This window comes from Agelaius tricolor, unplaced genomic scaffold (genome assembly GCF_023055355.1).
Source record: "Agelaius tricolor isolate 1412-34295 unplaced genomic scaffold, bAgeTri1.0.p SCAF_51, whole genome shotgun sequence".
Lineage (NCBI taxonomy): Eukaryota > Metazoa > Chordata > Aves > Passeriformes > Icteridae > Agelaius > Agelaius tricolor.
The window spans coordinates 626-139643 of NW_027269311.1; the positions used below are offsets into that span (position 1 = coordinate 626).

Sequence of the window (139018 nt, forward strand, 5' to 3'; positions counted from 1 at the left end):
CTTGGCCTCAGCCGGGCAGCACAGCGGAAGCTGCTCCAGAGCAGCCCTGCAGTTCCTGAGGGGGAAAATCAGGAATTTTTGGGGAAAAAATGGGAATTTTGGGAAATTTGGGGGTTTTAGGAGAAAAAAAAAGGGAATTTTGGGCAAATTTGGGTGGTTTGGGGGAAAAAAAGGGGATTTTGGGAGTTTTGGGGTTTTTTTTAGGGGGTTTTTAGGGGGTTTGGCCTCAGCTGGGCAGCACAGCAGAGGCTGCTCCAGAGCGGCCCTGCAGTTCCTGAGGGGAAAATGGGGGGAAAAAATGGGAATTTTGGGAAAATTTGGGGGTTTTAGGGGAAAAAAACGGGAATTTTGGGAAAATTTGGGGTTTTGGGGGGGAAAAATGGGAATTTGGGGGGTTTTTTTAAGGGGTTTTTGGGGGGCCTTAGCCTCAGCCGGGCAGCACAGCAGAGGCTGCTCCAGAGCAGGCCCCGCACTTCCTGAGGGGAATATTCGGGGAAAAATGGGAATTTTGGGGGAAAAAATGGGAATTTTGGGAAAATTTGGGAGTTTTAGGGGAAAAAACGGGAATTTTGGGAAAATTTGGGGGTTTTGGGGGGGGGAAAAATGGGAATTTGGGGGTTTTTTTAAGGGGTTTTTGGGGGCCTTAGCCTCAGCCGGGCAGCACAGCAGAGTTTGCTCCAGAGCAGCCCCGCAGTTAATGGGAATTTTGGGAAAATTTGGGGGTTTTAGGGGGAAAAAATGGGAATTTTGGGAAAATTTGGGGGGTTTTGGGGGAAAAAAATGGAATTTTGGGGGTTTTGGGGGGTTTTTTCAGGGGTTTTTAGGGGGCTTGGCCTCAGCCGGGCAGCACAGCGGAAGCTGCTCCAGAGCAGCCCTGCAGTCCCTGAGGGGGAAAATCAGGAATTTTTGGGGAAAAAATGGGAATTTTGGGCAAATTTGGGGGTTTTGGGGGAAAAAAAAAGGGAATTTTGGGCAAATTTGGGTGGTTTGGGGGAAAAAAAGGGGATTTTGGGAGTTTTGGGGTTTTTTTTAGGGGGTTTTTAGGGGGTTTGGCCTCAGCCGGGCAGCACAGCAGAGGCTGCTCCAGAGCGGCCCTGCAGTTCCTGAGGGGAAAATGAGGGAAAAAATGGGAATTTTGGGAAAATTTGGGGGTTTTAGGGGAAAAGAATGGGAATTTTGGGAAAATTTGGGGGTTTTGGGGGAAAAAATGGGAATTTTGGGGTTTTTTTTAGGGGTTTTTTTGGGGGGTTTGGCCTCAGCTGGGCAGCACAGCGGAAGCTGCTCCAGAGCAGCCCCGCACTTCCTGAGGGGAATATTCGGGGAAAAATGGGAATTTTGGTGGAAAAAATGGGAATTTTGGGAAAATTTGGGGGTTTTAGGGGAAAAAAACGGGAATTTTGGGAAATTTTGGGGGTTTGGGGGGAAAAAATGGGAATTTTGGGGGTTTTTTTTAGGGGTTTTCGGGGGGCTTAGCCTCAGCCGGGCAGCACAGCAGAGCCCCCTACAAGGCAGCCCACAGATCCTGAGGGGAAAGTTTGGGGAAAATCGGAATTTTTGGGGAAAAAATGGGAATTTAGGAAATATTTGGGAGTTTTGGTGGAAAAAATGGGAATTTTGGGAAAATTTGGGGGTTTTGGGGGAAAAAATGGGAATTTTGGGGGTTTTGGGGTTTTGTTTTTAGGGGGTTTTTAGGGGGTTTGGCCTCAGCCAGGAAGCACAGCAGAGGCTGCTCCACAGCGGCCCTGCAGTTCCTGAGGGGAAAATGAGGGAAAAAATGGGAATTTTGGGAAAATTTGGGGGTTTTAGGGGAAAAGAATGGGAATTTTGCGAAAATTTGGGGGTTTTGGGGGAAAAAATGGGATTTTTGGGGTTTTTTTTTAGGGTTTTTTGGGGGGGTTTGGCCTCAGCTGGGCAGCACAGCGGAAGCTGCTCCAGAGCAGCCCCGCACTTCCTGAGGGGAATATTCGCGGAAAAATGGGAATTTTGGGGGAAAAAATGGAATTTTGGGAAAATTTGGGAGTTTTAGGGGAAAAAAACGGGAATTTTGGGAAAATTTGGGGGTTTGGAGGAAAAAAATGGGAATTTTGAGGGGTTTTTTTAGGGGTTTTTTGGGGGGCTTGGCCTCAGCCGGGCAGCACAGCGGAAGCTGCTCCAGAGCGGCCCCGCAGTTCCTGAGGGGAAAAAGGGGAATTATTGGGGAAAAAATGGGAATTTTGGGAAAATTTGGGGGTTTTAGGGGAAAAAAATGGGTATTTTGGGAAAATTTGGGGGTTTTGGTGGAAAAAAATGGGAATTTTGAGGGGAGGTTTTAAGGAGTTTTTTGGGGGGGTTTGGCCTCAGCCGGGCAGCACAGCAGAGCCCCCTACAAGGCAGCCCACAGATCCTGAGGGGAAAGTTTGGGAAAAATGGGAATTTTTGGGGAAAAAATGGGAATTTTGGGCAAATTTGGGGGTTTTAGGAGAAAAAAATGGGAATTTTTGGAAAATTTGGGGGGTTTGAGGGAAAAAAATGGGAATTTTGGGGCGTTTTTTTAAGGGGTTTGGCCTCAGCCGGGCAGCACAGCAGAGTCTGCTCCAGAGTGGACCCGCACTTCCTGAGGGGAAAATGGGGGAAAAAATGAGAATTTTGGGAAAATTTGGGGGTTTTAGGGGAAAAAATGAGAATTTTGCAAAAATTTTGGGGGTTTTGGGGGAAAAATGGGAATTTTGGGGTTTTTTTTTAGGGGTTTTTGGGGGCTTAGCCTCAGCCGGGCAGCACAGCAGAGCCCCCTACAAGGCAGCCAACAGATCCTGAGGGGAAAGTTTGGGGAAAATCGGAATTTTTGGGGAAAAAATGGGAATTTTGGGTAAATTTGGGGGTTTTAGGGGATAAAAATGGGAATTTTGGGAAAATTTGGGGGGTTTTGGGGAAAAAATTGGAATTTTGGGGGTTTTGGGGTTTTTTTTAGGGGGTTTTTGGGGGGCTTGGCCTCAGCCGGGCAGCACAGCAGAGGCTGCTCCAGAGCGGCCCCGCAGTTCCTGAGGGGAAAAATCAGAATTTTTGGGGAAAAAATGGGAATTTTGGGAAAATTTGGGGGTTTTGGGGGAAAAAATGGGAATTTTGGGAGTTTTGGGGGTTTGGGGGGGTTTTCTTAAGGACTTTTGGGGGGCTTTGGGGGGCTTGGCCTCAGCCGGGCAACACAGCAGAAGCTGCTCCAGAGCAGCCCCGCAGTTCCTGAGGGGAAAAATTGGAATTTTTTGGGGAAAAATGGGAATTTTGGGAAAATTTGGGGAAAAAATGGGAATATTGGGAAAACTTGGGAGGTTTGGGGGAAAAAATGGGAGTTTTGAGGGGTTTTGGGGGGTTTTTTAGGGGGTTTTTGGGGCGGTTTGGGGGGCTTGGCCTCAGCCGGGCAGCAGAGCAGAGGCTGCTCCAGAGCGGCCCTGCAGTTCCTGAGGGGAATATTTGGGAAAAATCGGAAATTTTGGGGAAAATTTGGGGAAAAAATGGGAATTTTGGGAAAATTTGGGGGTTTTGGGGGAAAAAAATGGGAATTTTGGGGTTTTTTTTTTAAGGGGTTTTTGGGGTCTTGGCCTCAGCCGGGCAGCACAGCAGCGCCCCCTCCAGGGCGGCCCGCAGCTCCTGAGGGGAAAATGGGGGAAAAAATGGGAATTTTGGGAAAATTTGGGGGTTTTTGGGGAAAAAAAAGGAAATTTTGGGGGTTTTGGAGGTTTTTTTTAGGGGGTTTTTGGGGGGTTTGGCCTCAGCCGGGCAGCACAGCAGAAGCTGCTCCAGAGCGGCCCTGCAGTTCCTGAGGGGAAAATGAGGGAAAAAATGGGAATTTTGGGAAAATTTGGGGGTTTTAGGGGGAAAAGAATGGGAATTTTGGGAAAATTTGGGGGTTTTGGGGGAAAAAATGGGAATTTTGGGGTTTTTTTTTAGGGTTTTTTTGGGGGGTTTGGCCTCAGCTGGGCAGCACAGCGGAAGCTGCTCCAGAGCAGCCCCGCACTTTCTGAGGGGAATATTCGGGGAAAAATGGGAATTTTGGTGGAAAAAATGGGAATTTTGGGAAAATTTGGGGGTTTTAGGGGAAAAAAACGGGAATTTTGGGAAATTTTGGGGGTTTGGGGGGAAAAAATGGGAATTTTGGGGGTTTTTTTTTAGGGGTTTTCGGGGGGCTTAGCCTCAGCCGGGCAGCACAGCAGAGCCCCCTACAAGGCAGCCCACAGATCCTGAGGGGAAAGTTTGGGGAAAATCGGAATTTTGGGGGAAAAAATGGGAATTTAGGAAATATTTGGGAGTTTTGGTGGAAAAAATGGGAATTTTGGGAAAATTTGGGGGTTTTGGGGGAAAAAATGGGAATTTTGAGGGGGGGGGGGTTTAAGGAGTTTTTGGGGGCTTTTAGGGGGCTCGGCCTCAGCCAGGCACCACATCAGCACCCCCTACAAGGCAGCCCACAACTCCTGAGGGGAAAATTTGGGAAAAACCGGAATTTTTAGAGAAAAAAAGGAAATTTTGGGAAAATTTGGGAGTTTGAGGGGAAAATTTGGGAGTTTTGGGGCAAAAAATGGGAATATTGGGGGCTTTTGGGGGACCCAGCCTCAGCTGGGCAGCACAGCAGCGCCCCCCTCCAGGGCAGCTTGCAGCTCCTGAGGGGAAAATTCAGGAAAAATGGGAATTTGGGGGGAAATTTATGGAATTTTGGGAAATTTGTGAGTTTTTGGGGGAAAAAAATAGGAATTTTGGGGGCTTTGGAGTTTTTTTTTAGGGGGTTTTTGGGGGGGTTTGGCCTCAGCCGGGCAGCACAGCAGAAGCTGCTCCAGAGCAGTCCTGCAGTTCCTGAGGGGAAAATGGGGAAAAAATGAGAATTTTGGGAAAATTTGGGGGTTTTAGGGGAAAAAATTGGAATTTTGGGAAAATTTGGGGGATTTGGGGGAAAAAAATGGAAATTTTGAGGGGGGTTTTTGGGGGGGGGGGTTGGCCTCAGCTGGGCAGCACAGCGGAAGCTGCTCCAGAGCGGCCCTGCAGTTCCTGAGGGGAAAAAGGGGAATTATTGGGGAAAAAATGGGAATTTTGGGAAAATTTGGGGGAAAAAATGGGAATTTTGGGAAAATTTGGGGGTTTTGGGGGAAAAAATTGGAATTTTGGGGGTTTTGGGGGGTTTTTAATGGGGTTTTTGGGGGGGTTTGGCCTCAGCCGGGCAGCACAGCAGAAGCTGCTCCAGAGCAGCCCTGCAGTTCCTGAGGGGAAAAATTGGAATTTTTGGGGAAAAATGAGAATTTTGGGAAAATTTGGGAGAAAATTCAAATATTGTGGGGATTTGGAAAAAATTCCCGGGGTTTTGGAGTTTTTTTAGGGCATTTTTGGAGGAGTTTTAGGGGCTCAGCCACAGCCAGGCAGAACAGCAGGGCCCCCTCCAGGGCAGCCCACAGCTCCTGAGGGGAAAATTCAGGAAAAATGGGAATTTTAGGAAAATTTAGGGGTTTTGGGGGAGAATTCAGGAATTTTGAGGATTGAGGAAAAAAAATCTGGGGCTTTTGGGGAAAAAATTTGGGGTTTTGGGTGGAATTTATGGGAATGTGTGGGGCATTTTAGGGGATTTTTGGGCCATTCAGGTGGATTTGGGGGTTCTGAGGGAGAAATGTGGGGGATTTGTAGAAATTTGGGAGATTTTGGGGTATTTGAGGAGGGATTTAGGGAATTTGGCCAAAATTTGGGGGGCCTGGAAGGGATTTGGGGTCATTTTGGGGGATTTGGGGGATTTTTTGGAGGATTTGGGGAGAATTTGGGGTTTGAAGGGGGCTCACCTGGAGAGACCCCAAATCTGGGGGGTCTTTGGAAAGGTCTGGCATCACCTGGGGGGGAGAAAGAGAAAATTTGAGGAGATTTTCGAGAATTGTGAGGCTTCTGAGAATATTTTGGGGGGATTTGAGCTAAATTTGGGGGATTTCAGGGGTATTTTGGGATGTTTTTTGGCTTCTTTGAAGTCTCAAAATTGGACAGTTTGGATCACCTAAAACCAACAAATTTTGGGGAATTTTAGAGTTTTTTGGGACGCCGATTTTGGGGGTGTTTTGACAGTCTGGGGCTTTTTATCCTCCAAAAATGTTGGAGGATGTTGGAGGAGTTTTGGGGGTCTTGAATCCGCCTCAGCACCTCCAAATTCAAGGAGGGTTTTGGACCCCTTAAATCCCAAATTTGGAGGATTTTGGAGGATTTTTGGGACTTTTTCCAACCCCATTCAAAATATCTGGAATATGAGCCTGGGGGACCCCAATTTCGGGGGAATTTTGGGGGGGTGGTCTCTAGATGAGTTTGAGATGTGGCACCCCTTAAGCCCCCCAAAGTTTGCGAGGGTTTTTTTTTGTTGTTTTTCGGGGGTTTTGGGGCATTTTCGACCTCCCAAATTAGAGGCGGGGTGGCCCCCCCATCGTTACCTCAGGGAGCGGCGGCGGATCCAAAATGGCGGCGCGTCCTGAGGGGGAAAGTGGGCGTGGTTTTCCATTTCTGTGACGTCACTCCCTCACTCTTACCCTTTCTTAACATGGCGCTTCGCGCTATTCTCCCTCCTAGTGCGCATGCGCCAGCACAAGCAGCGCTTCTATTGGTGGATTTAATTTTCACTTCCTCCTTTTGGCCACGCCCCACTGAGGGCTGCCCTCACACCAAATGGCGCTTCCTTCCTTTTTCAATACTGCGCATGCGCAGAATTTAACTGACCAATCAGCAGCCGCGGTTTTGGCGGGCACTCCCCCTTAGCCCTTAAGCCCCGCCCTTCTTCCTGCTCCCCTCGGGCCGCAATGATGGCGGCGGCGGCCCCGCGGCTGCGGCCGCTGCTGCGGGCCCTGAGGGCTCAGGTGAGCCGGGAACGAATTTTGAACATTTTTTCCTATTTTAGGCTTTTTTTTAATGGGACGTTTTGTTCTCAAAGTGACGCTTTTGACGTTATAAATGCACAGAAAATGTTTTTATCCTGCAGAGGTTTCGGGGTCCCGTGTGGTGCTGCGGAGCCCCGGCCGTGAGGGGAGTGGCGAGCGACGCTGGGCAGGTGAGGCGGGAAAATTTGGGGGGATTTGAGGGAAATTTGGGATTTATGAGGGAAATTGGAGATTTTTGAGGGAAATTTGGGATTTATGAGGAAAATTTGGGGGTTTTGGGGGAAAATTGAGGGAAATTTGGGGGTTTTGGGGGAATTTTGAGGGAAATTTGGGGGAATTTTGACGGAAATTTGAGGGGTTTTGAGGGAAATTTGGGAGTTTAGGGGGATTTTGAGGGAAATTTGGGGGTTTGACGAAAATTTGAGGAGATTTGAGGGGTTTTGAGGGAAATTTGGGAGTTTAGGGGGATTTTGAGGGAAATTTGGGGGTCTGACGAAAATTTGAGGGAAATTTGAGGGGTTTTGAAGGAAATTTGAGGGGTTTTGAGGGAAATTTCGGAGTTTTGGGGGAAAATTTGTGGATTTTTTTGGGATTTTGTGGGAAATTTGGGGAATTTTGTGGGAGATTTGGGAGTTGGGGGGATTTTGAGGGGAATTTGGGGAATTTTTGAGGAAAATTTGGGGATTTTGGAATTATGAGGGAAATTTGGAAGTTTTGGGGGAAAATTTGTGGAATTTTGGGGGATTTTGTGGGAAATTTGGGGGTTTGGGGGGAAATGTGGGGAATTTTGGGGGAGATTTGGGGGTTTTGGGGGGGTTTTGAGGGAAATTTGAGGGGTTTTAAGGGAAATTTGGGCGTTTGTGGGGAATTTGAGGGAAATTTGGGGGTTTTGGGGGGATTTTGAGGGAAATTTCGGAATTTTTGAGGGAAATTTGGGGGATTCTGAGGGAAATTTGGGGAATTTTTGTGGGAACTTTGGGATTTTGGGGGAAATTTCAGGGAAAATTTGAGGGATTTGGGGGTGTGGGGGAATTGTGAGAGAAATTTGAGGAATTTGAGTTAAAATTGAGGAAAATTTGGGGTTTGGGGGGAAATTTGGGGTTTGAGGGGGACATTTGAGGGAAATCTGGGAGTGATGAGGGAAATTTGGGATTTTTGAGGGAAATTTGGGGGTTTACGGGGAAAATTTGGGCGATTATTGAGAATTTTTTGGCTCTATTTTGGGGATTTTTGGGTGAATTTAGAGCATTTTTGGGGCGACTTTTTGGTGAATTTTGGCGATTTTTGGGAGGATTTTTTGGGGGAATTTTGGCTGAAATTTGGCGATTTTTGGAGCCATTTTTGGCTGAATTTTGGGCATTTTGGGGGGCATTTTTGGGGCGTTTTTTTGGGTGAATTTTGGGGATTTTGGGGTGAATTTTGGCGATTTTTGGGGCGATTTTTTGGGTGAATTTTGGGCGATTTTTTGGGGATTTTTTTAAGGACTTTCGGGGATTTTTGGGTGGAATTTGGGAGATTTTGGGGGGAATTTTTGGTGAATTTTGGGGTATTTTTTGGTTTAATTTTGGGGGGATTTTTTTGGGATTTTTGGGGGATTTTTGGGGGGGAATTTTGGAGATTTTTGGGGCGATTTTTGGGTGTTTTTTCAATTTTTTGGGTAAATTTTGGGGATTTTTGGGGGGATTTTTTTCATTTTTTTGGGTGAATTTTGGGGATTTTTGGGTGAATTTTGTAGATTTTTGGGGGATTTTTGGGTGCATTTTTTGGGTGAATTTTGTGGATATTTTGGGTGATTTTTGGGGATTTTTTGGGTGAATTTTGGGCATTTTTGGGGGGATTTTTTGGGCATTTTTGGGGCGATTTTTTGGCTGAATTTTGGGCATTTTCGGGTGAATTTTGGGGATTTTTCGGGTGATTTTTGGGTGAATTTTGCAGACTTTTGAGGGGATTTTTTGGGTGAATTTTGGGGATTTTTGGGGGGATTTTGGGGATTTTTGGGTGAATTTTGGGGATTTTTTGGGTGATTTTTGGGGATTTTTGGGTGAATTTTTGAGATTTTTTTGGGTGAATTTTGGGCATTTTTCGGGTGAATTTTGGGGATTTTTGGCTGAAATTTGGCGATTTTGGGGGGGATTTTTGGGTGAATTTTGGGGATTTTTGGGGCAATTTTTTGGGTGAATTTTGTGGTTATTTTGGGTGATTTTTGGGGATTTTTGGGTGAATTTTTGAGATTTTTTTGGGTGAATTTTGGGGATTTTTGAAGGGATTTTTGGGTGAATTTTGGGGATTTTTGGGGGGATTTTTTGTGGATTTTTGGGGGCATTTTTGGCTGATTTTTGGCAATTTTGGGGTGATTTTTGGGTAAATTTTGGAGATTTTTTTGGTGAGTAATTAGAACTTTTTGGCATGAATTTTGTGGAATTTTGGGGCGATTTTTTGGGGGCAATTTTGGAGATTTTTGGGGTGATTTTTTGGGTGAATTTTGGGCATTTTTGGGGCGATTTTTTTGGCATTTTTGGGGCGATTTTTTGGCTGAATTTTGGGCATTTTTGGGTGAATTTTGTGGATTTTTGGGGCGATTTTTGGGGTGAATTTTGGGGATTTTTGGCTGAATTTTGGCCATTTTTGGGGCGATTTTTGGGTGATTATTTAGAGTTTTTTTGGGTGAATTTGGGGATTTTTGGGGGTGAATTTTGGGAATGTTTTGGGTAATTATTTAGAATTTTTGGGTGAATTTTGGGGATTTTTGGGCGATTTTTTGGGTGAATTTTTGGCATTTCCGGGTGAATTTTGGGGATTTTTGGGGCGATTTTTTGGGTGAATTTTTGGGATTTTTGGGTGCATTTTTGGGTGAATTTCGTGGATTTTTGGGGGGGATTTTTTGGCTGAATTTTGTAGATTTTTTGGGTAAATTTTGGAGATTTTTGGGGTGAATTTTTGGGTGAATCTTGGAGATTTTTGGGGGGATTTTTTTGGGATTTTTGGGGGCATTTTTGGGGATTTTTGGGGGTGAATTCTGGGAATTTTTGGGGGATTTTTTGGGTGAATTTTGGGCATTTTTGGGGTGATTTTTTGGGTGAATTTTGGGGTGATTTTTTGGTGATTTTTTGGGTGATTTTTTGTGGATTTTTGGGGCGATTTTTTGGGTGAATTTTGGGGATTTTTGGGGGATTTTTGGCTGAATTTTGGGCATTTTTGGGCGATTTTTTGGGTGAATTTTGGGCATTTTCGGGTGAATTTTGGGCATTTTTGGGGCGATTTTTCGGGTGATTATTTAGAATTTTTTGGGTGAATTTTGGGCATTTTTGGGGCGATTTTAGGGGTGAATTTTGGGCATTTTTTGGTGGATTTGGGGGATTTTTTGGGCATTTTTGGGGGCATTTTTGGCTGAATTTTGGGGGTTATTTTTGGGGCAATTTTTTGGGGGGAATTTTGGAGATTTTTGGGGGCATTTTTTGGGATTTTTGGGGGATTTTTGGGGTGAATTTTGGGGATTTTTGGGTGATTATTTAGAATTTTTTGGGGATTTTTGGGGCCATTTTTGGGCATTATTGGGGAAATTTTTGGGGTGAATTTTGGGCATTTTTGGGTGATTTTTTTCAATTTTTTGGGCGAATTCTGGGGATTTTTGGGGGGATTTTTTGGCTGAATTTTGGGGATTTTTTGGCTGAATTTTGGGGATTTTTTGGGTGAATTTTGGGCATTTTTGGCTGAATTTTTGGGGGATTTTTGAGGTGAATTTTGGGCATTTTGGGGGTTTTTTGGGGTGAGTTTTGTATATTTTTTGGCTGAATTTGGAGCATTTTTGGGGGGATTTTTTTGGGATTTTTGGGTGAATTTTGTGTAATTTTCGCACGCAAACTTTACTTTCCCCATGACCGATTTCTCTCCAATCCCACCCCAAAATTCCCTTTTTTTTTCCCCAAATTTCCCATTTTTTTCCCCTTTCCCCCCTCCCAGCCCCCTGCCCCTCCCCCAGCCCCTGAAATTGCCCAAATTCCCGGGAATTTGCCCCATTTGGGGGAGCCCCGGCTGCAGGAGCTGGGCCTGGGCGGTTGCAGCCCCGTGGGGTTGGTTCAGAACCTTCTGGAATTTCTGCACCTGGAGCTGGGGCTGCCCTGGGCCGGGGCCATCGCTGCAGGTGAGGGAAAAATGGGGGAAAAATGGGAAAAATGGGAAAAAGGAGGATTTTAGAGGGAAAATTTGGGGGAAAATGGGGAAAAAATGGGAAAATTGGGTGAAAAATGGGGAAAATTGGGGGAAAACAGGGTAAAAATAGAGAAAAAATGAGGATTTTAAAGGGAAAAATTGGGTGAAAAAAGGGGGATTTTGGGTGGGAAAATGGGGAAAATGGGGGGAATAATGGGGGGAAATGGGGGAAATAATGGGGGAGATAATGGGGAAAATGGGGGGAAAATAATGGGGAAAATAATGGGGAAATAATGGGGAAAATGGGGAAAAATGGGGGAAATAATGGGGGGAAATGGGGGAAATAAGGGGGGAAATAATGGGGGAAAATTGGGGGAAAAATGGGGAAATAATGGGGGGAAAATGGGGGAATTGGGAAAATAATGGGGGAAATAATGGGGGGAAATGGGGGAAAAATGGGGGAAAATGGGGGAAAATAAAGGGGAAAATTGGGGAAATAATGGGGGAAAATAATGCAGAAAATTGGGGAAATAATGGGGGGAATAAAGGGGGAAATAATGGGGGGGGAATGGGGGAAATAGTGGGGAAAATAATGGGGAAAATGGGGGAAAAATGGGGAAATAATGGGGAAAATGGGGGAAATAATGGGGGGAAAATGGGGGAAATAATGGGGGGAATAATGGGGAAATAATGGGGGAAATAATGGGGAAAAGGGGGAAAGAATGGGGGGAAAATGGGGGGAATTGGGAAAATAATGGGGAAAATAAGGGGGAAAATAATGGGGAAAATTGGAGGGGAAATGAGGAAAATAATGGGGGGGAAAATTGGGGAAAATGGGGAAATAATGGGAGGAAAATGGGGAAAATAATGGGGGAAATAATGGGGAGAAATGGGGGAAATTTGGGGAGAAATGGGGGGAAATGGGGAAAAATGGGAGGAAAATGGGGAAAATAATGGGGGAAATGGGGGAATTTGGGAAAATAATGGGGGAAAATAATGGGGAAATAATGGGGGAAGAATGGGGGAAATAATGGGGGAAATGGGGGAAAAATGGGAAAATTGGGTGAAAAAATGGGGAAAAACGGGTTAAAAATGGAGAAAAAAAATGAGGATTTTAGAGGGAAAAATTGGGTGAAAAATGGGGAGTTTGGGTGGGAAAATGGGGAAAAATGGGGAAAAATTGGGAAAATGGGGGGAAATTGGGGGGGAAACAGGGAAAATAATGGGGAAAAATGGGGGAAATTGGGAAAAAATGGGAGAAATGGGGGAAAATGGGAAAAAAATGAGGATTTTAGAGGGAAAAAATGGGTGAAAAAGGGGAAAAATGGGGAAAATTGAGGGGAAATTGGGGGGAAATGGGGGAAAATAATGGGGAAAAAATGGGAAAAATGGGGGGAAAATTGGGGGAAATGGGGGAAATTGGGAAAAGGGGGAAAATGGGGGAAATAATGGGGAAAATTGGGGGGAAGTTGGGAAAAATTGGGAGAAAAATGGGGGAGAATTGGGGGCAAATGGGGAAAATAATGGGGAGGGAATTGGGGGGAAAATAATGGGGGAAAATGGGGGAGAATTGGGAAAAAAGGGGAAATGGGGGAAATTGGGAACAATGGGGGGAAATTGGGGGGAAAATGGGAAAAATGGAGAAATGGAGGAAAATTGGGGGAAAATGGGGGGAAATGGGGAAAATGGGGGAGACTGGGGGGAAATGGAAAAAATCATGGGGGAAAATTGGGGGAAATTGGAGGAAAATGGGGGAAATTGGGAAAAATGGGGGGAAAATTGGGGGGAAATGGGAGAAAATGGGGATTTTGGCGTTTTGGGGTCACATTTTGTGGGGTTTTGGGTCAAACTTTTGGGGTTTTGGGGTCAGATTTTGGGGCTTTTGTGCCCAATTTTGGGGTTTTAAGGCTGAGATTTTGTGGGGTTTTGGGGTCACATTTTAGGGTCAGATTTTGGGCTTTTGGGGTCAGGTTTTGAGGCTTTTGGGCTCAAATTTTGTGGGGTTTTGGGGTCGAACTTTCGGGGTTTTTGGGTCACGTTTTGGGCTCAGATTTTGGGGTTCTGGGGTCAAATTTTGGTGTTTCAGGCTGTGATTTTTTGGTTTTTCCTCCAACTTTTCTGTTTTCCCATCCAATTTTTGCTGTTTTCTCCTCCCTGAAATCCCCAAACCCCCTGAATTTTGTATTTTCCCTTTACCAAAATCCCCAAACCCCCTGAATTTGGTATTTTCCCCTCACAAACCTCCCCAAACCCCCTGAATTTTGTATTTTCTCCTCCCGAAATGCCCTGAATTTGGTATTTTCCCCTCACAAAAGGCCCCAAATCCCCTGAATTTTGTATTTTCCCCTCACAAATCCCCTGAATTTTGTATTTTCCTCTCACCAAATGCCCTGAATTTTGCATTTTTCCCTCACAAAAATCCCTGAATTTTGTATTTTCCCCTCCCCAAATGCCCAGAATTTGATGTTTTGCCCTCACCAAAGGCCCTGAATTTTGTATTTTCCTCTCCCCAAATCCTCTAAATTTTGTATTTTCCCCTCACAAAAAGCCCTGAATTTTGTATTTTCCCCTCTCCAAGTCCCCTGTATTTTTTATTTTCCCCTCACCAAATGCCCTGAATTTTGCATTTTCCCCTCACAAACCCCCTGAATTTTGTATTTTCCCCTCACAAAATCCCTGAATTTTGTATTTTCCCCTCACAAAAAGCCCTGAATTTTGTATTTTCCCCTCACAAATCTCCCCAAATGCCCTGAATTTTGCATTTTCCCCTCACAAATCCCCTGAATTTTGTATTTTCCCCTCACAAAAATCTCTGAATTTTGTATTTTCCCCTCACAAAAAGTCCTGAATTTTGTATTTTCCCCTCACGAAATGCCCTGAATTTGGTGTTTTCCCTTACACAAAAATCCTGAATTTTATATTTTCCCCTCACAAATCCCCTGAATTTTGTATTTTCCCCTCACAAACCCCTTGAATTTTGCATTTTCCCCTCACAAATCCCCTGAATTTTGCATTTTCCCCTCACAAAATGCCCCAAATCCCCTGAATTTGGTATTTTCCCCTCACAAACCTCCCCAAATGCCCTGAATTTGGTGTTTTCCCCTCACAAAAATCCTGAATTTAGTGTCTTCCCCTCACCAAATGCCCTGAATTTGGTGTTTTCCCCTCACAAAAATCCCTGAATTTTGTATTTTCCCCTCACAAATCTCCCCAAACCCCCAGAATTTTGTATTTTCCCCTCACAAAATGCCCTGAATTTTGTATTTTCCCCTCACAAAATGCCCTGAATTTTGTATTTTCCCCTCACAAAAGTCCTGAATTTGGTATTTTCCCCTCACAAACCTCCCCAAACCCCCTGAATTTGGTATTTTCCCTTTACCAAAATTTCCCAAATCCCCTAAATTTTGCATTTTCCCCTCACAAACGCCCTGAATTTTGTGTTTTCCCCTCTCAAACCTCCCAAGTGCCCTGAATTTTGTATTTTCCCCTCACAAAAATCTCTGAATTTTGTATTTTCCCCTCACAAAAAGTCCTGAATTTTGTATTTTCCCCTCACAAAAATCCCTGAATTTGGTATTTTCCCCTCACAAACCTCCCCAAATGCCCTGAATTTGGTGTTTTCCCTCACAAAAATCCTGAATTTAGTGTCTTCCCCTCACCAAATCCCCTAAATTTTGTATTTTCCCCTCCCCAAATGCCCTGAATTTGGTATTTTCCTCTCACAAAAATCCCTGAATTTGGTATTTTCCCCTCACAAAAGGCCCCAAATGCCCTGAATTTGGTGTTTTCCCCCTCACAAACCCCCTGAATTTTGCATTTTCCCCTCACAAACCCCCTGAATTTTGTATTTTCCCCTCACAAATCCCCTGAATTTTGCATTTTCCCCTCACAAACCCCCTGAATTTTGCATTTTCCCCTCACAAAAATCCCTGAATTTGGTGTCTTCCCCTCACAAAAATCCCCTGAATTTTTTATTTTCCGCTCACCGAAGGCCCTAAATTTTGCATTTTCTCCTCACCAAAGCCCCAGAATTTTGTATTTTCCCCTCACAAACCTCCCCAAACCCCCAGAATTTTGCATTTTCCCCTCACAAACCCCCAGAATTTTGCATTTTCCCCTCACAGACCCCCTGAATTTTGCATTTTCCCCTCACAAACCCCCAGAATTTTGCATTTTCCCCTCACAAACCCCCTGAATTTCGCATTTTCCCCTCCCAAACCCCCTGAATTTTGTATTTTCCCCTCACAAAATGCCCCAAACCCCCTAAATTTTGCATTTTCCCCTCACAAACCCCCTGAATTTTGTATTTTCCCCTCACAAAAATCCCTGAATTTTGTATTTTCCCCTCACAAAAAGTCCTGAATTTTGCATTTTCCCCTCACAAACCCCCTGAATTTCGCATTTTCCCCTCCCAAACCCCCTGAATTTTGTATTTTCCCCTCACAAAAGGCCCCAAACCCCCAGAATTTTGCATTTTCCCCTCCCAAACCCCCTGAATTTTGCATTTTCCCCTCACAAAAGGCCCCAAACCCCCAGAATTTTGTATTTTCTCCTCACCAAATGCCCTGAATTTGGTGTTTTCCCCTCACAATCCCCCTGAATTTTGCATTTTCCCCTCACAAAAAGCCCCAAACCCCCAGAATTTTGCACTTTCCTCTCCCAAACCCCCTGAATTTTGTATTTTCCCCTCACAAAAGGCCCCAAACCCCCTGAATTTTGCATTTTCCCCTCCCAAACCCCCTGAATTTTGCATTTTCCCCTCCCAAACCCCCTGAATTTTGTATTTTCCCCTCACAAACCCCCTGAATTTTGCATTTTCCCCTCACAAAAGGCCCCAAACCCCCTGAATTTTGCATTTTCCCCTCACAAAAATCCCTGAACTTGGTGTTTTCTCCTCACGCTAAATCTCCCCAAACCCCCTGAATTTTGCATTTTCCCCTCACAAACCTCCCCAAACCCCCAGAATTTTGCATTTTCCCCTCCCAAACCCCCAGAATTTTGTATTTTTTACCTTTTCCAGGCACAGTCGGTGTCCGGCTGCTGCTGCTGCCGCTGGTGCTGCGGGGCCAGCGCGAGGCCGCGGAACGGACCCCAACCAGGGTGGGTGGGGAAAATGGGGCAAAAACAGTGAAAAAATAGAGAAAATCGGGTGAAAAATGGTGGGAAAATGGGGGGGGGAAATGGGGGAAAATGGGGGGAAAATTGGGTGAAAAATGGGGGAAAATTGGGGGGAAAATGGGGGGAAAAATGGGGGGGAAAATTGGGGGAAAAATGCTGGGAAAAAATGGAGAAAAATGGGGGAGAAATTTGGTGAAAAATGGGGGAGAAATTCGGTGAAAAAGTGGGGATTTTACGGGGAAAATCGGGTAAAAAATGGGGGGAAATGGGGAAAAAATGGGGGGGATATGGGAAAATTGGGGGAAAAATGGGGGGAAATTGGGGGGAAAAATGGGGAAAATTGGCTGAAAAACGGGGAAAACGGGAGAAATGGGGAAAAATGGGGAAAATTGGGGGGGAAGTGGGGAAGATTGGGGGAAAAATGGGGGAGAAATGGGGAAAATTGGGTGGAAAATGGTAAAAAAATGGGGGAAATTGGGTGGGGAAATTGGGGAAAATTGGGGAAAATTGGGTGAAAAACGGGGGAAAAATGAGGGGAAAAAGGGGAAAATTGGGTGAAAAATGAGGGGAAAATGGGGGAAAAATGGGAAAAATTGGGAGGAAATGGGGAAAAATGGGGAAAATTGGGTGAAAAACACAGGAGAAATGGGGAAAAATGAGGATTTTAGAGGGGAAAATGGGGGGAAATGGGGAAAATTGGGTGAAAAAATGGGGAAAATTGACTGAAAAACGGGAAAAACGGAGAAATGGGGAAACAATGGGGAAAATTGGGGGGGGAAGTGGGGAAAATTGGGGTGAAAAAATGTTGGAAAATTGGGGGAAAAATGGGGGGGAAAATGGGGGAAAAAATGGGGGGGAAATGGGGAAAAATGGGGGGAATTGGGTGAAAAACGCGGGAGAAATGGAGGAAAAATGGGGATTTTTGGGGGGTAAATTGGGTAAAAAATGGTGAAAAAATAATGGGGGAGAAATGGGGAAAATCGGGTGAAAAATGGGGGAAAATTGGGGGGGGAAATGGGGAAAATGGGGGAAAAATGAGGGGAAATGGAGGGAAAAATGGGGGGGAAATTGGGGAAAAATGGGGAAGAATGGGGAAAAATGGGTGAAAAACTGAGGAAAACTGAGGGAAAAATGGGGAAAATGGGGGGGAAATGGGGGAAAACGGGGGGGAAAATGGGGAAAATGGGGGAAAAATGGGGGAAATGGGGAAAATGGGGAGAAATTGGGGGGAAATTGAGGGGAAAAATGGGAAATGGGGGGGAAAACGGGGGGGAAATGGGGGGAAAAATGGGGAATTTAGGAGAAAAAATGGGGAAAATCGGGTGAAAAACAGTGAAAAAATGGGGGAAAAATGGGGAAAATTGGAAATTGGGTGGGAAATGGGGAAAAATGGGGGAAAATGGGTGAAAAACAGTGAAAAAATGGACAAAATTGGGTGAAAAATGGTGAAAAAATGGGGGAAAATGGGGGAAAAATGGGGGAAAAACAGCGAAAAAATGGAGAAAATCGGGTGAAAAATGGTGAAAAAATGGGGGCAGAAATGGGGAAAATGGGGGGAAAAATGGTGGGAAAATGGTGGAAAAATCGGGATTTTAGGGGGACATATTGGGTGAAAAATGGGGAAAATGGGGGAAAATTGGGGGGAAAATGGGGAAGAATGGGGGAAAAATGGGGGAAAAATGGGGAAATTGGGTGAAAAATGGGGGAAAATTGGGTGAAAAATGGGGAATTTAGGAGAAAAAATGGGGAAAATCGGGTGAAAAACGGTGAAAAAATGGGGGAAAATTGGGTGGGAAATGGGGAAAAATGGGGGAAAATGGGTGAAGAACAGTGAAAAAATGGAGAAAATCGGGTGAAAAATGGTGAAAAAATGGGGGGAAATGGGGGGAAAATGGGGAAAAAATGGGGAAGAAATAGGGGAAAAACAGCGAAAAAATGGAGAAAATCAGGTGAAAAATGGTGAAAAAATGGGGAAAATGGGGGGAAAAATGGTGGGAAAATGGTGGAAAAATCGGGATTTTAGGGGGACATATTGGGTGAAAAATGGGGAAAATGGGGGAAAATGGGGAAAAGTGGGGAAAAATGGGGGGAAATGGGGAAAAATGGGGGGAAAATGGGGAGGAAGTGGGGAAAATTGGGTGAAAAATGTGGAAAATTGGGGGAAAAATGGAGGGAAAATGCTGGAAAAAATGGGGAAAATGGGTGAAAACCGGTGACAAAATGGGGATTTTTAGGTGAAAAATGGGGAAAAAGATGGGGAAAATTGGGTGGAAAATAGTGATAAAATGGGGGGAAATGGGGAAAAATGGGGGGGGGAATGGGGGGAAAAATGGGGGAAAATTGGGGGGAAAATGGGGGAAAAATGGGGGAAATCGGGTGAAAAATGGGGAAAAATGGGGGGAAAAATTGGGTGAAAAAATGGGGATTTTAGGAGAAAAATTGGGTGAAAAATGGGGGAAAAATGGTGGAAAAATCGGGATTTTAGGGGGACACATTGGGTGAAAAATGGGGGAAAAAATGGGGGAAAATTGGGGGGGAAATGGGGAAGAATGGGGGGAAAAATGCTGGGAAAAAATGGGGGAAAATTGGGATAAAAATGGGGGAAAATTGGGAGAAAAATGGGGGAGAAATTGGGGAAAAATAGAGAAAAATTAGGTGGAAAAAAATGAGGAAAAAACGGGAAAAATGGGGAAAATGGCGGGAAAACGGGAGAAATGGGGAAAAAATGGGGATTTTTAGGGGGGTAAATTGGGTGGAAAATGGAGAAAAAATGGGGAAAATTTGGTGAAAAACAAGGGGAAAATGGGGGGAAAAATGCTGGGAAAAATGGGGAAAATTGGGGGGAAAAGGGGGAAAAATGGGGATTTTAGGGGGAATATGGGGGAAAAATGAGGAATTTAGAGGAGTAAATTGGGTGGGAAAATGGGGGGAAAAACAGGGGAGAAATGAGAGAAAAATAGCGATTTTTAGGGGGGTAAATTGGGTGAAAAATGGGGGAAAAATGAGGAAAATTGAGTGAAAAACGAGGGGAAAATGGGGGGCAATTGGGGGAAATGGAGGAAAATGGGGGAAAAATGGGGAAAATCGGGTGAAAAATGGGGGAGAAATGGGGGGAAAAAATGGGGAAAATTGGGGGAAAATGGGGGAAAAATGCTGGAAAAAATGGGGAAAATTGGGGGGTTTTAGAGGGAAAAATTGGGTGGGAAATTGGGTGAAAAATGGGGGAAATTGGGTGAGAAACAGTGGAAAACTGGGGATTTTAGGGGAAAAAATGGGGAAAATTTGGTGAAAAATGGGTGAAAAACGGGGGAAAAATGTGGGGGAAATGGGGGGAGAATGGGTAAAATTGGAGGAAAAATGGGGAAAATTGGGGAAAAATGGGGAAAATCGGGTGAAAAATGGTGAGAAATGGGGAAAAATGGGGATTTTAGGGGGAAAATGGGGATTTTAGAGGGAAAAATGGGGAAAATGGGGAAATTGGGGGCATTGGGGGAAAATGGGGGGGAAATGGGGAAAATGGGGGAAAATTGGGATAAAAATGGGGGAAATTGGTGGTAAATGGTGAAAATTGGATAAAAAATGGGGAAATTTGGGTGAAAAATGGGGAGAAATGGGGAAAAAATGAGGATTTTAGTGGGGTAAATTGGGTGAAAACAGTGGAAAAATTGGGATTTTAGAGGGAAACATTGGGTGGAAAATGGGGAAAAAAAGGGAAAAATTATGGGGAAAAATGGGGAAAATTGGGTGAAAAATTGGCTGAAAAATGGGGAAAAATGAGGATTTTAGGGGGAAAAATTGGGTGGGAAATGGTGAAAAAATAGGGATTTTAGGGGGTAAATTGGGTGAAAAATGGGAGGAAAATGGAAGGGAAAAATGAGGATTTGAGGTGAAAAGTTGGTGGACAAAATGGGGATTTTGGGTGGAAAAATGGGGAAAATTTGGGTGAAAAACGGTGAAAAAATGGGGTTAAATGAGCAAAAATGGGGGTGAAATGATGAAAAAATTGGGTTGGAGGGGCGTGGCTTAAGGATTGTGGGCGTGGCTTATTGGTTTGTGGGCGTGGCCTCAAAGTTTTGGGGGTGGGGGGCGAAATTTGGGTGAAAAGAGATGAAAAATGGGGTTAAAATGCAGAAAAATGGGGATTAAAAAGCCCAAAACGGGATCGAAATGGGCGTGGCTTAAGGGTTGTGGGCGTGGCTTATTGACTTGTGGGCGTGGCCTCAAAGTTTGTGGAATGGGAGATGAAATTTCGGTGAAAAAAGGTGAAAAAGTGGAGTTAAAATGCACAAAAATTGGGTTAAAGGGGCGTGGCTTGACGCTTGTGGGCGTGGTTTAGTGGATTGTGGGCGTGGCCTTAAACCTGTGGGGTGGGAGGCAAAATTTGGATGAAAATAGGCAAAAAATGAGGTGAAAATGACCAAAAATGGGGGTTTGTGGGCGTGGCTTAATGGTTGTGGGCGTGGTTTGTGCGATTGTGGGCGTGGCCTAAAATTTGGACAGATTTGGGATGGCGGGGAGGTGAAATTTGGGTGAAAAAAGCCCAAAAATTGGGATAAAAATGGCCAAAAATGGGGTTAAAAAGCAGCAAAATTGGCTCAAAGGGGCGTGGCTTACAGTTGGTGGGCGTGGCTTAAGGATTGTGGGTGTGGCCTAATTTGGACTGGGAGGGGCCACAATTTTGGGATGTAAATTACGGAAGCCACAGGGGGAAATTGCCATATATGGGCATGACAGAATTTTAGTGTTAAAACCTCCAAATTTGGTCCTAAAGGGGCGTGGTCCCGCCTCATTATGTGCTTGTCTTATTCCATATATGGGCATCGAGTGGGTGTGGCTTATCCTTAAAGGGACCTCACCCCATTTTCATTTTTGTGGGGTTTTTTTACCTTTTTTTGGTTTTTTCTCAATTTTGGTGGGCGTGGCTTGGCTGAGGTGGGTGTGGCCTGCCTGAGATGGGCGTGGCCTAAATTGGAGTGGGAGGGGCTAAAATGAAGGAATTCTAAATGAAAAATTACCTTAAATGGGCATGTCCTTATATGGGCATTGCTAAATTTAAAAGTTAACGCCCCCAAATTTTGTCCAAAAGGGGCGTGGCCTCACTTACCTCATTATTTGTATGCCCTATTCCATATATGGGCATTAAGTGGGCGTGGCTTACTCTTAAAGGGACCTCACCCTATTTGAATTTCTGTTGAGTTTTTCAGGGTTTTTGTGGCTGTTCCTTGTCTGAGGGGGCGTGGCCTAAATGAGAGTGGGAGGAGCTTAAAAATTGGGTCCAATAATGGGAACAGGGCATGACCTTATATGGGCATGACCATTGTTTAAGGTGGAACCACCCAAATTTGGTAAAGTGGGCGTGGCCTCATGTGCCCCATCCATTACAGCCACAAACCCCCATTTAAGGACATCAAGTGGGCGTGGCTTGTTCTTAAAGGGACCTCGCCCTATTTTAATTTTTTATTATTTTTCCTTTTTTTTTGTTGTTTTTTCCTGGATTTTGGGGGCGGGGCTTGCCGGCCATGCCCTTTTGGACTGACCACGCCCCTTTTTAACCCCTCAGTGGCCGTGGCCTACTCAGAATTGGTGTCGTACCAGCGACGTCACAACGTGAATCCGCTCCGGGGCTTCCTGGTGCCCCTCGTGCAGGTTTGGAACCCCAAAAATCCCCCAAAAAATCCAAAATTCAGCCCTAAAAAATCCAAAATTCAGCCCTAAAAAATCCCAAATTCAGCCACAAAAATTCCCCAAATTCAGCCACAAAAATTCCCCAAAAAATCCCAAATTCAGCCCTAAAAAATCCCAAATTCAGCCCTAAAAAATCCCCAAAAGTCCCAAATTCAGTCCCAAAAAAATCCCAAATTCAGCCCTAAAAAATCCCCAAAAATCCCAAATTCAGCCCCAAAAAATCCCCAAAAAATCCAAAATTCAGCCCCAAAAAATTCGAATTTTTGCCCCCAAAAATTCCCCAATTCAGCCCCAAAAAATCCGAATTTTTGCCCCAAAAAATCCCAAATTCAGCAATGAAAAATCCCAAATTCAGCCCCAAAAATTCCCCAAAAATTCCCCAATTCAGCCCCAAAAAATCCGAATTTTTGCCCCAAAAAATCCCAAATTCAACAACAAAAAATCCCAAATTCAACAACAAAGAATCCCCAAAAAATCCGAATTTCTGCCCCCAAAAATCCCAAAATCAGCCCCAAAAAATTCGAATTTTTCTCCCAAAAAATCCCAAATACAGCCCAAAAAAAATCCCAAATTGAGCCCCCAAACTTTCTATTAAGTCTCAAAAATTCCACAAAAAAATCCCTAAAAATTCTTAAAAATGATGAAAAAAATGCTCAAAATTGAGCAAAAAATCAGGAAAAAAATTCACAAAATTCTGTGATTTTTGATGCATTTCAGGCTTTGAAATCCTTTAAAAAATCTCAAAAATTGCTTTAAAAATCAGAAAAAAAAATGGAAATAAATCTTGGAAAAATGGGAAAAAAATCATCAAAAATTAAAAAAAAAATCTGAAAAAATTTTTTAAAATTGCACAAAAATTGAGAAAAATTCTTTAAAAAAATCCCAAATTTTCTCTAAATTTTTTCTGCGTTTTGTAAAATATTTCTATGGAATTTTTAAATTTTTTTATGGCTTTAGAGTACAAAATCTCATTAAAAAATTCCTTTAAAAAGGCCCAAATTGAGAAAAAATTCACTTCAAAAACCCAGGAAAATTCCGAAAAAAAAATCCTAAAAATTTCTTCAAATTCCTCAAATTTATTTTAGAAATTTCCCTAATTTTGGGTGAATCTTGGATTTTCAAACCCTTCAAAAACCCAGAAAAAAATGCAGAAAAAGAGGGGAAAAATCACCAAAAAATTGAAAAAAAATTTATAAAAAATCCGAAAAAAATTCTGTAAAAAATCAAAAAAATTGCAAAAAAATTGCAAAAAAATCTGGAATATTTTTCAATGTTTTTAAATTAATTTTTAGAATTAATTTCTGATTTTTGGGGTCCCAGCCCCCCCTTTTTGTGTCCTTTTTCCTGGCCCTGCAGGGCTGGGCTGATTCCACAATTGGGGTCAAAAATCCCTAAAAATTCTCCTCAAAATGCCCCAAAATTTCCCAAATTTTGTTAAATTTCTCCCATAATTTTGCTTAATTTTTGGTCATTTCTTAAAGAATTTGTGCCTTAAAATCTTACCTAAAAAATCCCCAAAAAAATTACTAAAAATTCACTAAAAAATCCCCCGAAAATTGAAAAAAAAATCCTCAAAAATTCATAAAAAATCCAAAAAAAAATCCGAAAAAAATTCTGTAAAAAATCCCCAAAAATTCCTCAATAAATCCTTAATTAATCCTGAATTAATTTTAATTAATTAATGATTTTTGGGGGTCCCAGACCCCCCTTTTTGTGTCCTTTTTCCTGGCCCTGCAGGGGCTGGGCTGGTTCCACAGTTGAGGGCAAAAAACCCTAAAAATTCTCCTCAAAATGCCCCAAAATTTCCCAATTTTGTTAAATTTCTCCCATAATTTTGCCTCATTTTTGGGTATTTCCTGAAGAATTTCTGCCTAAAAAAATCCCTAAAAAATCCCCAAAAAATCACAAAAAAATCCCTAAAAAATTATCAAAAATTCACTAAAAAATCATCAAAAAATGGGAAAAAATCATCAAAAATTCATAAAAAATCCCGAAAAATCCCCAAAAAATTCCGTAAAAAATCCCAAAAAATTCCTCCATAAATCCCTAATTAATCCTTCATTAATTTAATTAATTAATGATTTTTGGGGGTCCCAGACCCCCCTTTTTGTGCCCTTTTTCCTGGCCCTGCAGGGCTGGGCTGGTTCCACAATTGGGGCCAAAAATCCCCAAAAATTCTCCTCAAAATGCCCCAAAATTTGTTAAATTTCTCCCATAATTTTGCCTCATTTTTGGTCATTTTCTGAAGAATTTCTGCCTTAAAATTCCACAAAAAAAATCCCTAAAAATTCATAAAAAATCCCTAAAAAATCCCTCGAAAATTGAGAAAAAATCCTCAAAAATTCATAAAAAATCCCAAAAAAATCCGAAAAAAATTCCGTAAAAAAATCCCAAAAAATTCCCCCAGTTGTTATTCCTTAATTAATTTTAATTAATTAATGATTTTTGCGGGTCCCAGACCCCCCTTTTTGTGTCTTTTTTCCTGGCCCTGCAGGGGCTGGGCTGGTTCCACAGGTGAGGCCAAAAATTCTCCTCAAAATGCCTCAAAATTTCCCAAAATTTGTTAAATTTCTCCCATAATTTTACCTCATTTTTGGGTATTTCCTGAAGAATTTCTGCCTCAAAAAAATCCCGAAAAAATCACAAAAAAATCCCTAAAAAATTATCAAAAATTCACTAAAAAATCATCAAAAAATGGGAAAAAAATCATCAAAAATTCATAAAAAATCCCGAAAAAATCCCCAAAAAATTCCGTAAAAAATCCCCAAAAAATTCCTCCATAAATCCCTACTTAATCCTTAATTAATTTTAATTAATTAATGATTTTTGGGGGTCCCAGACCCCCCTTTTTGTCTCCTTTTTCCTGGCCCTGCAGGGCTGGGCTGGTTCCACAATTGGGGCCAAAAATCCCCAAAAATTCTCCTCAAAATGCCCCAAAATTTGTTAAATTTCTCCCATAATTTTGCCTCATTTTTGGTCATTTTCTGAAGAATTTCTGCCTTAAAATTCCACAAAAAAATCCCTAAAAATTCATAAAAAAAACCCTAAAAAATCCCTCGAAAATTGAGAAAAAATCCTCAAAAATTCATAAAAAATCAAAAAAAAATCCAAAAAAAATTCCGTAAAAAATCCCAAAAAATTCCTCCATAAATCCCTAATTAATCCTTAATTAATTTTAATTAATTAATGATTTTTGGGGGTCCCAGACCCCCCTTTTTGTGTCTTTTTTCCTGGCCCTGCAGGGAATGGCGGCGGCGCCGGTGCCGGGGCTGCTCCAGGGGGGCCTGGCCTGGTTCCCCAATTTGGCCGCTCCCGACCCCTTCTACGTCCTCCCCGTGCTGGTCACAGCCTCCACCTGGCTCGTGCTCGAGGTTTGGGGCAAAAAATGGGGATTTTGGGCAAAAATCTGGGAGCTGGGGCAAAAAAAATGGAGTTTTTCGGTGAAAAAATGAGGATTTTCGGTGAAAAAATGGCGTTTCTAGAGCAAAAAATGTGGATTTTAGGCCCAAAAAACCGAATTTTGTGAGAGAAAAAAATCTTTGTTTTTAGGTAGTCAAGCAGGGTTTTTAGGCAGTTGTGAGTTTTGGGGTGAAAAAGGGGAATTTTGGGAAAAAATGGGAAATTTTGGTGAAAAAATGAAGGTTTTAGGTGAAAAAATGGCAATTTTACAGCAAAAAATGCGGATTTTAGGCCCAAAATTGAATTTTGTGAGGGAAATAAATCTTTATTTTTAGAGAATAAAAGAGGGGTTTTAGGCAGTTGTGAGTTTTGGGGTGAAAAACGGGAATTTTGGGAAAAATGGGGATTTTGGGTGAAAAAATGAGGTTTTAGGCCTAAAATGGGGATTTTCAGTGGAAATGGGGATTTTGTGTCCCCCCCGTGCTGGTCACAGCCTCGACCTGGCTCGTGCTCCAGGTTTGGGGCAAAAAATGGGGATTTTGGGCAAAAATCTGGGATTTGGGGCAAAAAATAGAGGTTTTAGCAAAAAAATGGAGTTTTTAGGTGAAAAAATGGGGATTTTCGGTGAAAAAATGGCGTTTTTAGAGCAAAAAATGAGGATTTTAGGCCCAAAAAACCAAATTTTGTGAGGGAAAAAAATTTTTGGTTTTAGAGAGTAAAAGAGGGGTTTTAGGCAGTTGTGAGTTTTGGGGTGAAAAATGGGAATTTTGGGAAAAAATGGGAAATTTTGGTGGAAAAATGAGGGTTTTAGGTGAAAAAATTGAGATTTTTCAGCAAAAAATGAGGATGTTAGGCCCAAAAAACCGGATTTTGTGAGGGAAAAAAATCTTTGTTTTTAGAGAATAAAAGAGGGGTTTTAGGCAGTTGTGAGTTTTGGGGTGAAAAATGGGAATTTTGGGAAAAATTGGGGAAATTTTGGTGGAAAAATGAGGATTTTTGGTGGAAAAATGAGGATTTAGAGCAAAAAATGGGGGTTTTAGGCCCAAAAAACCAGATTTTGTGAGGGAAAAAAATTTTTGGTTTTAGAGAATAAAAGAAGGGTTTTAGGCAGTTGTGAGTTTTGGGGTGAAAAATGGGAATTTTGGGAAAAAATGGGAAATTTTGGTGGAAAAATGAGGGTTTTAGGTGAAAAAATTGAGATTTTTCAGCAAAAAATGAGGATGTTAGGCCCAAAAAACCGGATTTTGTGAGGGAAAAAAATCTTTGTTTTTAGAGAATAAAAGAGGGGTTTTAGGCAGTTGTGAGTTTTGGGGTGAAAAACGGGAATTTTGGGAAAAATGGGGATTTTGGGTGAAAAAATTGAGGTTTTAGGCCTAAAATGGGGATTTTCAGTGGAAATGGGGATTTTGTGTCCTCCCCGTGCTGGTCACAGCCTCCACCTGGCTCGTGCTCGAGGTTTGGGGCAAAAAATGGGGATTTTGGGCAAAAATCTGGGAGCTGGGGCAAAAAAAATGGAGTTTTTCGGTGAAAAAATGAGGATTTTCGGTGAAAAAATGGCGTTTCTAGAGCAAAAAATGCGGATTTTAGGCCCAAAAATTGAATTTTGTGAGGGAAAAAAATCTTTGTTTTTAGAGAATAAAAGAGGGGTTTTAGGCAGTTGTGAGTTTTGGGGTGAAAAATGGGGATTTTGGGAAAAATTGGGGATTTTGGGTGGAAAAATGAGGATTTTAGGCCCAAAATGGGGATTTTCAGTGGAAATGGGGATTTTGTGTCCCCCCCGTGCTGGTCACAGCCTCGACCTGGCTCGTGCTCAAGGTTTGGGGCAAAAAATGGGGATTTTGGGCAAAAATCTGGGAGCTGGGGCAAAAAAAATGGAGTTTTTCGGTGAAAAAATGAGGATTTTCGGTGAAAAAATGGCATTTCTAGAGCAGAAAATGAGGATTTTAGGCCAAAAAAACCCGAATTTTGTGAAGGAAAAAAATCTTAGGCGGTTGTGAATTTTGGGTTGAAAAATGGGAATATTGGGGAAAAATGGGAATTTTTAGTGGAAAAATGGAGTTTTTAGAGCAAAAAATGTGGATGTTAGGCCCAAAAAACCGGATTTTGTGAGGGAAAAAATCTTTGTTTTTAGAGAATAAAAGAGGGGTTTTAGGCAGTTGTGAGTTTTGGGGTGAAAAATGGGAATTTTGGGAAAAAATTGAAAAATTTAGTTGAAAAAATGAGGGTTATAGGTGAAAAAATGTCAGTTTTAGAGCAAAAAATGAGGGTTTTTGAGAAAAAAATTGAAATTTTTAGGGAAAAATCTGATGGTTTGAAGGGGAAATTGATTTTGGGGAAAAAATGTCAATTTTTGGTAAAAAATGGGGATTTTGGGTGAAAAAATGGAGATTTTAGGTGCTAAAATGAAGATTTTTAGACAAAAAATGGGGATTTGAGGAGAAAACGTGGAGGTTTTGGGGGAACTGAGATTTGGGGTAAAACTTGGGGATTTTGGACAAAAAAAAAGGGATTTTTTTTGAATTTTGAGGTGAAAAAATTGGGATTTGGGGTGAAAAATGAGGATTTTAATAGGAAAAAATGGGGTTTTTGTGAGGGAAGGATCCAAGTTTTGGGGAGAAATTTGGGGTTTTGGAGAGGGAAAGAAATTTTGGGGTAAAAATCTGGAATTTTGGGAAAAAAATGGAAATTTTAAGGGAAAAATGGGGATTTTAAGGGAAAAAATGAGGATTTTAGGGGGAAAACTGAATCTGTTTGGGGAAATATTTTTTGGGGTAAAAAATGGGGATTTTGGGAAAAACCTGGGGATATAAAGGTGGGAAAAATGGAGATTTTAGGAGAAAAAAAATGAGGATTTGGGGTGAAAAATGGGGATTTTAGGTGGAAAAATTGAGGCTTTGCAAGGGAAAATGAAATTTTTTCCAAGGCAAAAAATTTGGGAGTAAAAATGGGGATTTTGGGGAAAAATCAGAATTTTTAGGGCAAAAAAATTGAGATTTTAGTGTGAAAAATGGGGAGTTTTGCCCAAAAATGTGGAGTTTTTAGGGAGAAAAATGAGGATTTTTTTGGGGGGAAAATGAATTTTTAGAGGGATGTTTTGGGGTAAAAAGTGGGGATTTTGGGGAAAAAAATGGGAATTCCAGGGTAAAGAATGAAGATTTTGGGGGAAAAAATGGAGAATTTTAGAATAAAAGGAGGAGATTTTAGGGTGGAAAATGGGAATTTTGGTTAAAAAAAATTAAGGAAAAGAGAATTTTGAAAAAAGGAAAATTTCCAAGGAAAAATTGGAAGTTTTGAGGGAAAAATGGAATTTGGGTTGAAAAATTGGAATTTATTGGAGGAAAATTGGGAATTTTGGTTTTAAAAAAGAGAATTTGAGGGAAAAAAGGGAATTTTGGGGGGAAATTTTAATTTTCTGGAGGGAAAATGGGAATTTTGGGTTGGAATTTTGGGGGGGAAAGGGGATTTTGGGTTGGAATTTTGGGGGAAAAAATGGGGATTTTGGGTTGGAATTTGGGGGGAAAAATGGGGATTTTGTTATGGGAATTTGGGGGGAAAAATGGGGGATTTTGGTTCAAAATAGAAATTTTGGGAGTAAAGTTGGGAATTTTAGAGGGAAAAATTTGAATTTTGGGGGGAAAAACGGGAATTTGGGTAAAATACAGGAATTTGGGGGAAAAAGGAATTTTTGAGGGAAAACCTTGAATTTTTGGGGACAAAAAATGGGAATTTCAGTGGGAAAAATTGGAATTTTTAGAGGTAAAAATTGGAAAATTTGGATAAAACTTGAACATTTTGGGGCATTTGAAGCACGTTCATATCCAAAAGGGGTGGAGAATCGTTATGCAAATGAGGGCTGGGGTTCATTTGAATATTTCTGTTTGCAGCTGGGGGCGGAGACGGGCGTGTCGGCGCCGGGGGCGGGGCCTGTCCGTCAAATCCTGAGGCTCCTCCCCCTTCTCTTCCTGCCCTTCATCCTCCACTTCCCCACCGTGAGTTGGGGGCGGGGCCTAAAAGGGGCGGGGCTTCTTCAAATGGAGGCGTGGATACTTTAAAATGGGGCGGGGCTTTTAAAAATAGGGGCATGGGTGTTTAAAAGGGGGCGGGGCTTATTGAAATAAAGGCGTGGTCACATTAAAAGGGGCGTGGCTTCTTGAAATAGAGGCGTGGTCACTTTAAAAGGGGGCAGGGCTTATTAAAATACGGGCAAGGTCATTTTATTTCATTAATTTAATTTTTTATTTTTACTGATTCTATTTATTTCTAATCATTAAATTTTTTGATAATATTATAATTTACATTCTTATTTTATTAATATATTAATGTTTTATGCTGTATTTTATATATTTATATTTTATAAATTTTATTTTTATTTTTATTATTTTTTTAGTTTTGTTGTTTGATTATTTTGAGTAATAGTAGAATTTACATTTTTATTTTATTAATATATTAATGCTTTATGCTGTATTTTATATATGTATATTTTATAATTTTTATTTTTATTTTTATTATTTTTGTAGTTTTATTGTTTCATTATTTTGAGTAATATTAGAATTTTTATTTATCTTTTATTTCTGCATTTCTCTATTTTATATTATTTTATATATTTATATATATTTATGTATATAAATATTTATAACTTATCTTTCTATTTTTATTATTTATTTTATCATTCTGTATTTTTCTAATTTAACTCTCAAGATTTCATAAAAAAATTTCCGAATTTTTCCCAAAATCTGAGAATTTTCCCTTAAAATTCTTTAAATTCTCTACAAAACCCCCAAATTTCCCCTTTTTACGGCCACTTCCGGGTTCGCCCCTTAGCCCCGCCCCCTTTGTGGTATCCTGGCTTCTGATTGGTTCCTCCTTCCAGGCGATCTTCACCTATTGGCTGACGTCCAACAGCTTCAGCCTATTGCAGACGGGGCTGCTGCGAATCCCCGCCCTCCGCGCCAGGCTGGGCATGGCCCCGCCCCCGGCCACGCCCCCGGCCACGCCCACCGGGCCCGGCCCTCAGAGCAAGGGGGGGATCCTGAAACAGCTGAAAAAAGGTGAAAAATGGGGATTTTGGGCAAAAAAATGGGGATTTTGGGGGAAAACAATGAGAATTTTGGTGGAAAAAAATTGGGGAATTTTGGGCAGAAAAATTGGGGATTTTGGGGAAAAAAAATTGGGATTTGGGGGGAAAAAATGGGGGGAAAATTGGGGAAAATGGAGATTTTGGGGGAAAAAATTGGGGGAAAAATGGGGGAAAATGGACAAAAAAAAAGGGGGGATTTTGGGTGAAAACATTGTGGAAAAACGGGGAATTTGGGCAAAAAAAGGGGATTTGGGGTGAAAAAATTGGGGAAAAATGAGGGAAAATGGGGGGAAAATAGGCAAAAAAATGGGGATTTTGGGTAAAAAAATGGGGATTTTGGGGGAAAAATGTTGGGGATTTTGGGGAAAAATTGGGAGAAAAATGGGGGAAAATGGACAAAAAAAAGGGGGGATTTTGGGTGAAAAAATTGTGGAAAAACGGGGAATTTGGGCAAAAGGGATTTGGGGGGAAAAATTGGGGAAAAAATGAGGGAAAATGGGGGGAAAATAGGCAAAAAAATGGGGATTTTGGGTAAAAAAATGGGGCGAAAATGTGGGGAAAATTAGGGTGAAAAAATGGGGGAAAATTTAAAAAAAAAAGGGGGGGAAAATGGGGAAAAAATGGGGGAAGAAATGGGGATTTTTGGGATTTGGGGCAGAAAAATTGGGGATTTTGGGGAAAAAATGATTTGGGGCAAAAAGAAAAGGGATTTGAAAACAATGAGAATTTTGGGGGAAAAGTTGGGGATTTTGGGCAAAAAAAGTTGGGGATTTTGGGGAAAAAATTGGGATTTGAGGGCAAAAAAAATTTAGGCATTTTTGGCAAAAAAATTAAGGGATTTTAGGGAAAAATGGGGATTTTGGGGAAAATAATAGGGAATTTTTGGGCAAAAAATTGGATTTTTTAAAAAAAATTGTTGGGGTTTTTGGGGAAAAATTTGGGATTTTAGGGCAAAAGAAATTTGGGCATTTTTGGCAAAAAAAATTTAGGGATTTTTGAGAAAAAAATTGAGGCTTTTTGGGAAAAAATTGGGGATTTTGTAAAAAAAATGGGATTTGGGGGGGATTTTTTTGGAATTTGGGGATTTTTAGGAATATTTGGGAACTTTAATAGATTTTTCAAATTTTTTAAAAATTTTTGGGATATTTTTTAAAGTTTTAGGGAAATTTTGGGGTAATTTCTGGGACTTCAGGAGAAATTTGAGGGAATTTTGGGGGAAATTTTAGGAAAAATTTCAGAATTTTTGGGAAATTTTTCATGAATTTCTTGGGGGAATTTTTGGGGGCATTTGGGCCAATTTTGGGGAATTTTTGAGGATTTTGGATGGAATTTTGGGGAATTTTTTGGGGTTTTTTAGGAATTTTGGGAAAGTTTGGGGTTTTTTGGGGGAATTTCAGATTTTGGGCGTTTGAGGGTTTTGGGAAAATTTGGGGATTTTTTTGGAAAATTTTGGGGAATTTTTGTGGAATTTCGGGGAAATTTTTCAAGAAATTTTGGGAGTTTTAAAACATTTGAAGGAATTTGGTGAAAATTTTGGGGATTTTAGGGGGAATTTGGGGAAAATTTGGGGGATTTTTGGAGAATTTTTGGGTTTTGGTCAAAAACTTGGGGAGAAATTGGGATTTTGGGTTATTTGGGAGAAAATTCTGAGATTTTGGGGTTTTTAGGGGGATTTTGAGGAAATATTTTGAATTTTTGGGGAATTTTTTGGGGAATTTGGGGGAAATTTGGGGGAAATTGGGATTTGGGAAAATTTGGGGTTTTTTGGGGATTTTTGGGGAGCATTTGGAAAAATTTGAGGGAAATTTTTGGGAATTTTGAGAAAATTTGGGGGAATTTTTGGGAATTTGGGATTTTGGGGGAAATTTGGAGATTTGGGGGCGCTTGGGGAATTTTTGGCCAAAATTTTGAAATTTTGGTTTTTATGTTAAATTTTGGGGTTTTTAGGGGAGATTTGGGGGAATTCTTTTTAAATTTTTGGGAATTTTGATGAATTTTGGGCCAAAAATGGGAATTTTGGGGGAATTTGAGGGAAGTTTTGCGAAATTTGGGATTTTGGAGAATTTATGGGTAAAAACTCCTGGATTTGGGTTTTTTTTGTAGAATTTTTGGGGTTTTAGGGCTGAGTTTGGGGATTTTGGGGGGAATTTTGGGGGTTTTTTGGGACATTTTGGGTCATTTTGGGTGGATTTTAGGAATTTTTGGGACATTTTGGAGAATTTGAAACAATTTTGGGACATTTTAGGTCTTTTTTTATATTTGGGATATTTTGAGTCATTTTTAAGACAAATTTGGGACATTTTGGGTGGATTTGGGGCTATTTTGCATCATTTTGGGACATTTGGAGTAATTTAGAGAAGTTTTGGGGAAATTTTGGAAAAATTTGGGATATTTTGGGTGGATTTGGGGGAATTTTGCAACATTTCAGGACATTTTGGTCATTTTTGTTGGTTTGGGGTCATTTTTGGGTCATTTTTGGTGGATTTTGGGTCATTTGGGGACGTGGGTGGATTTGGGCTTTTTTTGGGTCATTTTTGGTGGATTTGGGGCTATTTTGGGTCATTTTTAGGACATTTTGGGTAATTTTAGGTGGATTTGGAACAATTTTGGGAAATTTTGGGGCATTTTCACTGGGTTTTTAACAGGTTTGGGACATTTGGGCCATTTTTAGTCCATTTGGGTCATTTTTGGGTGGATTTGAAACCATTTTGGTTCATTTTCCATCATTTCAAATGTGTATAATAAATTTTACCCTCCCCAAACCCATTTTTTCATGCCCCAAACCCATTTTTGGGGTCCTTAACCCATTTTTGGGGACCCCAAGGCTGATTTTGGGGTTCCCAAATTCGCAGAGTGGCGCGAGGCCCAGGCCACGCACGAGGCCGAGCAGCGCCAGTGGCGCCTCCGGAACCACCTCACCCTGGCAGCCAAAGGTGACCAAAAACCCCTCAAAAAACCCCCAAAACCCCCCAAAAAAATCCTCCCAAAATTCAATTTCTTTCTTTTTTCCAGGTCCTCTCCGCCAAACTTTCGCCCAAAACCCCCTGAACCCCCCCAAAACGGCGCCCTCAGAACCCCCAAAAAGGCCCTGGAAGGACACGCTGGGCTGAGGCGGGAAGGGGGCGAGCCCCAAAAAATAAAAAACGCGCGAGAAGAGACCCCAGACTCATTTATTTTGGGGGAATATTTGGGTGGGTTTGGGGTTTTTTGGCCGCTTGGGGATGCCGTAGCAAGATGGCGGCACGGGGGTGACTCCGTACAAAATGGCGGCGCACTGTGAGGAGCGGCGGATTCCACAAAATGGCGGCACGCAGGGGATTTGCCGTACAAGATGGCGGACGCGCATGCGCAATAAGAAAGTAATTTGCCGTACAAAATGGTGGCGCGCACGAAATCTGCCGTACAAAATGGCGGTTGCGCATGCGCAAAGAGGAATGGGCGTGGTTTCTCCTACAAAACGGCGGCTGCGCATGCGCAAAGAGGACGGAATCCGGTTTTGCCGCACATAGCGAGAAAATATCGATTAAAAATTATTAAAAGCATTATAAGCTACATGAAAAATGCGTAAATTATAGGATTTTTAAGAAAATTGTCCAAAATTGAGGTCGTGAGGAGAAAATAATTTCGTACAAGGGGGTGGTGACTGGGAGAGAGCGCGTCTGGGGGTTGCGTGAGGGGAGGTAAAAAAAAAGCCTTAAAGAGAATTGAATTTTTAAAAAATTAGTTCTAAAAAGGCTTAAATTATAAAAGAAGTCCTAAAAAGCCTCAAAAGGACTTTAAAAAGTTCTAAACTCCGCAAAAAAGTCCCTAAAAAGGATAAAATTCCACAAAATGCCCGCAAAGTTATGAAACAACACAAAAATACCTAAAAAAGCCTCAAAGTCCACATAGAAAACCGTAAAAAGACTAAGAAAATATTTAAAGCCCTAAATTCCGTAAAATACTCCTTAAAAAGTCTGAAATTTTTTTAAAAATAAAAAGAATGCAACTCCACAAAAAAGCCCTGGAAAAGCCTCAAAATAATTAAAAAAAAAAGTAAAATAATTCCAGACTTAAAATACAAGCCTTAAAAACGTCTAAAAAGACCAAAAGGGAATCAAATGACACTAAAAGCAAATTAAAAATACTAAAAGCTAAATAAAAACAACTAAAAAATTCCCAAATGTTAAAAAAGGCTCTAAAAAAGCTTCAAAGTGTACCAAAAGAAAACCTTAAAAAAGCTTCGAAATAAAAACCCCTAAAAAAGCTTCGAAATGATTTTTAAAACCCTAGAAAGCTTCCCAAATCGGAAAAAACAGCCCAAAAATTCTGAAAAAAGCCTCAAAAAGTACTAAAAATGTCTCAGAATAAAAACAAACTCTAATAAACGTCAGAAAATTTAAAAACAATTAGAATACTTAAAGTAAAAAGAAAAGTAAATCTAAAAAAGCCAAAAAATTCCGCAAAAATATTGAAACCCCCTCAGCCTCAAAATGGCGGCGCTTCCGCTTCCTTCCGTCCAAGATGGCGGCGCTGAGAATCCTTTAGAGTCCCCAAAACAAAATGGCGGCTCCTTCAAGGACTTTCCGTACAACATGGCGGCATCTCAGGGTTTAAGCCTCGCAAGTAGAGTGCGTGCTGACGTCACTTCCTACCGCGTCTAAGATGGCGGCGCGCAGGGCGCTCCGGCTCGGTTCGTTCTGGGGAAGCCCTGGGAGGGCTCATGAGGGGTGGGGGAGGGGAAGAAGGGGTTAATTAAATGTTAATTGGCTGTGGGCGTGGCCTAAAAGGGTGTGGCATCGTGTAATTGCAATTTTAATTAGGTAGGCGTGGTTTAAAGCGGGTGGGCGTGGTTTCATGAGGGGGTGGGCGTGGCTTGCATTGATTGACGTTGTCACCCCCAGCGGAGCTGCAGGCGCGATCGCTCCGCCCATTGCCCCGCCCACCGCCGCGCATCGGCCAATGGAGAGAGGCGTAAGTCAAGGGGCGGGGCTTAAGCGAGGGGCGGGGCTTAACTCGAGGATTTGGCGGGATTTGAATTTTCCTGGAATTTTTAAAAAATATTTTCAGTGATTTTGCCCCAATTTTGGGCAAATTTTGGAATTTTGGGGGGTTTTGGGTGGAATTTTGGGAAATTTGGGTTTTTTCCCCAAAATTTTAAGAAATTTCTTCAAATTTTGGGTTTTTTCCTCAAATTTTGATTTTTTTTCCCCCAAATTCCTGAGGGTTTTTTTCCCAAATTTTTGGGTTTTCTTCCCCAATTTTGTTGTGGGATAAAATTTAAAATTTTCCTCAAATTTTCAGAATTTTTGCAAAATATTTTGAATTTTCCTCAAATTTTTTGGATTTTTTTGACAGATTTGTGGGAATTTCCTGTGGAATTTTGGTTTAAAATTCCCCAATTTTTTGTGGATTTAGGCAAAAACTTAAATTTTGAATTTTGGGGGATTTTTCATCATTTTTTTCCCTAAATTTTGGGGTTTTTTCATGAAAATTTTGCTCAGTTTTCCCCAAATTCTTTTTTATTTTCCCAAATTTTGGATTCTTGCCTCAAATTTGGGAATTTTTTCCATGAATTTTGAGACTTTTTTTCTGAATTTTTAGGATTTTTTTTCCTCCAAATTTTGGAATTTTTTTAAAATAAATTTTGAAAATTTTCCCCCCAAAAAATTTGGGATTTTTTCCCCAATTTTTTCTCAAAATTTCTTTGGTTTTTCCCCCAAATTCACAAATTTTTCCCCAATTTTTTTGAGGATTTAAAAGAAAATTGAAATTTTTTTGTCCATTTCGATCCTGATTGGATTTTAGGGAATTTCCCCTGGAAATTTTCATTAAAATTCCAAAATTTTCAAATTTTTCACTGAAATTTTGAGGTTTTTCCCTAAATTTCAAATTTTTTAACCCAAAATTTTAATTTTTTTCCAATTTTTTTTTATTTTTCCCAAATTTTTGGGGTTTTTTTAACCCAATTCTTGATTTCTTTCATTAAAATTTTTTCCTGTTTTATTTTTCCCTAAAATTTTTATTTTTCCCCCTAAAATTTTGACTTTTTCCCAATTTTTGAGGTTTTTTTCCCCATATTTGAGGGAAATTTCTGTTGGAATTTTTGAATTCAAATTCCCAAATTTGCGTTTTCTCCTCCAGAATTTTGGGGAGATTTTCTCAAATTTTGGGATTTTTTTCCATGAATTTTTAAAAATTTTTCCCAAAATTTTGGGGTTTTTTCCCTCAATTTTTTTCCTATAATTTTGATTTTTATCCTAATTTTTTTCCCCAAATTTTGAGGAGATTTTCTCAAATTTTGGGAATTTTTTTCCATGATTTTTTACAATTTTTCCCTCAAATTTTCAGGATTTTTTTCCCTTAAATTTGGAATTTTTTTCTTAAATTTTGAAGGATTTTCCACCAGTTTTTCTCTCTTTTTTTCATTATTTTGGGATTTTTTTCCTTAAATTTTCAGATGTTTTGAAATTTTGGAAATTTTATTCAATATTTTTCTACTTTTTTGTCAAAATAGGAATTTTTCCCCCAAATTTTGAATTTTCAGGGATTTCTGATGGAATTTTGAGATCAAATTCCCAAATTTTGGGAGAATTTTCTGAAATTTTGGGATTTTTTTTCCCTCAAAATTTTGGGGTTTTTTTTCTGTAATTTTGATTTTTTTTATCCCAATTTTTTTCTTAATTTTTCCCAAATTTTGCAGAAATTTTCTCAAATTTTGGGGTTTTTTTCCCCCAATTTTTGAGGGAATTTCCCATTGGAATTTTAGGTTAAAATTCCCCAATTTGCTGAATTTTCCCCAATTTTTGGGTTTTTTACCCAATTCTTGATTTCTTTCCCTGCAATTTTTGCTGGTTTTATTTTTCCAAAATTTTGATTTTTTTTCCAATTTTTTGAGGTTTTTTTTTACAATTTTGGAGTTGATTTCCCAAATTTTGAGGGATTTCTGGGGGAATTTTGGGTTCAAATTCCCAATTTTGGGGATTTTCCTCAATTTTTTTTCTTGAATTTTTTGGGGTTTTTTTACCCAAATTTTGAAGGATTTTCCACCAATTTTCCTCTTTTTTTTCCATTGTTTTTGGAGTTTTTATGAAATTTTAGAGATTTTCTAAATTTTGAATTTATTTAAATAAATTCTGATTTTTTCCCCCAAATTTTTGGGGTTTTTTTCCCCAAAATATAAAATATTTTTCCCAAAATTTAGATTTTTTTTCACCAAATTTTTAAGATTTTAACAAAATTTTGGGGATTTTCCTAAATTTTGAAAATTTTTTTCTCCAAAATTTTAATTTTTTTCCCAAATTTTTAAAATAATTTTTGCAGTTTTATCCTAATTTTTGGGGGAATTTCTGGTGGAATTTTGGGTTCAAATCCCCAAATTTTGGGGCGATTTTCTCCAATTTTTGGGATTTTTTTCCTGAATATTTTGGGATTTTTTTTCCCAAATTTTGGGATTTTTCCCCCATAATTTTGTGGGAATTTCTGATGGAATTTTGGGGGATTTTTATCAAAATTTGGGATTTTTTTTCCCCCATAATTTTATGGAACTTTGGGTTCAAATCCCCAGATTTTGGGGAGATTTTCTCAAATTTTGGAGATTTTTTTCCCCAAATTTTGGAATTTTTTCCCCATAATTTGATTGGAATTTCTGGTGGAATTTTGGGTTCAAATCCCCAATTTTGGGGATTTTTCCCTAAATTTTGAAAATTTTTTCCCCAAAATTTTAAATTTTTTCCCAATTTTTTTAAATAATTTTTGCAGTTTTATCCCAAAATTTTGTGGTAATTTCTCTTGGAATTTTGGGATTTTTTTACCAAATTTTTGGGATTTTTTCTCCATAATTTTATTGGAATTTCTGTTGGAATTTTGGGTTGAAATCCCCAAATTTTGGGGCGATTTTCTCCAATTTTTGGGGATTTTTTTCCTGAATATTTTTGGGATTTTTTTTCCCAAATTTTGGGATTTTTCCCCCATAATTTTGTGGGAATTTCTGATGGAATTTTGGGGGATTTTTATCAAAATTTTGAAATTTTTTTTTCCCCATAATTTTATGGAATTTTGGGTTCAAATCCCCAAATTTTGGGGCGATTTTCTCAAATTTTGGAGATTTTTTTCCCAAATTTTGGAATTTTTTCCCCATAATTTGATTGGAATTTCTGGTGGAATTTTGGGTTCAAATTCCCAATTTTGGGTATTTTTCCCAAAACTTTGAGATTTTTCCCTAAATTTTGAAAATTTTTTCCCCAAAATTTTAAATTTTTTCCCAATTTTTTCAATAGTTTTTGCAGTTTTATCCCAAATTTTGGGGGAATTTCTGGTGGAATTTTGGGGCGATTTTCTCCAATTTTTGGGGATTTTTTTCCCAAATTTTGTAATTTTTTCCCATAATTTTATTGGAATTTCTGGTGGAATTTTGGGTTGAAATCCCCAAATTTTGGGATTTTTTCCCCAAAATTTTCGGTGCCTTTTTTCCCTAAATTTTAAAAAATTTTTCCCAAAAATTTTAATTTTTTTTCCCAATTTTTTAAATAATTTTTGCAGTTTTATCCCAAATTTTGGTGGAATTTTGGGTTGAAATCCCCAAATTTTGGGGCGATTTTCTCCAATTTTTGGGGAATTTTTTCCTGAATATTTTTGGGATTTTTCACCCAAATTTTGAGATTTTTTCCCATAATTTTTGGTGGAATTTTGGGTCGAAATCCCCAAATTTTCGCTTTTTCCAGGCAGGGCCTCTCCCCCAGCCCCTCCGGGCCCGGCCCCCTCAGGGACCTCCCTGATTGGAGCTTTGCAGGTAAAAAAATGAAATTTTGGGCAAAAAAAATGGAAATTTTGGGCAAAAAATGGAAATTTTAGATTAAAAATGAAATTTTGAGGGAAAAAAATGGGGATTTTATAGGGAAAAATGGGGATTTTATAGGGAAAAATGAGAATTTTATGGGAAAAATCCAGAGGAAAATGGGAATTTTGTGAGGGGGGGAATGGAAAATTTGGAGGAAAAAATTGGAAATTTTCGGGGGAAATTCAGAATTTTGGGGAAAATTGGGGTTTTTTGGGATGAAAATGGGAAAATTGGGGAGAACTGGAGGGGAAATGGGAATTTTGGGGGGAAAATGGAATTTTAGGGGGAAATTTGGGATTTTTGGGGAAATTTGGGAGGGGGGAAATGGGAATTTTTGGGGAAATTTGTTGGAAATTTGAGAATTTTGGGTGGGGAAATGGGGAAAATGGAAATTTTCTGTTAAAAAAGGGAATTTTGGTGGGGAAAATGGGAATTTTTGGGGGTAAAAAATGGAAATTTCAAGGGAAAAAAGGGGATTTGGAGATAAAAATTGGGAAATTTGGAGGAAATTTGGGAATTTTAGGAGAAAATTTGGGGATTTTGGGTGGTTCCAGGGTGGGTTTGGGGTAAAAATGGGATTTTGAGGAAAAAATGGGAATTTTCGGGGAAAATTGGGAATTTTTCAGAAAATTGGGGGGAAATGAGAATTTTGTGGGGAAAATTGGGAATTTTGGGAAAATTTGGGGGGAAAAATGGCTATTTGGGAGAAAAATGGGGATTTTATATTAAAAGGGGAATTTGGGGAGAAAATTGGAAAAATTTTGGAAAAAATTTTGGGGATTAAAAATTGGGGGTTTTGGGGTAAAAGTTTGGGAATTTGGGGGTAAAAATTTAGGGAATTTTGGAGTAAAAATTTAGGAATTTTGGGTGGAAATTTGGGGTAAAAACTTGAGAATTTTTGGATAAAAATTTTGGAAGTTTTGGGGTAAAATATTGGGGATTTGGAGTAAAAACTTGGGGTAAAAACTTGGGATTTTTGGGGAAAAATTGGGGATTTTGGGGGTAAAAATTTGGGGATTTTGGGGTAGAATTTTGGGGAATTTTAGGGTAAAAATGTGGGGATTTGGGTTAAGAATTTGGAAATTTTGGAGTAAAAATTTGGGGATTTGGGGGTAAAAATTTGGGGGGAAAAATTCTGGAATTTTTGGGGTAAAAATTTGGGGAATTTTTGGGTAAAAGTTTGGGAATTTTTGGGATAAAAAATTGGAAGTTTTGGGTAAAATTTTGGGGAATTTTGGGGTGAAAATTTTGGAATTTTAGGGTAAAAATTTGGGGATTTTGGGGTTAAAATTTGGGGCAAAAATGTGGAAGTTTGGGGTTAAAATTTGGGGATTTTGAGATAAAAATGTGGGAATTTTGGGGTGAAAATATCGGGATTTTTGGGATAAAAATTCGGGAAATTTTGGGGTAAAAATTGGGGAATTTTTGGGGTAAAAATTGGGGGATTTTGAGGTAAAAGTTTGGGAATTTTGGGACAAAAATTTTGGGATTTTTGGGATAAAAATTCGGGGATTTTGGGATAAAAATTTGGGGATTCGGGGGTAAAAATTTGGGGAATTTTTGGGTAAAAAATTTGGAGATTTGGGGGTAAAAGTTTGGGAATTTTTGGGATAAAAATTTGGAAGTTTTGAAGTAAAAGTTTGGGGAATTTGGGATAAAAATTTGGAATTTTGGGGTAAATTTTGAGGAATTTGGAGTAAAAAGTTTGGGGATTTTGGGGTAAAAATTTGGGGGTAAAAATGTGGGAATTTTGGGGTGAAAATATTGGGATTTTTGGGATAAAAATTCGGGGAATTTTGGAGTAAAATTTGGGGATTTTGGGGTAATTGTTGGGGAATTTTTGGGGTAAAATTTTGGGGATTTTGGGACAAAAATTTGGGGAATTTTTAGGTAAAATTTTGGGGTGAAAATTTGGGGTAAAATTTGGGGATTTTAGGATAAAAATTTGGAAGTTTTGAAGTAAAAATTTGGTGGATTTGAAGGTTAAAATTTGGGAATTCAGGGATAAGAATTTGGGGTATGAATTTGGGAATACAAATTTGGGGAATTTTTGGGTAAAAGTTTGGGAATTTGGGCTAAAAATTTGGGGGTAAAAGTTTGGGAATTTTGGGGTAAAAATTTGGGGATTTTTGGGTAAAAAAATTGGGAATTTTGGGGGAAAAATTTTCGAATTTTTGGAGTAAAAATTTGGGAATTTCAGGGTAAAAATTTGGGGATTTGGGGGTAAAAAATTTGGGGAATTTCGGGACAAAAATTTGGGGTAATTTTGGGTAAAATTTTGGGGAATTTTGGGGTGAAAATTTGGGGTAAAATTTGGGGATTTTGGGATAAAAAATTTGGAATTTTAGGGTAAAAATTTGGGGATTTTGGGGTTAAAATTTGAGGATTTGGGGATAAAAATTTGGCAATTTGGGGGTAAAATTTGGAAGTTTTGGGACAAAAATTTGGGGAATTTTTGGGTAAAAATTTGGGAATTTTGTGATGAAAAATTGGAGATTTTGGGGTAAAAATTGGGAATTTTTGGGATAAAAATTTGGGGATTTGGGGGTAAAAATTAGGGGAATTTTGGGATAAAAAATTGGAAGTTTTGGAGTAAAAATTTGGGGAATTTCGGGACAAAAATTTGGGGAATTTTTGGGTAAAATTTTGGGGAATTTTGGGGTGAAAATTTGGGGTAAAATTTGGGGATTTTGGGGTTAAAATTTTGGGGGATATTGGGGTAAAAATTTCGGGAATTTTGGGGTAAAATTTTGGGGTTAAAATTTTGGAATTTTTGGGTTAAAATTTGGGGATTTTGGGATAAAAAATTGGGAATTCTGGAGTTTAAATTTGGGGATTTTGGAGTAAAAATTTGGGGATTTGGGGGTAAAATTTGGGGTAAAAAATTGGGGATTTTTGGGGTGAAAATGTGGGTAAAAATTTGGGGATTTTGGGATGGAAATTTGGGGAATTTTTGGGAATTTTGGGGTATAAATTTGGGGATTTTGGGGTAAATGTTTGGGGAATTTTTGGGGTAAAAACTTGGGGTATTTTGGGGTAAAATTTCGGGATTTTGAAGTAAAAATTTGGGGAATTTTGGGGTAAAATTTGGGGAATTTTTGGGTAAAATTTGGGGAATTTTTGGATAAAATTTTGGGGTGAAAATTTGGGGTAAAATTTGGGGATTTTGGGATAAAAATTTGGGAATTTTGGGAATTTTGACTCCGCCCCTCCCCCCCCCAGACGGTCGCCCCTCCCCCCCCTGGCGGGGGCAGCTCCGGAGGAGCCGAGAGAGCCGAGAGCTGGCGGTGAGTGACCAGTATGGACCAGTATAAACCAGTATGGACCAGTATGGACCAGTATAAACCAGTACGGACCAGTATGGGGCAGGAAAAGCAGAAAAAACCCCGAAAAAATCCCAATTTTGGGCCATTTTGGAGCCCTGAATTGGCCCCAAATCCCTCCCAGTTCATCCCAATCCCAGTATGGACCTGTACAAACCAGTACAAACCAGTATAAACCAGTATGGACTCATCCCAGTAACCCCAGAGCCCAAACCAGTACCAAAAACCCCATCCCAGTATAAACCAGTACAAACCAGTAACCCCAAACCCCATCCCAGTTCATCCCAGTTCATCCCAGTACAAACCAGTAACCCCAGAGCCTAAACCAGTACAAACCAGTAAGGAAAAACCCAAAACCAGTAAGGCCAAACCCCCTCCCAGTTCATCCCAGTAACCCCAAACCCCCTCCCAGTTCATCCCAGTACAAACCAGTAACCCCAAACCTCAAACCAGTAAGGAAAGAACCCAAACCAGTATAAACCAGTATAAACCAGTACAAACCAGTAACCCCAAATCCCCTCCCAGTTCATCCCAGTCCCTCCCAGTAACCCCCAAACCCCATCCCAGTCCAAACCAGTAACCCCAGACCCCATCCCAGTACAAACCAGTAAGGAAAACCCCCAAACCAGTATAAACCAGTATAAACCAGTATAAACCAGTATAAACCAGTATAAACCAGTAACTCCCAGTATAAACCAGTGCCGGGCCCTGGCCCTGAGCCGCTCCCTGGAGGCCGCCAAGCGAGGGAGGGACCCCGAGAGGCTCCCAGTACAAACCAGTACGGACCAGTATGGACCAGTATAAACCAGTATGGACCAGTATAAACCAGTACGGAGCAGGTGAGAGACTGGGACGGGGTTTGGGGGTTACTGGTTTGTACTGGGAGGGACTGGGATTGAACTGGGAGGGACTGGGATGAACTGGGAGGGGGTTTGGGGTCACTGGTTTGGACTGGTTTGGGCTCTGGGGTTACTGGTTTGTACTGGGAGGGAACTGGGATGAACTGGGAGAGGTTTTGGGCTTTACTGGTTTGTACTGGGAGGGCACTGGGCCATACTGGGATGGACTGGGAGGGGTTTGGCCTTACTGGTTTATACTGGTTTGGGGTTTGGGTTCACTGGTTTGAACTGGGAGGGGTTTGGGGTTACTGGTTTGAACTGGTTTATACTGGTTTAACTGGTTCATACTGGTTCGTATTGGTTTGAACTGGTTCATACTGGTTTATACTGGTTTATACTGGTTTGAACTGGTTTATACTGGTTTGAACTGGTTTATACTGGTTTGAACTGGTTTAAACTGGTTTGAACTGGTTTATACTGGTTTATACTGGTTTAACTGGTTCATACTGGTCTATACTGGTTTATACTGGTCTGACCCCTCTCTCCTCCCCCCACAGCTGAACAGGCCCCGCCCCCACCGGAAGCTCCGCCCCCTGCCGGCCCCGGGATCGTCGATGCAAATTTATGCAAATGAGACGCAAAATAAAGTTGGCGTTGCCAGTGAGGAGTGGTGGTTACTGGTTTATACTGGGAGGGACTGGGAATGGATCTGACCCCACCCACATCGTTAATATGTAGATTTATGCAAATGAGATGCAAAACAGAGCTGGTTCTGTCTTTGTAAACGGGGACTGGGGGTTACTGGTTTATACTGGGAGGGACTGGGAGGGGCTGTAGCCCCTCCCACAAACTTAATATGTAAATTTATGCAAATTAGATGAAATAGAGCATTGGTTTAATCTCTGTGGGAGGGGACTGGGGGTTACTGGTTTATACTGGTTTGTACTGGGAGGGGCTTGGGGGTGGGCCTGACCTGCGTAAATCGTGTTAATATGCAAATTTATGCAAATGAGACGCAAACTTTTGATAGGTGGGGTCAGTGCAGATGAAGGTTTGGGAACTGGGAGGGAACTGGGAGTTACTGGTTTATACTGGGAGGGGCTGTAGCTCCGCCCATTTTGTCATATGCAAATTTATGCAAATCAGACGTGAAATAAACACTAATTACGGATTTGCGGATGGGGACTGGGGGTTACTGGTTTATACTGGGAGGGACTGGGAGTGGCTGGAGCCCCGCCCACAAACTTAATATGCAAATTTATGCAGATCAGATTAAATATAGCATCGGTTTCATCTCTGTGGGAGGGGACTGGGGGTTACTGGTCTATACTGGTCTATACTGGTCTATACTGGTTTGAGGTTTGGGGGCTCCCAAAATTCCCAAATTCCCCAAATTTTTTCCCAAATTTTTCCCAAATTTTTCCCCAAATTCCCAAAAAAATGGCCCAAAAATGCCCCAAAAATGCCCCAAAATTCCCCAATTTGGAGATGGGGGAGGGGAAAATCGGTGCCGGGGGGGTCCCCAAAATTCCCAAATTCCCAAAATTCCCAAATTCCCAAATTCCCACTGGGAACCTCCCCCAAAAAAACCAAAAAACCCAAAAAATCCCCCCCAAAAATTCAGATTTTTTGCCTCTACAATCCCCATTTTTCGCTCTAAAAACCCAAAAATTTTTTACCCAAAATCCCGGATTTTTACCCCAAACCAAAAACCCCAAAAAACCCCAAAACCACCCCAAAAATCCCACCAAAAAAATCCCCAAAATTCCCCAAAAATTCAGATTTTCTACTCTAAAATCCCCATTTTTCGCCCTAAAAACCCCAAATTTTTTGCCCAAATTCCAAGATTTTTCCCCCAACCAAAAAGACCCAAAAAACCCAAAACCACCTCAAAAATCCCCAAAAATCCCAAAAAGATTCCCCAAAAAGTTCCCATTTTTTGCTCTAAAATCCCCATTTTTCACCCTAAAACCCCCAAATTTTTTGCCCAAACTCCCGGATTTTCCCCCAAACCAAAAACCCCAAAAAACCCAAAAACCACCCCAAAAATCCCTTAAAAAATCTCCAAAAATCCCCAAAAAATCCCCCAAAACTCCCAAATTTTCGCTCTAAAATCCCCATTTTTGGCCCGAAAAACCCCAAATTTTTTACCCAAAATCCCTGGATTTTTCCCCAAACCAAAAACCCCCAAAACCCCAAAACCACCCCAAAAATCCCCCCAAAAAATCCCCCAAAATTCCCCAAAAATTCAGATTTTTGACTCTAAAATTCCCATTTTTCCCTCTAAAAACCCCAAATTTTTTACCCTAAATCCTGGATTTTTCACCCAAACCAAAAACCCCAAAAATCCCCAAAACCACCCCCAACAAATCCCAATTTTTGCCTAAAAAAATCCCCATTTTTTGCTCTAAAATCCCCATTTTTCACCCTAAAACCCCCAAATTTTTTGCTAAAACCCCCAAATTTTTTGCCCTAAATCCCGGATTTTTTCCCTAAACCAAAAACCCCAAAAAACCCAAAAACCACCCCAAAAATCCCCCCAAAAAATAAAAAAAAATCCCCAAAATTCAAAATTTGTTCCTCTAAAATCCCCGTTTTTGCTCTAAAAACCCCAAAATATTTTATAAAAACCCCGAATTTTCTTGCCCTAAATCCTGGATTTTTCCCCCAAACCCAAAACCCCAAAAAACCCAAAAACCACCCCAAAAATTCCACCAAAAAAATCCCCAAAAGTCCCCTCAAAAATCCCAAATTTTGGCTCTAAAATCCCCATTTTTCCCTCTAAAATCCCCATTTTTGGCCCTAAAAACCTCAAATTTTTTTCCCAAAATCTTCATTTTTCCCCCATACCCAAAACCCCCCAAAAAACCAAAAAAAACCCTTAAAAAGCCCCAAATTTGTCTCTAAAAATCCCCATTTTTTGCCTCTAAAATCCCCATTCTTTGCTCTAAAACCCCCAAATTTTTTCCCAAAAACCCCAAATTTTTCCTAAAACCCCCAAATAATTTCCCCAACCAACAAACCCCAAAAATCCCCTCAAACCACCCCAAAAATCCCACCAAAAATCCACAACCAGTCCCAAAAATTCCGATAAAAATCCGATTTTTCCCTCTAAAATCTCCATTTTTCCCTCTAAAAACCCCACATTTTTTGCTAAAAACCTCGGGGTTTTTGCCCCAAATCCCGTGGTTTTCCCCTCGAGAGGGAGGCGGGGCCTGGAACCAGTACAAACCAGTATAAACCAGTATAAACCAGTACAAACCAGTACAAACCAGGCAGGATTCCTATGGGGTGAATGGATGGCTCACTATGTGGCAGGGGGGTCCTCATAGGGTAAATCAATGGCTCACTTTGTGGCAGGGGGTTCTGGCCTTATATGGGGAGGGGGCTTTAGCTCATTATTTGGCAGAGGGGTCCCTATAGGGCAAATCAATGGCTCACTATGTGGCAGGGGGGTTCTATGACTCAATATGGGGAGGGGTCTTGGCTCATTATTTGGCAAGGGGATCCCTATGGAGTCAAAGAATGGCTCACTATGTGGCAGGGGGTCCCTATAGGGTAAATCAATGGCTCACAATGTGGCAGGGGATGCCTATGGGTAATTCAATGGCTCACAATGTGGCAGGGAGGGTCTATGGGGGTTTTAATGGCTCACTATGTAGCAGGGCGGTCTGGCCCTATATGGGGAGGGGGCTTCGGCTCATTATTTGGCACAGGGATCCCTATAGGGCAAATCAATGGCTCACTATATGGCAGGGGTTCTATGACTCAATATGGGGAGGGGGCTTGGCTCACTATGTGGCAGGGAGTCCCTATAGGGTGAATCAATGGCTCACAATGTGGCAGGGGGTGCCTATGGGTAATTCAATGGCTCACAATGTGGCAGGGAGGGTCTATAGGGGCAGTAGCTCAATATTTGGCAGGGAGGGGTCTATGGGGGTTTTAATGGCTCACTATGTAGCAGGGCGGTCTGGCCCTAAATGGGGAGGGGGCTTCGGCTCACTATGTGGCACAGGGATCCCTATAGGGCAAATAAATGGCTCACTATGTGGCAGGGGGTTTTATGACTCAATATGGGGAGGGGTCTTGGCTCGGTATTTGGCAGGGGGTCCCTATAGGGCAAATCAATGGCTCACAATGTGGCAGGGGGGTCCGGTCCCATACGGGGAGGGGGCTTTAGCTCATTATTTGGCAGAGGGGTCCCTTTAGGGCAAATTAATGGCTCACAATGTGGCAGGGGGGCTCCCGATGGGCTGAACAAATGGCTCACTATGTGGCATGGGGTCTGGTCCCATATAGGGAGGGGACTTTGGCTCAGTATTTGGCACGGGGGTCCCCATTGACTATATCAATGGCTCACTTTATGGCAGGAGGGGGGGGGGCTTTGGCTCAGTATTTGGCAGGGGGGTCCCTATAGGATAAATTAATGGCTCACAATCTGGTGAGGGTGTTTGGGATCACTTTGTGGCAGGAATTCTCTATAGGGTGATTGAGCGGCTCACTATATGGCAGGGCCTAAGATCACTATTTGGCAAGGCCTCGCCCCAGGGCTGAGCGATGGCTCACTATTTGGCAGCGACTCATTGCCCCCCCTCCCCCATCGCCATGGGGATGAACTGGGATGGGACTGGTTTATACTGGGAGGGGACTGGGACAAACTGGTTTGAACTGGGCCATCTCTTTATTGAACACCGGAAGAAGCGGAGCCGAACCCGGAAGTGCTCGCGCCGAACCCGGAAGTGTTCGCACTGAACCCGGAAGTGCTCGCGCCGAACGGGGGAAAGGGGGAGCGGCCACCCCGCAGGGAGGGGGCGTGGCCAGCAGCAGCCGCAGCAGCAGCCAATCAGCTGAAGGTGACGTCAACGCCGGGGAGGAGCTCGGCCAGCTGGGCGGGGCCGCCGGGGGCGGAGCCCAGCGGGGTCTCAGCCAATCCCAGCTGGGCCAGGCGGGGCCAGGCAGCCAATGGGGCCAGGGCGGAGGCGTGGCCAATGGCTGGGGGCGGGGCCTGGTCAGACAGCGCCCCCCAGAGGGGGAAATGCCCGCCCAGAATGGACCAGTATGGACCAGTATGGAGCCGCAGGCTGCCCGGTGGCCTCCCAGTCCCTCCCAGTTCATCCCAGTAACCCCCCAGTTCATCCCAGTTACCCCCAGTCCCCTCCCAGTTCCATCCCAGTAACTCCCAGTCCCTCCCAGTTCCCTCCCAGTCCCTCCCAGTAACCCCCCAGTTCAAACCAGTGACCCCCCCCAGTATAAACCAGTATGGCCCAGTAACCTCCCAGTCCCTCCCAGTATCCCCCAGTACAGCCCAGTGACCCTCCCAGTTCACTCCCAGTCCCTCCCACTTCCATCCCAGTATAACCCGGCCCTTCCCAGTCCCCTCCCAGTATAAACCAGTATAAACCAGTATAAACCAGTTCCGTACGGTTCCGGTCCAGCCGCAGCAGCCGCAGGCGGGGCAGGGGCGGGGCCACGCCCACCTCGGTCACGTGGTTGTCGGAGAGATCCAGTTCCTGCAAACTGGGAGTGACTGGGAGGGAACTGGGAGGGGACTGGGAGGTGTTACTGGTTTGAACTGGTTTTTACTGGTTGTTACTGGTTTCTCACCCTCAGCCTCCTCAGCGCCCCCAGTGCCGCCGGCAGCGCCCTCAGCTCGTTCCCGGCCAGCTCCAGACGGGTCAGGGCGGCCACGCGCTCCAGGAAGGGGACACTGGTCAGCCCCTAAACCAGTACAAACCAGTATAAACCAGTATAAACCAGTATGGATCAATATACACAAGTATAAACCAATAAAACGGCTATAAACCAGTATAAACCAGTATAAACCAGTATAGCCCAGCTCCAGACGGGTCAGGGCGGCCACGCGCTCCAGGAAGGGGACACTGGTCAGCCCCTAAACCAGTACAAACCAGTATGGACCAGTACAAACCAGTATAAACCACTATAAACCAGTATAAACCAGTATAAACCAATAAAACAGCTATAAACCAGTATAAACCAGTATAAACCAGTATAGCCCAGCTCCAGACGGGTCAGGGCGGCCACGCGCTCCAGGAAGGGGACACTGGTCAGCCCCTAAACCAGTACAAACCAGTATAAACCAGTATGGACCAGTATGGACCAGTATAAACCAGTATAAACCAATAAAACAGCTATAAACCAGTATAAACCAGTATAAACCAGTATGGACCAGCTCCAGACGGGTCAGGGCGGCCACGCGCTCCAGGAAGGGGACACTGGTCAGCCCCTAAACCAGTACAAACCAGTATGGACCAGTACAAACCAGTATAAACCACTATAAACCAGTATAAACCAGTATAAACCAATAAAACAGCTATAAACCAGTATAAACCAGTATAAACCAGTATAGCCCAGCTCCAGACGGGTCAGGGCGGCCACGCGCTCCAGGAAGGGGACACTGGTCAGCCCCTAAACCAGTACAAACCAGTATAAACCAGTATGGACCAGTATGGACCAGTATAAACCAGTATAAACCAATAAAACAGCTATAAACCAGTATAAACCAGTATAAACCAGTATGGACCAGCTCCAGACGGGTCAGGGCGGCCACGCGCTCCAGGAAGGGGACACTGGTCAGCCCCTAAACCAGTACAAACCAGTATAAACCAGTATGGACCAGTATGGATCAATATACACAAGTATAAACCAATAAAACGGCTATAAACCAGTATAAACCAGTATAGACCAGTATAAACCAGTATAGCCCAGCTCCAGACTGGTCAGGGCGGCCACGCGCTCCAGGAAGGGGACACTGGTCAGCCCCTAAACCAGTACAAACCAGTATGGACCAGTACAAACCAGTATAAACCACTATAAACCAGTATAAACCAATAAAACAGCTATAAACCAGTATAAACCAGTATAAACCAGTATAGCCCAGCTCCAGACGGGTCAGGGCGGCCACGCGCTCCAGGAAGGGGACACTGGTCAGCCCCTAAACCAGTACAAACCAGTATAAACCAGTATGGACCAGTATAAACCAGTATAAACCAATATAAACTGCTATAAACCAGTATAAACCAGTACAAACCAGTATAAACCAGTATAAGCTACCAAAACCTGCTAAAAACCCTCCTAAACCAGTATGGACCAGTATAAACCAGTACAGACCAGTATAAACCAATATAAGTGCTAAAAGCCAATATAAACCAGTATAAACCAGTATAAACCAGTACGGACCAGTATGGACCAGTATAAACCAGTATAAACCAGTATAAACCAATATAAAGCCCTATAAACCACTAAAAATCCTCCTAAACCAGTATAAACCAGTATAAACCAGTACAGACCAGTATGAACCAATATAAATCCCTATAAACCAGTATGGACCAGTATAAACCAGTACAAACCAGTACAAACCTCTTTAATCCACTACAAACTCTCATAAACCAGTATAAACCAGTATGGACCAGTATAAACCAGTAAGAATAAAACAACCCTGCCCAAAACCCTTCTAAGCCCTAAACCAGTACAAACCAGTATAAACCAGTACAAACCAGTACCCCTAAAAGTCACCTTGAAGAGCCGCCAAACCTTTCCCAGTATAAACCAGTATAAACCAGTAACCCCAAAAGTCCCTCCCAGTAACCCCCAGAGCCTCCCGAGCACCCTCCCAGTACAAACCAGTACAAACCAGTACAAACCAGTATAACCCAGTATAACCCAGTAAGCCCCAAAACCCCTCCCAGTGGCTCCCAGAAGCCCTCCCAGTATAAACCAGTACAAACCAGTGACCCCCAAACTCCCTCCCAGTCCAAACCAGTAACCCCAGCCCCCAAACCAGTACAAACCAGTACAAACCAGTATAAACCAGTATAAACCAGTATGAAAACATCCCAAATTTCCCATTTTCCACCATTTTTAACCCTTTACCCCCCTCCCAGTTCATCCCAGTTCCCTCCCAGTGCCCTCCCAGTCCAAACCAGTAACCCCAGCCCCCAAACCAGTATAAACCAGTATAAACCAGTATAAACCAGTATAAACCAGTTACCTTGTTGCTGAGGCTCAGCCCCTCCCCTGCTCCCAGCACGGCCAGCGCGGCCTCGAAGCGGGACCGGACATCGGCCACGAACCCGGCCCGGAGCGGGTCAGCGTCCTGGGACCAGTATAAACCAGTATAAACCAGTATGGACCAGTATAAACCAGTATGGACCAGTATAAACCAGTATGGACCAGTATAAACCAGTAACAGCAGAAAAAACTGGGAAAAAATCCCATTTCTTGCCCATTTTAGAGCCCTAAATAGCCCCAGTCCCAGTTCATCCCAATCCCGGTATAAACCAGTATAAACCAGTATGAACCAGTATAAACCAGTATGGACCAGTATGGACCAGTATGGGCTGATATAAACCAGTATAAACCAGTATAAACCAGTCCAAACCAGTAACCCCCAAACCCTTTCCCATTTAGCCCCAAACCGCTCCCAGCCCAAACCAGTATAAACCAGTATAAACCAGTACAAACCAGTATAAACCAGTATGGACCAGTAACCCCAAAAACTCCCTTCTAAAATCCCAGAAATCCCTCCCAGTACAAACCAGTACAAACCACTACAAACCAGTATAAACCAGTATGGACCAGTAACCCTTCTAAAATCCCAGAAATCCCTCCCAGTACAAACCAGTACAAACCAGTATAAACCAGTATAAACCAGTATGGACCAGTAACCCTTCTAAAATCCCAGAAATCCCTCCCAGTACAAACCAGTACAAACCAGTAAGCCCCAAATCCTTCCCTGGTCATCCCCAAACCCCTCCCAGTATAAACCAGTATAAACCAGTATGGACCAGTATGGGCCAATTTAAAGCCACTCCAGTCCCTCCCAGTACAAACCAGTAACCCCAAACCCCTTCCCAGTACAAACCAGTAACCCCAAACCCCATCCCAGTATAAACCAGTAACCCCCAAATCCCTTCCCAGTACAAACCAGTAACCCCAAACCCCATCCCAGTATAAACCAGTAACCCCAAACCCCATCCCAGTATAAACCAGTAACCCCCAAACCCCTCCCATTGGTTCCCAAACCCCTCCCAGTATAAACCAGTACAAACCAGTACAAACCAGTAACCCCAAAATCCCTCCCAAGAGGCTCCCAGTAGCCCCAAACCCCTCCCAGTCCAAACCAGTCCAAACCAGTAACCCCCAAACCCTTCCCTGCTCATCCCCAAAGCCCTCCCAGTCCAAACCAGTCCAAACCAGTATAAACCAGTATAAACCAGTATAAACCAGTTACCCGCAGGCTCCCCAGGTGCTCGCGGATCTCCCGGGCTCGGCCCCGCGGCTCCAGCGCCGCCAGCAGCAGGGCCAGGGTCAGCAAACAGCCTGGAACCAGTATGGACCAGTATAAACCAGTATAAACCAGTACGGACCAGTATGGACCAGTATGGACCAGTATAAACCAGTACGGACCAGTATGGACCAGTACGGACCAGTATAAACCAGTACGGACCAGTATGGACCAGTATGGACCAGTATAAACCAGTACGGACCAGTATGGACCAGTACGGACCAGTATAAACCAGTACGGACCAGTATGGACCAGTACGGACCAGTATAAACCAGTAAAAAATCCCATTTTTTGCCCATTTTAGAGCCCTAAAAAGCCCAAATCCCAGATCATCCCAATCCCAGTATAAACCAGTATGGACCAGTATGGACCAGTATAAACCAGTACGGACCAGTACGGACCAGTATGGACCAGGGAGGTGTTTCTGGGGTATTTTTGGGGTGGTTTTGGGGGAATTTTGGGGTTTTTGGGGTGGTTTGGGGGGGATTTTTTGGGGTTTTTTGGGGTTTTTTTGGTGGCATTTTTGGGGTGATTTTGGGGTATTTTGGGGGTGATTTTGGGGGAAATTTTGGGGCATTTTTCGAGTGACTTTTGGGTATTTTTGGGGGAAATTTTGGGGTGACTTTGGGGGAATTTTGGGGTGATTTTGGGGTATTTTTAGGATGATTTTGGGGTTTGTTTGGGGGAAATTTTGGGATATTTTTGGGGTGAGTTTGGGGTATTTTTGGGGAGATTTTGGGGCATTTGGGGGGAAATTTTGGGGTGATTTTGGGAAAATTTTGGGGTATTTTTCAGGTGACTTTTGGGTATTTTTGGGGAAATTTTGGGGCATTTTTAGGATGATTTGGGGGTATTTTGGGGGGAAATTTTGGGGTATTTTTGGGGTGATTTTGGGGCACTTTTGGGGTATTTTTGGGGGTGTTTGGGGGTATTTTTGGGGTGACTTTGGGGTATTTTTGGGGCACTTTTGGGGTTGGTTTTGGGGTATTTTTAGGGTGATTTTGGGATATTATTGGGGTATTTTTGGTGGCATTTTTGGGGGAAATTTTGGGGTAATTTTGGGGCATTTTTGGGGTGACTGGGGGAAATTGTGGGGTGTTTTGGGGGTAAATTTGGGGTGAGTTTGGGGTATTTTTGGGGAAATTTTGGGGTATTTTTAGGGTTGGTTTTAGGGTATTTTTGGGGTGACTTAGGGGTATTTTTGGGGTGATTTTGGGGCATTTTGGGTTTTGGGGGGTATTTTTAGGGGTGATTTTGGGGTAATTTTGGGGTGATTTTGGGGGGTATTTTTAGGGTTGGTTTTGGGGTGTTTTTGGGGTGATTTTGGGGTATTTTGGGGGGAAATTTTGGCGTGTTTTTAGGATGATTTTGGAATATTTTTGGGGTGATTTTGGGGCACTTTTGGGGGTGTTTGGGGGGTATTTTTTGGGAAATTTTGGGGTATTTTTGGGGTGACTTTGGGGTATTTTTGGGGCACTTTTGGGGTTGGTTTTGGGGTATTTTTAGGGTGATTTTGGGATATTATTGGGGGAAATTTTGGGGTAATTTTGGGGTGTTTTTGGAGTGATTTTGGGGCACTTTTGGGGGTGTTTTGGGGAGTATTTTTAGGGTTGGTTTTGGGGTGACTTTGGGGTGATTTTGGGGTGGTTTTGGGGGGAAATTTTGGGGTGTTTTTAGGATGATTTTGGAATATTTTGGGGTGACTTTGGGGTATGTTTGGGGGAAATTTTGGGGTGTTTTTGGTGTATTTTTGGGGCAATTTCGGGGTATTTTGGGGGTGAGTTTGGGGTATTTTTGGGATGATTTTGGGGTATTTTTGGGGAAATTTTTTGGGGAAATTTTTGGGTATTTTTGGGGAAATTTTGGAGTATTTTTGGGGTGAGTTTGGGGTATTTTTGGGGGAAATTTTGGGGTATTTTTGGGGAGAAATTTTGGGGTATTTTTAAGAATGATTTTGGGGTATTTTGGGGGGAAATTTTGTGGCATTTTTGGGGTGACTGGGGGGAAATTTTGGGGTATTTTGGAGGTGGTTTTGGGGTATTTTTGGGGTGTTTTGGGGGTAATTTTGGGGTGAGTTTGGGGTATTTTGGGGGGAAATTTTGGAGTATTTTTAGGATGATTTTGGGGCATTTTTAGGATGATTTTGGGGCATTTTTGGGGTGATTTTGGGGATGTTTTGGGGTGTTCTGGGGGTAATTTTGGGGGTGTTTTAGGGGTTATTTTGGGGGTGGTTTTGGGGCACTTTTGGGGGTATTTTTAGGGGTGACTTTGGGGTATTTTTGGGGTAACTTCGGGGTATTTTTGGGGTGATTTTGGGGTGAGTTTGGGGTATTTTGGGGGGAAATTTTGGGGTATTTTTTGGGTGACTTTTGGGTATTTTTGGGGGAAATTTTGGGGTGTTTTTGGGGTAATTTTGGGGTGACTTTGGGGGTATTTTTGGGGCACTTTTGGGGTTGGTTTTGGGGTATTTTTAGGGTGATTTTGGGATATTATTGGGGGAAATTTTGGGGCGTTTTTGGGGTGACTGGGGCACTTTTGGGGGTGTTTTGGGGGGTATTTTTAGGGTTGGTTTTGGGGTGATTTTGGGGTATTTTGGGGGAAATTTTGGGGGGAAATTTTGGGGGGAAATTTTGGGGTGTTTTTAGGATGATTTTTGGAGTATTTTTGGGGTGACTTTGGGGAAAATTTTGGGGTGGTTTTGGTGTATTTTTGGGGCAATTTCGGGGTATTTTGGGGGTGAGTTTGGGGTATTTTTGGAATGATTTTGGGGTATTTTTGGGGAAATTTTGGGGTACTTTTGGGGTGCTTTTGGGGTTTTTTGGGGGTGATTCTAGGGTATTTTGGGGTGATTTTGGGTTTTTTTGGGGGAAATTTTGGGGTATTTTTGGGGAGAAATTCTGGGGTATTTTTAAGAATGATTTTGGGGTATTTTGGGGTACTTTTGGGGTGACTTTGGGGTATTTTTTGGGGAAATTTTGGAGTATTTGGGGGAAAAATTTGGGGTATTTTTGGGGTGATTTTGGGGCTCTTTTGGGGGAAATTTTGGGGTATTTTTGGGGGAAATTTTGGGGTATTTTTGGGGGGACTTTGGGGCACTTTTGGGGCTGTTTTCGGGGGCATTTTTAGGGTTGGTTTTGGGGTATTTTGGGGTGATTTAAGGGTATTTTGGGGCAGTTTTGGGGGTGCTTTGGAGGGTATTTTTTGGGGTGATTTTGGGGTATTTTTGGGAAAATTTTGGGGTATTTTTCGGGTGACTTTTGGGTCTTTTGGGGGGAAATTTTGGGGTGTTTTTGGGGTAATTTTGGGGTATTTTTGGGGGGAAAATTTGGGGTATTTTTGGGGTGAGTTTGGGGTATTTTGGGGGTGTTTTTGGGGTATTTTGGGGTTGTTTTTCAGGCTCTCACCGCGGCTCTGGGGCTCGAGCTCCAGCAGCTCCTGGCACATCTGCACCTGATCCTGCAGCACCTGAGCCTCGGCCACGCCCAGTTCCGGCCTGGGGGCGGGGCCAACCGGTGAGAAAGGGGCGGGGCTTGCCAAGAAAGGGGCGTGGCTTAACGGCATAAGGTATTGGGTGGGCGTGGCTCAAACACAGGGGCCCAGATGGCAGCTGGAGTGGGCGTGGCTCAATTTAGGGGCGTGGTTTAACCCCATAGGGAGGAACTGCAGTTTCCATGTGGGCGTGGCTTAAGAAAGGGGTGTGGCTTTGGAAAAGGGGGCGTGGCCTGTTCCCCATAGGGACAAAGAGCAGTGTCAGGTGGGCGTGGCTTAATGAGGGGCGTGGCTTAACCCATATAGGGATACATGGTAGCTCAACGTGGGTGCGGCTTAAGCAAAGGGGCGTGGCTTAAGCAAAGGGGCGTGGCTCACCAGAACAGCTCCCTCTCCACGATTGGCTCCTGCCACCAAACCTCGGCCTCACCTAGGAGAGAAAAGGGTGTGGCCATGTGATGAAAGGGCGTGGCTATAAGTGGGTGTGGCCAGAGGGGGCGTGGCCTCACCTGGCAGCAGTGTCACCTCGTGGAGGGCGGAGTCAGGTGCCCACGTGACCTCCAGGTGGGTGGAGCTCTCAGTGGGCAGGGCAGGGAGGTCACAGAGCTGATGTCACCCGTCAAGGTGTGCCAGGTGTGGTGGCCACGCCCACCCCCAAGCCCCGCCCACCCCGGCCCCACCCTCCTGCCTTCAGGGGGAGGATACCCAGGTGTGGCTGGGGCGGGGTCGCCCCTCTGCAGAGTGCCAGGGCCCGGCCAGGGTGGAGCCATCCAGGGTCGCTGTCAGCTCTGGGCACTCTGGGTTCACCTGTGGAGGGAAAAAGAACAAAGTTTTGGGTGTTTTCCCATCAAAAATGGGGAATTTTCAGCACCAAAATTGGAGGTTTTAGCAGGAAAAATGTTTGGGACACCAGGTCTACCCATTGAATTCAATGGGGATTTACAGACAACAGGTCTACCCCATTGAATTCAATGGGGATTTACAGACAACAGGTCTACCCATTGAATTCAATGGGGATTTACAGACAACAGGTCTACCCATTGAATTCAATGGGGATTTACAGACAACAGGTCTACCCCATTGAAGTCAATGGAGATTCTTGGACACCAGGTCTACCCATTGAATTCAATGGGGATTTACAGACAACAGGTCTACCCCATTGAAGTCAATGGAGATTTACAGACAACAGGTCTACCCATTGAATTCAATGGGGATTTACAGACAACAGGTCTACCCCATTGAATTCAATGGGGATTTACAGACAACAGGTCTACCCATTGAATTCAATGGGGATTTACAGACAACAGGTCTACCCATTGAATTCAATGGGGATTTACAGACAACAGGTCTACCCCATTGAAGTCAATGGAGATTCTTGGACACCAGGTCTACCCATTGAATTCAATGGGGATTTACAGACAACAGGTCTACCCCATTGAAGTCAATGGAGATTTACAGACAACAGGTCTACCCATTGAAGTCAATGGGGATTTACAGACAACAGGTCTACCCCATTGAATTCAATGGAGATTTACAGACAACAGGTCTACCCCGTTGAATTCAATGGGGATTTACAGACAACAGGTCTACCCCATTGAAGTCAATGGAGATTTACAGACAACAGGTCTACCCATTGAAGTCAATGGAGATTTACAGACAACAGGTCTACCCCGTTGAATTCAATGGGGATTTACAGACAACAGGTCTACCCCATTGAAGTCAATGGAGATTTACAGACAACAGGTCTACCCATTGAAGTCAATGGGGATTTACAGACAACAGGTCTACCCCATTGAATTCAATGGGGATTTACAGACACCAGGTCTACCCCATTGAAATCAATGGGGATCCAGGGACACCAGGTCTACCCCATTGAATTCAATGGGGATTTTGGGACACCAGGTCTACCCCATTGAAGTCAATGGGGATTTACAGACACCAGGTCTACCCCATTGAAATCAATGGGGATCCAGGGACACCAGGTCTACCCATTGAAGTGAATGGGATTTTGGGACACCAGGTCTACCCCCATTAGAGTCAATGGTATTTATGGACACCAGGTCTACCTCATTGAATTCAATGGGGATTTTGGGACACCAGGTCTACCTCATTGAATTCAATGGGATTTTGGGACACCAGGTCTACTCTGTCAAAGTAAAAGGGATTTAGGCCCACCAGTTTGGGAGAGCGCCGGGTTTTGGGTGATGCAGGTGATTTTGTGGGTACCCAGGAGATTTTGGGGGGGAGATCTCAGAGATTTTTGGGGGTAGCCAGGTGTATCCAGGTGATTTTCAAGGGGTTCCCAGGTGATTTTTGGTGGTACCCCGGTCACTTTTAAGTTTCCCAGGCAATTTTGGGGGTGTCCAGGTGATTTTGGGGAGTACCCAGGTGTATCCAGGTGACTTTTGAGGGGATCTCAGAGATTTTTGAGCATATCCAGGTGATTTTGATGGCAATCCAGATGTACCCAGGTGAGTTTTGGGGTTCCCAGGTGTCCCCACTCACCTTGACAGGCCGGGAGAAGATGACGGCCAGCGTCGCATCCTCGCGGTCCACGTGGACACAGATGACCCTCGGAGGTGGGGGAGCTGTCAGGGGACACCCCAACATTCAGGGACACCCCAACATTCAGGGGGCACCCCAACATTCAGCTGAGAGCCCCAGGGGTGGGAGGGAAGCCGGGGTTACCTCGGGAGAGGATGCAGCGCAGGTACACCCAGGCGCTTTGGTCCGTGGGGTCGGTGAACACGGCGTTCTGCACCAGCTCCAGCTCTTGGGGGAGCAAAGGGGGCACCCCAAAATCTCAGCGGGGGCAGAAGGGGCACCCCAAAATCTCAGGGGGCCACTCTAAAATCGGAATGGGGGCACCCAGGTGTGTGGGAGGTCAGGTGTACCCAGTGAAAGCAATGGGGATTGTAAGGACATCAGGTCTACCCCATTAAAGTCAATGGGGATTGTAAGGACATCAGGTCTACCCCATTAAAGTCAATGGGGATTTAGGGACATCAGGTCTACCCCATTAAAGTCAATGGAGATTCTTGGACATCAGGTCTACCCCATTAAAGTCAATGGAGATTCTTGGACACCAGGTCTACCCCATTAAAGTCAATGGGAATTCTTGGACATCAGGTCTACCCCATTAAAGTCAATGGAGATTCTTGGACACCAGGTCTACCCCATTAAAGTCAATGGGGATTCTTGGACATCAGGTCTACCCCATTAAAGTCAATGGGGATTTAGGGACACCAGGTCTACCCCATTGAAGTCAATGGGGATTTAATGACACCAGGTCTACCCCATTAAAGTCAATGGGGATTCTTGGACACCAGTCTACCCCATTAAAGTCAATGGGGATTCTTGGACACCAGTCTACCCCATTAAAGTCAATGGGAATTCTTGGACACCAGGTCTACCCCATTAAAGTCAATGGGAATTCTTGGACACCAGGTCTACCCCTATTGAACTCAATGGGGATTCTTGGACATCAGGTCTACCCCATTAAAGTCAAAGGGGATTTGGGGACACCAGGTCTACCCCTATTGAACTCAATGGGGATTCTTGGACACCAGGTCTACCCCATTAAAGTCAATGGGGATTTAGGGACACCAGGTCTACCCCATTAAAGTCAATGGGAATTCTTGGACACCAGGTCTACCCCTATTGAACTCAATGGGGATTCTTGGACATCAGGTCTACCCCATTAAAGTCAATGGGGATTTAGGGACACCAGGTCTAACTCATTAAAGTCAATGGGGATTCTTGGACACCAGGTCAACCCCTATTGAAGTCAATGAAGATTTCTGGACACCAGGTCTACCCCCATTAAAGTCAGTGGGGAATTTTGGGACATCAGGTCTACTCCATTAAAGTCAATGGGGATTTAGAGACACCAGGTCTACCCCATAAAATCAATGAAGAAATTTGGACATCAGGTCAATAGGAAACTTTGGAGACCAGGTCTACCCATTAAAGTAAATGGAGAATTAAGGACACCAGGTCTATCCCACTGAACCCAATGGGGATTTAGAGACACCAGGTCTACCCCCATTGAAGTCAATGGGATTTAAGGACACCAGGTCTACCCCATTAAAGTCAATGGGGAATTTAGGACACCAGGTCTGCCCGCTGACCCCAATGGGGATTTAGGGACAATAGGTCTGCCCCAATTGAGGTCAATGGGGATTTAGAGACACCAGGTCAACCCCTATTGAAGTCAATGAAGATTTTACAACACCAGGTCTACCCCATTAAAAATCAAAGGAGATTTAGGAATACCAAGTCTATGCCCATTAAACACAACTGGGGATTCTGGACACCAGGTCTACCCATTAAAGTCAATGGGGATTGAGAGACACCAGGTCTACCCCATTAAAGTCAATGGGGATTGAGCGACACCAGGTCTACCCCATTAAAGTCAATGGGGATTGACACCAGGTCTACCCCATTAAAGTCAATGGGGAATTTAGGGACACCAGGTCTACCCCATTAAAGTCAATGGGAATTCTTGGACATCAGGTCTACCCCATTAAAGTCAATGGGAATTGTAAGGACATCAGGTCTACCCCATTAAAGTCAATGGGGATTTTTGGATACCAGGTCTACCCCATTAAAAATCAAAGGAGATTTAGGAATACCAAGTCTATGCCCATTAAACACAATTGGGGATTCTGGACACCAGGTCTACCCCATTAAAGTCAATGGGGATTGAGCGACACCAGGTCTACTCCATTAAAGTCAATGGGGATTGACACCAGGTCTACCCCATTAAAGTCAATGGGGAATTTAGGGACACCAGGTCTACCCCTATTGAACTCAATGGGGATTTAGGGACACCAGGTCTACCCCATTAAAGTCAATGGAGATTTTTGGACACCAGGTCTACCCATTGACCCCAATGGCGCTTTAGGGACACCAGGTCTACCCCATTAAAGTCAATGGGGAATTTAGGACACCAGGTCTACCCATTAAAGTCAATGGGGATTGAGAGACACCAGGTCTACCCCATTAAAGTCAATGGGGATTCTTGGACATCAGGTCTACCCCATTAAAGTCAATGGGAATTGTAAGGACATCAGGTCTACCCCATTAAAGTCAATGGGGATTCTGGACACCAGGTCTACCCATTAAAGTCAATGGGGATTGAGAGACACCAGGTCTACCCCATTAAAGTCAATGGGGATTGAGCGACACCAGGTCTACCCCATTAAAGTCAATGGGGATTGAGCGACACCAGGTCTACCCCATTAAAGTCAATGGGAATTCTTGGACATCAGGTCTACCCCATTAAAGTCAATGGGAATTGTAAGGACATCAGGTCTACCCCATTAAAGTCAATGGGGATTCTTGGACATCAGGTCTACCCCATTAAAGTCAATGGGAATTGTAAGGACATCAGGTCTACCCCATTAAAGGCAATGGGGATTTAGGGACACCAGGTCTAACTCATTAAAGTCAATGGGGATTCTTGGACACCAGGTCAACCCCTATTGAAGTCAATGGAAATTTTGGACACCAGGTCTACCCCATTGAACCCAATGGGGATTTAGAGACACCAGGTCTACCCCATTTAAATCAATGGAGAATTTTGGACACCAGGTCTACCCCCATTGAAGTCAATAGGGATTGAGAGACACCAGGTCTACCCCATTAAAGTCAATGGGGATTTTTGGACACCAGGTCTACCCATTGACCCCACTGGCGCTTTAGGGACACCAGGTCTACCCCATTAAAGTCAATGGGGATTGACAGACACCAGCTCTACCCACCCACCCCACACCCTCTCCACGTTCACCCCTGTCAATTTTTTGGGATTTCCCCAATTTCGGGCCCTTTTCCCATGGGAATCTCTCACCTTCCTTCAGCTTTTGTGGGGGCAGCGCCCCGGCCTCGCCCTTGCCCTGGCCCCGGGTTGGTGCCAGCAGCCGCAGCCGGTGGTGCCAGGCCGAGAAGTTGGAGAAGTCGCGGCTCAGCAGGGCCCCGGCGAAGGCCAGCTCGGCCTCGGGGTCCTGCTCGGCCACCAGAGCCCGCCGGTGCTCCCAGGCATGGACTGGGAGGGCACCAGTACAAACCAGTAAGGACTGGGAGCCGCCACTGAGTCCCTAAGGCTTGTAGCAGCAGCTCCCAGTATAAACCAGTAAGGGTTCATGCACCCAAACCCATTCCCAGTGTGGTCTAGGGGCTCCCAAGTTTACCAGGTTTATACTGGGAGGGCACCAGTACAAACCAGTAAGGACTGGGAGCCACCCATGAGCCCCTGAGGGGTGTGGCAGCAGCTCCCAGTATAAACCAGTAAGCCCAGTACATCCCAGGCCCCATCCCAGTATAAACCAGTATGACCCAGTGACCTCCAACACCCCAAGAACCCCATCCCAGTATAAACCAGTCCAAACCAGTATAACTCCCAATGAGCCACCAGGTCCTCCTGGCCTGCAGGGGGCGCTCACACCCAGCCCCAATTCCCTCTCCCAGTACAAACCAGTACAAACCAGTAACTCCAGCTCTATCCCAGTACAAACCAGTGACCCCCAGCACCCTCAGGAGCCCATCCCAGTACAAACCAGTACAAACCAGTGACCCCCAGCACCCCATCCCAGTATAAACCAGTCCAAACCAGTATAACTCCCAATGAGCCACCAGGTCCTCCTGGCCTGCAGGGGGCGCTCACACCCAGCCCCAATTCCCTCTCCCAGTACAAACCAGTACAAACCAGTAACTCCAGCTCTATCCCAGTACAAACCAGTGACCCCCAGCACCCTCAGGAGCCCATCCCAGTACAAACCAGTACAAACCAGTGACCCCCAGCACCCCATCCCAGTATAAACCAGTACACACCGGTATAACTCCCAATGAGCCACCAGGTCCTCCCGGCCTGCAGGGGGCGCTCACACATTCCCTCCACTCCCTCTCCCAGTATGAACCAGTGACTCCAGCTCTATCCCAGTACAAACCAGTGACCCCCAGCACCCCTGGGAACCCATCCCAGTACAAACCAGTGACCCCCAGCACCCCATCCCAGTATAAACCAGTACACACCAGTATAACTCACAATGAGCCACCAGGTCCTCCTGGCCTGCAGGGGGCGCTCACACCCAGCCCCAATTCCCTCTCCCAGTACAAACCAGTGACCCCAGCCCAATCCCAGTATAAACCAGTGACCCCCAGCACCCCCAGGAGCCCATCCCAGTATAAACCAGTATAAACCAGTACAAACCAGTGACCCCCAGCACCCCATCCCAGTATAAACCAGTACAGACCAGTATAACTCCCAATGGGCCACCAGGTCCTCCTGGCCTGCAGGGGGCGCTCACACCCAGCCCCAATTCCCTCTCCCAGTACAAACCAGTGACCCTAGCCCAATCCCAGTATAAACCAGTACAAACCAGTGACCCTAGCACCCCATCCTAGTATAAACCAATATAACCCAATGACTCCAGCACCCCATCCCAGTATAAACCAGTATAAACCAGTCCAACTCACAGAGAGCCACCAGGTCCTCCCGGCCTGCAGGGGGTGCTCACACCCAGCCCCAATTCCCTCTCCCAGTACAAACCAGTACAAACCAGTGACCCCCAGCACCCTCAGGATCCCATCCCAGTACAAACCAGTGACCCCCAGCACCCCATCCCAGTATAAACCAGTCCAAACCAGTATAACTTACAATGAGCCACCAGGTCCTCCCGGCCTGCAGGGGGCGCCCACACCCAGCCCCAATTCCCTCTCCCAGTACAAACCAGTGACTCCAGCTCTATCCCAGTACAAACCAGTGACCCCCAGCACCCTCAGGAGCCCATCCCAGTACAAACCAGTACAAACCAGTATAAACCAGTGGCACTCACAGTTGCGGGGGTCGGCGGCCAGCAGGCGCTCGCACAGCGCCAGGTCCTCCCGGCCTGCAGGGGGCGCCCTGCCCTGGGCCAGCACCCAGCCCCGGTGGTGCCAGGCCCCGTAGGATTTGGGGTTCACCCCCAGGCACTGCCCGACGAACGCCAGCTCCGAGGGGACCCTGGAAACCGGTATGGACCAGTATAAACCAGTATGGACCAGTATGGACCAGTATGGACCGGTATGGGTGGTAAAAAACAGGGAGAAAGAGAAAAAAACCCCAGTAAAAACCAGTAAGAACCAGTATAAGAAAAAGCCATAGAGATGATTATGGACCAGTATAAACCAATAAGGACCAGTATGGACCAGTATGGACCAGTATGGACCAGTATGGGTGGGGAAAAACAGGGAAAAAAGAAAAAAAAACAGTAAAAACCAGTAAGAACCAGTATAAGAAAAAGCCATAGAGATGATAATAGACCAGTACGGACCAGTATAAACCAGTATGGACCAGTATGGACCAGTATGGACCAGTATGGGTGGTGAAAAACAGGGAAAAACAGGAAAAAAAACCATTAAAAACCAGTAAGAACCAGTATAAGAAAAACCCATAGAGATGGTTATAGACCAGTACGGACCAGTATAAACCAGTATGCACCAGTATAAACCAGTATGCACCAGTATAAACCAGTGTGGGTGGTAAAAACCAGGAAAAAAGAGAAAAAAACCCCAGTAAAAACCAGTAAGAACCAGTATAAGAAAAAGCCATAGAGATGATTATAGACCAGTATGGACCAGTACAGACCAGTATAAACCAGTATGGACCAGTATGGGTGGTAAAAAATAAGAAAAAAACAAAAAAAACCCCAGTAAAAACCAGTATAAGAAAAAGCCATAGAGATGATTATAGACCAGTACAGACCAGTATAAACCAGTATGGACCGGTATGGACCAGTATGGGTGGTAAAAAACAGGGAAAAAGAGAAAAAAAAACCCCAGTAAGAACCAGTAAGAACCAGTATAAGAAAAAGCCATAGAGATGATTATGGACCAGTATGGACCAGTACAGACCAGTATAAACCAGTATGGACCAGTATGGGTGGTAAAAAATAGGAAAAAAACAAAAAAAACCCCAGTAAAAACCAGTATAAGAAAAAGCCATAGAGATGGTTATAGACCAATACGGACCAGTATAAACCAGTATAAACCAGTATGGACCAGTATGGACCGGTATGGGTGGTAAAAACCAGGGAAAAAGAGAAAAAAACCCCAGTAAAAACCAGTAAGAACCAGTATAAGAAAAAGCCATAGAGATGATTATAGACCAGTATGGACCAGTACAGACCAGTATAAACCAGTATGGACCAGTATGGGTGGTAAAAAATAGGAAAAAAACAAAAAAAACCCCAGTAAAAACCAGTATAAGAAAAAGCCATAGAGATGGTTATAGACCAATACGGACCAGTATAAACCAGTATAAACCAGTATGGACCAGTATGGACCGGTATGGGTGGTAAAAACCAGGAAAAAAACGAAAAAAACCCCAGTAAAAACCAGTAAGAACCAGTATAAGAAAAAGCCATAGAGATGATTATGGACCAGTATAAACCAGTATGGACCAGTATGGGTGGTAAAAAATAGGAAAAAATGAAAAAAAAACCCAGTAAGAACCAGTATAGAAAAACCCATAGAGATGATTATAGACCAATATGGACCAGTATAAACCAGTATGGACCAGTATGGACCAGTATGGGTGGAAAAAAACAGGGAGAAAGAGAAAAAAACCCCAGTAAAAACCAGTAAGAACCAGTATAAGAAAAAGCCATAGAGATGGTTATAGACCAGTACGGACCAGTATAAACCAGTATGGACTAGTATGGACCAGTATAAACCAGTATGGACCAGTATGGACCAGTATAAACCAGTATAAGTGGTAAGAACCAGTCTAAACCAGTACAAACCAGTATAAACCAGTAAAAAACAGTATAAACCAGTAAAAACCAATACAAAACAGTATAAACCAGTATGGACCAGTATGGGCTGGTATAGGTGGTAAAAACCAGTATAAACCAGAAAAAACCAGTAAAAACCAGTAAGGACCAGTAAAAAAGTATAAGGCAAACCAGTATAAACCAGTATGGACCAGTATAAACCAGTACAAGTGGCAAAAAGCAGCAAAAAACCAGTAAGAACCAGTAAAAACCAGTAAAAAAGTGTCAGGCAAACCAGTATAAACCAGTATGGACCAGTATAAACCAGTATAGACCAGTACAAACCAGTATAAGTGGTAAAAAATGGAAAAAAATGGAAAAAAAACAGTACAAACCAGTATAAACCAGTACAAACCAGTATAAACCAGTATAAACCAGTATAAGGCCAACTGGTAGAGACCATTATAGACCAGTAAAAACCAGTATGGACCAGTATAGACCGGTATAAACCAGTACAACTGGTAAAAAATGGTAAAAACCAGTATAAACCAGTATAAACCAGTACAAACCAGTATAAACCAGTAAAAACCAGTACAAACCAGTAACCCCAAACCCCCTTTTAACCCTTTATTCTCCCCTCCAGACCCCTCCCAGCGCCTTCCCAGTCCAAACCAGCGCCCTCCCAGCCCAAACCAGTACAAACCAGTATAAACCAGTACAAACCAGTATAAACCAGTATAAACCAGTACGAACCAGTCTCCTCCCAGTGCTCCCAGTGCGCGGCGCCGCAGGTTCCAGCAGGTGCCCACGTCGGGATTGGCTGCCAGGATTGAGCCCGTCAGGGACAGCACCTGGGCGGGGGGGACCCCCTGGAAACCAGTATGGACCAGTATAAACCAGTATGGACCAGTATGGACCAGTATAAACCAGTACGGACCAGTATGGACCAGTATAAACCCCAGTAATTCCCAGTTCTGGTCAGGGAGAGTCCCTGGGTGGGTGGGACCCCTGTGCTGGACCAGTATGGACCAGTTCAAACCAGTATAAACCAGTAAACACCAATCCCCTCCCAGTATAAACCAGTATGGCCCAGTCACCTCCCAGTAACCCCAAACCCCATCCCAGTATAAACCAGTAACCCCAAACCCCATCCCAGTATAAACCAGTAACCCCAAACCCCCTCCCAGTATAAACCAGTAACCCCAAACCCCATCCCAGTATAAACCAGTAACCCCCAAACCCCATCCCAGTCCATCCCAGTATAAACCAGTCCCTCCCAGTCCATCCCAGTAACCCCGAATCCACTCCCAGTTCCCTCCCAGTATAAACCAGTTCCCTTTCAGTCCTTCCCAGTTCCCTCCCAGTACAAACCAGTATAAACCAGTATGGCCCAGTGACCTCCCAGTAACCCCAAACCCCATCCCAGCCTCTCCCAGTTCATCCCAGTACCTCCCAGTTCATCCCAGTCCCCTCCCAGTTCATCCCAGTCCCTCCCAGTTTGATCCCAGTATGGCCCCAGTCCCTCCCAGTCCCTCCCAGTTTGATCCCAGTATGGCCCCAGTCCCTCCCAGTTCATCCCAGTCCCTCCCAGTTCATCCCAGTTCCCTCCCAGTTCATCCCAGTCCATCCCAGTTTGATCCCAGTATGGCCCCAGTCCCTCCCAGTTCATCCCAGTCCCTCCCAGTTCATCCCAGTTCTCTCCCAGTTCATCCCAGTTCTCTCCCAGTTTGATCCCAGTATGGCCCCAGTCCCTCCCAGTTCATCCCAGTCCATCCCAGTTTGATCCCAGTCCCTCCCAGTACAAACCAGTCCCTCCCCGCCCCATTCCCAGTACAAAGCAGTACAAACCAGTATAAACCAGTACAAACCAGTACCCCCAGTAAGGCCTCCATGCTCTCCCGGTAGTGCCTCAGTTTCTCCTCTCGCTGCCGGCGCCGGGCGGAGTCCGGGGGGCGGAGCTTGAGCCGCCCGTGCTGGGACAAACTGGGGTGAACTGGGAGGGACTGGGATATACTGGGATGGACTGGGAACAAACTGGGAGGGACTGGGTTATACTGGGAGGGATTGGGAGGGACTGGGAGGGACTGGGAGGGACTGGGAACAAACTGGGAGCAACTGGGATGGACTGGGATGGACTGGGAGAGACTGGGAGGGACTGGGATATACTGGGATGGATTGGGGTGGACTGGGATGGACTGGGATGGACTGGGACAAACTGGGAGCAACTGGGAGGGACTGGGATGGACTGGGGTAAACTGGGATGGACTGGGATGGACTGGGAGGGACTGGGGTAAACTGGGATATACTGGGAGCGACTGGGATGGACTGGGATATACTGGGGTGAACTGGGATATACTGGGATATACTGGGATGGACTGGGACGGACTGGGATGGACTGGGACAAACTGGGGTGGACTGGGGTGGACTGGGATATACTGGGAGGGACTGGGATATACTGGGATGGACTGGGATGGACTGGGAGCGACTGGGACAAACTGGGATGGACTGGGAGCAACTGGGATGGACTGGGAGTGACTGGGATGGACTGGGAGCAACTGGGAGCAACTGGGATGGACTGGGATGGACTGGGAATGGACTGGGAGGGACTGGGACAAACTGGGATGGACTGGGACAAACTGGGACGGACTGGGACAAACTGGGATATACTGGGATGGACTAGGACATACTGGGATGGACTGGGACAGACTGGGGTGAACTGGGATGGACTGGGAGCAACTGGGAGGGACCGGGATCAAACTGGGATGGACTGGGATAAACTGGGATTGGATTGGGAGGGGACTGGGCCATAATGGGATAAACTGGGAGGGGACTGGGCCATACTGGGATGAACTGGGAGGGACTGGGATTGCACTGCTTTGTACTGGGAGGGAACTGGGAGGGAACTGGGAGGGACTGGGGCCATACTGGGATGAACTGGAATGGACCGGACTGAACTGGGAGATCACTGGAAGGTTACTGGGATGAACTGGGAGGGAACTGGGAGGGACTGGGACGTTAGTGGGATGGACCGGGCCATACTGGGCTGAACTGGGATGGACTGAGATTAGACAGGGATGAACTGGGAGGGAACTGGTTTATACTGGGAGGGACTGGGAGGGAACTGGTTTATACTGGGAAGGACTGGGAAGTTACTGGGCCATACTGGGATGAACTGGGAGGTCACTGGGATGGACTGGGAGGGAACTGGGAGGGACTGGGAGGGGACTGGGCCATACTGGGCCATACTGGGGCCGAACTGGGCGCTCCGGGCCCGGCCGGTTCCATTCCCGCCCCGGGGGGAGACCAGGGAGGGGCGGGGTTCGGGCCCGGCCGGTTCCATTCCCGCAGGATGAGGGGGGGGGGGAGCGGGGGGCAGCCGTTCCCTCACCATTTCCTCAGCTGGGCGCGGGGGGATCCGGGACCTGCGGGCGACACCGGAGCTCAGAGCGGTCCCGGCGGATCTCAGCAGATCCCGGGGCCTTCCCGGTGATGCCGATGCCGGTGGGATTTCCCTCCCCGCCCCTTCCCGCCATCCCGGTACTCACCGGAGAAGCGGCGGCGGCGGCTGCTGGGGGCGGCGCGGGGGCTGCCGGGAATGGCGGTGCCGCGGGGCATGCTGGGATATACCGAGGCACGAAGCGGCCGCGCCCCATTGTCTTTGCGGCGCCGCGGGGCATGATGGGATATACCGAGGCGAGCAGCGCGGCGCCATGTTGTCGCGGGTGCTCGCTTTACGGCGGTGTGGCGTAAGGACGGTTTCGGGACGGGAGAACTTCTGGAAACGGCTGGAAAACGGCGAAAAACACCCGGGAACAGCTGGAAAAGGCTCCACCCACTCTATCCTGGGCATGGCCGGCGCACTCGGCCACTCCATGGTGGAAAGGTCTCAATGACCACTGGACAGCAGGAGGACAGAAGGTCTCATACATCTCATACATGATGCAGAAATTCCATTCAAACAGAGGATTCTGTCTGGTCATCATCAACTTTTTCCTCTTCATCCCAATGGCATTGTCCTGGCTGAGCGAGGCGGGAAGAAGTTGGTTTCTTCTGATAAGAGAGAAATAAATTATTTTTCTCTGAAAGATTGGGGTGTCCTGTGGCTGCTATCTTGGTGCGAGTCCTTTCTTTAGGAAAAAAGTATCCTACAAAGCATAATTTCAATTTTAACATTTTGTCACAACCTAAAAATTTCAATTTTAACCTTTTGTCACAACCTAAAAATTTCAACTTTAACATTTTGTCATAAAACTACATTCAGCACACCACTTAAGAGAATTAACACACCGCGCCTTTCTGACACAACACATAAAATATTCATTTTAATATTTGCAAAAAGCCAATGGTAAAATATGCATTTTTCACACGGGGCTGCCCTGCTCCTGCTCTGTCCCCAGCAGCTCTGCCAGAGCCTCGAGGGGACACCAAGGCTGAGCCAAAGGGTGATGTTATCAATAAGAAGCTTGACCAGGCCAATATTCAAGCAGCAATCAATTTATTAATTAATATGGTAAAGTATGAGCAATACAGCGCTGGGTAGAGTGGGGGAAGTTTTCCCTCCAACTGCACCCCGATAATTCAGGGTTACAGGTATTTATAGGGGCACTCATCAGCTTTTTTCAGCAGTTTCTATTCCCAATTTTTTTTTACTCATCACCAATTTTTATTCCAAATCATTACATCACAGTTCTATACACTATTGTGGCGGTTTGACAGGAAATGTGTTTTTTGGGATGCTGTGTTTCGGGCCGATGGATATTCAGATTTTAATATTGGCATTTCATCTGGCCATTGGGGCATTGGTTCCGCCTCTGAGAACACGGGGTTAAAAGCAGAGCTCTCCCTTGGGAGGGTCCTTTTTGGGAAAGAGTTCGGGGAAAAGCCATGAGGCCGGGAGAGGTGGGCCTGAGCCCGGGGGTGGAAGGGTGGAAGAGAGAAAGAGAGAAAAAGAGAGAGACGGTGCCTGGGACTGTAACCTTGAGACTGGATAAACATGGGCCTGTGCCGGCAGCACGGCTGGGAAGGGGAAAAGGGGGGCGGGGTGCAGCCAGGCGCTTGTAGGAGCTTTTAACCCCTTTTTGGAGAATGAGAACTTTACAGATCATTGACCTCTCCTGGAAGATAGAGTGGAAGATGAGGAAGGAAATGTGCAAGTGTGAGAGAGGTCTGGGTGAGTGAGAGATAGTGGAAGAATAGAGAAGAATCCCAGTGGGAAGAGATGATGGAGTGGCTTTTGCTGGACTCTTTTTGTACAGCCATGGACAGAACCATGTTCCTTGTGACACAGAGACTGCATTCTAGGGGGAGGCAATGGCCACAGAACCAAGAGGGTTCAGTGTTGGTGCCCCTCGGCCCCAGGGGGTGAAAAAATATGGGGGGGACAGGTGTCCCAAAAGAGAGATTGTGGGGACAGGTGTCCCAAAGGAGAGACTGTGCCTTTTTTGGATCGGGACAGAGCATCCTTAAAAAAGACAACCCTAGAAGCAGCTCTGGTCCGTGTTCAGTGGTGAGAGCACTGGACATGAAAGGAAGAGGTCACGACGGCAGATGTACTCCGGGCGGTGCCACGAGTGACACAGGAACACACGAGGCTTCGACTGTGTTTCCAGGGGAAGCCCATGGCACAAGAAGGACTCCTCTTCTCTTGATGGACTGAGGATTGATTGTCTAAAAGGTGCTGCTGGACCGAGAGTTGGTGATTTGAGGATCAAATGTATTGTGTTGGAAATTTGGTGGGGGGAGGAGGAAATGCATTTGTGAGGTTTTCATTTTCCCTCTGTGTGTGTGTTTCATTTTATCTGTAGTTGTAGAGTAGTTAATAAAGTTCTGGTTCTTTTTTTTCCCTAAGTAGGAGCCTGCTTTGCTTATTCCTGGTCACATCTCACAGCAGAAACCAGGGAGAAGGTATCTTCATGGGGGCACTGGCATTGTGCCAGTGTTAAACCATGACACCGAGTCTCCTTTCCTGGGATCCGAGGGCATGGGGACTTTACTGCCCGGCCATAGCTTGGGGGATTGTCTGAATTCTGGGGGGGGATACAAGCTCCCCAATATCTCCTGGGATGATAGGCTGGGTCAGGAAAAGCTGTGAATCCTTGCAGCTGACCCAGAGCACCCAGGTCAGCTTGCAGTCACTCATGGTTTCTCCTCTTTGTGCTAAAGAACTGCAGCGAGAGAAAGCTCTGCAGAGGAAAGCAGAAGTGGATAAAATAGCACTGGAAAGGAAGCTCATAGGGAGGAAAAGGTGAGTAAGGCTTCCATGGGTTACTGCTGTTCCATGGGTTATTGTCCCTGGAGGGCTTCCCTGCTCCAAGGACTCTGAGCTCAGAGGTGCTGGATAGCAAAGGCCAGAAGCAGCACAGGGATGGCCATTCTGAGCTCCCTGGCTCCCAAGAGAGGAAGGACCTTCTTCTGTTGAGACAGAAGATCTTCTTCTCTATTGGAGTGCTGAGCCCTCCTGGCTTAGCTGCTGCCTGCAGGGAGCTGGGCTCTGGGCTTGCCTTGGCACTGCCTCTAGAGGTGTCTTTAGGTCCATGGGGTTGAGTTGCACCTTCTTGATCATCTCCCTTCACCAAAACAGTGGGATTGTGGTATGGGCAGGTGTGGGGCACAGAGCAAAGCTTGGTTTGGGTCCTGCTCCTGCCACAGCATTGCAAGTCCTTGCAATGCTGATCTGCCAGGCTTCTCCTTCTGGTGGGACACCACCCACAGAAGCTCACGTCCTTTAGGCTCCCCTTCAGCTGCAGCAGTAGGCCAGCCCAGGAGAAGCTCAGCTCCAGCAAGGCAGCCCAGCTCAGGACACACAGGCAAAGTGTGGAGCTGAGAGTGGAGGCTGGTTAAAGCAAGTCTGTGTATCAGCACTTCCTTCAGCCCAGGCTGAAGTTGGTTTCATGGGGAGGAGACAGATGAGGCTGTTTCAGATGGCTTTCATGGCAGAGAGCACCGGTTTGCTTGCTCACAGCTGGGTTCCTGCAGGAAATCTGGCTGACAAGAGCCTGTCTTGCAGGAGAGGAGTTCCTGCAGCCTTTGCTTTCTGACTGATAGGATTATTCTCATTAAGGAGCAGGCTGTGCCCTGAGGGGTGCTGAATGAGCTGAGTGAGAATTGTAGGAGAGATAAGCAGATGTCAGCAATCTGTGATCTGCTTTAAACTGGGAAATCAAGAGACAAAGAGCATTTTCAGGCACCAGCACAGAGAGCTGCTGGATCAGCCTTTGGCAGTGGGCTGGAGGGGTCTGGCTGTGCCTTCAGAGGGAGCTTGCACAGCCAAGACCTTATGATGGCAAGGTTCAGGTTTGGCTGGTCCTGGAGGTCCCCTTGCACCAATGGCATCACTTGGGATGTTCCCAACCTCTGTGGGTTGAGAAAAATTCACGGAAATGGTCTCGTGGTTCTGCCTGGCCTCAGGGTCAAGGAATGAAGTGCAGGGCCGGCCAGGACTGCTGAGCCCAAGTTTCTGGTGGGGACTCTCAGCGATTTTTTCTGTTTTGTTTGCTGAAGGGAGCTGAAGCAGCTGGCTCAAAAGCGTGAGGAGGAGGCAAAAGCCTTAGAGGAGGAAGAGAGGCGGAAGGAGGAAGAAAGGCGGAAGGAGGAAGAGAAGCGGAAGAAGGACAAGAAGGGTGTCTCTGTGGGGAAGCAACCTCCAAAACCAGAGAAGGGGAAAACCAAACCCCCAGAGAAGAAGGAAACCAAGGCTCCAGAGGGGAAGGAAACCAAGGCTCCAGAGAGGAAGGAAACCATGATCCCAGAGAAGAAAAACAAACCTCCAGAAAAGAAGGAAACCAAACCCCCAGAGAAGAAGGAGACGAAAATCCTAAAGAAGGCAACCGAACCCCCAGAGAAGAAAAACAAACCTCCAGAAAAGGAAACTAAATCCCCAGAGAGAAAGGCAACCAAAATCCCAGAGAAGGAAACCAAAGCTCCAAAGAAGGGGGAAGCAAAAGCCCCAGAGAAGGGGGAACCCAAAACCTCAAAGAAGGATGAAACCAAAGCCCCAGAGAAGGGGGGAACCAAAGCCCCAAAGAAGGGAGAAACTGAAATCCCAGAGGACGCAGCTGAGATGGAGAACTTGATCCAGAGGTTTCAGATCTATGAGTCATTGCAGCAGAATTTCTCCTACTGGAACAGAGTTCAGGGTACTGTGCAGATACCTGTGATCCAGAAGGGAAACAAGTTCCAGCATGCAGCTGGAAACCAAGGTCAGAAGACCAATAAGCCTCAGGAGAAGGTGAAGAAGAAACCTGAACAAAAATGTAGAGACCAAAGCAATCTTTAGTCATCTCAGCTGGAGATGCAAAGCAAAGTTACAGAGGGGACAGTCAGATGATGATGTTCCACAATGACTGGGTATCATCTGTGCTGATGGGGAGGTTACCCCTTCTTGGGACTCAGTTTTTTCAGGCAGGGAAAGATTATTCTTTATTCACTCAACTCAGTTTCTACAGTTTCAGACCTCGTGTGCAACTTTAATTAGTTAATAGATTTCTTTCTAATTACGCTATTGGTTAATAAAATATATTTTACTTGTGCATCAAATCTCTCTATTGTATTGTTTACTTGTTCTCTGCACTGATTCTCATGGGACAAATCCCTTGTTGTTGCAGGTACATTTGTTTTTCACCCTCAGAACAGATTGTTAACGAACTCTCATTCTCAAAATAGCTTCACATGGGAACTTGTAACTGCTTCTCTGCACTTAGAAGAGATGACAGGCCAGCTGTTAATATTGCAGAACAAGGCCTGATTTCATAAGGCCTTTCTTTTATCATTATTCTACCTGTCTATGACATCTCCCCCTTTTCATTCATTTAAAAAAGGCTCCTATGTTCTGATGTTGAAACAGCTCACTCTTGTGAGGGTATTATCTCATGAAGGTTTTCACTGGTTATTATCTGTTAGACAACTGAAAGGTGAATAAGCCATAAATGAAATAACAGCATGATGGAGGGATTAAAGTTGTAAAAAGCATATTAGAATTCTAAGTAAATCAGTTATGAGAAAAACTCATGGGAACTGCAAATTCCATGGAAACAGAAATTCAGTACGATTTTTTAAAGTGCAGGGTTACTGAAAAATAAATATAATAACGTGCAATTTAGCATATTGCTGAACAACCCAACAGCTTTTTGTGACTGTATCTGGCATCATTTTATATGGCAAATTTGTTAGCATTCTTGTTAAAAATATCAGACCATGTTAAAATTTGATAGGTAATAAGGCGTTGCATTTACCGCTTTTCAATCTCTCCAGTAACTGTAAAACTATATAAAACAATCAGAATTTAGTCAGAAAACGAAATAAACTTAAAAAAACCCTATAGCAACACGTTTTCAAGGCGCACAAACACAGTAGGTAAGGCTCCTGCCTCCTATCAGACAGAAGTAATCAAGCAGCTCTGCGCCAGAGCAGGGGCCTGTGCCGCCCACAGGGCAGAGGGAAAGCCCTACAATAAAGGGAAACTATGGGGAGAAGAGAGGACATTTAAAGTGCAATGACATAACTACACATCAATAAAGCTTCTCTTAATATTCACACAATAGTCATCCCTTCATTGCGCGGGCCAATCCTCTCATTATCCATGGATCCCAGCAGGGCCCTGCGGCCGTGAATGCGGCCCGCTCTGGGCTCGCCTGGCTCGGCCGCCACAGCGCCCCCGGGGCCGCTGCACCTCTGCTCCCCCAAAACACCCGCGGGGAAAAGAGCAGGGCAAAGGCAGCAACACAAAACAAACTCTAAAACCCGCGCACAAAAAGATAAACACAGAAAAGGCACAAGCTGCATTTTATTTCATCTTCTGCCAACACAGTCACTGACTGAGAGTTGCATTTCCACGGCAAAGATCTGCCTTTTGAGAAACTTCAAACACAGAAATATCTTTTTTACTAGATGTGTACAAGGCCAGGCCTCATTGGAGGCACAGCTTTTCTCACAACTCTGCATCATCTTTAACTGAAAAAGAATTAAGCAGTATGGTCATGAGTCTGGCATCTCAGCCAGAAAGGCCAGGTATTAGAGGGAAGAAGTCAGCCTATAAAATCTTATTAGTTTTCCTCTTCCATTGGTCTGTCAATAATGTTAATCAGAATGTATCTCTACATGTTAACATGAAGGTGTTTGTATTTACATAAGCAGTAATATATCTATAAAGACTTTTGAATTCTCTTCAAGGACAAGACAATTTGAACCAATAATCCTTTCCTAATAGACAGGTCCAGTTTAACTTTTCACTGAAGATGTTAAACCCAAGGGTAGTTCATGTAATGCTGTCCTTACATGTCGCTATCTTCAGGCACAACAGCCCATCTTTATTCTTCACAGCTCACATTTAGATGGTTTTCTAAAGGCATTGTCTTTCATTTTAATTGGTTAGTAATTTACTGCAATTCGCTTCATTGGTTGGTAGTTGCTAAAGTACATGTTAGTCAAAACCTTTCCTCCCTAACGAGGTTTACATTCTTGTCTCCTGGATAGAAGCTGTGGGAAGAAGTCTTTCTTCTTCTTTCTTCTCCTTTCTCACAGGAACTTGTCAGGCTAGCTGTTAGCTGTACTTAGCTGAAGCAGCAGGCCTGAGCCATAATTTTACAAGGGTAACAAAGCTCTTCTTTTATACGGCTTTACAATATTGTATGTAACAATGTTGTATGCAACATTGACATATGATTATTTCAATCTTAAAGAATAATCTTAAATTTCTTTCACGTGAATTTTGACCTTTGTAATATTTGTGTATGATATATTTGGAGATAAAATCTGTTTTGAATCATCCCTTCATAGAATCACAGACTCATGAAATCATCAAGGTTGGGAAAGCTCCCTGAGACCACGGAGTCCCAGCTGTGCCCGATGCCCACCTTGTCCCCAGCCCAGAGCCCTGAGTGCCACCTCCAGCCCTTCCTGGGACACCTGCAGGGATGGGCACTGCCAAGCTCCCTGGGCAGCCCCTGCCAAGGCCTGAGCAGCCTTTCCATGGGGAAATTCCTGCTGGTGCCCAGCCTGAGCGCAGCCTGAGGCCGTTCCCTCTGCTCCTGTCCCTGTCCCTGGGAGCACAGCCCGACCCCCCGGCTGTCCCCTCCTGGCAGGGAGTTGTGCAGAGCCACAAGGGCCCCCCTGAGCCTCCTTTGCTCCAGGCTCAGCCCCTGCCCAGCTCCCTCAGCCCCTGCTGGGGCTCCAGCCAGGATAGCATCCTAGTGCTATACAAAGAGCAGTGCCGTAGGTGCCTTTATCACCACATTTTAATCTTTCATAAATACAGAAAGACTCGTCAGAAAGCACTAAAGCCAAGTCAGCAGCAAAAGTGCCAATGTCCTCTGCAAAGCAGCGCGGCCCGGCCCGGGCCGGCCCCAGGCTCGGTGCCGCGGTTGCCCGGTAACCGCGCCCGGGCCCTCAGCGTCTGTGACGGCGCCGTGGCCTCAGCGCCCGCAGCCGGCGCTGCTGCTCATTCGCACTCGGCATTAGCCAAGCGAATGGTTCGCAGAGATTGGTCTCTACGAGTCCTGTGATTTCGCGGAGAATTGGTCTCTGTGAGCAACTCGGAAACTCGCACAACATTGGTCTTTGTGAGGGACTCCTAAATTCACAGAACATTGGTTTCTGTGAGGGAGTCCTGAACTTACAAAGCATTGGTCTTTGTGAGGGACTCCTAAATTCACAGAACATTGGTTTCTGTGAGGGAGTCCTGAACTGGCAAAGCATTGGTTATTGTGAGGGAGTCCTGAATTTCGTTTGAAGGTAAATATTGACTCAAGTTGTACTTTCTGGTTTTGTCACATCTCTGCTCTGAAAGAGAATGCCAGAGGGAAATACAGGATGGGATAATGCCAGTCTTCAGTTTGGTGGCATGTACAGCTGAGGGGATGAACCATATATGGTCTGCTGATGGTGCTTTTTGTCTCACCGAAGAAATGCAACATTTCCTAAATATACTAGTCTATCCATTTTTTCCTATAGTATTTATTTAAACTACTTATAGGTGAATGAGTTCTGTTCAAGTTTCAGAGGGTTGTTATGATCTAGTTATTAAAATTATTAAGGAGATGCCCCTGGATTAAGGTGCAAAACATGACCATGTGCCAAAGTCAATAGTTTGGATTTTATGGAACAGTAAATGTGAGGAAGAGAGAGGGATAAAGAAATAGCAAAAGGAGGGGGGGAGGGAGGGAGCTGGGAAGGGGGGAAGAAAGAGAGTGACAGAGAGAGATTTAGTAGAAAATATCACCATTCCATGGATCCCATCCCATTCAATCCTCTTCTGGTCTTCTCTGTGGTGAGGCCTCACAAAATGGAAGACTCCAAAGGATTAATGCAGATTTGGGCAAGGTGGCACTGCCCAGGTAGCTCCCTGGGGTGGGGCAAGTTTGGCTCTGTCTCTTGCTACTCTCAAATAATAGAAAATCTTTAGCACTAGGATATCCTTTGAGTCTGCCCTGAATTGGGTTGTGGCTTTTCAGATCTGTTGTGTTACTTTGCATGCCCTGCAGTCGTCTGGTGCAAGGCCTCAGGAATGGCTCTGGGGGCACTTTGGAGGTCTTTGATGGGTTATGACACCCCCTCAGCTGCCCCTCATGGGAAGGTCCCCTGGATGTGGCCTTCTGGGGCTGGGGGCTTCTAGAGCTGAGCCAGTTTGCCTGAGGGAGGATGGGTGTCCACTGCCCCTTAGCAGAGGTTGTGCCACACGCCCAGAATTTCCTCCTCCCCCCTCTGTTGATGGGAGGTTTGAGTGCAAACCTGGCCTCAGCAGACGAGTCTGTGGCTATGACTTCCCCAGCCTGAAGGCAGACAGAGCTGGTTTTCAGCACAGCTGCTGGGTCTGGCTTTAGTGGGGATGTATTTTTCTCCCTCAGCCTTGTTCACTTCTCCCCAGACCTGAGCTAATGGGATGCTAGTGTCAGCTTTATCTTGTCTCAAGTTCCCTTAGGCAGCTTAACTCACAGTGCCAAGTTCCAGTCAGGAGGCATTTTCAGGGAAGGGTGGGCTTGGGGGTCTCAGCTTCTCTATACAGTTTTGTCACAATGGGCAAAAAGTCCTTTATAGCAATATTTAAGCCATTAACCATAACACTCCAGTCTCTCTCAAGTCCTGTGAGGAGCAGCTGAGAGAGCAGGGGTCATTTAGCCTAAAGAAGAGGAGGTCCACTCAAGCTGTTTTTAAATAATATTTAAGCTACAGCTTTGATTGTTCTAAGCATTTTTAATGTTGAGCATTTTAGCTCCAGGTTTCAGTATGATCCATCTTTGAATTGCACAAGGTCACCATGTAGTTCAAATAAAGTCCAACTAGAGGCCTAACAATACTAGCTGCTTATGCCAAACAAGCACATAGCTACTTTCAACTCATAGAAAATCTTTAGCACCAGTATATCCCTTGAGTCTGCCATGAACTGGGTTCTGGATTTTCAGAGTTCCATTGTTGTTCCTTCCAGTTCTGTTGAGGGACTGTCACTCATCTGTGACATCATCACTTCACAATGGCATCTGGCTTCCCAGGAAGGACCCCAACACCTCGACTTTTGCTTAGGGAAGGACTTAAGCCTAATACTGTGAGTAGCCCCTGGGGCTGTGTTAAGGCTGGAAACTGCCCTGGTGTCCCTGCTCTCCCTGCCCCTGTTGTCCAGCAGTGCTCTGAAGCTGCAGAGCCCCTCCCCAGCCCTCTGTGCCATGCTCCTGTTGCTGGGGCTGTCCTGGTGCAGTAGGGAACACTGTGGGATGTGTCAGGGACAGCCCAGCGCCTTGCCTGGCTGTGCCAGCAGAGCCAAGTGAAACCAATGTACAGCTGAAGCCCTCAGCATGGGCTTCTTTCCTTCCCCTTTGCCACAGCAATTCCTTCTGTCAGGCTGGGCACTCACCTGTGCTGCTCTGACCAAGCTGCCCTTGGGCACCTGGGCATGTGAGGGGGAAAGCTCAAACTCTGCCCCAAGCCTTGAGAGCCACGGCTGGTCCCAGCTGGAAGAGCTTCCAAAGCAGCTGTTCTCTCCCAGCTCCTGGGTGGGCACAGATGCAGCCCTGCAGGCAGCACTGGAGCCAGGGCCACAAAGGTCCCTTGCTGTCTGCAGCTCACTTGACTGAAGATGCCCCACTGCTGAGGCTCTGCCAAGGACATCCCTCTGTTTTCTTCTCTCGAGGGCTCTGTCAGCCCAGACAGAGAAAACCAATGCTAAGTAACAGAGAGAGCTAAAACTTGGACACATTCCTGTGCACCTCACTCTTGGTACAGCTTCTCTTGCTTGCTTCCCTTGGACTCAGCCAGCAGTGCTAACTCCTGCCTGTGAGTTTTGAGTGTTGTGCAGGGGTGGAGTTCAGGCAGTTCTGAGAGCTCCTCCCCACTCTCTGGAAAGGTCACTGCCTCAATCCAGTGAAATGTAAGAGGAAACAAATGCCCAAAGAGCAGAAATCCCCAAACATGTCCCATCAAATCACAGAGAGACTCATGGGACAGAGCCATGTGGCTGGAGTATGTCTATTGCACTCTGTATTATTAATTTATTGGTGCTAAGTATTTCAGCAGGCAACTTCCAGGGTTTCCAGAACTGTCCTAGTGGTTGTGATCACAAATTATTCATCAGTGCCACTTGTTCAAGGAAAGCCTTTCTGAGCAAGCACATCTCTGACATTCTTGCTGTTTGGTTTTTTTTGGTTTTGGTTGGTTTTTTGTTGTTTTTTTGTTTTTGCATTTCAGCTGCTTCCCTCTAAGTTCCAGAGGGAGAAGTTTGTCAACTCAAAGCAGGAGGCCAGCACTGGGGGGAGTTTTCTGCCCAGAATTGGCCCATGTGTCGACATGAGTGAGACTCGTCCAAAGGTAGCCTTTTCCCGCTCTTTTCCTTTCTGTTTAACATGAAGTTTGAAGAGGGTGAGTGCTTGTGACAGGCTCGCCTCCAGCAAAAGACCTCAGTGTCCAGGTCCTGTTGTCATTGCAAACTGCTGGGAGTGGTGGACTGGGAGTCCTGATCTGCACTAAGCCAACACAAATGACCTCTGCTGAAGCTGCTGGGCTGTGCTGGAGTGTAGCTGCCATTGCTAAAACCAGGGGGGGAAGGCTGAGGACGCAAAGGCACCAAATTGCCATTTGCCATTCTCCTGCTGAAGGAGCCACCTCTTGCTTTGGTGTGGTCACCATCAAATGCTTGGGGTCACAGCATTCCCTCCACAGTGGCAGCGTTGGCCTTTGAGGCCGAGGACCTGCAGGAATGACTTCAGCTTTAGCAAAACAAATTGCATTACTGCTTTGGGCTGGAACAATGTGTTGGGACCCTGACGGGCTGTTAGATTTTGCAGGCTGCCAGATGTACAGGGGACTGGCCCTGGGCAGAAGGGAATGGATGTGCTTTATCTGGATCAGTGCCTACTTAGAGTTGTGTTTAAAGCTGCTTTTCTGGCAGGACTGGCTCAGTAGAAAGCACAGTCCAAAGGGGTAGGTGACCGAGGTGGGCTGTTGAGCAGGAAATTGGCAGCAAGCGACACGGAACACAATCCAGGTTAAGGATTGCCCTGGAGAGGGGCCTTGGGAACACCTCAGGGAAAGGCACAACTAAGGCACAGTGTGCTGCAGCCACTCCCTTCAGCAGACTGTGTCTCCTCATGGAGTCACACACAAGACCTGCTTGTGTCTCTGGTGTAACAACAGTGTGACTGGAGAAGGCAGACAAAGCAGGGCAGAGCCTTCTTAAAGCAATGTCTCTGGTCCAGAAGCATTTGCTGTTGTTGTGTCTTTCCAGACATGCCTCTGCAATGGTATTAAATAAGATGGCAATAATGACAAGAAAGCACCCATTTAAAGCTAATGGAAAAAGGAGATACCAACTCTACTCTTAGCCAAGTCGCTGAGAAAATAATTGAACCTTATCCTCATTCAGCATTGTCATTCACTTGTCTTCTATCCTCATTCACTTGTCTTTTTCCTGACTTCATTTTTGCCTTTAGCTGACTTCCTGACTTTATTTTTGCCTTTCCCTCTGTTAGAAAGGCAGTAACTTTTAAATGCAATGAAAGGGGACAAAATCATCCAAGCAAAAGAAAACTGTTTCTTAGCAACCACACAGAGAGGCGTGTGTCTCCCTGCCCCCGAAAAGGAGCAAACACACCCTCCAAGAAAAAAGCAATCTTTGTATCCCCTTTGTACCCAGCTGGGACAGTCCCTGGCCCCTTTTCCCCGGAGGGGTACTCAAGAACTTCCATTCTCTCTGACCACCAACTTTTCTGTCCCCTCTCCTCTCATCCTCCTTCCTTTTGGTCAGGTCTTCAGCCAGTTGGTGCTGCCAACTCACAGCAGCACCCAACACACCAACCTGAACAAATCCAAACTACAAACAACACATAGTACCAACAAATTCCATTCTTTCACTTAAAAACCTTTTGGCTTCAGCCAAATACCACCTCATCTCTCACACCTCCTCTAGTACTGTTCTCTTCTTACTGATGCTTAAGTTCTAGTTCAAAACAGGTATTTGCAGTTGGGTGGGCCTCAGTTTCCCTGTCTCAGAGTAAAGGACATCCCAAAATTGAATCTGATGTAAATTTGTGGGTCTTACTTACTCCATGAGTGCTCAGTCAGTGCTCCAGTGGGCACAGGGCTGTGCTTAAGGAACGTGCTGCCTGGCATTCTGGAGAAGGAAAGCTGGAGAAATCAAAAGAGCAACTTGGCTTGAGCCTGCTCTAAGCTGATCAAGCAGTTCTTGATCAGCTCAGAGCAGAGGTGGGTGAGCCAGAGTTTGCCCAGTGTGTCCTGGGCACACATGCTCACCCAGAGGCTGTGCTTCACTGGGGATCAGTGTAAGGGATCCTTCATGAACTTTCCTCCCAGCAGCTGAACCTCTCCCTGCTCTCTCGCCTCTCCAGCTGTCACCAGCTCCCCCGAAACGGAGCGTGTTTGGGGTTTCCCCACGAGAGCTGGTATTTCAGAACGTCGTTGCTCATGAGGTCTCTGAAATGGTGCTGTCTATCATGAATAAGGACAAGGTAAGTGCTGGCACCTGGAGCTTTAACACTGTGCTGGAAGAGGAGAGTGCTGTCATTCCCCCAGTGTACAGCAAAGCAAGTTCTCTGCTGCAGCACATCCAGAAGAAAATGTCTCAGCACCTTTGTTCTGCAAGTTGTGGAAATCTTCCTGTGCTGGGAACTGTCCCCTGATTTTGGCCATGCCTTGATGGTATCTATGCCAAAGGAGTTTCCTGCTCTTGAAAGCTCTGGATTGGTAGGAATGTTGAGCCTGTACAGTTCTTACCTGCTCTCATGCTTTGCCTTGAGCTATACCACATCCTGGGTTTCCTTGGTTAATCTTGGCTCCTGGTAGGAATCTCTGCCTCTCTCAGCCAGTTTGGCTCCCTTTGTGCAGCTCCCAGTCAGCTCAGGGGCTGAGTCTTCTCCACTTTATGCTGGAATCACTTCTCATTCATGGCATTGGCACTGCAGGAAATGTGTTCTGAAAGAGCCCTGCAATCAGAGTGATGGAGCAGAAGCAGTGGGAGGCCTTTAGGTGCCACTTCAGGCTCCTGCTAAGTTTCATTCAGCTCTGCTCAGCTTTTCCAAAAGCAACACGGTGCTCTGCTTTCCCTTTGAAGAACCACAGCACATCCAACGCTCCTGGAGGTTTTCACCTTCACTTGTGATTGTTTTGCAGTTTCCCAAGAGAGTTGAGAGGGAAAAAGTTGAAAAATGTCACCAGTTGTGTTCCAGTGTAAAGAGGAAAACAGAGACCATTGGAATTTCCGTCAGGGAAACATTTCTCAAATGAGCCTTGTGCCAAGAGTGGGCTGGTGGGAAGAGACAGGAGGGAGTCCAAATCATCTGGTTTAGACTTTCTGAGAGCATTTTGGTGCTCAGGGGTTGATGATATCTGTGTGCTGGAAAATGCATGTGTGCTGTGTCTGTGAATCCCAGAGGGCAGCACCTGGCCTGCTGGCTGCAGGCAGGAATGCCCAGCAGCCCAGCTTGCCTGCACAGGCAGCAAGAAGCCCTGCAGAGCCAAGATTGGCTTTGCATACTGGAACCACACTGTCACTCAGTGCTGGTCATGTTTCTCCAGGCAGAAAATGCCTTTGAAGCCCAGAGTCAATAGGCACAGCCTGTCTGTGTTTCCATCACTTTTGGCAAGCTGAATGCTCTCATGGTTTTATGATTCCTCCTTGCTGCTTTACTGCCCGTTTAAATTCTCTTTGCCATCTCCTTGTTTTAGGGATTGTCTTGCTGTGTTCCTTCTTTTGCTTTTCAGGTTTACTTTTATTCCCAGGAAGGCCACAGTGGTTTGGTCTCCTCTCTTGCTGCTCTGCCTGCATGACTCTATCTCCACAACGTCCCTACCCAAACCTCATCTGCTAGAAGGGAATTTTTTCCTTCCCCCAGGACAATTTGATGCTTTGCTTTCAGGTAGCACATTCGCCCCTGGAACATGACAACTTCATGGCTGTGTGCAGGCAGAAGCCAGCAGGTTTTTTGGCCTTGTTGAATATGCAGATGACTTGGTTCAGGTGCTCTGTCTCCATCCTGCTGGTGCTGACCTGCTTGGCCCTTCCTTGCCACCAGGCACTGCCTTACTGGCCCTGGCCACAATGCTGGAGCCAGACAGGAGGGATTCAAGCTCAGCCTTGTGAATGATGTGCCTGTGCCTGCACAGCTGAAAGTGCTTTGGAAAAGGGGCCAGGGAGGGATGTCAGCAGGGCACGGACAGGTCTCCTCTCGTTTCCACAAGTGGCAAAATCATCATGTGATGTCTTTGCTGCAGATTGCTCAGATGGTGAAGGTCTGCATGGAGAGCTCACCTTACTTCCAGCTGGCCTGCCCCAGTGATGTGTACCACATCGTGCCACCAGGCGCCTCCGCCCCTGTGCGCATCCGCTTCAGCCCCGACGAGAACAAGGTGAGGCTGGAGGAGCCAAAGCACACAATGATCTCCACAGCCATTGTTTTCCCTGCACTCTGCTCCAGCCCATTGCATGCTGTGAGCTGGGCTCCAGGCCCTGGGCAGGCAGCCTGCAGCAGCCAGTCACACCTTGGCACTGCTGGCAGGCACTGCAGCCAGGCCTGACAGGCTCTGCTTCCCCTCCCTGCACATCCCTGAGCATTCCCAAGGGAAGATGCACAGGAACAGGATGAAAATGACAAAGAGATGTTGACAGATGTTCAGCCATCTCTAGGTCCAGTGGAAGGGGTTTCATTATTATGGAAAACACTCGAGGGACAAAGAGGTCAGAGAGCTTTCCTCCTTCCTGACTGCCAACAGCTTCCCTGCCTGCCCCTGGGCTGGAGCAAAGACGGTGCTTTTTCACCCCCTCTGTTCTGCAGCCTTGCAGCTGTGCTGTCCCAGAGCACAGGTGACCATGGCACAGCTGCAGGGGCAGGGCAGAGGATGTGCTGTGCCCGTGAGCCCAGCCTGGCACAGGCACACTGGGCTCTGGGTGCCCTTGGTCAGCAGGAGGTTGCTGAGCTGCAGGGGACTTGGACACCTGCCTGAAGGAGCTCGTGTAGGGCAGGTACAAGCTGCAGGCAGAGCTGTGGGCCCAGAGCCTGTGGCAGTGGCACTGCTGGGGCTCTGTCTTCATGCCTGTCACTGTGCTTGCTCTGTCAGCTGGCACCCATTCCGTGCCAAAGGTGCTTCTGCATGGAGGTTTGAACGGCAGTGCTGAGGCCCTGGCAAGTCTGATCTCACTGCTGGCATCTGGAGACTTGTTCATACAGAAGGGTTTAGGACATGGCATGGAAGGGAGGAAGCCTTGCAGGCAAACAAAGAGAGGCCCTTTCCAACAGCATCCTGCAACCTCTTAGCACTGTTCTTCTCCTGACTTGGTTGGAGAGGCAAAGTTAGAGGGGAGTTCTGAGCCAACTGATGTTTCTGCACCAGGCCAGAGGTGCAGGATCTCTTTGGGTGCAGCTGTTTTCTCATCTTCCTCTTGCTGCTTAGAGTCAGTTGAACACTTTGTCCTATTCTCAGACAGTGGGAATATAGAAACCTAAAGAGGAATGTGCTGTGTTCCCTAGCTCCATGTTCCTTAGAAGGAGCTTAGGAATTATTTCATATCATTAAAATTTGTGAGTGAAAATTATGGTGGCCTAGGGCAGTTCTCCGTATGACCCAAGTGACACAAGAGCTTAATGCCACTGGGATAGCTTTTGCAAAGGGCACTGGTGCCTTTAAAATGTGACATATTAGAAAAACTCAGTGTTCATTTTAGGGTGGAATAGGTAAATTGATGCCCAGTAAATTGATGCCATGGATGAGTTACAGGAAATGGTTTTTCTTCTGCCACAGGGATGGCACTAAATGCCCTGTGCTGAGCCAGTTTCTTTTCCTGCAGGATTATTCCCATGAGCTCACCTGTATCATGGCAAAGGAGAAGATCGTTGTGCCAATTCGGGCCATCGGTGCCCGAGCCATCCTGGACTTCCCTGCCCAGGTGGACTTCTCCGAGTGTCCGGTCAAGCACAGCACCCAGAAGACTCTGCTGGTTCGCAATGTCGGTAACCGGACAGCTCATTACCAGCTGAGCACCCAGAGGTGAGGCAGCTCATCTGTCCCTGTGCAAAGGATATCACCTTTGGGTGAGAGCAGAGTTGGGAAAGAGCAGCAAAGGAACCAGAGCATCAGAGCTGCTGCCCTGCAGCCCTGGCTGGAAGTGAGCAGGCAAGCCCTGAAGTCACCCCCAGGAGTGTTATTCCCATCCTGCCATCTGAGGGCAGGAACATGTAACATGGGGCAGCAGTGGGAAGGGAATGGAATGGAATGGAAGGTAGTACTGAAGTGTGGCCAGGGATTCCCTTAAATGGCAGCTTCTCTGTTCTGGTGGAATTTCTGGCAAAAGAATAAGAAGAAAATCCCGTGCCTTGCCCCCAGCAGGCACTGATCCCCCCGAGCCCCAGCAGGGACCTGCAGCAGTGCTGGCATCAGCCCCGGGGCAGATGCAGGAGCACGTGCACTGATCTGGCTCTGGGGCTGCTGAGGCCTTGTCTTTGCTCCCCTCCCTCCAAAGTCTCACGTCCAGCACATAAACATTGCTGGCCCAAGGCTTCTCCATCAGCCAGTGATGGTCTCACCAGTGGGAATGGGAACAGCTCAGCCCATCATTGCAGCAAGAGGTCCTGAATGAGCTGAACCTGAAGCAAGTGACATCAATCAAGCTCAGCTTGCCAGATGTTCTCTTTATTTCTGTGTGTGATGTAATCATCACCAAACTCCCCAGAACAGACTTTTAAAGGACAGATTGACCAGCAGCAAAGCACCCAGGCCAGGAACTTTTGTTTCCTCAGTGGGGCTGGAGAAGAGCACAAAGCACATTTCCCCTGAGCTGTCCCTGAGCATCAAAGCACAGAGTGCTTGTCAGGCAAGAGCTCTTTACCTGGTGACCAATCCTGATGGCTCCTGTTAAATCCAAAGTGCACCAACACATTTGCATTAACATTTCCAACACCTCACACAGAGTTTCTCTGCTGGGCCAAGCAACAGTTACCAGCCTGGATAACAAGCCACAGTCCCAGACTGCATTGCTGGTAAACACACAGAAACCTCCTGTTCTGCTTCCTTGATGTGCTCCTGCTCATGGTGCTTCATTTAGCTGGCATGGGCTCCTTCAGACTGTAAAGAGCATCCTCCTTTTGGGTTTCCATGTCACTCTATTGCTCTAATCTGCATTTGCACTCTTTCAGAGTTTTGACTGCTCCTTTTCTTAGAGCAGCTTTCATTGAAATGTTGATAAAATGTGCCCTTTTTAGGCTAAATCAGGATATTTTCAAGGCAAAATAAACCAAAGAATCACACTGCAAATTCAACTGTAACTATTCCTTGGTCTTCAAGGAAAAGTTCCTTCTCCCTGTCTGATTCCTAGGCTGTAATATCCCAGGACAGGTAGTGCCCTAACATCTGCATCTCCTGAGATGAGGTTTATAGGCAGCAGGAAAAGAGAAATTCCTGAGGCAGTCAGTGTCAAGTTCTGCATGCAGATAGCTCTGAAGCCTCTCTGTGCTCTTCACAAACCATTCTCTGATGGGATTGCTGGCAGTGGGACCCTTGAGCCTCATTGCAGAGAGCTGGATGCAGAGTATGGGGGAGCTGAGGTCATTTTACCCCCAGGATCTTGTGAGGGCTGGATCTCCTCAGCAGTGGCTCAGTGGCTGTTTCTGAGCCTGTCTGTTCTGTCCTCTGCTGCCTGTGCTTGGTTTGCTCCCTGCTTGCCCAAGGGAGCTGCAGTGCAGCAGGAATCTCCTGGCCAGGTGTCCCCCCAGCCCTGATCCCTCTCTTTGTGTTGCAGTCCTTTCTCCGTGGTGCCGACCGCAGGAACTCTGGGTGCTGGGGACACCATGCAGGTGACAGTGACATTTCATGCGCTGACCAACGGGGAACATTTTGGGTCCCTGTGCTGCAACACAGGTGAGTGCTGGCCCTTGCAGGGCACAGGACAGTTCTCCACATGGCTCCCTGTTGTCCCTCCCCCTGCATTCCCTCCAGAGGTACCTCCCTGTTCAGCTTTAGCCCAAAGAAAACTGAAAACTCCTTGGTGTTCAGGGGCTTGAGAAAGTGGATCCTGTCTAAAGGGTGAAGATTTTTGATTCCTGTTTTGCTGGGAGTTGCTGAGTGGAGGAAGGAGGATCCCTGATTCTCCACTACCATGTGGCTATGCCTGGGTGAAGTTTTATTTGATTCCTGGGCCGTGCTGGATGTGAGGTCTCCATCAGACTCTCTCCAATGCAATGGATTTCTTGCACACCTCTGTCCCATATGCTGCTTCTCCACTGGCTTGTCACACATCCTTTTTCTATGTGGCCCTTACACATAGATGTAGTTTCTGTCTAATAACATTTTCAGGCCCTCAAGTTCCTGTTTGGTGACAAATCAAGACCAATTTTTCCCTGTGCCCATTTCCCAGGCTGTTCATGTTGTTACAAACCTCTCACATCTATCTCCCATTTGATTTCTAGACTGAGGAATCCCATTCAGTCTTAATGTAGAAGCTGCTCTGTACTTATTAATCTTTCTATTGTCCCTTTTTTATTTAATGTGCAATGCGCCAGCTTGGTTTTTGAGATCAGAACAATAGAAAATATTTCAAGACTGATGTGGCTGTGGGTTTGGACAGGGAGATGATGATGATGATTTTCATGGTGTTCATTTGAGAGTGGTTTGTCATATTGCAGAGCCAGGCTGGTTGTGTTTCCTCACCTGTGTCCCCTCCTGCTGTGCGCTGTCACTTCACTTGTTCCTCTGGGCCTCCTTTTGCTGCCCACCTGCCCCCAGGCATATTTGCTGGTCAGCAACAAGGGATCCAAGGGATCAGGAGAGATGGGAGTCTCGTGGGATGCCCAGGGAGACCCTGGGCCAGGCAGGGCTGAACAGGGCTCCTCACCCTGTCACCTGAAGGACTTGGATGCAGAAATCCCAGTGATCTGAGTGGGTCACCAGAGCACACTGACCAATCCCACTGTCCATCCTGTCACCTTGGGGCCAAAGCTCTACAAACACACTCAGAAACAAGGGGTTTAAGGAGCTGCCCAGGACATCCTCACCACTCTACACACAGAGCTGTCAGGATGTGACAAATGGACTGATCCACAGAACTGCTCATTCAGATAAAAACTGTGACACCTTCTTTTGTGCCCTGGGATTTGTTCTGTTCCTTGTGCTTCCATCAGCCAGTGAGCTGAGCAAAGACTCCCCTTTGCTTTGTTCCAGGTGAAGAGAGTATCCACACAAGGCTCCATGGAGAAGCTGTAGATGTTGATGTTGCGTTGAGCACAAATTCCGTGGAGGCTGGCAAGACCTTCATCACCATGGCATACCAGACAACCGTGTTCCTGGAAAACAGGAGTAACATCACAGCCCACTTCCAGTGGAAGGCTTTGCCTTCTGAGGAAGAAGAGAATAAAGAGAAGAGGAGGTTGGTTTGGAAGATGCATTTCAGTGAGATACATGGCCCAAGACTGAAACTAACCTATGGCCTCAGGGGGGTGTTGGTGCTTTTGAATGGTTTAGGCCAAGTAAACCATGCCTGGCACTGGGGTGTGTGTCCCTGGGCTTCAGGAGCTCAGCACTCAGCATTCCAGTTCCATTTATACTCCAACCAGGAATGGCATTTTGGGAAGGAAAGGTTGGTTGCAATGACTGATTTCCTCAGGTTCTAATTGGGCTCCTGTCTCTCTAATCTTCTTCCTACATGACCTGGCAACATCTCCCCTTCCCAGGGAAGTGCTGCAGTGGGTGCTCTGTGACCTTTATGTGCATCCCCCAAGCAGCTCAGTGGGAGGAAAAGCCAGCTGAGGTGGTCGGTGGATTCTCCCTCAGTTTTGGCAGAGGCTTTGAGCCAGGAGGTTTCTCTGGAGGGATGTTGGCTTTGGAAACCTCTCCTGAGCTTGCAAGTGTGGGGTGAAACTCCCTGCTGTGCCAGTGAACAACAAGTTATCCTCTGATCCTTGTGGGACCCTCGTGGCTTGGCTCAGCCTTTGCTGGGGAGCTGCTGCTGCTCCTCCCCAAGTGCTTTGCTCTCCTGCACTCCCACTTCTCTCTGCAAATCTGTGGCTTATTAAATGATCAGCTGGCCTTGTCTCTCCCTGGGGCTGCAGGCAGTGTCGTTTGCTGCACCCATCGGGTGAGGAGTGGCTGGAAAACTTCACGGAGGAGAAAGAAGTAGAGAAGGTGCAGGGCTTTTCTGAAGATCACACTGCCCTCCTGAGAAGCAGGGTCCAGGAGAAGAAGGCAAAGGTGCAAGATGACCCCCTGCTGTTCGCCAGTGAAAATTTTTTCATTGAGCCATTGGTAAGTGACACCCGAGAACCTCATTTTCTTCCTCTTCCTCTTCCTCCTCCCAAGCACCATTCCCCTGGCTGCAGTCACTGGGCAGATCCTCAGCTGGCCCCATGTGCTGGCAGGGAGGACGTGGAGTTTCTGGAGCGGCTGCAGAGCTCCCTGCTCAAAGCATTTGTGCCCTGCAGGCTCAAGGCAGGGCTGGGAGCCTGACACAGCCCAGCTCTGCTGCCAGGCTGGAGCTCAAGGCCCTGTGTGCGTGTCCTTGCAGTGTCACAGGGAGCAGTTCCTGTAGGCAGGGGCTCCCCCCACACGTGGGGCTCAGCAGAGGCTGTTGGAGCACTGCCAGCTCACACACTGACCTGAAGCTTGCAATGGTTCCCTGGCAAAAGGAGGCCAAATTCAGCCCAAGGTTAATGACAGAAATGCCAATCCCCTCCTGTAACCATGCCTTGCACTATTGCTGAGTGTCCCTTCCAGTGTCATCCTTGTGTGAGCCTGGACACAAGGGTGCAAGGCTGAAATGGGCCTTTGGAGTTCTCCTGCACACAGGGACACAAAACCTTTTCCTTTTCTGGTGATGCAAGCAAACTGCCACGTGCTCCCATCAGCCAGAGCCCTGATTCTGAGTACTGGCATTGGGAGAGATGATGAATGCCTGGTGTCTGCACGGAGCAAAATCCCTTCTCATCTTGCAGTAAAGCCTAGAATAATCCCAACCTCTGCTTTCTTTCAAAATAGCTTAACTAATATCTGTAGTTCAAGGATATTGTTCTCTCAGGGATCATGTTCTCTTCTTGGTTACTCCTATGGGCCATCTAAGGCCAAGAGCCACCAGTGCACAGTGGCACTTACATCCCATGGAGCTGACAGCAGCATGATGGGACCAAGAGCTTGTGTCAGAGCAGCAGGAATATTGTGGAGAGTGGCAGCTGATCAGCTGAGCATTGAGAGCTTCCAGCGCTGTGTTGAGCTGGGTTTGGAGGCTTTCCTTGGCTGCTTGTGTTGTTCACTCATCATTGATGCTCAATCAAGGCTTACAGGCCTGTGGTTGGAAACAAGAAATGTGGAGTTTGAAGAGCAATGCTTTGCTGTCTCTTTCTGTTGTAGGAGGGAGAAATTGGGCCGAATTGTTCGGCTGAAATCACGGTGACCTTCAAAGCCCTGGAAGCACTGGAGTATCAAAGTGTGGCTTACTGCCATGTCTCAGGTGCAGCTCCTTTGCCCTGCTCCTGTCCCCCTCGGTGAAGCCATGGTGCAAGCCTGAGCCCACTGGGCTCCCATGGAAGTGCTGGGAAGAGTCCCTGGTCAGCAGGGCAGTGCTGGCACATCCCCCCTGGCCCTGCAGCCTCCAGGGAGTCTCCTGTGCAAGGCCAGGGCTCAGAATGCTGGCTCTGCCTTACTGATCCCAGAACAGCCCAGGCAGTGCAGGGAGAGGTTTTCATGCCACGGCTTTGCCAGCATTTCCTCAAAGGCCAGAGAGCTCCAGAGCAGAACAGCTTTAGTGAACAAGCACTAAGCCCCTGCAGGCCCCTGGCCTCCAGGATGGGTCCATTTGCCATGGATCCATCATCAGGTGGAAGGAGCTGAGTTAGAAATGTGCTCCCTGGCCCTGGATCACCTCCCAGTGCCCAGACAGCAGCAGAGCAGAGGTGGCTGAGCCCCACTGAGCACAGGGTGTTTGTAGAAGGAGCACCCTTGGCCAGCAGCTGCTTCTCTGCCTGTGTGGGAGTTGTCCCCTTGCAGCTCTCACTCTGTGGAAACAGAACACAGTGCTGAGTGTCAGAAGGGGAGCACTTGGGCAACAAAGGCCTGTGCTCCTGGCCCGGGTAGTTTGGTAATTGCCAAACTCATCATGAGCTTTTGTGCCTGCACTGAATGGATTTCAAAGCTCCTCTAGGTGCATGGGAAGGAAACCACAGAATCACAGGATGATGAGGGTGGGGTGGACCTTAAAGATCATCTAGTGCCAAGGCCATGGGCAGGGACACCTCCCCCTAGACCAGGTAGCTCCAAGCATGAGTGCATCCAGCTCAGAGTCAGGGACTAGCACTGAGGCAGCCTGGAAAATCCAGTGTGACAGAGGGAATGATTGTACTGCAATGGACATCTCTCCCCAGGCCGTGAGATCAGGCTGCCCCTGTGCCTCAGAGGGAAAGGCCAAGGACCCCTGGTTGAACTCAGCTCTCCTACGCTGAACCTTGGGAATGTTTTTGTCTACACCCCCTATGTCTATGAGGTGAGCAGCAGGGCTTGGGATGGATCCTGATGGCTCCTGAGGCAGCAGCAAGCCTGGTGGAGCTGTGGAATTGCTGCCAACCTGGGCAGCTGTGAGCAGGGAATATTTGATGTACTGCTCAAACCTGGGGGGTCAGAAACGTGTGTCTGTTGTTCCTGAAGCCCCAGTCCCTGCTTTTGGGCAGCCTTCCTTAGGGATCAGCTGGGAGGCTTCCTGCAAAACAACCCCTTGCCACATGAAACCAACACTGGGTCAAAAAGCTGCATGTTCAGAGGCTTTTGTGGCAGTGCCAGACACAAGGCACCTTTGGACTGGGCTCTGCAGAAGCAGCTGCAACAAACTGGCTGCCTTTGAGCTTCAGCCCACTGCAAACAGCTTCCAGTCAAGTGTCCCTGCTTATTGCTGAAGTCCCAGGAAATCCATCCAGCCTCCTGGCTCAGTGCTGGCCATTGCAAAGGGCTTGGGAGTTCTCTCCCTTGCTGACCAGTCCCTCACCACACTTCAGCCTTGGTGCATCTCTGGCTCTGGAAGGAGAAAAGTGTTCCTGGGAATAAAGCAAAGGATTTTTCTACCTATTTGCCTCCCCCCCAATAGTGTCAAGTTTGCAAAAAATTCATGAGGGAGCAACTCAAAGAGGTAGAAAATGAGGCACTACATCATGCCAGACACTTTCAAAAGCGCGGCTGGGGAAGGGAAAGACACGCTGAGTTTTCTTACCAAAGGATGGTGCTGTCTGTACATTTTGATGCTGATGCCTCATTCTCAATGAATTGTTTCCATGGTATGGGAAAGGTGAATGAGTAGATGGTGCTGTTGGAGCTGTGCTCACTGGGGCAGCAGCAGCTCTGGGGTGATTCACTCCGCAGCTGCAATCACCCCACTCAGGGCTCTCAGGGCCAGCTCCCCATGAGCTTGGTGATGCTGAGCAGAGGTGCACTGCTCTGTGTCCATGGGATAAGCCCAGGGTGACTGCAGGTCTGTGGAGTTGCCACTGCTCTGCATGAAAACCCAAAGGCAGAACTTGTCCTGTTGGATCTTTTGACTTCTGCCATTCAGCAGCACAAAGCATCTTCTGCCTTTGCTGGGTGTTCATTGCATCATTAGACAATAACTCACAAGAAGGGAAGGTTCCACCTGTATTTCCATTTTGCTTTCTTGCTTCTGCAGGTGGAACTGATTAACAAAGGAGCTCTTGATGCTCCCTTCACCTATATCCCTTCAACCACAAATGTGGACTTCTGCTTCACGGTTGAGCCTGAGCAGGGCATGATTGCACCAGGTGGGACCCAGACTGTTCAGATCTCCTTCCATACCACCGTGCTGGGGAGCTTTGAGGAAAAATTCCAGTTCAGTGTGGCTGGATCTCCTACACCTGTGATCCTGACCATCAGGTAAGGACTCTGGGAGCTTGGTGGGCACATCTGTAGCTGTCTCTGGGACAATCCCCCACCTACCTCATTTTGGGGTTGAGCAGAGAAAAAAGGTGATGCCTGAGGTCTTAATCTCTGCTGTGATCCTGGCATTGCCTTAGTGTCAGGATGCCTCCTGCCCTGTGTGGTACCCAGGAGCTGCAATGACTCCTCCCTGCAGGGATCTCCCTCTGCCTTGGGCCATGGCAGGCAGTGGGATGGAGCAGCTCTGGGCAGCAGCTGCTCTGGGATGTCCCACCTGAACACCCAGCAAGGCCCCCAGGGCTTTGCAGATGGGCCAGCCTGGGGGATTCTTCCCCAGCAGCAGTGTTTTTAAAAACTTCCATTAATAATCCATGCCAGATGGGCAGCAGCAGCCTCAGCTCCCCTCTCATGGCCATGCTGTGGGGGACAAGCTGTGCTCCCAGCTCCTGTGCACAGAGTGCTCTGGTGCCTCCTTTGCACAGCCAGCAAAGGGCTGATGTGGGAGTCAGGAACTGTGCAGCAGGAACTGTGCCAAGGACTGGGGTACCATCCCATGGGCTGGTGCCATGGCAGGAGACAATCCTGGCCCAGCCAAAGGGAGAAGGGCTGATCACAGGGGAGGCAGAGCTCAGTCCTCAGCACCACAGCAGCGTGAGGCCTTGTCCCTGCCAGCCTGAGCCATGTGCTGCTGGGATAATGCAGTGGAAGCAGGAGAGCTGATGCTGGCTGCTCTGCAGCTTTGGAGCTGGGCTCCTGCTGTTGGGGGGCACTGGCTCAAGGCAGTAAAGAAATGAAAGCAATCTGCACTTGATTGTACCAATAAGATAAGGGAGATGGATAAAAAGGAACAAGGAAGTTATTATTTGGCAAGAGAAAAGTGATGAGTAGGTCTGCCCATAGTTGAGAAACAATGATGCTGGCTTTGTTTTTGGAGGAAAAGTGCTGCTTTTTTAGTTTGGAAATCAAGAGGGAACATTTCACCAGTCCTTTCCTCTAGGATTCACCTGTCCCCTGGGTAGAACTGTTGCTGCTCTTTTCAGAGGATGTTTGGGGCTCCCCTGGATTCATGTCTCAGAACTGTGTCTGTAATGATTGTGTGGGTCAAACTCTCCTGAGAAAGCTCCTCCACGGGAACAGCAGTTCCAGCTAAGAAGGAGCAAAGCAGGGAACCTGTGGCTGGAAAGGCTGGTTACAGAAGTTTGTGGGGACACCTTGATGTCCATCCCATTGCAGCTGGGGAAACTGAGGCACGGAGCCATGTCTGGGTGTGTGTTCAGGGTCCTTCATGGGACCCCCAGCATCCCAGGGGCTTCTCCTGCCTGCCCATCAGTGGCTGTTGGCTGCTGCCACTTGGCTTGAGCTGCCTCCTGTGCACAGGGCCCTGTGCTGAGCACACGGTGCTGTGTTGGTTGGAAACCCAGGGTGCCCTGAGCCCAGGTTTTGTGCCCCGAGCCACGACAGCCGGACCTTTGCAATGCCTTTAACCGAGCCCTTTCCTGCTCTGTCCTCGGCCTCCAGGGGCAGCGTCACTGCACCGAATTTACACTTCGACCTCCCTGAGCTCGACTTCGGGGACATCTCCTTTGGTGAGTGTTGCCTGGGCTGGGACACAGCGTCAGGGATCTGTGCCTTCCAACAGAAAAGCATCCCTCACTCCTGGTCTGCCCCAGCAGCCTCTTCAGGCTGTGAACTGCTGCTGCCTCAGGGGGCATTTTGCCATTGTGAGATCCAATAGAACCAAGGAATAGAAAGGCAGTATTTTCTAGTGTCTCTGTCCTGCTTTAAAAGACAGATCCCCACCATGTGTGGCGGTATCTCTGGCTTTGCAGGATGGAAAGCAAATCTCAGAGCCAAAGTGGGGATCCCCTTGCAGGCACAATCACAGTGAGCAGCATGGCTGTGATGTCCCTGTTTGTTGGGTGAGGTGGGACATGGTTCCTAATTGCTAATCTCAAACCAAGGCTGGGGTTTGCCCCCAGTTGAGTGGACTCTGAGCTGTCATGTGCTCAGTCTGTTTGGCCCAAACCAAGAGATGCTTTAAGGGTCCTGCAGAGAGAAACTGCATTAAGGTGCATCACATTCTAGTTCCTGATTCCATCCTCATTTCCTTTTGCTGTAGCTTCTTCTCAATGACAACTCACTGTTTATGTATCGTGAAAACAGTGGGAATGTTGGCAGACTTACCAGGGAATTTGACAGCTTGAATTCTCAGAGTAAATGCTGGGTCTGGGTGCACACTCATCACTGAGAGATAACTGGTGCTGGTTTGGGGCAGGGGAGGGAGCTCCTCCCCCTCCCAAAGAGAGAAGCTTGCAGTGTTCAGCAGGGCTAGGAGTGGGCATTTTCAAGGCTGCAGTCTGGAATCAGTGTCAAAGGGAACTCAGTGATGATTAATTCCTCATGCAGCTTCTCGGTGAGCTGTAGTTCAGAAAATAAAGAGCTCAACTCCAATCTCACTTTTATCCTGGCAGGATATTCCCACCAGGATCATGCCATAATGGGTGCCTGAATGGATATTTGTGTCCTTTCCTAGGCTTTCCCTATACCCAGAGATGTCGCCTCACCAACTGCTCCATGGTGCCCGTGACATTCAAGCTCCGCATGTCGGACGATGGCACGCAGCCGGCTGTTGACAGCCTTGATCAAATATGCAAAGAAGGTGACCCATCCTGGAGGAAGGGAATTCATTTCTATGTGGAGCCAAGGGAGTTCACAATGAATCCCAGCCAAGGAACCATCCTCCCCCAGGGACACCAGGACATTGAGGTATGGGAAGAATCCAGCCGTAGATGCTTCAGCACCAGGGCTGAAGCTTCACTGGAGTGTGGGAGGGCTTTAGCTCTGGTGCCAGCTTTGAGCATCGTGGGAGTGAGAGATCTGCACTGCTGGGAGGCCTCTGCTAGCTGGCTTACCCGGGATGTTCCTCAAGGAGCACTGGTTTGTTTCCAAAATCCTACACTGAGATCAATACCATATGGTCAAGTCCTGAAGCCATTCTTTTGCTTTTGAGAGCGATTTCTTTGATTGCAAGTGGGCAGAGCAAGGATGAAGGCAGAAGGTGGCTGTCAGAGAGATGTCATTGTATAAAGCAGTTAGCTTTTCTTCTTGGTCTCATTTTCCCTCTCCTGAGGAGCAGAAAAATTTGTGTTCACTGCAGGGATCTCCAGTGGAGACAAAAACCTCTGCAGCCATGGGTTGCGGTTCAAATTGATTTTATCGATTCCTTGTTCTGTTGTACACCCATGTTCTCCCTGAGTTGGCTCACGCCTGTGTTTTACCCTCCCTCAATGCTGTCCCTCATGCCGTTCCCTGCCCCTTGTTCCAGCTCTTTTCCCTGCCTGTCTAGGCAACCCAGCCCCTTTTGTTCCCAAACCTTCTTTGCCACTTTAACCTCGGGCCAATCCCTGATTGCAATACCCCTTTGGAATTCCCCTATTCTTGGAGACCCCATTGGCCATGTGACCCATCCTCTTTACCCTCCTACCCCCAGTGGTCCCAGACACTTGATGTAATCCCCTCACTCCTCCCCTGAGGATTCCCTATTGATTTGCTGTTTGTATCCACCCCCTGATTTGTATTTTTACAAAAGCCCTTGCACAGGAGTGTCCAGGGCTCTTGTGCCTCTGATTCCTTTATTTGGAATAAACCCTTCCTTGTGGAACTTCAAGACAGAGAGCCTCCTCCTTTCTCCTCTGCCTGGTCCCTGTGGTGGCTTGTCTCTTGCGCTGTACAGCAAGTGGCTCTGAGGGCTCTGCCTCTGGTAAATGCCCACCCTGGGGCAGCTCCCCACTCCTGGCGTGGTGCCGGAGTTCTAAGAGCCAGCCCGGGCTCTGGGTACCATGGCAGCCATGAACTGCCCAGCACCTGCTGGGCCACACTTTGCCCTCAGCCTTCTGCTGTAAAGCTGAACTCATTGTGTTCAAGTCAGATTTCCTCTGCATTTATGTCATTGTAGTCAGATGAGAAATTGGCCCCTTAATTTGAATACAGTGGTGTGTAGAGCTTTAGTCTAATGTTTTAATGAAGCTGACCGATGCTGTGATAGCAAGGTGTGTTTAACAAATCTGCTATTGCCAGAAGGCTTTTGTTACTCTGAGACTGTGCTCTACACATGGAGCAGCAGAAGAATTAAAGCCAAATCCTTCCTCAAGAACTGGAGGATGTCACATGTGGGTAATGAGCTTTTGTAAGGAAGAATTTACTGTTCTTTTTTCTACCAGGTGACCCTGTGTTCCAACACCGTGATGGAATTCTACAGGAGATTGCTGGTGGACCTGGAGGGTTTTGGTGAGGGAGTGGCATCAGTGGTCATCACAGCCAGGTACCAGCCCTTCCTGGCCTCCCCCAGGCACTGCCTTGCACAGGCTTTGCTGGCTGCAGCTGCCAAGGAGAAGAGCTGCTTAATGGCCTCATGTTGTGCCAGCTGGACATGAGAACAGCAGTGCTTGGACAGCAGCCTGTGGTGAAAAGCACCCCTGCTCACAGCCCAGCACGGTCCTGGGCCCTTTTCTAAAGGGACCAGGAATGGTATCATTGATTGGCCTGGGTTTTGGTGCTTGAGGTGGAACAAATTTCCCAAGGGCCTCCTCTCCTTCTTCCTGCAAGAGATGGAGTTGTGCTGGTTGTGACCACCCTGCATTGGTTAGGGCTGTTCAATGCCCATTTGACAGTGACCAACGTGTTCTGCTCCATTTCACAATCTTTGGGGGTAAATGTTCTCCATTCTCTCAGTATCTCTGATTCCCTTGGGGTCATCTCTTTGCCCAGATGTCTTGTTCCAGAGCTGCATGTGTACCCCCAAATCCTTCTGTACCACGAGTGCCACCTGAAAGTGCCGTACGAGAGGAAGCTCGTCATCAGGAACCTCAGCAACCTTCCTGGCTGCTATGGGCTTATTCCCCAGGTTTGGCATCACGTCCACCTCCTCCTGTCAAATATTATTGGGGAGACTATTAGTGGAAAAAAGGGTTTGGATAAGACCTTGCTGGTTTCTATTCAGTCTTAAAGATCTGCTGAGAAAAGGATCCTACCTGAATGTAAACCTTAGGATGCAGTTTAACCTCCTGAGGAAACAGTTGATGTTCTAGTCTAGTCTTCAGGGTGTTTTCTTGTGGGAGGTCTTAGAGGGTTGTGAAAAGCTGCTGCATCCACAGACACCAGTGCCTGTGCTGGCAGCCTCCTTGCAGGATCCCCTGGGAGTGCTAAGCCTACAATTCTTGCAGCTTGTTTGTGCCTTTACCTTTGTCCTGGGGAGTTTGAAACGTGTGTGTAAGTTGCTGTTGCGGTGGATGTTAAGGAGTCTAAAGTTTCTTCAGAGGTGCCTCTGAAGTTGCATTTCATTCTGTCCCTTCCAGCAACGCAAGGACGACTCTCCCGTGCTCTACTCCAGCCCCAAGCCCTGTGGGATTGTGCAGCCTTACGGCACTGCAGAGATCCCAGTTATCATCGAAGTGCAGACGCTGGGCGAGCATCGCACCAAGGCTCTCGTCGGCGTGTTCGGGGATGAGAGAAACCCACGGGTGAGTGCAAGGGGAGATGTGAGCCTGTGTGCAACTGCTCCTGGCAGGGTGCACAGGGACAGGGATTCTTCCAGGGAAAACAGGCCCAGGCTGCTGGGGAGAAGGACAGCAGGGATGGGTGGCACAAGCAGCCCATGCCTCATAGGTGGTGATCTCAGTGTCTGACGCAGAAGGGAGTTCATCTAAGCTGGAATTGAGGGGAGTTTTAGTTAATTAAGCTTTAAAATGCTGTTAACTTTGGAAACATCTGTTTTCAAATGTCATCCCTCTGAGCACAAAAGAAGATGTCAGAAGACTTCTGGGAACCTTGAGCTTTGTGTAAAAGAAAGGAAAGCTGGCATTTGAAGACTGGTTGCAAGGATTTAAACTTAGATTAAAACATAATGAAATGATGATGCCAAATTCCCTGGATGGCACCAAACATCTGAACCTGGGCCATTGTGGCACTGCATGTAAATCAGTGAACAGCAAGGACAGGCAATGCAGGCTGTGCCAGGGAGCTTGAAGTTTGACAAAACAGTTGCTTTCAACTATCAGGCTGCTTCCCTTAAAAAGGAGGGTTTCTCCCTGCCAGAATAACCAGTTGTTTAACTGTCAGCCTGGTCTTAACTAGAGATTTCTTGCAAAGCTTTTACCTTTGGGCCAATAATTTGTAGTTGGAAAGGTTCTCTTACCTTAATCCTTTTAAATTTGGAGGTGAACATGTAATTTTCTTTTCCTTTTTTCCCAAAAGCCCAGCATTTCAGTTGGAGTGTGGTAGCTGTCCCTAAAGCAATAACTTGAGCAGGGTTGAGCTGTTGAAGCTTTTTTAGGTTTCCCTGTTGTGGTTTGTTTTGAGTGGTTTTTAATCTTTCTTGCCTGCTTCCTGGAACAGGGAGTAGAATTACGGAGCTCTGGACGGCTGGCAGAAATCTACCCAAGTCCAAGTGTGTTAGAGTTTGGCAGCATCCCAGCTCTACAGCCTGCTTCACAAAGCTTTACCCTCTTCAACAAAGGTCTTGTCCCTGTAGACTTCAGCATGGAAATGGTAAGTATCTGTGGGGCTGTTTTCCAGGGAAATGGACTGGTCAGTAGCAGCCATGACTTGGCTTTTAAAAGCAAGATTTCCATCTTGCCCTGTGTGAGAGGAGGCAAGATACTCCAATATTCCCTCTGAGCGAGGCAAGAGGAACCTGGCTCTGGAGTGGTTTTAGCTGGGGCACCCCTCAGTGAGGTCAGGTGCAGAGATGTTGGAGCAGCAATTAATCTGGGTTGCGTTGACAAGTTCTCCCTTAATTTTATCTTTTGTCTTTAGCTGTGTGTGTCCCATTTTGGAGCTCCGAGATCAAGAGAAACCTGTGGTCCTTTGCTCCCCAGAGCATGGATTTCACTGTGGTTTCCCTGTCCCATCTACATTTGCTTTGTGCCAAACTGCTGTTAATAGTAGAGAGCAGGGTGTGAGGTGTGTCCTCAGACTGCTGGTGGGGAGGCAATTTTCACACCTCCTGGGGGTCAAGCCAGCTGGGCAGTGCACACAAAGACAAGGGTGGGGGTTGTGCACCCCCCAGCCTGTGATCTCTGTGCTATTGAAGAGCATCTTTGGGGAGCAGCTGCAGAGAAAGGCTGTTTAATATGTGGGGGCTGCATAGGGCAGAAGGAGCTGGGGCTGCTCCCCTGGCAGGGGGAGCAGGGCTGGTGCAGCCAGGAAGGGCTTGTAGGCTGGGCCTGGGGCTGGCTGGGATGTCTGCTGGAGGGGGAGATCTGTGAGGGGCTTGAGGTTTCTTCTACTTCACGCTGGCTGTGTTGAACTTGTGGAGCTGGTTAAAACCTGATACCATGGACTTGGCTGTGTCTGTGGATAAAGCATCAGGCCATGTGGGAGAGTCCAGCCACAGCCTCCTGGGCCAAGGAGGAGGGGTGTGACTTTTCCTCTTGCTGCTTTTCCAGCTCTTTGGGAGATAAATGTTATTCTAAAGCGAGGGGTTTTTTCCAGGGCAGCTTTCCCTGACTCCACAATGGAGTTCTGCTTTCAGCCTCTGCAGGGAGCAATGCCCCTTGGCTGGGTGCTCATGGTGTGTAAAGGTTGGGTTTCATGTGCTCCTGCCAGGGCCAGACCTGCAGAGCAGTGTCTGCACAGCTGTGCTGGTGCAAGGCCTTTCCTCCCTCCTTTGGGCAGCCTCCAGCTCTCTTGGCCAGTCTGTGAAGTCCATGAGAAAGCAGATGACAAGAGTTCTTGGGAAGAGTGGGCCATGCCCACAGAGCACATGTTGTCCAGTTTTCTTTCTGCTTCCTGCTTTCCTGCTCTGCTATAAGCATTTGGAGGTGACTTTTCTTTAGGCAGAGGGCACTGGGGCACCTCTCTACAGCTGATGATTGGTGGGGAGTGAGGGCTTCAGTCCTTTAGGGGGTGTTGAGAAGCACTGATGGCCCCTTGGGAAAGATTAGTTTGGTATTGGGGTTTTGCTTACCTGGTTTTGCAGAGATATTCTTCAGGCTCTCAGCAGTGTCCTCCAGCCATGTGGTTTCTGCAGTGGGATTTGAGCAGTCCTGCCTTCCTCTGGCCTTGAGCCTTCGTGAGAGGCCAGGAGAGAGAAAGCAGCTTTCCTTGGCCCACAGTGCAGAGAAAGACTGGGGAAGGAACACTCTCCTGAGGATAAGCATCCCTTGGGTTGGGCAAAACGGGGTTAATTGGGTGAGTCCCTTAAAGGAGGGGAAAATACAGGTTGTATGAGCTCTGCTGTTGCCCAGTACTGTAGCTTAACTTTAGGGAGATTAGGCCTTCAGGATTTTTATCCTCCCCTCTTTAGTCTTTCCTTTTCTTATATCCCACAAGACACCAGGGTGTGTGGTTTCCATCCTAAATGCATATTATGCTTGTCTTACAGGCTTCCAAATCCAACTGCTTTGTTATTGAACCCAGTGAAGGAGCGATCCCTGCTAGGGGTGAGGTTCCTGTGACTGTCACAGCAACCCTGGATGACACTGTGGGTTTTGATGACACTGTCCAGCTGTTCATTGGGAACAGCCTTTGGAGCAGTGTCTTTCTCCAGGCTTTTGGCATTGGCACCACAATTGTCACAGACAAACCATTTGCCCCAGAGCTCAACTTGGGATACCAATTCAGGTAGGAGATCTCTCCACTCCCACCTCTCCTCCTGTCTCAACAAGGAGCAGTTTTTCTGTAGTCCTTCAGGCAAGATCTTCTTCAGAGTTCAAAGCCCTGACTCCTTCCCTAAAGGCAGAGATTCCTTTACAAACATGTGATGGGCACTTGAGAGTTGTTAGACACCTTCAAAAGCCACTGAAAGGGAAACCAGTTGCTAAATTGCCACAAACTGTCTCTAATTCTAATACATTGATGTCCTCACTTGATGGAGTAATGATCTCACAGGCTGCCCCAGAACTAAAGGTTCCTGAAATGGTGCCCAGATGAGGCAGTCCCTCCATGTGGCTGAGGCACCAAGGGAAGATCCTTTCTCTTGCCCTTGCCCTTTCCCAATGGCACCTGCCAGGCAAGCAGGGGCCCTGGGAACAAAGAGACAGGAGGGTGACAACCCCCACCAGGAAGGCAGGAGCCCACAGAGCAGTTCCAGAGGCAGAGTTGCCAGCAGAGTTTGCAAAGTTCACTTCCAAACAGTTTCTAATTGCAAAATGAAATTTCTACAAATGGCTACCAGTGCAGAGCCAAGGCTGATACGAACGAGAGAGGCTCTGCTCCCCTGGTTTCCTCTCCTGGAGCAGGCAGATGATTTTTACCAGCTTGCTGGGATCATCCAGAAACTGCCTCTGAGCCGGCTTTTAGGAATGCCTGCAATCCTACCCCCACACACAAGGTCCCCAAGGGCAGCATCTCAAAGATTCAGTTTCAGCTTTGGGCACAGATTAATACAAAATACAGCAACAGTATGAATCACCCCAGAACAAACCTTTTGGGGGAAAACACCACGTCCTGTTAGCCTCACCTGGAAAATGTTACATTACCATTAGAAACATATTTCTCTTTGCAATAATGACATCAAAAGGGCACCTTATCAGACACCACTTCTGGTCCACATTAAGAGCTGGAAATGAAGACAGTCTCTAAGCAATTAACACCTCAGGTTGCTCACTGGGAGCAATCTGATGACCAGGGAAATAGCTACTCTCATACTCTTTTCCATCCTGCCTTCTATTCCAGCCTCGTGCCCTGTATCCATCAGTTCAAAGTAACAAACAAGGGCCGCCGTTACCATCAGCTCTTCTGGAGTGCGGAATGCTACAGCCCACCTGAGGAGGGGGGCCAGAGTGTCTCAACCCTCAGTAGCCCCAGGGCCAAGGATGATTCCCAGCGCCCCAAACGTGCCAGCCCCGTCTTTGGGCTGGAGCCACTGTCAATGGACCTGCAGCCAGGCCAGTCTGAGGACATGGTGCTGCGAGGCTTCTCCCGCATGCCACAGGTGAGATCCCCTCCTCTGGGCTTGTTCCACAGGCCCTTGACATTTGCCTGGGGAAATGAGCAGGGGCCTTCACAAAACTGATTTAAGGCTACTCGTTTCTGTGGCAGCACCAGTTGCTTTCCTTGCTGGCCACCATCAGAGCAGCTGAGACTTTATTGTGATTCCACAGCTAGCAAAACCCAGTGCTGATCCCAAAGCAGGGGTGGATGGAAATATTGCTCTTTTGGGGCAAGCAGTGTTGCACGCTGAGTCAGCAAAGAAGGGCAGAGAAATAAGTTACACTTAGACTAGGAGTCCAGAAAGAAAGTGAACTAAACAAGTGCCGAGTGGTTTATCTGGGGTGAGCACGGAGTAAAACAAAAGCCATGTCAAGGGAGGGGGTTTCTCACAAGTGCCTTTTGTGCTTTTGGGGTGCAGTGTTACAGACAATTGAGCACAGGAAGAAAAGGGGGCAGGGACTGTAACTGTGGCAGGAATAGGGCCCGTGGTGGGTGCAGAGCCAATGCAGGGCATTTGCAGGGTGCTCTGCCACTACGCACTGGTGACAAGTGACTCTTGCTTGCAGGAGGTGCAGGATTATGTGTTCTGTGAAGCCATCATTGGGACATCCCCCAAGATGGAGAGGATAATGGAAACAATCATTACCTGTCAGTTCATTCACCCCTCTATAGAAGTATCAGCCAGACAATTCTCTTTCTATGTGGAGAAGGTAAGTCTGGATTGCATGCTGGCATTTTAACAGCATGGCTGAGGGGGGGGTGTGCTTGTGTTAAAGCCCCTCTTTACCCTTCCTGAGGCACTTTGTAAAGTGAGTGAAGATGCTTTTAGAGATGAGACTGGTATTTGACTTCCCCAAAGTAAAAGTGCAGTTCCAGCTGCAGTGCCAAGGAGATGGTGGCCACCCCAGAGAAATGCCAGTTTCTGTGCTCACTGTAAAGGGAGGCTTTTGAGGACCCTCCAAGGCACGGTGATGTCTCTACACTGATGCTGCAGGGAAGCTGGGAAAACTGGAGATTCCTGTGAATTCCTCAGGCTGACAAGGAAAAACCCAACATCTCCTGTGTCTCTTTGGCTTCTGTGCTGTTGGCATGGATGCTTGATGGTACAGCTATATGGATCAGCTCTGTGCATTTCCCTAAGCCTCCTCTGCTTCAAAGGACCCCCAGGCATCCTGCAACTGCAGTGATGATAACACTGAGGCAGAGCAGGTGCCCTTTAGTCTCTGGATCCCAACTCCAGCATCATCTTTCTGCCTCCTGCAAGTTGTCTGAAAAAGAGAAGATGGTTAATGATTTGGTTTCTGTAGTTTCAGGCCTCTCCTCTGGTTCCCAGGCTTCCAGTGAAGTACAGAATTTCTGGAACAGGCAGTTCAGATGTAATTGAGAAGCTTTTCAGCTCTCCCTGATTCTGCCTGGGTTCTGCTCGATGCCACACACCCAAACTGATTTATTGCATACTATGGCACAGCACCTGTTTGGTATCAGTACATGCAGAAGTCGTTTCCCAAAGTCTCTGGTTTCTCTAAACCATGCAGGAAGCCCAGCACAATGCTCAGACAGGAAGGAAGAGCCCAGGCTGATCAGAGCTTTGAGACCACAGACACCTTGTCCCTGTAGCAGGGGCTGCAGGACCCGTGGTGCAGACAAAGTGCTTTTTGAGGCTGCTAGAGCCAGGAAGGTTGCGAGAAATGACTGTATGTGAGTGAAGATCCTCTAGTGCTGTTCTGCCCAATAGAGAGACAAAAGTGGAGACAAATGGCCTGGATTCACTTTCTGCTTTAGATCTTGGGTCAAGCAGCCACCTCCTCTCAGGGGCCTATTCCCTCATCTGTACTTGGGAGTTTTCCCTGTCCTCCAGAGGATGCTGTGGTTTCTAAACATGAAAAGCATCTGCTGTCAAGAAATACCTCCTGGAAGGGTAGAAACAAATAGAAAGAGTAAATAGAAATGTATGCACTCGTGAGGCTGAAAAATGTGAGCTGCAGCAGAAGCAGAAGGAGGTCTGTTTCTAGTTGAGGCTGTTTTTCCTTGTCTCCTGTTTCCATAGAAACCCAGCGATGTCCTGACACTGCAGTACCAGCCTTTGTCTTTAAAAAACACCTGCCTGCTGCCACTGGACCTCATGCTGCACTTGGAGCAGCCATTCCTGGTCTGTGATAAGGAGCAGCAGCCCCTCCCAGGTGGCCAGGTGAGCAGCCCTGGCCTCCTCCAGTGGGGTCTGAAGAGGAGGGATGTGGTGGTGCCTTTCTGTTGGGAGCTCCTTGAGTCAAGAAGTTTATTCTGTAGCATCAGCAGTGGGCTGGCCTGAGCTGCATCAGCAAAGCTGCTGAAGGAATCAAAATCTTATCTGAATTGAGAAGATCCATCCTGGCTTTAAGGCACAGGGAGAGGGGAGCAGGCAGCTGGGTCTGGGCAAGCCATGCAGGGAAGGTGTCTCCTGGAAAGCCATGCCAGCTCTCCAGCAGCCACCCCCTTGTACTGGGGCTGAGCACAGAAACGGGAGCCTGAGGGATCCTGGACTGGACTGTGGTGCCTGCAGCCAGAGCCCTGCTGGAGAGAGATGAACCATGAACTGAGAAGCCCGTGCTGGGGTCACTTGGAGCATTGACTGTTTCATGCTGTCAGACCTTGGGACATCATCCCACAGGTGATTAATTACTGCTCATCTCCTTGCAGCCTGTGAGAGTGGATGTAGGGGAGACCTGTCATCTCTACATCGTGTTTGACCCAGCTTATGAACTGGATTTGAAGAGCTGGAAAAAAGAGAAGGTTCTGAAGATAGACATGGTCAGGGGCCATCCTTTTGTGGAGCATATCACCCTTCAGGGAGAAGTTCACTTCCCAAATCTCCAAATGCAGCCCAGCTCCGTGGAGTTTGGCTGCATCGTGGCTGGCACTAAAAAAGTGCGTTCCCTGGAGATGACCAACTGCAGCCCACTGCCCGTCCAGTACCGCTGGTCATTCCGTTCCGACAGCGAGGTGACCAGGTTTAGGTATGTGCACCTTTGCCCTCCCCTTGAAGCTCTTCTTGCTGTGTCCTGTTTGTACTTGGCCAAGAGCAAAGCTGTTTGCCTGGCATCTGACAAATGGCACTGAGCAGCTGTGCTCAGGCTGGATGCTCAGGGAATAGGTTTTCCACCACTTTGGTGCTGCACAGCCCCCACAGTGGTTTCCCCTGGGAAGGAAAGCTGGGGTGAAAGCTGCTTTCTCAGACCTCTGTGGCCAGAGACCATGTCCACCTTGATGAAGGGCTCCTAGTCCTTGTAGTCTTGTAATTAAAAGGTAACTTTTGTAGTTACAAGAAGAACTATGTCAGTGGGGTTTTTTTTTAGAAAGGAATGAGGCACTCGAACCAGATAGCAGCCACAGGACAGCTAAATCTTTCAGAGAAAAGAATTTATTGCTCTCTTATCAGAAGAAATGAACTTCTTCCCGCCTCGAAGGCACTGTTAGGATTAGAAGGAAGAAGTAGATGAAGACCAGACAGAATCCTGTGTTTGAATGGAATTGATGCATCCTGTATGAAGTGTATGAATATGCAACGGGCTATTGTTCTTAAGGGTTAATCCTTTGTTAGTGGGGGTCCTTTTTCGGGCTCGTGCTGCCCAGAAAAAGGTACCCGGACGTCCGTAACTCTTTGTATTTGTTGTCCCATTTGTTGTCCTAATTCAAATTGTCCAAATTATTTTTACTCTAATTGTATTACTATTTTTATAACCATTTGATTACTATTAAACTTTTAAAATTTTGAAAACAAGTGATTGGCATTTTTCACAATAGTTCTCTTATTTTCCAGAGATGAGCTTTGCCCACCTAAATTCAAACCCCAACCACCAAAAGGGAAGAATACCAGTTTGGAGTCCCCAGCATCTCGATGGAGACACTTCAAGATGAGACAGGAGCAGGCAGCCAGAATGCTGAAAGAAGTGGATGATTTTACCCAGTCTTTAAGAGACAAGGTAGATTTTCTTGTACATCTGCTGCTTGTGTTGCCTCCCCAGCCTGCCACCACCAAGTCATGCTCGTGCTGACCTCCCTTTTTGCTGCCCTGCTGTCCTGTGCCCTGACAGTGGGCTGGGCAGCAGGGCCAGTGGCTGGACATGGGCTGTGTGGGAGGGAGAAATAGGAGAGTTTTCCTTGGAGAAGCTCACTCAGGTCCTACAGACCTGTGCTGAGTGTGGGATTTTTTGCCTTCACAATGAAAGAAGAGGCTTTTCTCTGCATCATCATGGTAAGGCCTCCAGCTTCCTTCCCAGAGCAAGCTGGGATGAGTCCTGATCTCCATGGAGCCTCTTCCCAAGGCAGCCAGACTCCCTGTTTGCAGGGCTCTGCTTTCACCCAGAGCTGCTATTGCACTGCTGGCCCTGGAGCTGTCTTACAAAGGGAGACTTTGCAAAGTGGCTGTCTCTTCCTCCCAGCATAGAAAATGGCTTCTTTTTCAGGTGCAATCAGATCAACTTCCTGAATTCCCCCGCCTCCAAGTAGGGTTTGAGGGAATCAGCAGCTCCGTGGACGAACCGCAGCCTTCCCTCGAAGCAGAGAAGGTAGGAGGGAATCTGTCTCACTTGCACATTGTCAGTGTGGCAAGCAGGGCTGGAGCTGCCAGTGCCACTGGTGGGCCTCAGCATTGGCCACAGAGGGGCCTCCCATCCCTGCAGGCCCATCACAAAGGGCTGCTGAAGCAACTGGTAGTTGGAGAGGCCATGCAGGACACGTTGTAGGGCTGCCCAAGGACACTTTGCAGCACCTATGGAGGGCACTGCTCCCCCTGGAACTCCTCAGGTGGTCCATAGGAAACTTTTGCAGGAGCTTTTGCTGTAGCACCTTGAGAAAGCAGCATTTAAATCAGAGAGAGGGGAAGAGCCTCAGGAGTCAGATGAGCTGGGCTGGAGTCCTTCGCTCAGCTCCGAGAGCTCTCACTCTGAGCCTCCTCCTTTTCTAAAAGCAGGAAGAAATGCTTTTTAAAGGCAAGTTGTGCATCAGAGAGAATTTCTACTGCCAGGAGACATCCCAGTTCACTTTCACGTAATGTACTAATTAATGCATTGATCTGTGAGGATGGGAGAAGATTTTCCCCATGGTCCCTGCACTGGTCAGTGGCATGGATGCAGGATGAGATGAGGGTGATTCTGGCAGTGTTTGGGGAATAGGCCCCTCCAGGTACAGCTGCACTTTGCTCCAAGATGCTCTTCTGCATCCATTGCCATGCTCAACAGCTCAATCTCTCCTGTCTTCCATCCAGGCTTTCAGTATCCTGCCAATGTCAGGTGTGCTGCAGCCAGGTGAGAGCCAGCAGGTCTCCTTCACCTTCTCTGGCCACCTCAACACCATCTCCGATGTCACGGCGCTGTGCCACGTGGAGGGAGGCCCCACCTACGAGGTGCTGGTGACCGGGGAGATCTCACGTGTCCGCTACTCCGTGAGGCCCCAGGAGATCAACTGTGGCTTACAGGTACCACACACATCCCTGGCACAGCTCCTTGCCTTGGCACCACGGCCAGCAGGTTCCTGCCCACCTCGCTCCAGGGCTCCCTTCCCTTCCCAGCCCCTTTGTTGGCTCTGGGGCTTGGAAGCCCAACCTTTGAGGGACACATCTGGCATCCAAGCTGCTCTAAAATGGCCATCTCCAACCCTCTCCACAATGCTGGGAATGCCTCTTTTTCAGGGTACCTAACACTGCCTCTGGGGCAGGCAGGCTCCCAGTGGGGGTGCTCTGAGGGGTGTGTCCCTGAGACATCTCTCTGCTGATCCACACCTAAAGCCTGACCTCCAAGGAGATGCTCTTGTCTAAAGCTCTTGCTTAATCCACACAATAATCAAGGGAAGAAGTCGGGCTTCCAGTCACTACCGTTGGAGAGACTGTCTCAGAATAATCCCCACTTCACTCATTTCCAGTCAAAAGCCCACAGATATTTCCAGCTGCTGGCCCTGTCTGTGTTGCCCTGGGTGAATCCCTTGTTGCATCTATGTTGCTTGCCAATACTTGCATGCAGGTGCCTTTTCTCCTGGAATGCCTCAGTGCTGTCTCTGTTTCTCCTGGCTGTGGGTGACCCCTCAGAGGGCAGAGGGCCTGTGTGCCCTGGTTCATTTATTGCTGGCCCTCACATGGTTGTTACCACAGCTCTGTGTGCTGCCAGAGCTGCCTGGTGCTGTGCAGGTGCCCTGTGAGTCTCACTCACTGGATTTTGATGAGCAGTACCTTGAGGAGGAGAAGGTGAGAAGGCAGGTCTGGTCCCCATGTACACGCTGCCCAAGCTTCACAGCACTCCAGCATTCCCAGGCTTGTGCCAGGGAGATGGAGGCAATCCCCAGGGCAAAGCCAGCTCTGCTGACATGCTGTGGGAGGACCTAAACTAAATAGTTGGTGTTATTGGGAGGAAGGGAGGAGACAGAAAATGGGTTGATTGAGTCTGTGTGATGAAAGGCAAGAAAAGGAATCTTGCCTATGGTTTCTCTTCCCTCCACATACAGATCCTGCGGATGGCAGTGGGGTCTGAGTACCAAAAGAGCTTTGTTATGCCTCCACGTGCCATGGGTGAGACACTGCCTCCAGAGGTGCTGCAGGACCACGAAGCACACAGGAGGCCAAAGGCTCAACAGGCAGAGCTCAAGCCCATGGCAGAAGCCAAGGCCAGGGCTGAGTCTGAGGTCAAGGCCAAGGCCATGGGCAAGGCAGCAGCAGGTCAGAAACACAGTGAGGGTTTGGTGGTGTCTGTTTTGCCTGTGGTCCAGCCCATACACCCTGAACTCTCTCTGTCACCTTGCTCTCCAGGGAAAGCCCATTCTTTTAGCAGCTGCCTGTTCCCCAGCTTGGTGGAGGAGCTCTTGGCTGAAGGGCTGTGGCATCCTCTACCAACCCTGAGTGTAGCCAAAGCCAGCTCCTATCTGCCTGCCATAGACTGGGGAAATAATCAGGATATTTCCTTGTGTCCCTTAGCCACAAAGACTAGGGCTGGATGAGTTCCTCAGCCAGTAGGACCAGGTCTAATATCACTGGCTCTTTTATATTTGCACCTTCCTAGCAACAAAAGAACAATCTCATCTTGCTTTCACCGAGTCTCCTTTCCTGGGATCCGAGGGCATGGGGACTTTACTGCCCGGCCATAGCTTGGGGGATTGTCTGAATTCTGGGGGGGGATACAAGCTCCCCAATATCTCCTGGGATGATAGGCTGGGTCAGGAAAAGCTGTGAATCCTTGCAGCTGACCCAGAGCACCCAGGTCAGCTTGCAGTCACTCATGGTTTCTCCTCTTTGTGCTAAAGAACTGCAGCGAGAGAAAGCTCTGCAGAGGAAAGCAGAAGTGGATAAAATAGCACTGGAAAGGAAGCTCATACGGAGGAAAAGGTGAGTAAGGCTTCCATGGGTTACTGCTGTTCCATGGGTTATTGTCCCTGGAGGGCTTCCCTGCTCCAAGGACTCTGAGCTCAGAGGTGCTGGATAGCAAAGGCCAGAAGCAGCACAGGGATGGCCATTCTGAGCTCCCTGGCTCCCAAGAGAGGAAGGACCTTCTTCTGTTGAGACAGAAGATCTTCTTCTCTATTGGAGTGCTGAGCCCTCCTGGCTTAGCTGCTGCCTGCAGGGAGCTGGGCTCTGGGCTTGCCTTGGCACTGCCTCTAGAGGTGTCTTTAGGTCCATGGTGTTGAGTTGCACCTTCTTGATCATCTCCCTTCACCAAAACAGTGGGATTGTGGTATGGGCAGGTGTGGGGCACAGAGCAAAGCTTGGTTTGGGTCCTGCTCCTGCCACAGCATTGCAAGTCCTTGCGATGCTGATCTGCCAGGCTTCTCCTTCTGGTGGGACACCACCCACAGAAGCTCACGTCCTTTAGGCTCCCCTTCAGCTGCAGCAGTAGGCCAGCCCAGGAGAAGCTCAGCTCCAGCAAGGCAGCCCAGCTCAGGACACACAGGCAAAGTGTGGAGCTGAGAGTGGAGGCTGGTTAAAGCAAGTCTGTGTATCAGCACTTCCTTCAGCCCAGGCTGAAGTTGGTTTCATGGGGAGGAGACAGATGAGGCTGTTTCAGATGGCTTTCATGGCAGAGAGCACCGGTTTGCTTGCTCACAGCTGGGTTCCTGCAGGAAATCTGGCTGACAAGAGCCTGTCTTGCAGGAGAGGAGTTCCTGCAGCCTTTGCTTTCTGACTGATAGGATTATTCTCATGAAGGAGCAGGCTGTGCCCTGAGGGGTGCTGAATGAGCTGAGTGAGAATTGGTCGGAGAGATAAGCAGATGTCAGCAATCTGTGATCTGCTTTAAACTGGGAAATCAAGAGACAAAGAGCATTTTCAGGCATCAGCACAGAGAGCTGCTGGATCAGCCTTTGGCAGTGGGCTGGAGGGGTCTGGCTGTGCCTTAAGAGGGAGCTTGCACAGCCAAGACCTTATGATGGCAAGGTTCAGGTTTGGCTGGTCCTGGAGGTCCCCTTGCACCAATGGCATCACTTGGGATGTTCCCAACCTCTGTGGGTTGAGAAAAATTCACGGAAATGGTCTCGTGGTTCTGCCTGGCCTCAGGGTCAAGGAATGAAGTGCAGGGCCGGCCAGGACTGCTGAGCCCAAGTTTCTGGTGGGGACTCTCAGCGATTTTTTCTGTTTTGTTTGCTGAAGGGAGCTGAAGCAGCTGGCTCAAAAGCGTGAGGAGGAGGCAAAAGCCTTAGAGGAGGAAGAGAGGCGGAAGGAGGAAGAAAGGCGGAAGGAGGAAGAGAAGCGGAAGAAGGACAAGAAGGGTGTCTCTGTGGGGAAGCAACCTCCAAAACCAGAGAAGGGGAAAACCAAAATCCCAGAGAAGAAGGAAACCAAGGCTCCAGAGAGGAAGGAAACCATGATCCCAGAGAAGAAAAACAAACCTCCAGAAAAGAAGGAAACCAAACCCCCAGAGAAGAAGGAGAGGAAAATCCTAAAGAAGGCAACCGAACCCCCAGAGAAGAAAAACAAACCTCCAGAAAAGGAAACTAAATCCCCAGAGAGAAAGGCAACCAAAATCCCAGAGAAGGAAACCAAAGCTCCAAAGAAGGGGGAAGCAAAAGCCCCAGAGAAGGGGGAACCCAAAACCTCAAAGAAGGATGAAACCAAAGCCCCAGAGAAGGGGGGAACCAAAGCCCAAAAGAAGGGGAGAACCAAAGCCCCAAAGAAGGGAGAAACTGAAATCCCAGAGGACGCAGCTGAGATGGAGAACTTGATCCAGAGGTTTCAGATCTATGAGTCATTGCAGCAGAATTTCTCCTACTGGAACAGAGTTCAGGGTACTGTGCAGATACCTGTGATCCAGAAGGGAAACAAGTTCCAGCATGCAGCTGGAAACCAAGGTCAGAAGACCAATAAGCCTCAGGAGAAGGTGAAGAAGAAACCTGAACAAAAATGTAGAGACCAAAGCAATCTTTAGTCATCTCAGCTGGAGATGCAAAGCAAAGTTACAGAGGGGACAGTCAGATGATGATGTTCCACAATGACTGGGTATCATCTGTGCTGATGGGGAGGTTACCCCTTCTTGGGACTCAGTTTTTTCAGGCAGGGAAAGATTATTCTTTATTCACTCAACTCAGTTTATACAGTTTCAGACCTCGTGTCCAACTTTAATTAGTTAATAGATTTCTTTCAAAGTAAGCTATTGGTTAATAAAATATATTTTACTTGTGCATCAAATCTCTCTATTGTATTGTTTACTTGTTCTCTGCACTGATTCTCATGGGACAAATCCTTGTTGTTGCAGGTACATTTGTTTTTCACCCTCAGAATAGATTGTTAACGAACTCTCATTCTCAAAATAGCTTCACATGGGAACTTGTAACTGCTTCTCTGCACTTAGAAGAGATGACAGGCCAGCTGTTAATATTGCAGAACAAGGCCTGATTTCATAAGGCCTTTCTTTTATTATTATTCTACCTGTCTATGACATCTCCCCCTTTTCATTCATTTAAAAAAGGCTCCTATGTTCTGATGTTGAAACAGCTCACTCTTGTGAGGGTATTATCTCATGAAGGTTTTCACTGGTTATTATCTGTTAGACAACTGAAAGGTGAATAAGCCATAAATGAAATAACAGCATGATGGTGTACTGGAGGGATTAAAGTTGTAAAAAGCATATTAGAATTCTAAGTAAATCAGTTATGAGAAAAACTCATGGGAACTGCAAATTCCATGGAAACAGAAATTCAGTACGACTTTTTAAAGTGCAGGGTTACTGAAAAATAAATAGAATAACGTGCAATTTAGCATATTGCTGAACAACCCAACAGCTTTTTGTGACTGTATCTGGCATCATTTTATATGGCAAATTTGTTAGCATTCTTGTTAAAAATATCAGACCATGTTAAAATTTGATAGGTAATAAGGCGTTGCATTTACCGCTTTTCAATCTCTCCAGTAACTGTAAAACTATATAAAACAATCAGAATTTAGTCAGAAAACGAAATAAACTTAAAAAAACCCTATAGCAACACGTTTTCAAGGCGCACAAACACAGTAGGTAAGGCTCCTGCCTCCTATCAGACAGAAGGAATCAAGCAGCTCTGCGCCAGAGCAGGGGCCTGTGCCGCCCACAGGGCAGAGGGAAAGCCCTACAATAAAGGGAAACTATGGGGAGAAGAGAGGACATTTAAAGTGCAATGACATAACTACACATCAATAAAGCTTCTCTTAATATTCACACAATAGTCATCCCTTCATTGCGCGGGCCAATCCTCTCATTATCCATGGATCCCAGCAGGGCCCTGCGGCCGTGAATGCGGCCCGCTCTGGGCTCGCCTGGCTCGGCCGCCACAGCGCCCCCGGGGCCGCTGCACCTCTGCTCCCCCAAAACACCCGCGGGGAAAAGAGCAGGGCAAAGGCAGCAACACAAAACAAACTCTAAAACCCGCGCACAAAAAGATAAACACAGAAAAGGCACAAGCTGCATTTTATTTCATCTTCTGCCAACACAGTCACTGACTGAGAGTTGCATTTCCACGGCAAAGATCTGCCTTTTGAGAAACTTCAAACACAGAAATATCTTTTTTACTAGATGTGTACAAGGCCAGGCCTCATTGGAGGCACAGCTTTTCTCACAACTCTGTATCATCTTTAACTGAAAAAGAATTAAGCAGTATAGTCATGAGTCTGGCATCTCAGCCAGAAAGGCCAGGTATTAGAGGGAAGAAGTCAGCCTATAAAATCTGATTAGTTTTCCTCTTCCATTGGTCTGTCAATAATGTTAATCAGAATGTATCTCTACATGTTAACATGAAGGTGTTTGTATTTACATAAGCAGTAATATATCTATAAAGACTTTTGAATTCTCTTCAAGGACAAGAAAATTTGAACCAATAATCCTTTCCTAATAGACAGGTCCAGTTTAACTTTTCACTGAAGATGTTAAACCCAAGGGTAGTTCATGTAATGCTGTCCTTACATGTCGCTATCTTCATGCACAACAGCCCATCTTTATTCTTCACAGCTCACATTTAGATGGTTTTCTAAAGGCATTGTCTTTCATTTTAATTGGTTAGTAATTTACTGCAATTCGCTTCATTGGTTGGTAGTTGCTAAAGTACATGTTAGTCAAAACCTTTCCTCCCTAACGAGGTTTACATTCTTGTCTCCTGGATAGAAGCTGTGGGTAGAAGTCTTTCTTCTTCTTTCTTCTCCTTTCTCACAGGAACTTGTCAGGCTAGCTGTTAGCTGTACTTAGCTGAAGCAGCAGGCCTGAGCCATAATTTTACAAGGGTAACAAAGCTCTTCTTTTATACGGCTTTACAATATTGTATGTAACAATGTTGTATGCAACATTGACATAGGATTATTTCAATCTTAAAGAATAATCTTAAATTTCTTTCCCGTGAATTTTGACCTTTGTAATATTTGTGTATGATATATTTGGAGATAAAATCTGGTTTGAATCATCCCTTCATAGAATCACAGACTCATGAAATCATCAAGGTTGGGAAAGCTCCCTGAGACCACGGAGTCCCAGCTGTGCCCGATGCCCACCTTGTCCCCAGCCCAGAGCCCTGAGTGCCACCTCCAGCCCTTCCTGGGACACCTGCAGGGATGGGCACTGCCAAGCTCCCTGGGCAGCCCCTGCCAAGGCCTGAGCAGCCTTTCCATGGGGAAATTCCTGCTGGTGCCCAGCCTGAGCGCAGCCTGAGGCCGTTCCCTCTGCTCCTGTCCCTGTCCCTGGGAGCACAGCCCGACCCCCCGGCTGTCCCCTCCTGGCAGGGAGTTGTGCAGAGCCACAAGGGCCCCCCTGAGCCTCCTTTGCTCCAGGCTCAGCCCCTGCCCAGCTCCCTCAGCCCCTGCTGGGGCTCCAGCCAGGATAGCATCCTAGTGCTATACAAAGAGCAGTGCCGTAGGTGCCTTTATCACCACATTTTAATCTTTCATAAATACAGAAAGACTCGTCAGAAAGCACTAAAGCCAAGTCAGCAGCAAAAGTGCCAATGTCCTCTGCAAAGCAGCGCGGCCCGGGCCGGGCCGGCCCCAGGCTCGGTGCCGCGGTTGCCCGGTAACCGCGCCCGGGCCCTCAGCGTCTGTGACGGCGCCGTGGCCTCAGCGCCCGCAGCCGGCGCTGCTGCTCATTCGCACTCGGCATTAGCCAAGCGAATGGTTCGCAGAGATTGGTCTCTACGAGTCCTGTGATTTCGCGGAGAATTGGTCTCTGTGAGCAACTCAGAAACTCGCAAAACATTGGTTTTTGCTAGGGACTCCTAAATTCACAGAACATTGGTTTCTGTGAGGGAGTCCTGAACTTACAAAGCATTGGTCTTTGTGAGGGACTCCTAAATTCGCAGAACATTGGTTTCTGTGAGGGAGTCCTGAACAGGCAAAGCATTGGTCTTTGAGAGGGAGTCCTGAATTTCGTTTGAAGGTAAATATTGACTCAAGTTGTACTTTCTGGTTTTGTCACATCTCTGCACTGAAAGAGAATGACAAAGGGAAATACAGGATGGGAGAACTTCAGTCATCTGGAGCACTGATTCCTGGCTGCAGATTTGGTGCCAAACATTACACCAGAAAATTACTCCTGCTACTTGAGTGTCCCTAAGAAGAACGAGATGCTTAATGTCAGTGCCCAGGACCTGCAGCTGGCTGATTCCCACTTGTACTATCGCTGAACACAAACTGTTGAGACCCTGGGTTTTTCCCTTTGTGGAGGAGCAGCCCAGAGGTGGGGCCGAGGCTCTGGCGACATCGAGCGCTGCCTCGGGGCCCGGGAGCGAACCCAGCCGGCTGTGTCCAGGGACCGAGGGAGCACCGGGGCTGGAACAGGCGGGGACCGAGCGGAGAAACGGGCGGGGAAACGGGCAGATCGAGGGTGGAACGAGAGGGAAGCGAGGGAGCAACGAAGTAGGACCGATGCGGGACCAAAGCCCTCCCAGCGCCACCGCCCCGGGCCCCGGGCCGGGCCGGCCCCAGGCTCGGTGCCGCGGTTGCCCGGTAACCGCGCCCGGGCCCTCAGCGTCTGTGACGGCGCCGTGGCCTCAGCGCCCTCAGCCGGCGCTGCTGCTCATTCGCACTCGGCATTAGCCAAGCGAATGGTTCGCAGAGATTGGTCTCTACGAGTCCTGTGATTTCGTGGAGAATTGGTCTCTGTGAGCAACTCGGAAACTCGCACAACATTGGTTTCTGCTAGGGACTCCTAAATTCACAGAACATTGGTTTCTGTGAGGGAGTCCTGAACTTACAAAGCATTGGTCATTGTGAGGGAGTCCTGAATTTCGTTTGAAGGTAAACATTGACTCAAGTTGTACTTTCTGGTTTTGTCACATCTCTGCTCTGAAAGAGAATGCCAGAGGGAAATACAGGATGGGATAATGCCAGTCTTCAGTTTGGTGGCATGTACAGCTGAGGGGATGAACAATATATGGTCTGCTGATGGTGCTTTTTGTCTCACCGAAGAAATGCAACATTTCCTAAATATACTAGTCTATCCATTTTTTCCTATAGTATTTATTTAAACTACTTATAGGTGAATGAGTTCTGTTCAAGTTTCAGGGGGTTGTTATGATCTGGTTATTAAAATTATTAAGGAGATGCCTTAATAAAACATGACCATGTGCCAAAGTCAATAGTTTGGATTTTATGGAACAGTAAATGTGAGGAAGAGAGAGGGATAAAGAAATAGCAAAAGGAGGGGGGAGGGTGGGAGCTGGGAAGGGGGGAAGAAAGAGAGCGACAGAGAGAGATTTAGTAGAAAATATCACCATTTCCATGGATCCCATCCCATTCAATCCTCTTCTGGTCTTCTCTGTGGTGAGGCCTCACAAAATGGAAGACTCCAAAGGATTAATGCAGATTTGGGCAAGGTGGGACTGCCCAGGTAGCTCCCTGGGGTGGGGCAAGTTTGGCTCTGTCTCTTGCTACTCTCAAATAATATAAAATCTTTAGCACTAGGATATCCTTTGAGTCTGCCCTGAATTGGGTTGTGGCTTTTCAGATCTGTTGTGTTACTTTGCATGCCCTGCAGTCGTCTGGTGCAAGGCCTCAGGAATGGCTCTGGGGGCACTTTGGAGGTCTTTGATGGGTTATGACACCCCCTCAGCTGCCCCTCATGGGAAGGTCCCCTGGATGTGGCCTTCTGGGGCTGGGGGCTTCTAGAGCTGAGCCAGTTTGCCTGAGGGAGGATGGGTGTCCACTGCCCCTTAGCAGAGGTTGTGCCACACGCCCAGAATTTCCTCCTCCCCCCTCTGTTGATGGGAGGTTTGAGTGCAAACCTGGCCTCAGCAGACGAGTCTGTGGCTATGACTTCCCCAGCCTGAAGGCAGACAGAGCTGGTTTTCAGCACAGCTGCTGGGTCTGGCTTTAGTGGGGATGTATTTTTCTCCCTCAGCCTTGTTCACTTCTCCCCAGACCTGAGCTAATGGGATGCTAGTGTCAGCTTTATCTTGTCTCAAGTTCCCTTAGGCAGCTTAACTCACAGTGCCAAGTTCCAGTCAGGAGGCATTTTCAGGGAAGGGTGGGCTTGGGGGTCTCAGCTTCTCTAGACAGTTTTGTCACAATGGGCAAAAATTTCTTTATAGCAATATTTAAGCCATTAACCATAACACTCCAGTCTCTCTCAAGTCCTGTGAGGAGCAGCTGAGAGAGCAGGGGTTGTTTAGCCTTAAGAAGAGGAGGTCCACTCAAGCTGTTTTTAAATAATATTTAAGCTACAGCTTTGATTGTTCTAAGTATTTTTAATGTTGAGCATTTTAGCTCCAGGTTTCAGTATGATCCATCTTTAATGAATTGCACAAGGTCACCATGTAGTTCAAATAAAGTCCAACTAGAGGCCTAACAATACTAGCTGCTTATGCCAAACAAGCACATAGCTAGTTTCAAATCATAGAAAATCTTTAGCACCAGTATATCCCTTGAGTCTGCCATGAACTGGGTTCTGGATTTTCAGAGTTCCATTGTTGTTCCTTCCAGTTCTGTTGAGGGACTGTCACTCATCTGTGACATCATCACTTCACAATGGCATCTGGATTCCCAGGAAGGACACCAACACCTCGACTTTTGCTTAGGGAAGGACTTAAGCCTAATACTGTGAGTAGCCCCTGGGGCTGTGTTAAGGCTGGAAACTGCCCTGGTGTCCCTGCTCTCCCTGCCCCTGTTGTCCAGCAGTGCTCTGAAGCTGCAGAGCCCCTCCCCAGCCCTCTGTGCCATGCTCCTGTTGCTGGGGCTGTCCTGGTGCAGTAGGGAACACTGTGGGATGTGTCAGGGACAGCCCAGCGCCTTGCCTGGCTGTGCCAGCAGAGCCAAGTGAAACCAATGTACAGCTGAAGCCCTCAGCATGGGCTTCTTTCCTTCCCCTTTGCCACAGCAATTCCTTCTGTCAGGCTGGGCACTCACCTGTGCTGCTCTGACCAAGCTGCCCTTGGGCACCTGGGCATGTGAGGGGGAAAGCTCAAACTCTGCCCCAAGCCTTGAGAGCCACGGCTGGTCCCAGCTGGAAGAGCTTCCAAAGCAGCTGTTCTCTCCCAGCTCCTGGGTGGGCACAGATGCAGCCCTGCAGGCAGCACTGGAGCCAGGGCCACAAAGGTCCCTTGCTGTCTGCAGCTCACTTGACTGAAGATGCCCCACTGCTGAGGCTCTGCCAAGGACATCCCTCTGTTTTCTTCTCTCGAGGGCTCTGTCAGCCCAGACAGAGAAAACCAATGCTAAGTAACAGAGAGAGCTAAAACTTGGACACATTCCTGTGCACCTCACTCTTGCTACAGCTTGTCTTGCTTGCTTCCCTTGGACTCAGCCAGCAGTGCTATCTCCTGCCTGGGAGTTTTGAGTGTTGTGCAGGGGTGGAGTTCAGGCAGTTCTGAGAGCTCCTCCCCACTCTCTGGAAAGGTCACTGCCTCAATCCAGTGAAATGTAAGAGGAAACAAATGCCCAAAGAGCAGAAATCCCCAAACATGTCCCATCAAATCACAGAGAGACTCATGGGACAGAGCCATGTGGCTGGAGTATGTCTATTGCACTCTGTATTATTAATTTATTGGTGCTAAGTATTTCAGCAGGCAACTTCCAGGGTTTCCAGAACTGTCCTAGTGGCTGTGATCACAAATTATTCATCAGTGCCACTTGTTCAAGGAAAGCCTTTCTGAGCAAGCACATCTCTGACATTCTTGCTGTTTGGTTTTTTTTGTTTTTGGTTGGTTTTTTGTTGTTTTTTTTGTTTTTGCATTTCAGCTGCTTCCCTCTAAGTTCCAGAGGGAGAAATTTGTCAACTCAAAGCAGGAGGCCAGCACTGGGGGGAGTTTTCTGCCCAGAATTGGCCCATGTGTCGACATGAGTGAGACTCGTCCAAAGGTAGCCTTTTCCCGCTCTTTTCCTTTCTGTTTAACATGAAGTTTGAAGAGGGTGAGTGCTTGTGACAGGCTCGCCTCCAGCAAAAGACCTCAGTGTCCAGGTCCTGTTGTCATTGCAAACTGCTGGGAGTGGTGGACTGGGAGTCCTGATCTGCACTAAGCCAACACAAAGGACCTCTGCTGAAGCTGCTGGGCTGTGCTGGAGTGTAGCTGCCATTGCTAAAACCAGGGGGGGAAGGCTGAGGACGCAAAGGCACCAAATTGCCATTTGCCATTCTCCTGCTGAAGGAGCCACCTCTTGCTTTGGTGTGGTCACCATCAAATGCTCGGGGTCACAGCATTCCCTCCACAGTGGCAGCGTTGGCCTTTGAGGCCGAGGACCTGCAGGAATGACTTCAGATTGAGCAAAACAAATTGCATTACTGCTTTGGGCTGGAACAATGTGTTGGGACCCTGACGGGCTGTTAGATTTTGCAGGCTGCCAGATGTCCAGGGGACTGGCCCTGGGCAGAAGGGAATGGATGGGCTTTATCTGGATCAGTGCCTACTTAGAGTTGTGTTTAAAGCTGCTTTTCTGGCAGGACTGGCTCAGTAGAAAGCACAGTCCAAAGGGGTAGGTGACCGAGGTGGGCTGTTGAGCAGGAAATTGGCAGCAAGCGACACGGAACACAATCCAGGTTAAGGATTGCCCTGGAGAGGGGCCTTGGGAACACCTCAGGGAAAGGCACAACTAAGGCACAGTGTGCTGCAGCCACTCCCTTCAGCAGACTGTGTCTCCTCATGGAGTCACACACAAGACCTGCTTGTGTCTCTGGTGTAACAACAGTGTGACTGGAGAAGGCAGACAAAGCAGGGCAGAGCCTTCTTAAAGCAATGTCTCTGCTCCAGAAGCATTTGCTGTTGTTGTGTCTTTCCAGACATGCCTCTGCAATGGTATTAAATAAGATGGCAATAATGACAAGAAAGCACCCATTTAAAGCTAATGGAAAAAGGAGATACCAACTCTACTCTTACCCAAGTCGCTGAGAAAATCATTGAACCTTATCCTCATTCAGCATTGTCATTCACTTGTCTTCTATCCTCATTCACTTGTCTTTTTCCTGACTTCATTTTTGCCTTTACCTGACTTCCTGACTTTATTTTTGCCTTTCCCTCTGTTAGAAAGGCAGTAACTTTTAAATGCAATGAAAGGGGACAAAATCATCAAAGCAAAAGAAAACTGTTTATTAGCAACCACACCCAGAGGCGTGTGTCTCCCTGCCCCCGAAAAGGAGCAAACACACCCTCCAAGAAAAAAGCAATCTTTGTATCCCCTTTGTACCCAGCTGGGACAGTCCCTGGCCCCTTTTCCCCGGAGGGGTACTCAAGAACTTCCATTCTCTCTGACCACCAACTTTTCTGTCCCCTCTCCTCTCATCCTCCTTCCTTTTGGTCAGGTCTTCAGCCAGTTGGTGCTGCCAACTCACAGCAACACCCAACACACCAACCTGAACAAATCCAAACTACAAACAACACATAGTACCAACAAATTCCATTCTTTCACTTAAAAACCTTTTGGCTTCAGCCAAATACCACCTCATCTCTCACACCTCCTCTAGTACTGTTCTCTTCTTACTGATGCTTAAGTTCTAGTTCAAAACAGGTATTTGCAGTTGTGTGGGCCTCAGTTTCCCTGTCTCAGAGTAAAGGACATCCCAAAATTGAATCGGATGTAAATTTGTGGGTCTTACTTACTCCATGAGTGCTCAGTCAGTGCTCCAGTGGGCACAGGGCTGTGCTTAAGGAACGTGCTGCCTGGCATTCTGGAGAAGGAAAGCTGGAGAAATCAAAAGAGCAACTTGGCTTGAGCCTGCTCTAAGCTGATCAAGCAGTTCTTGATCAGCTCAGAGCAGAGGTGGGTGAGCCAGAGTTTGCCCAGTGTGTCCTGGGCACACATGCTCACCCAGAGTCTGTGCTTCACTGGGGATCAGTGTAAGGGATCCTTCATGAACTTTCCTCCCAGCAGCTGAACCTCTCCCTGCTCTCTCACCTCTCCAGCTGTCACCAGCTGCCCCGAAACGGAGCGTGTTTGGGGTTTCCCCACGAGAGCTGGTATTTCAGAACGTCGTTGCTCATGAGGTCTCTGAAATGGTGCTGTCTATCATGAATAAGGACAAGGTAAGTGCTGGCACCTGGAGCTTTAACACTGTGCTGGAAGAGGAGAGTGCTGTCATTCCCCCAGTGTACAGCAAAGCAAGTTCTCTGCTGCAGCACATCCAGAAGAAAATGTCTCAGCACCTTTGTTCTGCAAGTTGTGGAAATCTTCCTGTGCTGGGAACTGTCCCCTGATTTTGGCCATGCATTGATGGTATCTATGCCAAAGGAGTTTCCTGCTCTTGAAAGCTCTGGATTGGTAGGAATGTTGAGCCTGTACAGTTCTTACCTGCTCTCATGCTTTGCCTTGAGCTAGACCACATCCTGGGTTTCCTTGGTTAATCTTGGCTCCTGGTAGGAATCTCTGCCTCTCTCAGACTGTTTGGCTCCCTTTGTGCAGCTCACAGTCAGCTCAGGGGCTGAGTCTTCTCCACTTTATGCTGGAATCACTTCTCATTCATGGCATTGGCACTGCAGGAAATGTGTTCTGAAAGAGCCCTGCAATCAGAGTGATGGAGCAGAAGCAGTGGGAGGCCTTTAGGTGCCACTTCAGGCTCCTGCTAAGTTTCATTCAGCTCTGCTCAGCTTTTCCAAAAGCAACACGGTGCTCTGCTTTCCCTTTGAAGAACCACAGCACATCCAACGCTCCTGGAGGTTTTCACCTTCACTTGTGATTGTTTTGCAGTTTCCCAAGAGAGTTGAGAGGGAAAAAGTTGAAAAATGTCACCAGTTGTGTTCCAGTGTAAAGAGGAAAACAGAGACCATTGGAATTTCCGTCAGGGAAACATTTCTCAAATGAGCCTTGTGCCAAGAGTGGGCTGGTGGGAAGAGACAGGAGGGAGTCCAAATCATCTGGTTTAGACTTTCTGAGAGCATTTTGGTGCTCAGGGGTTGATGATATCTGTGTGCTAGAAAATGCATGTGTGCTGTGTCTGTGAATCCCAGAGGGCAGCACCTGGCCTGCTGGCTGCAGGCAGGAATGCCCAGCAGCCCAGCTTGCCTGCACAGGCAGCAAGAAGCCCTGCAGAGCCAAGATTGGCTTTGCATACTGGAACCACACTGTCACTCAGTGCTGGTCATGTTTCTCCAGGCAGAAAATGCCTTTGAAGCCCAGAGTCAATAGGCACAGCCTGTCTGTGTTTCCATCACTTTTGGCAAGCTGAATGCTCTCATGGTTTTAAGATTCCTCCTTGCTGCTTTACTGCCCGTTTAAATTCTCTTTGCCATCTCCTTGTTTTAGGGATTGTCTTGCTGTGTTCCTTCTTTTGCTTTTCAGGTTTACTTTTATTCCCAGGAAGGCCACAGTGGTTTGGTCTCCTCTCTTGCTGCTCTGCCTGCATGACTCTATCTCCACAACGTCCCTACCCAAACCTCATCTGCTAGAAGGGAATTTTTTCCTTCCCCCAGGACAATTTGATGCTTTGCTTTCAGGTAGCACATTCGCCCCTGGAACATGACAACTTCGTGGCTGTGTGCAGGCAGAAGCCAGCAGGTTTTTTGGCCTTGTTGAATATGCAGATGACTTGGTTCAGGTGCTCTGTCTCCATCCTGCTGGTGCTGACCTGCTTGGCCCTTCCTTCCCACCAGGCACTGCCCTACTGGCCCTGGCCACAATGCTGGAGCCAGACAGGAGGGATTCAAGCTCAGCCTTGTGAATGATGTGCCTGTGCCTGCACAGCTGAAAGTGCTTTGGAAAAGGGGCCAGGGAGGGATGTCAGCAGGGCACGGACAGGTCTCCTCTCGTTTCCACAAGTGGCAAAATCATCATGTGATGTCTTTGCTGCAGATTGCTCAGATGGTGAAGGTCTGCATGGAGAGCTCACCTTACTTCCAGCTGGCCTGCCCCAGTGATGTGTACCACATCGTGCCACCAGGCGCCTCCGCCCCTGTGCGCATCCGCTTCAGCCCCGACGAGAACAAGGTGAGGCTGGAGGAGCCAAAGCACACAATGATCTCCACAGCCATTGTTTTCCCTGCACTCTGCTCCAGCCCATTGCATGCTGTGAGCTGGGCTCCAGGCCCTGGGCAGGCAGCCTGCAGCAGCCAGTCACACCTTGGCACTGCTGGCAGGCACTGCAGCCAGGCCTGACAGGCTCTGCTTCCCCTCCCTGCACATCCCTGAGCATTCCCAAGGGAAGATGCACAGGGAACAGGATGAAAATGACAAAGAGATGTTGACAGATGTTCAGCCATCTCTAGGTCCAGTGGAAGGGGTTTCATTATTATGGAAAACACTCGAGGGACAAAGAGGTCAGAGAGCTTTCCTCCTTCCTGACTGCCAACAGCTTCCCTGCCTGCCCCTGGGCTGGAGCAAAGACGGTGCTTTTTCACCCCCTCTGTTCTGCAGCCTTGCAGCTGTGCTGTTCCAGAGCACAGGTGACCAGGGCACAGCTGCAGGGGCAGGGCAGAGGATGTGCTGTGCCCGTGAGCCCAGCCTGGCACAGGCACACTGGGCTCTGGGTGCCCTTGGTCAGCAGGAGGTTGCTGAGCTGCAGGGGACTTGGACACCTGCCTGAAGGAGCTCGTGTAGGGCAGGTACAAGCTGCAGGCAGAGCTGTGGGCCCAGAGCCTGTGGCAGTGGCACTGCTGGGGCTCTGTCTTCATGCCTGTCACTGTGCTTGCTCTGTCAGCTGGCACCCATTCCGTGCCAAAGGTGCTTCTGCATGGAGGTTTGAACGGCAGTGCTGAGGCCCTGGCAAGTCTGATCTCGCTCCTGGCATCTGGAGACTTGTTCATACAGAAGGGTTTAGGACATGGCATGGAAGGGAGGAAGCCTTGCAGGCAAACAAAGAGAGGCCCTTTCCAACAGCATCCTGCAACCTCTTAGCACTGTTCTTCTCCTGACTTGGTTGGAGAGGCAAAGTTAGAGGGGAGTTCTGAGCCAACTGATGTTTCTGCACCAGGCCAGAGGTGCAGGATCTCTTTGGGTGCAGCTGTTTTCTCATCTTCCTCTTGCTGCTTAGAGTCAGTTGAACACTTTGTCCTATTCTCAGACAGTGGGAATATAGAAACCTAAAGAGGAATGTGCTGTGTTCCCTAGCTCCATGTTCCTTAGAAGGAGCTTAGGAATTATTTAATATCATTAAAATTTGTGAGTGAAAATGATGGTGGCCTAGGGCAGTTCTCCGTATGACCCAAGTGACACAAGAGCTTAATGCCACTGGGATAGCTTTTGCAAAGGGCACTGGTGCCTTTAAAATGTGACATATTAGAAAAACTCAGTGTTCATTTTAGGGTGGAATAGATAAATTGATGCCCAGTAAATTGATGCCATGGATGAGTTACAGGAAATGGTTTTTCTTCTGCCACAGGGATGGCACTAAATGCCCTGTGCTGAGCCAGTTTCTTTTCCTGCAGGATTATTCCCATGAGCTCACCTGTATCACGGCAAAGGAGAAGATCGTTGTGCCAATTCGGGCCATCGGTGCCCGAGCCATCCTGGACTTCCCTGCCCAGGTGGACTTCTCCGAGTGTCCGGTCAAGCACAGCACCCAGAAGACTCTGCTGGTTCGCAATGTCGGTAACCGGACAGCTCATTACCAGCTGAGCACCCAGAGGTGAGGCAGCTCATCTGTCCCTGTGCAAAGGATATCACCTTTGGGTGAGAGCAGAGTTGGGAAAGAGCAGCAAAGGAACCAGAGCATCAGAGCTGCTGCCCTGCAGCCCTGGCTGGAAGTGAGCAGGATGGATGGCATCTGCTCTTGCTTTCAGTGTCCTTAGCAGGATGCAGCCTTTGAGCTTTCTCTGTCCCAGATTTCCTGGAGGGTGCTGGAACACGTTGGTAGCTGGCTTGCTGAGCACAAGCAGCTTCTGAAATGCTTCCTCACCACTGCCAGCCAAACAGACCCATTCTCTGGGAGGCCCCAGGCACGTGGCTCTCCAGTGGTCCCTGCATCAGATGCCCAACATGAGCTGTGCTGTGGGCAGCTGGTGCAGTTCCTGTTACTAAAGCTGCTCTGATTTCCCTTGTCACCTCAGAGCATCAGCTGCCTTTTCTGTTCCATGATGAACCTTTGAAAGCCAGTTTAAGATTTCAAACAGATGATTTAAATCTCTGAATAAGGCTGTGCCCCCTTTCATTGAGATTTCTTTTTGAATACTCTGAAGTTCCTGTGTTTCTGCTGTTTTTTCTTTTTGGTTTGTGTTAAATGTTTTCCAAAAGATCATGAACTCTTCACTGGGAGCTTTCATGAAGGTCGAGCTCCTCTAATGCCTCTCAATGTACCACATGCCCATAGGTATATGCACAGGTGTAGAGGAAATAGGAGATATTTAGGGAAGATGTGAAAAGCACTTGGGCTGATTTAGAAGATAAAAGTACAGAATAATTTCTGCTGGAAATCATCTGAGCAGACACACTGCTCAAAGCAAGACCAGTGTCTGGGGATTGCAAGGTGCCATTGGGAGATCTGGACCTGTCTTTAGATGCCATACAAGAAAACAAACAAACAAATGGACCTAGTTAAAAAGCAGAAGAAAACAACCTATTAAAACCCCCTCCATAGCTTCTCTTTTCTGCCTGTTGGGTGCAATGGTGATTCATTGAAAGGGCAGCTCTAACAGGGTGAGAACTGTCTTAAGGAACATCTCACAATTAACAGATAAAAGGCCAAAATTTAGCCTGCCAGCCCCATCTCTTGGCAGTGGTTTTCATTTGGTTCTTACAGTGTCAGGGATGTCTCCTTCACAGCTCTTCTATCTGTGGGCTCAGGGAACAGCTTAGTGATGTTGGCTGAAATGCAGATGACTGCTACAGCAGGAACAGAGGAGTCTAGTGGGTACAGCCCAGGGATGTAGGAGATGAAGGGGCTGATTTGCACTGAGTTTTTCAGTCCTGAAACTGAGTCCTGGACTTGGCTGGATCCTCTTCTCCTGATAATTTGAAAAGAGGAAGATACCTTCTTTCTCAGGCAAGAGAGAAAGAAGTCACCCCTGAAGTCACCCCGAGGAGTGTTATTCCCATCCTGCCATCTGAGGGCAGGAACATGTAACATGGGGCAGCAGTGGGAAGGGAATGGAATGGAATGGAATGGAATGGAATGGAATGGAATGGAATGGAATGGAAGGTAGTGCTGAAGTGTGGCCAGGGATTCCCTTAAATGGCAGCTTCTCTGTTCTGGTGGAATTTCTGGCAAAAGAATAAGAAGAAAATCCCGTGCCTTGCCCCCAGCAGGCACTGATCCCCCCGAGCCCCAGCAGGGACCTGCAGCAGTGCTGGCATCAGCCCCGGGGCAGATGCAGGAGCACGTGCACTGATCTGGCTCTGGGGCTGCTGAGGCCTTGTCTTTCCTCCCCTCCCTCCAAAGTCTCACGTCCAGCACATAAACATTGCTGGCCCAAGGCTTCTCCATCAGCCAGTGATGGTCTCACCAGTGGGAATGGGAACAGCTCAGCCCATCATTGCAGCAAGAGGTCCTGAATGAGCTGAACCTGAAGCAAGTGACATCAATCAAGCTCAGCTTGCCAGATGTTCTCTTTATTTCTGTGTGTGATGTAATCATCACCAAACTCCCCAGAACAGACTTTGAAATGACAGATTGACCAGCAGCAAAGCACCCAGGCCAGGAACTTTTGTTTCCTCAGTGGGGCTGGAGAAGAGCACAAAGCACATTTCCCCTGAGCTGTCCCTGAGCATCAAAGCACAGAGTGCTTGTCAGGCAAGAGCTCTTTACCTGGTGACCAATCCTGATGGCTCCTGTTAAATCCAAAGTGCACCAACACATTTGCATTAACATTTCCAACACCTCACACAGAGTTTCTCTGCTGGGCCAAGCAACAGTTACCAGCCTGGATAACAAGCCACAGTCCCAGACTGCATTGCTGGTAAACACACAGAAACCTCCTGTTCTGCTTCCTTGATGTGCTCCTGCTCATGGTGCTTCATTTAGCTGGCATGGGCTCCTTCAGACTGTAAATAGCATCCTCCTTTTGGGTTTCCATGTCACTCTATTGCTCTAATCTGCATTTGCACTCTTTCAGAGTTTTGACTGCTCCTTTTCTTAGAGCAGCTTTCATTGAAATGTTGATTAAATGTGCCCTTTTTAGGCTAAATCAGGATATTTTCAAGGCAAAATAAACCAAAGAATCACACTGCAAATTCAACTGTAACTATTCCTTGGTCTTCAAGGAAAAGTTCCTTCTCCCTGTCTGATTCCTAGGCTGTAATATCCCAGGACAGGTAGTGCCCTAACATCTGCATCTCCTGAGATGAGGTTTATAGGCAGCAGGAAAAGAGAAATTCCTGAGGCAGTCAGTGTCAAGTTCTGCATGCAGATAGCTCTGAAGCCTCTCTGTGCTCTTCACAGACCATTCTCTGATGGGATTGCTGGCAGTGGGACCCTTGAGCCTCATTGCAGAGAGCTGGATGCAGAGTATGGGGGAGCTGAGGTCATTTTACCCCCAGGATCTTGTGAGGGCTGGATCTCCTCAGCAGTGGCTCAGTGGCTGTTTCTGAGCCTGTCTGTTCTGTCCTCTGCTGCCTGTGCTTGGTTTGCTCCCTGCTTGCCCAAGGGAGCTGCAGTGCAGCAGGAATCTCCTGGCCAGGTGTCCCCCCAGCCCTGATCCCTCTCTTTGTGTTGCAGTCCTTTCTCCGTGGTGCCGACCGCAGGAACTCTGGCTGCTGGGGACACCATGCAGGTGACAGTGACATTTCATGCGCTGACCAACGGGGAACATTTTGGGTCCCTGTGCTGCAACACAGGTGAGTGCTGGCCCTTGCAGGGCACAGGACAGTTCTCCACATGGCTCCCTGTTGTCCCTCCCCCTGCATTCCCTCCAGAGGTACCTCCCTGTTCAGCTTTAGCCCAAAGAAAACTGAAAACTCCTTGGTGTTCAGGGGCTTGAGAAAGTGGATCCTGTCTAAAGGGTGAAGATTTTTGATTCCTGTTTTGCTGGGAGTTGCTGAGTGGAGGAAGGAGGATCCCTGATTCTCCACTACCATGTGGCTATGCCTGGGTGAAGTTTTATTTGATTCCTGGGCCGTGCTGGATGTGAGGTCTCCATCAGACTCTCTCCAATGCAATGGATTTCTTGCACACCTCTGTCCCATATGCTGCTTCTCCACTGGCTTGTCACACATCCTTTTTCTATGTGGCCCTTACACATAGATGTAGTTTCTGTCTAATAACATTTTCAGGCCCTCAAGTTCCTGTTTGGTGACAAATCAAGACCAATTTTTCCCTGTGCCCATTTCCCAGGCTGTTCATGTTGTTACAAACCTCTCACATCTATCTCCCATTTGATTTCTAGACTGAGGAATCCCATTCAGTCTTAATGTAGAAGCTGCTCTGTACTTATTAATCTTTCTATTGTCCCTTTTTTATTTAATGTGCAATGCGCCAGCTTGGTTTTTGAGATCAGAACAATAGAAAATATTTCAAGACTGATGTGGCTGTGGGTTTGGACAGGGAGATGATGATGATGATTTTCATGGTGTTCATTTGAGAGTGGTTTGTCATATTGCAGAGCCAGGCTGGTTGTGTTTCCTCACCTGTGTCCCCTCCTGCTGTGCGCTGTCCCTTCACTTGTTCCTCTGGGCCTCCTTTTGCTGCCCACCTGCCCCCAGGCATATTTGCTGGTCAGCAACAAGGGATCCAAGGGATCAGGAGAGATGGGAGTCTCGTGGGATGCCCAGGGAGACCCTGGGCCAGGCAGGGCTGAACAGGGCTCCTCACCCTGTCACCTGAAGGACTTGGATGCAGAAATCCCAGTGATCTGAGTGGGTCACCAGAGCACACTGACCAATCCCACTGTCCATCCTGTCACCTTGGGGCCAAAGCTCTACAAACACACTCAGAAACAAGGGGTTTAAGGAGCTGCCCAGGACATCCTCACCACTCTACACACAGAGCTGTCAGGATGTGACAAATGGACTGATCCACAGAACTGCTCATTCAGATAAAAACTGTGACACCTTCTTTTGTGCCCTGGGATTTGTTCTGTTCCTTGTGCTTCCATCAGCCAGTGAGCTGAGCAAAGACTCCCCTTTGCTTTGTTCCAGATGAGCAAAGTATCCACACAAAGCTCCATGGAGAAGCTGTAGATGTTGATGTTGTGTTGAGCACAAATTCCGTGGAGGCTGGCAAGACCTTCATCACCATGGCATACCAGACAACCGTGTTCCTGGAAAACAGGAGTAACATCACAGCCCACTTCCAGTGGAAGGCTTTGCCTTCTGAGGAAGATGACTATGAAGAGAAGAGGAGGTTGGTTTGGAAGATGCATTTCAGTGAGATATATGGCCCAAGACTGAAACTAACCTATGGCCTCAGGGGGGTGTTGGTGCTTTTGAATGGTTTAGGCCAAGTAAACCATGCCTGGCACTGGGGTGTGTGTCCCTGGGCTTCAGGAGCTCAGCACTCAGCATTCCAGTTCCATTTATACTCCAACCAGGAATGGCATTTTGGGAAGAAAAGGTTGGTTGCAATGACTGATTTCCTCAGGTTCTAATTGGGCTCCTGTCTCTCTAATCTTCTTCCTACATGACCTGGCAACATCTCCCCTTCCCAGGGAAGTGCTGCAGTGGGTGCTCTGTGACCTTTATGTGCATCCCCCAAGCAGCTCAGTGGGAGGAAAAGCCAGCTGAGGTGGTCGGTGGATTCTCCCTCAGTTTTGGCAGAGGCTTTGAGCCAGGAGGTTTCTCAGGAGGGATGTTGGCTTTGGAAACCTCTCCTGAGCTTGCAAGTGTGGGGTGAAACTCCCTGCTGTGCCAGTGAACAACAAGTTATCCTCTGATCCTTGTGGGACCCTCGTGGCTTGGCTCAGCCTTTGCTGGGGAGCTGCTGCTGCTCCTCCCCAAGTGCTTTGCTCTCCTGCACTCCCACTTCTCTCTGCAAATCTGTGGCTTATTAAATGATCAGCTGGCCTTGTCTCTCCCTGGGGCTGCAGGCAGTGTCGTTTGCTGCACCCATCGGGTGAGGAGTGGCTGGAAAACTTCACGGAGGAGAAAGAAGTAGAGAAGGTGCAGGGCTTTTCTGAAGATCACACTGCCCTCCTGAGAAGCAGGGTCCAGGAGAAGAAGGCAAAGGTGCAAGATGACCCCCTGCTGTTCGCCAGTGACAATTTTTTCATTGAGCCATTGGTAAGTGACACCCGAGAACCTCATTTTCTTCCTCTTCCTCTTCCTCCTCCCAAGCACCCTTCCCCCAGCTGCAGTCACTGGGCAGATCCTCAGCTGGCCCCATGTGCTGGCAGGGAGGACGTGGAGTTTCTGGAGCGGCTGCAGAGCTCCCTGCTCAAAGCATTTGTGCCCTGCAGGCTCAAGGCAGGGCTGGGAGCCTGACACAGCCCAGCTCTGCTGCCAGGCTGGAGCTCAAGGCCCTGTGTGCGTGTCCTTGCAGTGTCACAGGGAGCAGTTCCTGTGGGCAGGGGCTCCCCCCACACGTGGGGCTCAGCAGAGGCTGTTGGAGCACTGCCAGCTCACACACTGACCTGAAGCTTGCAATGGTTCCCTGGCAAAAGGAGGCCAAATTCAGCCCAAGGTTAATGACAGAAATGCCAATCCCCTCCTGTAACCATGCCTTGCACTATTGCTGAGTGTCCCTTCCAGTGTCATCCTTGTGTGAGCCTGGACACAAGGGTGCAAGGCTGAAATGGGCCTTTGGAGTTCTCCTGCACACAGGGACACAAAACCTTTTCCTTTTCTGGTGATGCAAGCAAACTGCCACGTGCTCCCATCAGCCAGAGCCCTGATTCTGAGTACTGGCATTGGGAGAGATGATGAATGCCTGGTGTCTGCACGGAGCAAAATCCCTTCTCATCTTGCAGTAAAGCCCAGAATAATCCCAACCTCTGCTTTCTTTCAAAATAGCTTAACTAATATCTGTAGTTGTCTCTTCTTGGTTACTCCTATGGCCCATCTAAGGCCAAGAGCCACCAGTGCACAGTGGCACTTACATCCCATGGAGCTGACAGCAGCATGATGGGACCAAGAGCTTGTGTCAGAGCAGCAGGAATATTGTGGAGAGTGGCAGCTGATCAGCTGAGCATTGAGAGCTTCCAGCGCTGTGTTGAGCTGGGTTTGGAGGCTTTCCTTGGCTGCTTGTGTTGTTCACTCATCATTGATGCTCAATCAAGGCTTACAGGCCTGTGGTTGGAAACAAGAAATGTGGAGTTTGAAGAGCAATGCTTTGCTGTCTCTTTCTGTTGTAGGAGGGAGAAATTGGGCCGAATTGTTCGGCTGAAATCACGGTGACCTTCAAACCCCTGGAAGCACTGGAGTATCAAAGTGTGGCTTACTGCCATGTCTCAGGTGCAGCTCCTTTGCCCTGCTCCTGTCCCCCTCAGTGAAGCCATGGTGCAAGCCTGAGCCCACTGGGCTCCCATGGAAGTGCTGGGAAGAGTCCCTGGTCAGCAGGGCAGTGCTGGCACATCCCCCCTGGCCCTGCAGCCTCCAGGGAGTCTCCTGTGCAAGGCCAGGGCTCAGAATGCTGGCTCTGCCTTACTGATCCCAGAACAGCCCAGGCAGTGCAGGGAGAGGTTTTCATGCCACGGCTTTGCCAGCATTTCCTCAAAGGCCAGAGAGCTCCAGAGCAGAACAGCTTTAGTGAACAAGCACTAAGCCCCTGCAGGCCCCTGGCCTCCAGGATGGGTCCATTTGCCATGGATCCATCATCAGGTGGAAGGAGCTGAGTTAGAAATGTGCTCCCTGGCCCTGGATCACCTCCCAGTGCCCAGACAGCAGCAGAGCAGAGGTGGCTGAGCCCCACTGAGCACAGGGTGTTTGTAGAAGGAGCACCCTTGGCCAGCAGCTGCTTCTCTGCCTGTGTGGGAGTTGTCCCCTTGCAGCTCTCACTCTGTGGAAACAGAACACAGTGCTGAGTGTCAGAAGGGGAGCACTTGGGCAACAAAGGCCTGTGCTCCTGGCCCGGGTAGTTTGGTAATTGCCAAACTCATCATGAGCTTTTGTGCCTGCACTGAATGGATTTCAAAGCTCCTCTAGGTGCACGGGAAGGAAACCACAGAATCACAGTATGATGAGGGTGGGGTGGACCTTAAAGATCATCTAGTGCCAAGGCCCCTGCCATGGGCAGGGACACCTCCCCCTAGACCAGGTAGCTCCAAGCATGAGTACATCCAGCTCAGAGTCAGGGACTAGCACTGAGGCAGCCTGGAAAATCCAGTGTGACAGAGGGAATGATTGTACTGCAATGGACATCTCTCCCCAGGCCGTGAGATCAGGCTGCCCCTGTGCCTCAGAGGGAAAGGCCAAGGACCCCTGGTTGAACTCAGCTCTCCTACGCTGAACCTTGGGAATGTTTTTGTCTACACCCCCTATGTCTATGAGGTGAGCAGCAGGGCTTGGGATGGATCCTGATGGCTCCTGAGGCAGCAGCAAGCCTGGTGGAGCTGTGGAATTGCTGCCAACCTGGGCAGCTGTGAGCAGGGAATATTTGATGTACTGCTCAAACCTGGGGGGTCAGAAACGTGTGTCTGTTGTTCCTGAAGCCCCAGTCCCTGCTTTTGGGCAGCCTTCCTTAGGGATCAGCTGGGAGGCTTCCTGCAAAACAACCCCTTGCCACATGAAACCAACACTGGGTCAAAAAGCTGCATGTTCAGAGGCTTTTGTGGCAGTGCCAGACACAAGGCACCTTTGGACTGGGCTCTGCAGAAGCAGCTGCAACAAACTGGCTGCCTTTGAGCTTCAGCCCACTGCAAACAGCTTCCAGTCAAGTGTCCCTGCTTATTGCTGAAGTCACAGGAAATCCATCCAGCCTCCTGGCTCAGTGCTGGCCATTGCAAAGGGCTTGGGAGTTCTCTCCCTTGCTGACCAGTCCCTCACCACACTTCAGCCTTGGTGCATCTCTGGCTCTGGAAGGAGAAAAGTGTTCCTGGGAATAAAGCAAAGGATTTTTCTACCTATTTGCCTGCCCCCCAACAGTGTCAAGTTTGCAAAAAATTCATGAGGGAGCAACTGAAAGAGGTAGAAAATGAGGCACTACATCATGCCAGACACTTTCAAAAGCACAGCTGGGGAAGGGAAAGACACGCTGAGTTTTCTTACCAAAGGATGGTGCTGTCTGTACATTTTGATGCTGATGCCTCATTCTCAATGAATTGTTTCCATGGTATGGGAAAGGTGAATGAGTAGATGGTGCTGTTGGAGCTGTGCTCACTGGGGCAGCAGCAGCTCTGGGGTGATTCACTCCGCAGCTGCAATCACCCCACTCAGGGCTCTCAGGGCCAGCTCCCCATGAGCTTGGTGATGCTGAGCAGAGGTGCACTGCTCTGTGTCCATGGGATAAGCCCAGGGTGACTGCAGGTCTGTGGAGTTGCCACTGCTCTGCATGAAAACCCAAAGGCAGAACTTGTCCTGTTGTATCTTTTGACTTCTGCCATTCAGCAGCACAAAGCATCTTCTGCCTTTGCTGGGTGTTCATTGCATCATTAGACAATAACTCACAAGAAGGGAAGGTTCCACCTGTATTTCCATTTTGCTTTCTTGCTTCTGCAGGTGGAACTGATTAACAAAGGAGCTCTTGATGCTCCCTTCACCTATATCCCTTCAACCACAAATGTGGACTTCTGCTTCACGGTTGAGCCCGAGCAGGGCATGATTGCACCAGGTGGGACCCAGACTGTTCAGATCTCCTTCCATACCACCGTGCTGGGGAGCTTTGAGGAAAAATTCCAGTTCAGTGTGGCTGGATCTCCTACACCTGTGATCCTGACCATCAGGTAAGGACTCTGGGAGCTTGGTGGGCACATCTGTAGCTGTCTCTGGGACATCCCCCACCTACCTCATTTTGGGGTTGAGCAGAGAAAAAAGGTGATGCCTGAGGTCTTAATCTCTGCTGTGATCCTGGCATTGCCTTAGTGTCAGGATGCCTCCTGCCCTGTGTGGTACCCAGGAGCTGCAATGACTCCTCCCTGCAGGGATCTCCCTCTGCCTTGGGCCATGGCAGGCAGTGGGATGGAGCAGCTCTGGGCAGCAGCTGCTCTGGGATGTCCCACCTGAACACCCAGCAAGGCCCCCAGGGCTTTGCAGATGGGCCAGCCTGGGGGATTCTGCCCCAGCAGCAGTGTTTTTAAAAACTTCCATTAATAATCCATGCCAGATGGGCAGCAGCAGCCTCAGCTCCCCTCTCATGGCCATGCTGTGGGGGACAAGCTGTGCTCCCAGCTCCTGTGCACAGAGTGCTCTGGTGCCTCCTTTGCACAGCCAGCAAAGGGCTGATGTGGGAGTCAGGAACTGTGCAGCAGGAACTGTGCCAAGGACAGGGGTACCATCCCATGGGCTGGTGCCATGGCAGGAGACAATCCTGGCCCAGCCAAAGGGAGAAGGGCTGATCACAGGGGAGGCAGAGCTCAGTCCTCAGCACCACAGCAGCGTGAGGCCTTGTCCCTGCCAGCCTGAGCCATGTGCTGCTGGGATAATGGAGTGGAAGCAGGAGAGCTGATGCTGGCTGCTCTGCAGCTTTGGAGCTGGGCTCCTGCTGTTGGGGGGCACTGGCTCAAGGCAGTAAAGAAATGAAAGCAATCTGCACTTGATTGTACCAATAAGATAAGGGAGATGGATAAAAAGGAACAAGGAAGTTATTATTTGGCAAGAGAAAAGTGATGAGTAGGTCTGCCCATAGTGGAGAAACAATTATGCTGGCTTTGTTTTTGGAGGAAAAGTGCTGCTTTTTTAGTTTGGAAATCAAGAGGGAACATTTCACCAGTCCTTTCCTCTAGGATTCACCTGTCCCCTGGGTAGAACTGTTGCTGCTCTTTTCAGAGGATGTTTGGGGCTCCCCTGGATTCATGTCTCAGAACTGTGTCTGTAATGATTGTGTGGGTCAAACTCTCCTGAGAAAGCTCCTCCACGGGAACAGCAGTTCCAGCTAAGAAGGAGCAAAGCAGGGAACCTGTGGCTGGAAAGGCTGGTTACAGAAGTTTGTGGGGACACCTTGATGTCCATCCCATTGCAGCTGGGGAAACTGAGGCACGGAGCCATGTCTGGGTGTGTGTTCAGGGTCCTTCATGGGACCCCCAGCATCCCAGGGGCTTCTCCTGCCTGCCCATCAGTGGCTGTTGGCTGCTGGCCACTTGGCTTGAGCTGCCTCCTGTGCACAGGGCCCTGTGCTGAGCACACGGTGCTGTGTTGGTTGGAAACCCAGGGTGCCCTGAGCCCAGGTTTTGTGCCCCGAGCCACGACAGCCGGACCTTTGCAATGCCTTTAACCGAGCCCTTTCCTGCTCTGTCCTCGGCCTCCAGGGGCAGCGTCACTGCACCGAATTTACACTTCGACCTCCCTGAGCTCGACTTCGGGGACATCTCCTTTGGTGAGTGTTGCCTGGGCTGGGACACAGCATCAGGGATCTGTGCCTTCCAACAGAAAAGCATCCCTCACTCCTGGTCTGCCCCAGCAGCCTCTTCAGGCTGTGAACTGCTGCTGCCTCAGGGGGCATTTTGCCATTGTGAGATCAAATAGAACCAAGGAATAGAAAGGCAGTATTTTCTAGTGTCTCTGTCCTGCTTTAAAAGACAGATCCCCACCATGTGTGGCGGTATCTCTGGCTTTGCAGGATGGAAAGCAAATCTCAGAGCCAAAGTGGGGATCCCCTTGCAGGCACAATCACAGTGAGCAGCATGGCTGTGGTGTCCCTGTTTGTTGGGTGAGGTGGGACATGGTTCCTAATTGCTAATCTCAAACCAAGGCTTGGGTTTGCCCCCAGTTGAGTGGACTCTCAGCTGTCACGTGCTCAGTCTGTTTGGCCCAAAGCAAGAGATGCTTTAAGGGTCCTGCAGAGAGAAACTGCATTAAGGTGCATCACATTCTAGTTCCTGATTCCATCCTCATTTTCTTTTGCTGTAGCTTCTTCTCAATGACAACTCACTGTTTATGTATCGTGAAAACAGTGGGAATGTTGGCAGACTTACCAGGGAATTTGACAGCTTGAATTCTCAGAGTAAATGCTGGGTCTGGGTGCACACTCAGTGATGAGAGATAACTGGTGCTGGTTTGGGGCAGGGGAGGGAGCTCCTCCCCATCCCAAAGAGAGAAGCTTGCAGTGTTCAGCAGGGCTAGGAGTGGGCATTTTCAAGGCTGCAGTCTGGAATCAGTGTCAAAGGGAACTCAGTGATGATTAATTCCTCATGCAGCTTCTCGGTGAGCTGTAGTTCAGAAAAGAAAGAGCTCAACTCCAATCTCACTTTTATCCTGGCAGGATATTCCCACCAGGATCATGCCATAATGGGTGCCTGAATGGATATTTGTGTCCTTTCCTAGGCTTTCCCTATACCCAGAGATGTCGCCTCACCAACTGCTCCATGGTGCCCGTGACATTCAAGCTCCGCATGTCGGACGATGGCACGCAGCCGGCTGTTGACAGCCTTGATCAAATCCGCAAAGAAGGTGACCCATCCTGGAGGAAGGGAATTCATTTCTATGTGGAGCCAAGGGAGTTCACAATGAATCCCAGCCAAGGAACCATCCTCCCCCAGGGACACCAGGACATTGAGGTATGGGAAGAATCCAGCCGTAGATGCTTCAGCACCAGGGCTGAAGCTTCACTGGAGTGTGGGAGGGCTTTAGCTCTGGTGCCAGCTTTGAGCATCGTGGGAGTGAGAGATCTGCACTGCTGGGAGGCCTCTGCTAGCTGGCTTACCCGGGATGTTCCTCAAGGAGCACTGGTTTGTTTCCAAAATCCTACACTGAGATCAATACCATATGGTCAAGTCCTGAAGCCATTCTTTTGCTTTTGAGAGCGATTTCTTGGATTGCAAGTGGGCAGAGCAAGGATGAAGGCAGAAGGTGGCTGTCAGAGAGATGTCATTGTATAAAGCAGTTAGCTTTTCTTCTTGGTCTCATTTTCCCTCTCCTGAGGAGCAGAAAAATTTGTGTTCACTGCAGGGATCTCCAGTGGAGACAAAAACCTCTGCAGCCATGTGTTGCGGTTCAAATTGATTTTATCGATTCCTTGTTCTGTTGTACACCCATGTTCTCCCTGAGTTGGCTCACGCCTGTGTTTTACCCTCCCTCAATGCTGTCTCTCATGCCGTTCCCTGCCCCTTGTTCCAGCTCTTTTCCCTGCCTGTCTAGGCAACCCAGCCCCTTTTGTTCC

General features: G+C 47.0%; 5 protein-coding genes and 2 long non-coding RNA genes across 7 annotated transcripts; 6 read left to right on the plus strand and 1 right to left on the minus strand.

Annotated features, from left to right (window-relative positions):
- Nucleotides 1-6681: 6681 nt before the first annotated feature.
- On the plus strand, nucleotides 6682-43929 carry LOC139604499 (mitochondrial inner membrane protein OXA1L-like). Its single transcript, XM_071455652.1, is given in 16 exon segments — nucleotides 6682-6836; nucleotides 6959-7027; nucleotides 10818-10998; nucleotides 16027-16087; nucleotides 16090-16106; nucleotides 21685-21770; nucleotides 25016-25180; nucleotides 29093-29197; nucleotides 30079-30256; nucleotides 33138-33218; nucleotides 33298-34957; nucleotides 35169-35238; nucleotides 38988-39055; nucleotides 42326-42390; nucleotides 43126-43265; nucleotides 43823-43929. Coding segments are annotated over 11 exon segments (1095 nt in total). The 5' UTR covers nucleotides 6682-6782; the 3' UTR covers nucleotides 33396-34957; nucleotides 35169-35238; nucleotides 38988-39055; nucleotides 42326-42390; nucleotides 43126-43265; nucleotides 43823-43929.
- Nucleotides 25187-28642, plus strand: LOC139604500 (uncharacterized). Its single transcript, XR_011683990.1, has 3 exons — nucleotides 25187-25620; nucleotides 25812-26572; nucleotides 26746-28642. It is a non-coding gene; the product is annotated as an uncharacterized lncRNA (long non-coding RNA).
- Nucleotides 43930-47927: 3998 nt separating the features above from the next.
- RABGGTA (Rab geranylgeranyltransferase subunit alpha) lies at nucleotides 47928-69470 on the minus strand. Its single transcript, XM_071455650.1, has 17 exons — nucleotides 69356-69470; nucleotides 69199-69232; nucleotides 67685-67783; nucleotides 66564-66679; nucleotides 63894-64060; nucleotides 61910-62104; nucleotides 58747-58830; nucleotides 58564-58646; nucleotides 56764-56865; nucleotides 56568-56664; nucleotides 56437-56488; nucleotides 55974-56062; nucleotides 52516-52604; nucleotides 51274-51378; nucleotides 48870-48983; nucleotides 48688-48775; nucleotides 47928-48257 (listed from the first exon to the last, which is right to left on the minus strand). Exons 2-17 carry the CDS (start codon nucleotides 69199-69201, stop codon nucleotides 48109-48111), a joined length of 1632 nt encoding a protein of 543 aa, XP_071311751.1. The 5' UTR covers nucleotides 69202-69232; nucleotides 69356-69470; the 3' UTR covers nucleotides 47928-48108.
- Nucleotides 69471-70895: 1425 nt separating this feature from the next.
- LOC139604459 (neurofilament heavy polypeptide-like) lies at nucleotides 70896-74345 on the plus strand. The gene is made up of 3 exons (XM_071455613.1): nucleotides 70896-70980; nucleotides 71973-72054; nucleotides 73311-74345. The coding sequence occupies exons 1-3, from the start codon at nucleotides 70896-70898 to the stop codon at nucleotides 74083-74085; spliced, it is 942 nt and encodes a 313-aa protein (XP_071311714.1). The 3' UTR covers nucleotides 74086-74345.
- Nucleotides 74346-80579: 6234 nt separating this feature from the next.
- On the plus strand, nucleotides 80580-104249 carry LOC139604460 (hydrocephalus-inducing protein-like). The gene is made up of 16 exons (XM_071455614.1): nucleotides 80580-80600; nucleotides 82637-82756; nucleotides 84519-84653; nucleotides 86089-86288; nucleotides 88036-88154; nucleotides 92642-92760; nucleotides 93928-94151; nucleotides 95673-95740; nucleotides 96688-96920; nucleotides 98375-98475; nucleotides 98760-99057; nucleotides 99509-99673; nucleotides 100548-100700; nucleotides 102538-102776; nucleotides 103830-104088; nucleotides 104196-104249. The coding sequence occupies exons 1-16, from the start codon at nucleotides 80580-80582 to the stop codon at nucleotides 104247-104249; spliced, it is 2508 nt and encodes an 835-aa protein (XP_071311715.1).
- A 470-nt stretch (nucleotides 104250-104719) lies between these two features.
- Nucleotides 104720-106934, plus strand: LOC139604501 (uncharacterized). Its single transcript, XR_011683991.1, has 3 exons — nucleotides 104720-104797; nucleotides 106135-106275; nucleotides 106764-106934. It is a non-coding gene; the product is annotated as an uncharacterized lncRNA (long non-coding RNA).
- A 55-nt stretch (nucleotides 106935-106989) lies between these two features.
- LOC139604444 (neurofilament heavy polypeptide-like) lies at nucleotides 106990-113640 on the plus strand. The gene is made up of 7 exons (XM_071455599.1): nucleotides 106990-107080; nucleotides 107884-108046; nucleotides 108530-108631; nucleotides 109330-109539; nucleotides 110559-110769; nucleotides 111351-111432; nucleotides 112690-113640. The coding sequence occupies exons 1-7, from the start codon at nucleotides 107007-107009 to the stop codon at nucleotides 113462-113464; spliced, it is 1617 nt and encodes a 538-aa protein (XP_071311700.1). The 5' UTR covers nucleotides 106990-107006; the 3' UTR covers nucleotides 113465-113640.
- The last annotated feature ends 25378 nt before the right edge of the window (nucleotides 113641-139018 follow it).

Excerpts from the sequence above, each read along its gene's own strand:
- RABGGTA (XM_071455650.1), bottom strand. Across the intron at positions 66,680-67,684 it reads GCATGGAGGCCTTACTGGGG|GGGGTCCCCCCCGCCCAGGT; the intron begins GTACTGGTTTGT and ends ACTGGTTTCCAG. Across the intron at positions 56,665-56,763 it reads CCCGCCCCAGCCACACCTGG|CTCTGTGACCTCCCTGCCCT; the intron begins GTATCCTCCCCC and ends GGGTGACATCAG.
- LOC139604459 (XM_071455613.1), top strand. The coding sequence starts at position 70,896 with ATGAGAACTTTACAGATCATTGACCTCTCCTGGAAGATAGAGTGGAAG. Across the intron at positions 70,981-71,972 it reads CAAGTGTGAGAGAGGTCTGG|AACTGCAGCGAGAGAAAGCT; the intron begins GTGAGTGAGAGA and ends TTTGTGCTAAAG. Across the intron at positions 72,055-73,310 it reads AAGCTCATAGGGAGGAAAAG|GGAGCTGAAGCAGCTGGCTC; the intron begins GTGAGTAAGGCT and ends TGTTTGCTGAAG.
- LOC139604460 (XM_071455614.1), top strand. The coding sequence starts at position 80,580 with ATGAGTGAGACTCGTCCAAAG. Across the intron at positions 88,155-92,641 it reads GTCCCTGTGCTGCAACACAG|GCCGTGAGATCAGGCTGCCC; the intron begins GTGAGTGCTGGC and ends ATCTCTCCCCAG. Across the intron at positions 104,089-104,195 it reads GCTTCTCCCGCATGCCACAG|CACCAGTTGCTTTCCTTGCT; the intron begins GTGAGATCCCCT and ends TTTCTGTGGCAG.
- LOC139604444 (XM_071455599.1), top strand. The coding sequence starts at position 107,007 with ATGACCAACTGCAGCCCACTGCCCGTCCAGTACCGCTGGTCATTCCGT. Across the intron at positions 108,047-108,529 it reads CCCAGTCTTTAAGAGACAAG|GTGCAATCAGATCAACTTCC; the intron begins GTAGATTTTCTT and ends CTTCTTTTTCAG. Across the intron at positions 110,770-111,350 it reads CATGGGCAAGGCAGCAGCAG|AACTGCAGCGAGAGAAAGCT; the intron begins GTCAGAAACACA and ends TTTGTGCTAAAG.